Source organism: Trichomycterus rosablanca, chromosome 14 (assembly GCF_030014385.1).
Source record: "Trichomycterus rosablanca isolate fTriRos1 chromosome 14, fTriRos1.hap1, whole genome shotgun sequence".
NCBI lineage: Eukaryota > Metazoa > Chordata > Actinopteri > Siluriformes > Trichomycteridae > Trichomycterus > Trichomycterus rosablanca.
In genome coordinates this window covers 7302286-7446464 of record NC_086001.1, presented here as the reverse complement: position 1 = coordinate 7446464, position 144179 = coordinate 7302286, and the positions used below count along the sequence as shown (strand labels likewise).

The 144179-nt window shown below is 37.8% G+C and overlaps 3 protein-coding genes across 7 annotated transcripts; 1 reads left to right on the top strand and 2 right to left on the bottom strand.

Moving 5' to 3' along the window:
• Positions 1 to 37743: 37743 nt before the first annotated feature.
• On the bottom strand, positions 37744 to 39951 carry cxcl8a (chemokine (C-X-C motif) ligand 8a). Of its 2 annotated transcripts, none has more exons than XM_063008309.1 (4): positions 39771 to 39951; positions 39166 to 39283; positions 38550 to 38636; positions 37744 to 37928 (listed from the first exon to the last, which is right to left on the bottom strand). In XM_063008309.1, exons 1-4 carry the CDS (start codon positions 39826 to 39828, stop codon positions 37916 to 37918), a joined length of 276 nt encoding a protein of 91 aa, XP_062864379.1. In that variant the 5' UTR covers positions 39829 to 39951; the 3' UTR covers positions 37744 to 37915. The 2 variants fall into 2 exon arrangements, with proteins under 2 accessions (XP_062864379.1, XP_062864380.1); XM_063008310.1 differs by having other exon boundaries at positions 37744 to 37925.
• A 3530-nt stretch (positions 39952 to 43481) lies between these two features.
• On the bottom strand, positions 43482 to 85410 carry sclt1 (sodium channel and clathrin linker 1). 4 transcript variants are annotated; one of them, XM_063008596.1, is made up of 21 exons: positions 85380 to 85410; positions 84266 to 84321; positions 84016 to 84074; positions 83303 to 83352; positions 82822 to 82894; positions 82613 to 82668; positions 82239 to 82368; positions 78493 to 78615; positions 77253 to 77318; positions 76504 to 76574; positions 75660 to 75750; positions 72102 to 72193; positions 71355 to 71532; positions 70188 to 70286; positions 67025 to 67096; positions 66167 to 66241; positions 65363 to 65508; positions 64623 to 64815; positions 61973 to 62169; positions 60862 to 60940; positions 43482 to 43929 (listed from the first exon to the last, which is right to left on the bottom strand). In XM_063008596.1, exons 2-21 carry the CDS (start codon positions 84297 to 84299, stop codon positions 43918 to 43920), a joined length of 1896 nt encoding a protein of 631 aa, XP_062864666.1. In that variant the 5' UTR covers positions 84300 to 84321; positions 85380 to 85410; the 3' UTR covers positions 43482 to 43917. The 4 variants fall into 4 exon arrangements, with proteins under 4 accessions (XP_062864666.1, XP_062864669.1, XP_062864668.1 ...); XM_063008599.1 differs by having other exon boundaries at positions 78523 to 78615; XM_063008598.1 differs by having other exon boundaries at positions 78493 to 78609.
• A 270-nt stretch (positions 85411 to 85680) lies between these two features.
• Positions 85681 to 91518, top strand: c14h4orf33 (chromosome 14 C4orf33 homolog). The gene is made up of 6 exons (XM_063008737.1): positions 85681 to 85813; positions 87789 to 87969; positions 88478 to 88538; positions 88648 to 88699; positions 89913 to 90112; positions 90572 to 91518. The coding sequence occupies exons 2-6, from the start codon at positions 87789 to 87791 to the stop codon at positions 90669 to 90671; spliced, it is 594 nt and encodes a 197-aa protein (XP_062864807.1). The 5' UTR covers positions 85681 to 85813; the 3' UTR covers positions 90672 to 91518.
• The last annotated feature ends 52661 nt before the right edge of the window (positions 91519 to 144179 follow it).

The following is a 144179-nucleotide window of genomic DNA, read 5'->3' as shown; positions in this document are numbered from 1 at the left end:
GGTAAAAATCCTGACCTGCTCTGATCTTCTTCAAAGTTTCACCATGGTTTACTGACAAGATAATAAATCCAGTGCCAGAGTTTCATGATTCTGCCATGTTCCATCACTGAGATATGGCCTTTTTATTACATCCTATTAAATGACTGGACTTTGTTGAATTTGAAAGCATCAGATCTCAGCTTTGGAAAGTGCTAGAAACATAAAAAATGGCACCACTGTCTACAGTGTGATGCAAAAAAGACATGGTATGAATATCGAGGAGATCAGGAAACATCAAGAAAAATCACCCACAAAACACAAACACTTACTATTTTTTGTGGTAAAAATCCTGACCTGCTCTGAACTTCTTAAAAGTTTCACCATGGTTTACTGACACTATGATAAATCCAGGACCAGAGTTTGGTGTTTCTGTCATGTTTCATCACTGAGATATGGCCTTTTTATTACATCCAGTTTAATGGCTGGATTTTGTTGAATTTGAAAGCATCAGATCTCAGCTTTGGAAAGTGCTAGAAACATAAAAATGGCACCACTGTCTACAGTGTGAAGCAGGGATTACATGGTATGAGTATCAAGAAGATCAGGAAACGTCAAGAAAAATCACCCAAAAAACACAAGTAACACTTACTATTTTTTGTGGTAAAAATCCTGACCTGCTCTGATCTTCTTCAAAGTTTCACCATGGTTTACTGACAAGATAATAAATCCAGTGCCAGAGTTTCATGATTCTGCCATGTTCCATCACTGAGATATGGCCTTTTTATTACATCCTATTAAATGACTGGATTTTGTTGAATTTGAAAGCATCAGATCTCAGCTTTGGAAAAGGGTAGAAATATAGAAATGGCACCACTGTCTACAGTGTGATGCAAAAAAGACATGGTATGAATATCAAGGAGATCAGGAAACATCAAGAAAAATCACCCACAAAACACAAACACTTACTATTTTTTGTGGTAAAAATCCTGACCTGCTCTGAACTTCTTAAAAGTTTCACCATGGTTTACTGACACTGTGATAAATCCAGTGCCAGAGTTTCATGATTCTGCCATGTTCCATCACTGAGATATGGCCTTTTTATTACATCCTATTAAATGACTGGATTTTGTTGAATTTGAAAGCATCAGATCTCAGCTTTGGAAAGTGCTAGAAACATAAAAATGGCACCACTGTCTACAGTGTGATGCAAAAAAGACATGGTATGAATATCAAGGAGATCAGGAAACATCAAGAAAAATCACCCACAAAACACAAACACTTACTATTTTTTGTGGTAAAAATCCTGACCTGCTCTGAACTTCTTAAAAGTTTCACCATGGTTTACTGACACTATGATAAATCCAGGGCTAGAGTTTGGTGTTTCTGTCATGTTTCATCACTGAGATATGGTCTTTTTAGTTCATCCAGTTTAATGACTGGACTTTGTTGAATTTGAAAGCATCAGATCTCAGCTTTGGAAAGTGCTGGAAACATAAAAATGGCACCACTGTCTACAGTGTGATGCAAAAAAGACATGGTATGGAATATCAAGGAGCACTTACTATTTTTTGTGGTAAAAATGCTGACCTGCTCTGATCTTCTTAAAAGTTTCACCATGGTTTACTGACACTATGATAAATCCAGGGCCAGAGTTTCATGTTTCTGCTATGTTGCATCACTGAGATATGGCCTTTTAATTACATCCTATTAAATGACTGGATTTTTTTGAATTTGAAAACATCAGATCTCAGCTTTGGAAAGTGCTAGAAACATAAAAAATGGCACCACTGTCTACAGTGTGATGCAAAAAAGACATGGTATGAATATCAAGGAGATCAGGAAACATCAAGAAAAATCACCCACAAAACACAAGTAACACTTACTATTTTTTGTGGTAAAAATCCTGACCTGCTCTGATCTTCTTCAAAGTTTCACCATGGTTTACTGACAAGATAATAAATCCAGTGCCAGAGTTTCATGATTCTGCCATGTTCCATCACTGAGATATGGCCTTTTTATTACATCCTATTAAATGACTGGACTTTGCTGAATTTGAAAGCATCAGATCTCAGCTTTGGAAAGTGCTAGAAACATAAAAATGGCACCACTGTCTACAGTGTGATGCAAAAAAGACATGGTATGAATATCAAGGAGATCAGGAAACATCAAGAAAAATCACCCACAAAACACAAACACTTACTATTTTTTGTGGTAAAAATCCTGACCTGCTCTGAACTTCTTAAAAGTTTCACCATGGTTTACTGACACTATGATAAATCCAGGGCCAGAGTTTGGTGTTTCTGTCATGTTTCATCACTGAGATATGGCCTTTTTATTACATCCAGTTTAATGGCTGGATTTTGTTGAATTTGAAAGCATCAGATCTCAGCTTTGGAAAGTGCTAGAAACATAAAAATGGCACCACTGTCTACAGTGTGAAGCAGGGATTACATGGTATGAGTATCAAGAAGATCAGGAAACGTCAAGAAAAATCACCCAAAAAACACAAGTAACACTTACTATTTTTTGTGGTAAAAATCCTGACCTGCTCTGATCTTCTTAAAAGTTTCACCATGGTTTACTGACACTATGATAAATCCAGGGCCAGAGTTTGGTGTTTCTGTCATGTTTCATCACTGAGATATGGCCTTTTTATTACATCCAGTTTAATGGCTGGATTTTGTTGAATTTGAAAGCATCAGATCTCAGCTTTGGAAAGTGCTAGAAACATAAAAATGGCACCACTGTCTACAGTGTGAAGCAGGGATTACATGGTATGAGTATCAAGAAGATCAGGAAACATCAAGAAAAATCACCCACAAAACACAAATGGGTACCACTTACTATTTTTTGTGGTAAAAATCCTGACCTGCTCTGATCTTCTTCAAAGTTTCACCATGGTTTACTGACAAGATAATAAATCCAGTGCCAGAGTTTCATGATTCTGCCATGTTCCATCACTGAGATATGGCCTTTTTATTACATCCTATTAAATGACTGGATTTTGTTGAATTTGAAAGCATCAGATCTCAGCTTTGGAAAGTGCTAGAAACATAAAAAATGGCACCACTGTCTACAGTGTGATGCAAGGAACATGTGGTGTGAATACCAAAAAGATCAGGAAACATCAAGAAAAATCACCCACAAAACACAAATGGGTACCACTTACTATTTTTTGTGGTAAAAATCCTGACCTGCTCTGAACTTCTTAAAAGTTTCACCATGGTTTACTGACACTATGATAAATCCAGGGCCAGAGTTTGGTGTTTCTGTCATGTTTCATCACTGAGATATGGCCTTTTTATTACATCCAGTTTAATGGCTGGATTTTGTTGAATTTGAAAGCATCAGATCTCAGCTTTGGAAAGTGCTAGAAACATAAAAATGGCACCACTGTCTACAGTGTGATGCAAAAAAGACATGGTATGAATATCGAGGAGATCAGGAAACATCAAGAAAAATCACCCACAAAACACAAATGGGTACCACTTACTATTTTTTGTGGTAAAAATCCTGACCTGCTCTGATCTTCTTCAAAGTTTCACCATGGTTTACTGACAAGATAATAAATCCAGTGCCAGAGTTTCATGATTCTGCCATGTTCCATCACTGAGATATGGCCTTTTTATTACATCCTATTAAATGACTGGACTTTGTTGAATTTGAAAGCATCAGATCTCAGCTTTGGAAAGTGCTAGAAACATAAAAAATGGCACCACTGTCTACAGTGTGATGCAAAAAAGACATGGTATGAATATCGAGGAGATCAGGAAACATCAAGAAAAATCACCCACAAAACACAAACACTTACTATTTTTTGTGGTAAAAATCCTGACCTGCTCTGAACTTCTTAAAAGTTTCACCATGGTTTACTGACACTATGATAAATCCAGGACCAGAGTTTGGTGTTTCTGTCATGTTTCATCACTGAGATATGGCCTTTTTATTACATCCAGTTTAATGGCTGGATTTTGTTGAATTTGAAAGCATCAGATCTCAGCTTTGGAAAGTGCTAGAAACATAAAAATGGCACCACTGTCTACAGTGTGAAGCAGGGATTACATGGTATGAGTATCAAGAAGATCAGGAAACGTCAAGAAAAATCACCCAAAAAACACAAGTAACACTTACTATTTTTTGTGGTAAAAATCCTGACCTGCTCTGATCTTCTTCAAAGTTTCACCATGGTTTACTGACAAGATAATAAATCCAGTGCCAGAGTTTCATGATTCTGCCATGTTCCATCACTGAGATATGGCCTTTTTATTACATCCTATTAAATGACTGGATTTTGTTGAATTTGAAAGCATCAGATCTCAGCTTTGGAAAAGGGTAGAAATATAGAAATGGCACCACTGTCTACAGTGTGATGCAAAAAAGACATGGTATGAATATCAAGGAGATCAGGAAACATCAAGAAAAATCACCCACAAAACACAAACACTTACTATTTTTTGTGGTAAAAATCCTGACCTGCTCTGAACTTCTTAAAAGTTTCACCATGGTTTACTGACACTGTGATAAATCCAGTGCCAGAGTTTCATGATTCTGCCATGTTCCATCACTGAGATATGGCCTTTTTATTACATCCTATTAAATGACTGGATTTTGTTGAATTTGAAAGCATCAGATCTCAGCTTTGGAAAGTGCTAGAAACATAAAAATGGCACCACTGTCTACAGTGTGATGCAAAAAAGACATGGTATGAATATCAAGGAGATCAGGAAACATCAAGAAAAATCACCCACAAAACACAAACACTTACTATTTTTTGTGGTAAAAATCCTGACCTGCTCTGAACTTCTTAAAAGTTTCACCATGGTTTACTGACACTATGATAAATCCAGGGCTAGAGTTTGGTGTTTCTGTCATGTTTCATCACTGAGATATGGTCTTTTTAGTTCATCCAGTTTAATGACTGGACTTTGTTGAATTTGAAAGCATCAGATCTCAGCTTTGGAAAGTGCTGGAAACATAAAAATGGCACCACTGTCTACAGTGTGATGCAAAAAAGACATGGTATGGAATATCAAGGAGCACTTACTATTTTTTGTGGTAAAAATGCTGACCTGCTCTGATCTTCTTAAAAGTTTCACCATGGTTTACTGACACTATGATAAATCCAGGGCCAGAGTTTCATGTTTCTGCTATGTTGCATCACTGAGATATGGCCTTTTAATTACATCCTATTAAATGACTGGATTTTTTTGAATTTGAAAACATCAGATCTCAGCTTTGGAAAGTGCTAGAAACATAAAAAATGGCACCACTGTCTACAGTGTGATGCAAAAAAGACATGGTATGAATATCAAGGAGATCAGGAAACATCAAGAAAAATCACCCACAAAACACAAGTAACACTTACTATTTTTTGTGGTAAAAATCCTGACCTGCTCTGATCTTCTTCAAAGTTTCACCATGGTTTACTGACAAGATAATAAATCCAGTGCCAGAGTTTCATGATTCTGCCATGTTCCATCACTGAGATATGGCCTTTTTATTACATCCTATTAAATGACTGGATTTTGTTGAATTTGAAAGCATCAGATCTCAGCTTTGGAAAAGGGTAGAAATATAGAAATGGCACCACTGTCTACAGTGTGATGCAAAAAAGACATGGTATGAATATCAAGGAGATCAGGAAACATCAAGAAAAATCACCCACAAAACACAAACACTTACTATTTTTTGTGGTAAAAATCCTGACCTGCTCTGAACTTCTTAAAAGTTTCACCATGGTTTACTGACACTATGATAAATCCAGGGCCAGAGTTTGGTGTTTCTGTCATGTTTCATCACTGAGATATGGTCTTTTTAGTTCATCCAGTTTAATGACTGGACTTTGTTGAATTTGAAAGCATCAGATCTCAGCTTTGGAAAGTGCTGGAAACATAAAAATGGCACCACTGTCTACAGTGTGATGCAAAAAAGACATGGTATGGAATATCAAGGAGCACTTACTATTTTTTGTGGTAAAAATGCTGACCTGCTCTGATCTTCTTAAAAGTTTCACCATGGTTTACTGACACTATGATAAATCCAGGGCCAGAGTTTCATGTTTCTGCTATGTTGCATCACTGAGATATGGCCTTTTAATTACATCCTATTAAATGACTGGATTTTGTTGAATTTGAAAGCATCAGATCTCAGCTTTGGAAAAGGGTAGAAATATAGGAATGGCACCACTGTCTACAGTGTGAAGCAAGGAACATGTGGTGTGAATACCAAAAAGATCAGGAAACATCAAGAAAAATCACCCACAAAACACAAATGGGTACCACTTACTATTTTTTGTGGTAAAAATCCTGACCTGCTCTGATCTTCTTCAAAGTTTCACCATGGTTTACTGACACTATGATAAACCCAGTGCCAGAGTTTCATGATTCTGCCATGTTCCATCACTGAGATATGGCCTTTTTATTACATCCTATTAAATGACTGGATTTTGTTGAATTTGAAAGCATCAGATCTCAGCTTTGGAAAGTGCTAGAAACATAAAAATGGCACCACTGTCTACAGTGTGAAGCAGGGATTACATGGTATGAGTATCAAGAAGATCAGGAAACGTCAAGAAAAATCACCCAAAAAACACAAGTAACACTTACTATTTTTTGTGGTAAAAATCCTGACCTGCTCTGATCTTCTTCAAAGTTTCACCATGGTTTACTGACAAGATAATAAATCCAGTGCCAGAGTTTCATGATTCTGCCATGTTCCATCACTGAGATATGGCCTTTTTATTACATCCTATTAAATGACTGGATTTTGTTGAATTTGAAAGCATCAGATCTCAGCTTTGGAAAAGGGTAGAAATATAGAAATGGCACCACTGTCTACAGTGTGATGCAAAAAAGACATGGTATGAATATCAAGGAGATCAGGAAACATCAAGAAAAATCACCCACAAAACACAAACACTTACTATTTTTTGTGGTAAAAATCCTGACCTGCTCTGAACTTCTTAAAAGTTTCACCATGGTTTACTGACACTATGATAAATCCAGGGCCAGAGTTTGGTGTTTCTGTCATGTTTCATCACTGAGATATGGTCTTTTTAGTTCATCCAGTTTAATGACTGGACTTTGTTGAATTTGAAAGCATCAGATCTCAGCTTTGGAAAGTGCTGGAAACATAAAAATGGCACCACTGTCTACAGTGTGATGCAAAAAAGACATGGTATGGAATATCAAGGAGCACTTACTATTTTTTGTGGTAAAAATCCTGACCTGCTCTGATCTTCTTAAAAGTTTCACCATGGTTTACTGACACTATGATAAATCCAGGGCCAGAGTTTCATGTTTCTGCTATGTTGCATCACTGAGATATGGCCTTTTAATTACATCCTATTAAATGACTGGATTTTTTTGAATTTGAAAACATCAGATCTCAGCTTTGGAAAGTGCTAGAAACATAAAAAATGGCACCACTGTCTACAGTGTGATGCAAAAAAGACATGGTATGAATATCAAGGAGATCAGGAAACATCAAGAAAAATCACCCACAAAACACAAGTAACACTTACTATTTTTTGTGGTAAAAATCCTGACCTGCTCTGATCTTCTTCAAAGTTTCACCATGGTTTACTGACAAGATAATAAATCCAGTGCCAGAGTTTCATGATTCTGCCATGTTCCATCACTGAGATATGGCCTTTTTATTACATCCTATTAAATGACTGGACTTTGCTGAATTTGAAAGCATCAGATCTCAGCTTTGGAAAGTGCTAGAAACATAAAAATGGCACCACTGTCTACAGTGTGATGCAAAAAAGACATGGTATGAATATCAAGGAGATCAGGAAACATCAAGAAAAATCACCCACAAAACACAAACACTTACTATTTTTTGTGGTAAAAATCCTGACCTGCTCTGAACTTCTTAAAAGTTTCACCATGGTTTACTGACACTATGATAAATCCAGGGCCAGAGTTTGGTGTTTCTGTCATGTTTCATCACTGAGATATGGCCTTTTTATTACATCCAGTTTAATGGCTGGATTTTGTTGAATTTGAAAGCATCAGATCTCAGCTTTGGAAAGTGCTAGAAACATAAAAATGGCACCACTGTCTACAGTGTGAAGCAGGGATTACATGGTATGAGTATCAAGAAGATCAGGAAACGTCAAGAAAAATCACCCAAAAAACACAAGTAACACTTACTATTTTTTGTGGTAAAAATCCTGACCTGCTCTGATCTTCTTCAAAGTTTCACCATGGTTTACTGACAAGATAATAAATCCAGTGCCAGAGTTTCATGATTCTGCCATGTTCCATCACTGAGATATGGCCTTTTTATTACATCCTATTAAATGACTGGATTTTGTTGAATTTGAAAGCATCAGATCTCAGCTTTGGAAAAGGGTAGAAATATAGAAATGGCACCACTGTCTACAGTGTGATGCAAAAAAGACATGGTATGAATATCAAGGAGATCAGGAAACATCAAGAAAAATCACCCACAAAACACAAACACTTACTATTTTTTGTGGTAAAAATCCTGACCTGCTCTGATCTTCTTCAAAGTTTCACCATGGTTTACTTACAAGATAATAAATCCAGTGCCAGAGTTTCATGATTCTGCCATGTTCCATCACTGAGATATGGCCTTTTTATTACATCCTATTAAATGACTGGACTTTGCTGAATTTGAAAGCATCAGATCTCAGCTTTGGAAAGTGCTAGAAACATAAAAATGGCACCACTGTCTACAGTGTGATGCAAAAAAGACATGGTATGAATATCAAGGAGATCAGGAAACATCAAGAAAAATCACCCACAAAACACAAATGGGTACCACTTACTATTTTTTGTGGTAAAAATCCTGACCTGCTCTGAACTTCTTAAAAGTTTCACCATGGTTTACTGACACTGTGATAAATCCAGTGCCAGAGTTTCATGATTCTGCCATGTTCCATCACTGAGATATGGCCTTTTTATTACATCCTATTAAATGACTGGATTTTGTTGAATTTGAAAGCATCAGATCTCAGCTTTGGAAAGTGCTAGAAACATAAAAATGGCACCACTGTCTACAGTGTGATGCAAAAAAGACATGGTATGAATATCAAGGAGATCAGGAAACATCAAGAAAAATCACCCACAAAACACAAACACTTACTATTTTTTGTGGTAAAAATCCTGACCTGCTCTGAACTTCTTAAAAGTTTCACCATGGTTTACTGACACTATGATAAATCCAGGGCTAGAGTTTGGTGTTTCTGTCATGTTTCATCACTGAGATATGGTCTTTTTAGTTCATCCAGTTTAATGACTGGACTTTGTTGAATTTGAAAGCATCAGATCTCAGCTTTGGAAAGTGCTGGAAACATAAAAATGGCACCACTGTCTACAGTGTGATGCAAAAAAGACATGGTATGGAATATCAAGGAGCACTTACTATTTTTTGTGGTAAAAATCCTGACCTGCTCTGATCTTCTTAAAAGTTTCACCATGGTTTACTGACACTATGATAAATCCAGGGCCAGAGTTTCATGTTTCTGCTATGTTGCATCACTGAGATATGGCCTTTTAATTACATCCTATTAAATGACTGGATTTTTTTGAATTTGAAAACATCAGATCTCAGCTTTGGAAAGTGCTAGAAACATAAAAAATGGCACCACTGTCTACAGTGTGATGCAAAAAAGACATGGTATGAATATCAAGGAGATCAGGAAACATCAAGAAAAATCACCCACAAAACACAAGTAACACTTACTATTTTTTGTGGTAAAAATCCTGACCTGCTCTGATCTTCTTCAAAGTTTCACCATGGTTTACTGACGAGATAATAAATCCAGTGCCAGAGTTTCATGATTCTGCCATGTTCCAATCACTGAGATATGGCCTTTTTATTACATCCTATTAAATGACTGGATTTTGTTGAATTTGAAAGCATCAGATCTCAGCTTTGGAAAGTGCTAGAAACATAAAAAATGGCACCACTGTCTACAGTGTGATGCAAGGAACATGTGGTGTGAATACCAAAAAGATCAGGAAACATCAAGAAAAATCACCCACAAAACACAAATGGGTACCACTTACTATTTTTGTGGTAAAAATCCTGACCTGCTCTGAACTTCTTAAAAGTTTCACCATGGTTTACTGACACTATGATAAATCCAGGGCCAGAGTTTGGTGTCTCTGTCATGTTTCATCACTGAGATATGGCCTTTTTATTACATCCAGTTTAATGGCTGGATTTTGTTGAATTTGAAAGCATCAGATCTCAGCTTTGGAAAGTGCTAGAAACATAAAAATGGCACCACTGTCTACAGTGTGAAGCAGGGATTACATGGTATGAGTATCAAGAAGATCAGGAAACGTCAAGAAAAATCACCCAAAAAACACAAGTAACACTTACTATTTTTTGTGGTAAAAATCCTGACCTGCTCTGATCTTCTTCAAAGTTTCACCATGGTTTACTGACAAGATAATAAATCCAGTGCCAGAGTTTCATGATTCTGCCATGTTCCATCACTGAGATATGGCCTTTTTATTACATCCTATTAAATAACTGGACTTTGTTGAATTTGAAAGCATCAGATCTCAGCTTTGGAAAGTGCTAGAAACATAAAAAATGGCACCACTGTCTACAGTGTGATGCAAAAAAGACATGGTATGAATATCGAGGAGATCAGGAAACATCAAGAAAAATCACCCACAAAACACAAACACTTACTATTTTTTGTGGTAAAAATCCTGACCTGCTCTGAACTTCTTAAAAGTTTCACCATGGTTTACTGACACTATGATAAATCCAGGACCAGAGTTTGGTGTTTCTGTCATGTTTCATCACTGAGATATGGCCTTTTTATTACATCCAGTTTAATGGCTGGATTTTGTTGAATTTGAAAGCATCAGATCTCAGCTTTGGAAAGTGCTAGAAACATAAAAATGGCACCACTGTCTACAGTGTGATGCAGGGATTACATGGTATGAGTATCAAGAAGATCAGAAAACGTCAAGAAAAATCACCCAAAAAACACAAGTAACACTTACTATTTTTTGTGGTAAAAATCCTGACCTGCTCTGATCTTCTTCAAAGTTTCACCATGGTTTACTGACAAGATAATAAATCCAGTGCCAGAGTTTCATGATTCTGCCATGTTCCATCACTGAGATATGGCCTTTTTATTACATCCTATTAAATGACTGGATTTTGTTGAATTTGAAAGCATCAGATCTCAGCTTTGGAAAAGGGTAGAAATATAGGAATGGCACCACTGTCTACAGTGTGATGCAAGGAACATGTGGTGTGAATACCAAAAAGATCAGGAAACATCAAGAAAAACACCCACAAAACACAAATGGGTACCACTTACTATTTTTTGTGGTAAAAATCCTGACCTGCTCTGATCTTCTTCAAAGTTTCACCATGGTTTACTGACACTATGATAAATCCAGTGCCAGAGTTTCATGATTCTGCCATGTTCCATCACTGAGATATGGCCTTTTTATTACATCCTATTAAATGACTGAATTTTGTTGAATTTGAAAGCATCAGATCTCAGCTTTGGAAAGTGCTAGAAACATAAAAATGGCACCACTGTCTACAGTGTGAAGCAGGGATTACATGGTATGAGTATCAAGAAGATCAGGAAACGTCAAGAAAAATCACCCAAAAAACACAAGTAACACTTACTATTTTTTGTGGTAAAAATCCTGACCTGCTCTGATCTTCTTCAAAGTTTCACCATGGTTTACTGACAAGATAATAAATCCAGTGCCAGAGTTTCATGATTCTGCCATGTTCCATCACTGAGATATGGCCTTTGTATTACATCCTATTAAATGACTGGATTTTGTTGAATTTGAAAGCATCAGATCTCAGCTTTGGAAAGTGCTAGAAACATAAAAATGGCACCACTGTCTACAGTGTGAAGCAGGGATTACATGGTATGAGTATCAAGAAGATCAGGAAACGTCAAGAAAAATCACCCAAAAAACACAAGTAACACTTACTATTTTTTGTGGTAAAAATCCTGACCTGCTCTGATCTTCTTAAAAGTTTCACCATGGTTTACTGACACTATGATAAATCCAGGGCCAGAGTTTGGTGTTTCTGTCATGTTTCATCACTGAGATATGGTCTTTTTAGTTCATCCAGTTTAATGACTGGACTTTGTTGAATTTGAAAGCATCAGATCTCAGCTTTGGAAAGTGCTGGAAACATAAAAATGGCACCACTGTCTACAGTGTGATGCAAAAAAGACATGGTATGGAATATCAAGGAGCACTTACTATTTTTTGTGGTAAAAATCCTGACCTGCTCTGATCTTCTTAAAAGTTTCACCATGGTTTACTGACACTATGATAAATCCAGGGCCAGAGTTTCATGTTTCTGCTATGTTGCATCACTGAGATATGGCCTTTTAATTACATCCTATTAAATGACTGGATTTTTTTGAATTTGAAAACATCAGATCTCAGCTTTGGAAAAGGGTAGAAATATAGGAATGGCACCACTGTCTACAGTGTGATGCAAAAAAGACATGGTATGAATATCAAGGAGATCAGGAAACATCAAGAAAAATCACCCACAAAACACAAGTAACACTTACTATTTTTTGTGGTAAAAATCCTGACCTGCTCTGATCTTCTTCAAAGTTTCACCATGGTTTACTGACAAGATAATAAATCCAGTGCCAGAGTTTCATGATTCTGTCATGTTTCATCACTGAGATATGGCCTTTTTATTACATCCTATTAAATGACTGGACTTTGCTGAATTTGAAAGCATCAGATCTCAGCTTTGGAAAGTGCTAGAAACATAAAAATGGCACCACTGTCTACAGTGTGAAGCAGGGATTACATGGTATGAGTATCAAGAAGATCAGGAAACGTCAAGAAAAATCACCCAAAAAACACAAGTAACACTTACTATTTTTTGTGGTAAAAATCCTGACCTGCTCTGATCTTCTTCAAAGTTTCACCATGGTTTACTGACAAGATAATAAATCCAGTGCCAGAGTTTCATGATTCTGCCATGTTCCATCACTGAGATATGGCCTTTTTATTACATCCTATTAAATGACTGGATTTTGTTGAATTTGAAAGCATCAGATCTCAGCTTTGGAAAGTGCTAGAAACATAAAAATGGCACCACTGTCTACAGTGTGAAGCAGGGATTACATGGTATGAGTATCAAGAAGATCAGAAAACGTCAAGAAAAATCACCCAAAAAACACAAGTAACACTTACTATTTTTTGTGGTAAAAATCCTGACCTGCTCTGAACTTCTTAAAAGTTTCACCATGGTTTACTGACACTGTGATAAATCCAGGGCCAGAGTTTCATGATTCTGCCATGTTCCATCACTGAGATATGGCCTTTTTATTACATCCTATTAAATGACTGGACTTTGTTGAATTTGAAAGCATCAGATCTCAGCTTTGGAAAGTGCTAGAAACATAAAAAATGGCACCACTGTCTACAGTGTGATGCAAAAAAGACATGGTATGAATATCAAGGAGATCAGGAAACATCAAGAAAAATCACCCACAAAACACAAAGGGGTACCACTTACTATTTTTTGTGGTAAAAATCCTGACCTGCTCTGATCTTCTTAAAAGTTTCACCATGGTTTACTGACACTGTGATAAATCCAGTGCCAGAGTTTCATGATTCTGCCATGTTCCATCACTGAGATATGGCCTTTTTATTACATCCTATTAAATGACTGGATTTTGGTGAATTTGAAAGCATCAGATCTCAGCTTTGGAAAAGGGTAGAAATATAGGAATGGCACCACTGTCTACAGTGTGATGCAAGGAACATGTGGTGTGAATATCAAGGAGATCAGGAAACATCAAGAAAAATCACCCACAAAACACAAACACTTACTATTTTTTGTGGTAAAAATCCTGACCTGCTCTGAACTTCTTAAAAGTTTCACCATGGTTTACTGACACTGTGATAAATCCAGTGCCAGAGTTTCATGATTCTGCCATGTTCCATCACTGAGATATGGCCTTTTTATTTTATCCTATTAAATGACTGGATTTTGTTGAATTTGAAAGCATCAGATCACAGCTTTGGAAAAGGGTAGAAATATAGGAATGGCACCACTGTCTACAGTGTGATGCAAGGAACATGTGGTGTGAATACCAAAAAGATCAGGAAACATCAAGAAAAATCACCCACAAAACACAAATGGGTACCACTTACTATTTTTTGTGGTAAAAATCCTGACCTGCTCTGAACTTCTTAAAAGTTTTACCATGGGTTAGTGACACTATAATAAAGCCAGGGACAGAGTTTGGTGTTTCTGCTATGTTGCATCACTGAGATATGGCCTTTTTATTACATCCTATTAAATGACTGGACTTTGTTGAATTTGAAAGCATCAGATATCAGCTTTGGAAAGTGCTAGAAACATAAAAATGGCACCACTGTCTACAGTGTGATGCAAAAAAGACATGGTATGAATATCAAGGAGATCAGGAAACATCAAGAAAAATCACCCACAAAACACAAAGGGGTACCACTTACTATTTTTTGTGGTAAAAATCCTGACCTGCTCTGAACTTCTTAAAAGCTTCACCATGGTTTACTGACAAGATAATAAATCCAGTGCCAGAGTTTCATGATTCTGCCATGTTCCATCACTGAGATATGGCCTTTTTATTACATCCTATTAAATGACTGGATTTTGTTGAATTTGAAAGCATCAGATCTCAGCTTTGGAAAAGGGTAGAAATATAGGAATGGCACCACTGTCTACAGTGTGATGCAAGGAACATGTGGTGTGAATATCAAGGAGATCAGGAAACATCAAGAAAAATCACCCACAAAACACAAAGGGGTACCACTTACTATTTTTTGTGGTAAAAATCCTGACCTGCTCTGAACTTCTTAAAAGCTTCACCATGGTTTACTGACAAGATAATAAATCCAGTGCCAGATTTTCATGATTCTGCCATGTTCCATCACTGAGATATGGCCTTTTTATTACATCCTATTAAATGACTGGACTTTGTTGAATTTGAAAGCATCAGATCTCAGCTTTGGAAAGTGCTAGAAACATAAAAATGGCACCACTGTCTACAGTGTGATGCAAAAAAGACATGGTATGAATATCAAGGAGATCAGGAAACATCAAGAAAAATCACCCACAAAACACAAACACTTACTATTTTTTGTGGTAAAAATCCTGACCTGCTCTGAACTTCTTAAAAGTTTCACCATGGTTTACTGACACTATGATAAATCCAGGGCCAGAGTTTGGTGTTTCTGTCATGTTTCATCACTGAGATATGGTCTTTTTAGTTCATCCAGTTTAATGACTGGACTTTGTTGAATTTGAAAGCATCAGATCTCAGCTTTGGAAAGTGCTGGAAACATAAAAATGGCACCACTGTCTACAGTGTGATGCAAAAAAGACATGGTATGGAATATCAAGGAGCACTTACTATTTTTTGTGGTAAAAATCCTGACCTGCTCTGAACTTCTTAAAAGTTTCACCATGGTTTACTGACACTATGATAAATCCAGGGCCAGAGTTTCATGTTTCTGCTATGTTGCATCACTGAGATATGGCCTTTTAATTACATCCTATTAAATGACTGGATTTTTTTGAATTTGAAAACATCAGATCTCAGCTTTGGAAAGTGCTAGAAACATAAAAAATGGCACCACTGTCTACAGTGTGATGCAAAAAAGACATGGTATGAATATCAAGGAGATCAGGAAACATCAAGAAAAATCACCCACAAAACACAAGTAACACTTACTATTTTTTGTGGTAAAAATCCTGACCTGCTCTGATCTTTTTCAAAGTTTCACCATGGTTTACTGACAAGATAATAAATCCAGTGCCAGAGTTTCATGATTCTGCCATGTTCCATCACTGAGATATGGCCTTTTTATTACATCCTATTAAATGACTGGACTTTGTTGAATTTGAAAGCATCAGATCTCAGCTTTGGAAAAGGGTAGAAATATAGAAATGGCACCACTGTCTACAGTGTGATGCAAAAAAGACATGGTATGAATATCGAGGAGATCAGGAAACATCAAGAAAAATCACCCACAAAACACAAACACTTACTATTTTTTGTGGTAAAAATCCTGACCTGCTCTGAACTTCTTAAAAGTTTCACCATGGTTTACTGACACTATGATAAATCCAGGGCCAGAGTTTGGTGTTTCTGTCATGTTTCATCACTGAGATATGGCCTTTTTATTACATCCAGTTTAATGGCTGGATTTTGTTGAATTTGAAAGCATCAGATCTCAGCTTTGGAAAAGGGTAGAAATATAAAAATGGCACCACTGTCTACAGTGTGAAGCAGGGATTACATGGTATGAGTATCAAGAAGATCAGAAAACGTCAAGAAAAATCACCCAAAAAACACAAGTAACACTCACTATTTTTTGTGGTAAAAATCCTGACCTGCTCTGATCTTCTTCAAAGTTTCACCATGGTTTACTGACAAGATAATAAATCCAGTGCCAGAGTTTCATGATTCTGCCATGTTCCATCACTGAGATATGGCCTTTTTATTACATCCTATTAAATGACTGGATTTTGTTGAATTTGAAAGCATCAGATCTCAGCTTTGGAAAAGGGTAGAAATATAGGAATGGCACCACTGTCTACAGTGTGATGCAAGGAACATGTGGTGTGAATACCAAAAAGATCAGGAAACATCAAGAAAAATCACCCACAAAACACAAATGGGTACCACTTACTATTTTTTGTGGTAAAAATCCTGACCTGCTCTGATCTTCTTCAAAGTTTCACCATGGTTTACTGACAAGATAATAAATCCAGTGCCAGAGTTTCATGATTCTGTCATGTTTCATCACTGAGATATGGCCTTTTTATTACATCCTATTAAATGACTGGACTTTGCTGAATTTGAAAGCATCAGATCTCAGCTTTGGAAAGTGCTAGAAACATAAAAATGGCACCACTGTCTACAGTGTGATGCAAAAAAGACATGGTATGGAATATCAAGGAGCACTTACTATTTTTTGTGGTAAAAATCCTGACCTGCTCTGATCTTCTTAAAAGTTTCACCATGGTTTACTGACACTATGATAAATCCAGGGCCAGAGTTTCATGTTTCTGCTATGTTGCATCACTGAGATATGGCCTTTTAATTACATCCTATTAAATGACTGGACTTTGCTGAATTTGAAAGCATCAGATCTCAGCTTTGGAAAGTGCTAGAAACATAAAAATGGCACCACTGTCTACAGTGTGATGCAAAAAAGACATGGTATGGAATATCAAGGAGCACTTACTATTTTTTGTGGTAAAAATCCTGACCTGCTCTGATCTTCTTAAAAGTTTCACCATGGTTTACTGACACTATGATAAATCCAGGGCCAGAGTTTCATGTTTCTGCTATGTTGCATCACTGAGATATGGCCTTTTAATTACATCCTATTAAATGACTGGATTTTTTTGAATTTGAAAACATCAGATCTCAGCTTTGGAAAGTGCTAGAAACATAAAAAATGGCACCACTGTCTACAGTGTGATGCAAAAAAGACATGGTATGAATATCAAGGAGATCAGGAAACATCAAGAAAAATCACCCACAAAACACAAACACTTACTATTTTTTGTGGTAAAAATCCTGACCTGCTCTGAACTTCTTAAAAGTTTCACCATGGTTTACTGACACTATGATAAATCCAGGGCCAGAGTTTGGTGTTTCTGTCATGTTTCATCACTGAGATATGGCCTTTTTATTACATCCAGTTTAATGGCTGGATTTTGTTGAATTTGAAAGCATCAGATCTCAGCTTTGGAAAGTGCTAGAAACATAAAAATGGCACCACTGTCTACAGTGTGAAGCAGGGATTACATGGTATGAGTATCAAGAAGATCAGGAAACGTCAAGAAAAATCACCCAAAAAACACAAGTAACACTTACTATTTTTTGTGGTAAAAATCCTGACCTGCTCTGATCTTCTTCAAAGTTTCACCATGGTTTACTGACAAGATAATAAATCCAGTGCCAGAGTTTCATGATTCTGTCATGTTCCATCACTGAGATATGGCCTTTTTATTACATCCTATTAAATGACTGGACTTTGCTGAATTTGAAAGCATCAGATCTCAGCTTTGGAAAGTGCTAGAAACATAAAAATGGCACCACTGTCTACAGTGTGATGCAAAAAAGACATGGTATGAATATCAAGGAGATCAGGAAACATCAAGAAAAATCACCCACAAAACACAAACACTTACTATTTTTTGTGGTAAAAATCCTGACCTGCTCTGAACTTCTTAAAAGTTTCACCATGGTTTACTGACACTATGATAAATCCAGGGACAGAGTTTGGTGTTTCTGTCATGTTTCATCACTGAGATATGGCCTTTTTATTACATCCTATTAAATGACTGGATTTTGTTGAATTTGAAAGCATCAGATCTCAGCTTTGGAAAAGGGTAGAAATATAGAAATGGCACCACTGTCTACAGTGTGATGCAAAAAAGACATGGTATGAATATCAAGGAGATCAGGAAACATCAAGAAAAATCACCCACAAAACACAAATGGGTACCACTTACTATTTTTTGTGGTAAAAATCCTGACCTGCTCTGAACTTCTTAAAAGTTTCACCATGGTTTACTGACACTGTGATAAATCCAGTGCCGGAGTTTCATGATTCTGCCATGTTCCATCACTGAGATATGGCCTTTTTATTACATCCTATTAAATGACTGGATTTTGTTGAATTTGAAAGCATCAGATCTCAGCTTTGGAAAGTGCTAGAAACATAAAAATGGCACCACTGTCTACAGTGTGATGCAAAAAAGACATGGTATGAATATCAAGGAGATCAGGAAACATCAAGAAAAATCACCCACAAAACACAAACACTTACTATTTTTTGTGGTAAAAATCCTGACCTGCTCTGAACTTCTTAAAAGTTTCACCATGGTTTACTGACACTATGATAAATCCAGGGCCAGAGTTTCATGTTTCTGCTATGTTGCATCACTGAGATATGGCCTTTTAATTACATCCTATTAAATGACTGGATTTTTTTGAATTTGAAAACATCAGATCTCAGCTTTGGAAAGTGCTAGAAACATAAAAAATGGCACCACTGTCTACAGTGTGATGCAAAAAAGACATGGTATGAATATCAAGGAGATCAGGAAACATCAAGAAAAATCACCCACAAAACACAAGTAACACTTACTATTTTTTGTGGTAAAAATCCTGACCTGCTCTGATCTTTTTCAAAGTTTCACCATGGTTTACTGACAAGATAATAAATCCAGTGCCAGAGTTTCATGATTCTGCCATGTTCCATCACTGAGATATGGCCTTTTTATTACATCCTATTAAATGACTGGACTTTGTTGAATTTGAAAGCATCAGATCTCAGCTTTGGAAAGTGCTAGAAACATAAAAAATGGCACCACTGTCTACAGTGTGATGCAAGGAACATGTGGTGTGAATACCAAAAAGATCAGGAAACATCAAGAAAAATCACCCACAAAACACAAATGGGTACCACTTACTATTTTTTGTGGTAAAAATCCTGACCTGCTCTGAACTTCTTAAAAGTTTCACCATGGTTTACTGACAAGATAATAAATCCAGTGCCAGAGTTTCATGATTCTGCCATGTTCCATCACTGAGATATGGCCTTTTTATTACATCCTATTAAATGACTGGATTTTGTTGAATTTGAAAGCATCAGATCTCAGCTTTGGAAAAGGGTAGAAATATAGAAATGGCACCACTGTCTACAGTGTGATGCAAAAAAGACATGGTATGAATATCGAGGAGATCAGGAAACATCAAGAAAAATCACCCACAAAACACAAACACTTACTATTTTTTGTGGTAAAAATCCTGACCTGCTCTGAACTTCTTAAAAGTTTCACCATGGTTTACTGACACTATGATAAATCCAGGGCCAGAGTTTGGTGTTTCTGTCATGTTTCATCACTGAGATATGGCCTTTTTATTACATCCAGTTTAATGGCTGGATTTTGTTGAATTTGAAAGCATCAGATCTCAGCTTTGGAAAAGGGTAGAAATATAAAAATGGCACCACTGTCTACAGTGTGAAGCAGGGATTACATGGTATGAGTATCAAGAAGATCAGAAAACGTCAAGAAAAATCACCCAAAAAACACAAGTAACACTCACTATTTTTTGTGGTAAAAATCCTGACCTGCTCTGATCTTCTTCAAAGTTTCACCATGGTTTACTGACAAGATAATAAATCCAGTGCCAGAGTTTCATGATTCTGCCATGTTCCATCACTGAGATATGGCCTTTTTATTACATCCTATTAAATGACTGGATTTTGTTGAATTTGAAAGCATCAGATCTCAGCTTTGGAAAAGGGTAGAAATATAGGAATGGCACCACTGTCTACAGTGTGATGCAAGGAACATGTGGTGTGAATACCAAAAAGATCAGGAAACATCAAGAAAAATCACCCACAAAACACAAATGGGTACCACTTACTATTTTTTGTGGTAAAAATCCTGACCTGCTCTGATCTTCTTCAAAGTTTCACCATGGTTTACTGACAAGATAATAAATCCAGTGCCAGAGTTTCATGATTCTGTCATGTTTCATCACTGAGATATGGCCTTTTTATTACATCCTATTAAATGACTGGATTTTGTTGAATTTGAAAGCATCAGATCTCAGCTTTGGAAAGTGCTAGAAACATAAAAATGGCACCACTGTCTACAGTGTGATGCAAAAAAGACATGGTATGAATATCAAGGAGATCAGGAAACATCAAGAAAAATCACCCACAAAACACAAACACTTACTATTTTTTGTGGTAAAAATCCTGACCTGCTCTGAACTTCTTAAAAGTTTCACCATGGTTTACTGACACTATGATAAATCCAGGGCCAGAGTTTCATGTTTCTGCTATGTTGCATCACTGAGATATGGCCTTTTAATTACATCCTATTAAATGACTGGATTTTTTTGAATTTGAAAACATCAGATCTCAGCTTTGGAAAGTGCTAGAAACATAAAAAATGGCACCACTGTCTACAGTGTGATGCAAAAAAGACATGGTATGAATATCAAGGAGATCAGGAAACATCAAGAAAAATCACCCACAAAACACAAGTAACACTTACTATTTTTTGTGGTAAAAATCCTGACCTGCTCTGATCTTTTTCAAAGTTTCACCATGGTTTACTGACAAGATAATAAATCCAGTGCCAGAGTTTCATGATTCTGCCATGTTCCATCACTGAGATATGGCCTTTTTATTACACCCTATTAAATGACTGGACTTTGTTGAATTTGAAAGCATCAGATCTCAGCTTTGGAAAGTGCTAGAAACATAAAAAATGGCACCACTGTCTACAGTGTGATGCAAGGAACATGTGGTGTGAATACCAAAAAGATCAGGAAACATCAAGAAAAATCACCCACAAAACACAAATGGGTACCACTTACTATTTTTTGTGGTAAAAATCCTGACCTGCTCTGAACTTCTTAAAAGTTTCACCATGGTTTACTGACAAGATAATAAATCCAGTGCCAGAGTTTCATGATTCTGCCATGTTCCATCACTGAGATATGGCCTTTTTATTACATCCTATTAAATGACTGGATTTTGTTGAATTTGAAAGCATCAGATCTCAGCTTTGGAAAAGGGTAGAAATATAGAAATGGCACCACTGTCTACAGTGTGATGCAAAAAAGACATGGTATGAATATCGAGGAGATCAGGAAACATCAAGAAAAATCACCCACAAAACACAAACACTTACTATTTTTTGTGGTAAAAATCCTGACCTGCTCTGAACTTCTTAAAAGTTTCACCATGGTTTACTGACACTATGATAAATCCAGGGCCAGAGTTTGGTGTTTCTGTCATGTTTCATCACTGAGATATGGCCTTTTTATTACATCCAGTTTAATGGCTGGATTTTGTTGAATTTGAAAGCATCAGATCTCAGCTTTGGAAAAGGGTAGAAATATAAAAATGGCACCACTGTCTACAGTGTGAAGCAGGGATTACATGGTATGAGTATCAAGAAGATCAGAAAACGTCAAGAAAAATCACCCAAAAAACACAAGTAACACTCACTATTTTTTGTGGTAAAAATCCTGACCTGCTCTGATCTTCTTCAAAGTTTCACCATGGTTTACTGACAAGATAATAAATCCAGTGCCAGAGTTTCATGATTCTGCCATGTTCCATCACTGAGATATGGCCTTTTTATTACATCCTATTAAATGACTGGATTTTGTTGAATTTGAAAGCATCAGATCTCAGCTTTGGAAAAGGGTAGAAATATAGGAATGGCACCACTGTCTACAGTGTGATGCAAGGAACATGTGGTGTGAATACCAAAAAGATCAGGAAACATCAAGAAAAATCACCCACAAAACACAAATGGGTACCACTTACTATTTTTTGTGGTAAAAATCCTGACCTGCTCTGATCTTCTTCAAAGTTTCACCATGGTTTACTGACAAGATAATAAATCCAGTGCCAGAGTTTCATGATTCTGTCATGTTTCATCACTGAGATATGGCCTTTTTATTACATCCTATTAAATGACTGGACTTTGCTGAATTTGAAAGCATCAGATCTCAGCTTTGGAAAGTGCTAGAAACATAAAAATGGCACCACTGTCTACAGTGTGATGCAAAAAAGACATGGTATGGAATATCAAGGAGCACTTACTATTTTTTGTGGTAAAAATCCTGACCTGCTCTGATCTTCTTAAAAGTTTCACCATGGTTTACTGACACTATGATAAATCCAGGGCCAGAGTTTCATGTTTCTGCTATGTTGCATCACTGAGATATGGCCTTTTAATTACATCCTATTAAATGACTGGATTTTTTTGAATTTGAAAACATCAGATCTCAGCTTTGGAAAGTGCTAGAAACATAAAAAATGGCACCACTGTCTACAGTGTGATGCAAAAAAGACATGGTATGAATATCAAGGAGATCAGGAAACATCAAGAAAAATCACCCACAAAACACAAACACTTACTATTTTTTGTGGTAAAAATCCTGACCTGCTCTGAACTTCTTAAAAGTTTCACCATGGTTTACTGACACTATGATAAATCCAGGGCCAGAGTTTGGTGTTTCTGTCATGTTTCATCACTGAGATATGGCCTTTTTATTACATCCAGTTTAATGGCTGGATTTTGTTGAATTTGAAAGCATCAGATCTCAGCTTTGGAAAGTGCTAGAAACATAAAAATGGCACCACTGTCTACAGTGTGAAGCAGGGATTACATGGTATGAGTATCAAGAAGATCAGGAAACGTCAAGAAAAATCACCCAAAAAACACAAGTAACACTTACTATTTTTTGTGGTAAAAATCCTGACCTGCTCTGATCTTCTTCAAAGTTTCACCATGGTTTACTGACAAGATAATAAATCCAGTGCCAGAGTTTCATGATTCTGCCATGTTCCATCACTGAGATATGGCCTTTTTATTACATCCTATTAAATGACTGGATTTTGTTGAATTTGAAAGCATCAGATCTCAGCTTTGGAAAAGGGTAGAAATATAGGAATGGCACCACTGTCTACAGTGTGATGCAAGGAACATGTGGTGTGAATACCAAAAAGATCAGGAAACATCAAGAAAAATCACCCACAAAACACAAATGGGTACCACTTACTATTTTTTGTGGTAAAAATCCTGACCTGCTCTGATCTTCTTCAACGTTTCACCATGGTTTACTGACAAGATAATAAATCCAGTGCCAGAGTTTCATGATTCTGCCATGTTCCATCACTGAGATATGGCCTTTTTATTACATCCTATTAAATGACTGGACTTTGCTGAATTTGAAAGCATCAGATCTCAGCTTTGGAAAGTGCTAGAAACATAAAAATGGCACCACTGTCTACAGTGTGAAGCAGGGATTACATGGTATGAGTATCAAGAAGATCAGGAAACGTCAAGAAAAATCACCCAAAAAACACAAGTAACACTTACTATTTTTTGTGGTAAAAATCCTGACCTGCTCTGATCTTCTTCAAAGTTTCACCATGGTTTACTGACAAGATAATAAATCCAGTGCCAGAGTTTCATGATTCTGCCATGTTCCATCACTGAGATATGGCCTTTTTATTACATCCTATTAAATGACTGGATTTTGTTGAATTTGAAAGCATCAGATCTCAGCTTTGGAAAGTGCTAGAAACATAAAAATGGCACCACTGTCTACAGTGTGAAGCAGGGATTACATGGTATGAGTATCAAGAAGATCAGGAAACGTCAAGAAAAATCACCCAAAAAACACAAGTAACACTTACTATTTTTTGTGGTAAAAATCCTGACCTGCTCTGATCTTCTTCAAAGTTTCACCATGGGTTAGTGACACTATAATAAAGCCAGGGACAGAGTTTGGTGTTTCTGCTATGTTGCATCACTGAGATATGGCCTTTTTATTACATCCTATTAAATGACTGGATTTTGTTGAATTTGAAAGCATCAGATCTCAGCTTTGGAAAAGGGTAGAAATATAGGAATGGCACCACTGTCTACAGTGTGATGCAAGGAACATGTGGTGTGAATACCAAAAAGATCAGGAAACATCAAGAAAAATCACCCACAAAACACAAATGGGTACCACTTACTATTTTTTGTGGTAAAAATCCTGACCTGCTCTGAACTTCTTAAAAGTTTCACCATGGTTTACTGACACTGTGATAAATCCAGTGCCAGAGTTTCATGATTCTGCCATGTTCCATCACTGAGATATGGCCTTTTTATTACATCCTATTAAATGACTGGATTTTGTTGAATTTGAAAGCATCAGATCTCAGCTTTGGAAAAGGGTAGAAATATAGAAATGGCACCACTGTCTACAGTGTGATGCAAAAAAGACATGGTATGAATATCAAGGAGATCAGGAAACATCAAGAAAAATCACCCACAAAACACAAATGGGTACCACTTACTATTTTTTGTGGTAAAAATCCTGACCTGCTCTGAACTTCTTAAAAGTTTCACCATGGTTTACTGACACTGTGATAAATCCAGGGACAGAGTTTGGTGTTTCTGCCATGTTGCATCACTGAGATATGGCCTTTTTATTACATCCTATTAAATGACTGGATTTTGTTGAATTTGAAAGCATCAGATCTCAGCTTTGGAAAAGGGTAGAAATATAGAAATGGCACCACTGTCTACAGTGTGATGCAAAAAAGACATGGTATGAATATCAAGGAGATCAGGAAACATCAAGAAAAATCACCCACAAAACACAAACACTTACTATTTTTTGTGGTAAAAATCCTGACCTGCTCTGAACTTCTTAAAAGTTTCACCATGGTTTACTGACACTATGATAAATCCAGGGCCAGAGTTTGGTGTTTCTGTCATGTTTCATCACTGAGATATGGTCTTTTTAGTTCATCCAGTTTAATGACTGGACTTTGTTGAATTTGAAAGCATCAGATCTCAGCTTTGGAAAGTGCTGGAAACATAAAAATGGCACCACTGTCTACAGTGTGATGCAAAAAAGACATGGTATGGAATATCAAGGAGCACTTACTATTTTTTGTGGTAAAAATCCTGACCTGCTCTGATCTTCTTAAAAGTTTCACCATGGTTTACTGACACTATGATAAATCCAGGGCCAGAGTTTCATGTTTCTGCTATGTTGCATCACTGAGATATGGCCTTTTAATTACATCCTATTAAATGACTGGATTTTTTTGAATTTGAAAACATCAGATCTCAGCTTTGGAAAGTGCTAGAAACATAAAAAATGGCACCACTGTCTACAGTGTGATGCAAAAAAGACATGGTATGAATATCAAGGAGATCAGGAAACATCAAGAAAAATCACCCACAAAACACAAGTAACACTTACTATTTTTTGTGGTAAAAATCCTGACCTGCTCTGATCTTTTTCAAAGTTTCACCATGGTTTACTGACAAGATAATAAATCCAGTGCCAGAGTTTCATGATTCTGCCATGTTCCATCACTGAGATATGGCCTTTTTATTACATCCTATTAAATGACTGGATTTTGTTGAATTTGAAAGCATCAGATCTCAGCTTTGGAAAAGGGTAGAAATATAGGAATGGCACCACTGTCTACAGTGTGATGCAAGGAACATGTGGTGTGAATACCAAAAAGATCAGGTAACATCAAGAAAAATCACCCACAAAACACAAATGGGTACCACTTACTATTTTTTGTGGTAAAAATCTTGACCTGCTCTGATCTTCTTTAAAGTTTCACCATGGTTTACTGACAAGATAATAAATCCAGTGCCAGAGTTTCATGATTCTGCCATGTTCCATCACTGAGATATGGCCTTTTTATTACATCCTATTAAATGACTGGATTTTGTTGAATTTGAAAGCATCAGATCTCAGCTTTGGAAAGTGCTAGAAACATAAAAATGGCACCACTGTCTACAGTGTGATGCAAAAAAGACATGGTATGAATATCAAGGAGATCAGGAAACATCGAGAAAAATCACCCACAAAACACAAACACTTACTATTTTTTGTGGTAAAAATCCTGACCTGCTCTGAACTTCTTAAAAGTTTCACCATGGTTTACTGACAAGATAATAAATCCAGGGACAGAGTTTGGTGTTTCTGCCATGTTGCATCACTGAGATATGGCCTTTTTATTACATCCTATTAAATGACTGGATTTTGTTGAATTTGAAAGCATCAGATCTCAGCTTTGGAAAAGGGTAGAAATATAGGAATGGCACCACTGTCTACAGTGTGATGCAAGGAACATGTGGTGTGAATACCAAAAAGATCAGGAAACATCAAGAAAAATCACCCACAAAACACAAATGGGTACCACTTACTATTTTTTGTGGTAAAAATCCTGACCTGCTCTGATCTTCTTAAAAGCTTCACCATGGTTTACTGACAAGATAATAAATCCAGTGCCAGAGTTTCATGATTCTGCCATGTTCCATCACTGAGATATGGCCTTTTTATTACATCCTATTAAATGACTGGATTTGTTGAATTTGAAAGCATCAGATCTCAGCTTTGGAAAGTGCTAGAAACATAAAAAATGGCACCACTGTCTACAGTGTGATGCAAAAAAGACATGGTATGAATATCAAGGAGATCAGGAAACATCAAGAAAAATCACCCACAAAACACAAACACTTACTATTTTTTGTGGTAAAAATCCTGACCTGCTCTGAACTTCTTAAAAGTTTCACCATGGTTTACTGACACTGTGATAAATCCAGTGCCAGAGTTTCATGATTCTGCCATGTTCCATCACTGAGATATGGCCTTTTTATTACATCCTATTAAATGACTGGATTTTGTTGAATTTGAAAGCATCAGATCTCAGCTTTGGAAAGTGCTAGAAACATAAAAATGGCACCACTGTCTACAGTGTGATGCAAAAAAGACATGGTATGAATATCAAGGAGATCAGGAAACATCAAGAAAAATCACCCACAAAACACAAACACTTACTATTTTTTGTGGTAAAAATCCTGACCTGCTCTGATCTTCTTCAAAGTTTCACCATGGTTTACTGACAAGATAATAAATCCAGTGCCAGAGTTTCATGATTCTGCCATGTTCCATCACTGAGATATGGCCTTTTTATTACATCCTATTAAATGACTGGATTTTGTTGAATTTGAAAGCATCAGATCTCAGCTTTGGAAAAGGGTAGAAATATAGGAATGGCACCACTGTCTACAGTGTGATGCAAGGAACATGTGGTGTGAATACCAAAAAGATCAGGAAACATCAAGAAAAATCACCCACAAAACACAAATGGGTACCACTTACTATTTTTTGTGGTAAAAATCCTGACCTGCTCTGAACTTCTTAAAAGTTTCACCATGGTTTACTGACACTGTGATAAATCCAGTGCCAGAGTTTCATGATTCTGCCATGTTCCATCACTGAGATATGGCCTTTTTATTACATCCTATTAAATGACTGGATTTTGTTGAATTTGAAAGCATCAGATAACAGCTTTGGAAAAGGGTAGAAATATAGGAATGGCACCACTGTCTACAGTGTGATGCAAGGAACATGTGGTGTGAATACCAAAAAGATCAGGAAACATCAAGAAAAATCACCCACAAAACACAAATGGGTACCACTTACTATTTTTTGTGGTAAAAATCCTGACCTGCTCTGATCTTCTTCAAAGTTTTACCATGGTTTACTGACAAGATAATAAATCCAGTGCCAGAGTTTCATGATTCTGCCATGTTCCATCACTGAGATATGGCCTTTTTATTACATCCTATTAAATGACTGGACTTTGTTGAATTTGAAAGCATCAGATCTCAGCTTTGGAAAGTGCTAGAAACATAAAAATGGCACCACTGTCTACAGTGTGATGCAAAAAAGACATGGTATGAGTATCAAGAAGATCAGGAAACATCAAGAAAAATCACCCACAAAACACAAACACTTACTATTTTTTGTGGTAAAAATCCTGACCTGCTCTGAACTTCTTAAAAGCTTCACCATGGTTTACTGACAAGATAATAAATCCAGTGCCAGAGTTTCATGATTCTGCCATGTTCCATCACTGAGATATGGCCTTTTTATTACATCCTATTAAATGACTGGATTTTGTTGAATTTGAAAGCATCAGATCTCAGCTTTGGAAAAGGGTAGAAATATAGAAATGGCACCACTGTCTACAGTGTGATGCAAAAAAGACATGGTATGAGTATCAAGAAGATCAGGAAACATCAAGAAAAATCACCCACAAAACACAAACACTTACTATTTTTTGTGGTAAAAATCCTGACCTGCTCTGAACTTCTTAAAAGTTTCACCATGGGTTAGTGACACTATAATAAAGCCAGGGACAGAGTTTGGTGTTTCTGCTATGTTCCATCACTGAGATATGGCCTTTTTATTACATCCTATTAAATGACTGGACTTTGTTGAATTTGAAAGCATCAGATCTCAGCTTTGGAAAGTGCTAGAAACATAAAAAATGGCACCACTGTCTACAGTGTGATGCAAAAAAGACATGGTATGAATATCAAGGAGATCAGGAAACATCAAGAAAAATCACCCACAAAACACAAACACTTACTATTTTTTGTGGTAAAAATCCTGACCTGCTCTGAACTTCTTAAAAGTTTCACCATGGTTTACTGACACTGTGATAAATCCAGTGCCAGAGTTTCATGATTCTGCCATGTTCCATCACTGAGATATGGCCTTTTTATTTTATCCTATTAAATGACTGGATTTTGTTGAATTTGAAAGCATCAGATCACAGCTTTGGAAAAGGGTAGAAATATAGGAATGGCACCACTGTCTACAGTGTGATGCAAGGAACATGTGGTGTGAATACCAAAAAGATCAGGAAACATCAAGAAAAATCACCCACAAAACACAAATGGGTACCACTTACTATTTTTTGTGGTAAAAATCCTGACCTGCTCTGAACTTCTTAAAAGTTTTACCATGGGTTAGTGACACTATAATAAAGCCATGGACAGAGTTTGGTGTTTCTGCTATGTTGCATCACTGAGATATGGCCTTTTTATTACATCCTATTAAATGACTGGACTTTGTTGAATTTGAAAGCATCAGATCTCAGCTTTGGAAAGTGCTAGAAACATAAAAATGGCACCACTGTCTACAGTGTGATGCAAAAAAGACATGGTATGAATATCAAGGAGATCAGGAAACATCAAGAAAAATCACCCACAAAACACAAAGGGGTACCACTTACTATTTTTTGTGGTAAAAATCCTGACCTGCTCTGATCTTCTTAAAAGCTTCACCATGGTTTACTGACAAGATAATAAATCCAGGGCCAGAGTTTCATGATTCTGCCATGTTCCATCACTGAGATATGGCCTTTTTATTACATCCTATTAAATGACTGGACTTTGTTGAATTTGAAAGCATCAGATCTCAGCTTTGGAAAGTGCTAGAAACATAAAAAATGGCACCACTGTCTACAGTGTGATGCAAAAAAGACATGGTATGAATATCAAGGAGATCAGGAAACATCAAGAAAAATCACCCACAAAACACAAAGGGGTACCACTTACTATTTTTTGTGGTAAAAATCCTGACCTGCTCTGAACTTCTTAAAAGCTTCACCATGGTTTACTGACAAGATAATAAATCCAGTGCCAGAGTTTCATGATTCTGCCATGTTCCATCACTGAGATATGGCCTTTTTATTACATCCTATTTAATGACTGGACTTTGTTGAATTTGAAAGCATCAGATCTCAGCTTTGGAAAAAGCTAGAAACAAAAAAAATGGCACCACTACAGTGTGATGCAAGGATTACATGGTATGAATTTCAGGAAAATCAGGAAAGGTCAAGAAAAAAATCACCCAAAAAACACAAAGGGCCAGAGTTTGGTGTTCCCAAATTAGATTTTTTATTTCATCCCATTTAATGACTGGATTCTGATAATCATAGAAATAAAAAATGTTGTTTGTTAAATCCTATGTGTCCTATCCTATTGTTAAATCATGAGTTACTGGTAATAAATTGTAGTTTTTGTGTCTCAAAGCTTAAATTTGTATTGTACCTTTGTAAAATGTTCCATTTCCCAAGGTGTATTTTCTGCTCTGATTCTAGTTGTGACTAGATGTGAGTAGATGATTGAATGAGTGAGTGTGTGACACCTCCTAATGGACTGGTGCAGTGTATAGTGTCTTTCTGGTTTGTTTTCTCAGGATTACACACTAAAAAGCATCAAACACTGAAATATCAGTAAACACAAATAACATCAAACAATAAAAATAATCAAACATCATCAAATACTTAAACATCAAAAGCTAACGATTTATAAAACACATACTGTACTTCTTCACATAATAAAAGCATTAAACACTAAAACATCAAACACTCAAATGTCAATAAACACAATCGTCCATGGTTTACTGACAAGATAATAAATCCAGTGCCAGAGTTTCATGATTCTGCCATGTTCCATCACTGAGATATGGCCTTTTTATTACATCCTATTAAATGACTGGACTTTGTTGAATTTGAAAGCATCAGATCTCAGCTTTGGAAAAGGGTAGAAATATAAAAATGGCACCACTGTCTACAGTGTGATGCAAAAAAGACATGGTATGAGTATCAAGAAGATCAGGAAACATCAAGAAAAATCACCCACAAAACACAAAGGGGTACCACTTACTATTTTTTGTGGTAAAAATCCTGACCTGCTCTGAACTTCTTAAAAGTTTCACCATGGGTTAGTGACACTATAATAAAGCCAGGGACAGAGTTTGGTGTTTCTGCTATGTTGCATCACTGAGATATGGCCTTTTTATTACATCCTATTAAATGACTGGACTTTGTTGAATTTGAAAGCATCAGATCTCAGCTTTGGAAAGTGCTAGAAACATAAAAATGGCACCACTGTCTACAGTGTGATGCAAAAAAGACATGGTATGAGTATCAAGAAGATCAGGAAACATCAAGAAAAATCACCCACAAAACACAAACACTTACTATTTTTTGTGGTAAAAATCCTGACCTGCTCTGAACTTCTTAAAAGTTTCACCATGGTTTACTGACACTGTGATAAATCCAGTGCCAGAGTTTCATGATTCTGCCATGTTCCATCACTGAGATATGGCCTTTTTATTACATCCTATTAAATGACTGGATTTTGTTGAATTTGAAAGCATCAGATCACAGCTTTGGAAAAGGGTAGAAATATAGGAATGGCACCACTGTCTACAGTGTGATGCAAGGAACATGTGGTGTGAATACCAAAAAGATCAGGAAACATCAAGAAAAATCACCCACAAAACACAAATGGGTACCACTTACTATTTTTTGTGGTAAAAATCCTGACCTGCTCTGATCTTCTTAAAAGCTTCACCATGGTTTACTGACAAGATAATAAATCCAGTGCCAGAGTTTCATGATTCTGCCATGTTCCATCACTGAGATATGGCCTTTTTATTACATCCTATTTAATGACTGGACTTTGTTGAATTTGAAAGCATCAGATCTCAGCTTTGGAAAAAGCTAGAAACAAAAAAAATGGCACCACTACAGTGTGATGCAAGGATTACATGGTATGAATTTCAGGAAAATCAGGAAAGGTCAAGAAAAAAATCACCCAAAAAACACAAAGGGCCAGAGTTTGGTGTTCCCAAATTAGATTTTTTATTTCATCCCATTTAATGACTGGATTCTGATAATCATAGAAATAAAAAATGTTGTTTGTTAAATCCTATGTGTCCTATCCTATTGTTAAATCATGAGTTACTGGTAATAAATTGTAGTTTTTGTGTCTCAAAGCTTAAATTTGTATTGTACCTTTGTAAAATGTTCCATTTCCCAAGGTGTATTTTCTGCTCTGATTCTAGTTGTGACTAGATGTGAGTAGATGATTGAATGAGTGAGTGTGTGACACCTCCTAATGGACTGGTGCAGTGTATAGTGTCTTTCTGGTTTGTTTTCTCAGGATTACACACTAAAAAGCATCAAACACTGAAATATCAGTAAACACAAATAACATCAAACAATAAAAATAATCAAACATCATCAAATACTTAAACATCAAAAGCTAACGATTTATAAAACACATACTGTACTTCTTCACATAATAAAAGCATTAAACACTAAAACATCAAACACTCAAATGTCAATAAACACAATCGTCACATGCTAAAAATAATCAAACGCTATTAAATCATTAAACTCATACATTATCACTTACTAAAAAACATCAAACAATAAAAGATCAAACAAAAACATCACCACACAAAAAAACATCAAACACTAAAACATCATTAGACACAAATATTAATAAACACAATCACCACACACTAAACATCATCAAAAACTAAAAATAATCATCAAACACAAACATCATTAGGTAATAAAACATTACACAGTAAAAATAATCAAACACCAATACATCAATAAATACACGATACATACACAAATACACATGATAAATCCACATGATGAATCCACATGATGAATACACATGATAAATCCACATGATAAATCCACAAGATCAATCCACATGATGAATCCACATGATGAATACACATGATGAATCCACATGATGAATCCACATGATGAATACACATGATAAATCCACAAGATCAATCCACATGATGAATCCACATGATGAATCCACATGATGAATACACATGATGAATCCACATGATGAATCGACATGATGAATACACATGATGAATCCACATGATAAATCCACATGATAAATCCACAAGATCAATCCACATGATGAATCCACATGATGAATCCACATGATGAATACACATGATGAATCCACATGATGAATCCACATGATGAATACACATGATAAATCCACAAGATCAATCCACATGATGAATCCACATGATGAATCCACATGATGAATCGACATGATGAATACACATGATGAATCCACATGATGAATCGACGTGATGAATACACATGATGAATCCACATGATGAATCCACATGATGAATACACATGATGAATCCACATGATGAATACACATGATGAATCCACATGATGAATCGACATGATGAATACACATGATAAATCCACATGATAAATCCACATGATAAATCCACAAGATCAATCCACATGATGAATCCACATGATGAATCCACATGATGAATACACATGATGAATCCACATGATGAATCCACATGATGAATACACATGATAAATCCACAAGATCAATCCACATGATGAATCCACATGATGAATCCACATGATGAATACACATGATGAATCCACATGATGAATCGACATGATGAATACACATGATGAATCCACATGATGAATCGACATGATGAATACACATGATGAATCCACATGATGAATCCACATGATGAATACACATGATGAATCCACATGATGAATACACATGATGAATACAAGAGATAAAATACACATGAGATTAATAGACATACAACAGTCTTGGACAATTTTGTATCTCCAATTCACCTCACTTGCACGTCTTTGGACTGTGGGAGGAAACCGAAGCACCCGGAGTAAACCCACATGGACAATCCACACAAAAAAGCCCTGAACCGCCCCACTTGGGGATCAAACCCAGGACCTTTTTGCTGTGAGGCAACAGTGCTACCCACGTAGCCACGTAGAATATTAATGATCAATGATAGTAGAAGAATGGTAATGATCAATGATAGTAGTAGTATAGTAATGATCAATGATAGTAGAAGAATAGTAATGATCAATTATAGTAGAGAAATAGTAATGATCAATGATAGTAGAAGAATACTAATGATCATTGATAGTAGAAGTATAGTAATGATCAATGATAGTAGAAGTATAGTAATGATCAGTGATAGTAGAAGAATAGTAATGATCAGTGATAGTAGAAGTATAGTAATGATCAGTGATAGTAGAAGAATAGTAATGATCAGTGATAGTAGAAGTATAGTAATGATCAATGATAGTAGTAGTATCGTAATGATCAATGATAGTAGTAGTATAGTAATGATCAATGATAGTAGTAGTATAGTAATGATCAATGATAGTAGAAGTATAGTAATGATCAGTGATAGTAGTAGTATAGTAATGATCAATGATAGTAGAAGTATAGTAATGATCAGTGATAGTAGAAGAATAGTAATGATCAGTGATAGTAGAAGTATAGTAATGATCAATGACAGTAGAAGAATAGTAATGATCAGTGATAGTAGAAGTATAGTAATGATCAATGATAGTAGAAGAATAGTAATGATCAATGATAGTAGAAGTATAGTAATGATCAATGATAGAAGAAAATTAGTAATGATCAATGATAGTAGAAGAATAGTAATGATCAATGATAGTAGAAGTATAGTAATGATCAGTGATAGTAGAAGAATAGTAATGATCAGTGATAGTAGAAGTATAGTAATGATCAATGATAGTAGAAAATTAGTAATGATCAGTGATAGTAGAAGAATAGTAATGATCAATGACAGTAGAAGAATAGTAATGATCAGTGATAGTAAGTAGAAGTATAGTAATGATCTATGATAGTAGAAGAATAGTAATGATCAATGATAGTAGAAGAATAGTAATGATCAGTGATAGTAGAAGAATAGTAATGATCAGTGATAGTAGAAGTATAGTAATGATCAATGATAGTAGAAAATTAGTAATGATCAGTGATAGTAGAAGAATAGTAATGATCAATGACAGTAGAAGAATAGTAATGATCAGTGATAGTAAGTAGAAGTATAGTAATGATCTATGATAGTAGAAGAATAGTAATGATCAATGATAGTAGAAGAATAGTAATGATCAGTGATAGTAGAAGAATAGTAATGATCAGTGATAGTAGTAGTATAGTAATGATCAATGATAGTAGAAAATTAGTAATGATCAGTGATAGTAGAAGAATAGTAATGATCAGTGATAGTAGAAGTATAGTAATGTTCAGTGATAGTAGAAGAATAGTAATGATCAGTGATAGTAGAAGAATTGTAATGATCAGTGATAGTAGAAGTATAGTAATGATCAATGATAGTAGTAGTATAGTAATGATCAATGATAGTAGTAGTATAGTAATGATCAGTGATAGTAGTAGTATAGTAATGATCAATGATAGTAGTAGTATAGTAATGATCAATGATAGTAGTAGTATAGTAATGATCAATGATAGTAGTAGTATAGTAATGATCAATGATAGTAGTAGTATAGTAATGATCAATGATAGTAGAAGTATAGTAATGATCAATGATAGTAGTAGTATAGTAATGATCAATGATAGTAGTAGTATAGTAATGATCAATGATAGTAGAAGTATAGTAATGATCAATGATAGTAGTAGTATAGTAATGATCAATGATAGTAGTAGTATAGTAATGATCAGTGATAGTAGAAGTATAGTAATGATCAGTGATAGTAGAAGAATAGTAATGATCAATGACAGTAGAAGAATAGTAATGATCAATGATAGTAGAAGTATAGTAATGATCAATGATAGAAGAAAATTAGTAATGATCAATGATAGTAGAAGAATAGTAATGATCAATGATAGTAGTAGTATAGTAATGATCAGTGATAGTAGAAGTATAGTAATGATCAATGATAGTAGAAGTATAGTAATGATCAGTGATAGTAGAAGAATAGTAATGATCAGTGATAGTAGAAGTATAGTAATGATCAATGACAGTAGAAAATTAGTAATGATCAGTGATAGTAGAAGAATAGTAATGATCAATGACAGTAGAAGAATAGTAATGATCAGTGATAGTAAGTAGAAGTATAGTAATGATCAATGATAGTAGAAGAATAGTAATGATCAGTGATAGTAAGTAGAAGTATAGTAATGATCAGTGATAGTAGAAGTATAGTAATGATCAATGATAGTAGAAGAATAGTAATGATCAGTGATAGTAGAAGAATAGTAATGATCAGTGATAGTAGAAGTATAGTAATGATCAATGATAGTAGAAAATTAGTAATGATCAGTGATAGTAGAAGTATAGTAATGTTCAGTGATAGTAGAAGAATAGTAATGATCAGTGATAGTAGAAGTATAGTAATGATCAGTGATAGTAGTAGTATAGTAATGATCAATGATAGTAGAAGTATAGTAATGATCAGTGATAGTAGTAGTATAGTAATGATCAGTGATAGTAGAAGTATAGTAATGATCAATGATAGTAGAAGAATAGTAATGATCAGTGATAGTAGTAGTATAGTAATGATCAGTGATAGTAGTAGTATAGTAATGATCAGTGATAGTAGAAGTATAGTAATGATCAATGATAGTAGAAGTATAGTAATGATCAATGATAGTAGAAGTATAGTAATGATCAGTGATAGTAGTAGTATAGTAATGATCAGTGATAGTAGAAGTATAGTAATGATCAATGATAGTAGAAGTATAGTAATGATCAGTGATAGTAGTAGTATAGTAATGATCAGTGATAGTAGAAGAATAGTAATGATCAGTGATAGTAGTAGTATAGTAATGATCAATGATAGTAGTAGTATAGTAATGATCAATGATAGTAGAAGTATAGTAATGATCAGTGATAGTAGTAGTATAGTAATGATCAGTGATAGTAGAAGTATAGTAATGATCAATGATAGTAGAAGAATAGTAATGATCAGTGATAGTAGTAGTATAGTAATGATCAGTGATAGTAGTAGTATAGTAATGATCAGTGATAGTAGAAGTATAGTAATGATCAATGATAGTAGAAGTATAGTAATGATCAATGATAGTAGAAGTATAGTAATGATCAGTGATAGTAGAAGTATAGTAATGATCAATGATAGTAGAAGTATAGTAATGATCAGTGATAGTAGAAGTATAGTAATGATCAATGATAGTAGTAGTATAGTAATGATCAGTGATAGTAGAAGTATAGTAATGATCAATGATAGTAGAAGTATAGTAATGATCAGTGATAGTAGTAGTATAGTAATGATCAATGATAGTAGTAGTATAGTAATGATCAAAACAACCTGTACACCCATTCAAGTTTGCTTCTTAAAAATTCTGCTAGCATTACAGGTACACCAAAGTAATAAAATACTCTGTTTGTCAGATTATGTTTAACACCCAACTACTTGAAACATCCTGCTGAGTGTCTGCTCAGCAGTACATAACTAAAGGTGTAAAACAGGGTTTTTCAAACTATTTTTCAACGACCCACATTTTTCCATGATTTTTACGTGACCAGGCGACACACACACAAAAAAAAGCATCTTATTCCCACCACAAGGGGGCGTTCGCATCCAAGTTTCAGTTAATGTGCCTGTTAAAATCCGTTTGTTCAATTGTTTAATAATTATGTCGCGACCAATCATGATGTAGAAAAGGAATCACTAGACACAGAAATAAGAATAATTGATTTTATTTCCAAAATCACATAACAATAATAATATAAATATAAAAAGTACAAAATAAATATTGGTTCAGACGGTGCTTCACTTTCCACAATAAGAAAACTTAGGGATGCTTTATACACACAGTGTAAACACACAGACTCCACACACAGCAGGAGAAGCATTCAGGGTGACCTGCTGCAAAAGACAAATATACTCATTAATACATTAATATTGTACAAATAAACAATAATAAATAATAACAATGATAAAAGATACTGCAACCAACCTAACTTTACCCAGTGAACATACTAAAATACTGATTTTTATTTGAACTTAACCTAACATTCACTGAAATTTATGTGGAATTAGGAAGAAGAAGAATGCCTTTATTTGTCATACATACACATACACATGTACAGTACAAGGAAATTCTTTCTGCGCTTATCTCAGCTTGTGAGGAAGTTGGGGTCAGAGCACAGGGTACGGTGCCCTCTGGAGCAGGGCCTTGCTCAAGGGCCTTGCTCAAGGGCCCAACAGTGGCTGCAATGGTAGATCTGGGATTCAAACTCTCAACCTTTCAGTTGATAGCTCAAAGCCCTACCCACTAGGCTACCGCTGTCACTAGAACTAGGTACCACTACACTATCTGTATAAATATTAACTAAATCTACTTTGTGGTGAAGTAGATCCGTTACCTAGCTAATAAACTAAGAAAAACTTGTAAACAATAACTATTCACTACTACAACATAGAATTGATCAGAATTGTGTTACTTCTAGTACACAAGTGCCACAGTGATTCCTGCATTTTACTTACTTGGCCATGATTCTCTCGATGACCTTCATCACCCAGTGTGCTTTGGTGTCCAAACAGATCTGCTTACCGCTGTGCTTCAATGTAGCTCTAATGCACAAACATGACAGTTTTAGCAGTTGATACTAAGTGTAATTAGAGTAATTTTAATAGTTTAGACTATTTCATTCAAAAGCCCATTGAGGTAAGGGTTAAAATAAAAAATATGGCTACATCAACATAATTCTAGTTTGTGGAATTGTGTAATCTAAACTGTAGTTACTAATTACACAAGGTTTAACAGTTCACAAGGTTATACCGAACACACTCATGGACAATTTAGTTTCTCCAATTCACCTCACTTGCATTTCTTTGGACTGTGGGAGGAAACCGGGGCACCCAGAGGAAACCCACGCAGACACGGGGAGAACATGCAAACTCCACACAGAAAGGACCCGGACCGCCCCACCTGGGGATCGAACCCAGGACCTTCTTGCTGTGAGGCGACAGTGCTACAGTTCTACCCACATAGCCACCGTGCCGCCCATCCAGTAGTGTAATTGTAATTACTGATGAAAATACGGTTACTGTTACAAAGCTAGTATCCATAATTTACAGTATACACTGAATATATACTTACATGAGCTCTGTGTGGGCGCAGTGAGCGTTTGGGGGGAAAAGCTCGACACGTTCAATCAGCTTCCCGACACGACGACTCTCAACACCGCTACACCTACACCGAGGCTCTATGCTCACACCTGTAACACAATTAATACCATCATATTTAGGATTATTGCATGACAGATCAGACACAGATCATTTTTAATAATCTTTCACTGCTTTTGTCATCAATTATCAATCAATCAACCTTTATTTTGACTCGGAGATACATTGAGGGTGACCCTCATTTTCAATGCAGCTGAGGAAGATAAATTAAAAGACCAAAACAAAATGTAATAATCTTAAGTCAAACAGCAGAGGAAAATAAGCAGCTAATTAACATATAAAGAAAAAGAATTAAAACCAGACACTAAAAAGTTAAGTAATTAAGATTTAGTAAAACAGTTACAGGCTGTCTGAAGATGGTTAGAAATTAAAAGTTTAAAATGATTTAGTGACACCAGAATGGACTTTAACAGAACCAGTGCAATAAAAACTGAGCATATGGAACTAATGTGAATTAAAATAATGCATTAAAAAGTCATATGAATGTAGAATGCAGTAGTGTAGTGCAGTATGCATTACCTGCAGAGAGTGTGATGATCAGCAATAGAAGAAATACGGCGCTCGTCCTGTAGATCATTTCTCTAGTTGAAGATCTGAATGCTAGTTCTAATCTAATCTAATGTAGATCCTGGAGTGTGTAGAGCAGTATATGATAGCCCTCTTTGCTCTGTAGCAGGTATGTAAGGTAAGTCAGTGAGTAAAAGATTTGAGTGAATGAGTAAAGACGGCAGTGAAGCGCTGGTTTTATAAAGCCAGAGGTGGAAGTGACTCGTGCTGTATTTCACAATCCCAGACCAGGGAAAGTTTATGATGTCATAATGGCAACCAAACAAGCAAACCCACATGATCAGCTTATCGCCTCTTCACTGGAATCAGGTACATTCCTTATTTTGTGTGAGAGTAAGAACGAAGTAGTAAAAGTGCATAATAGTAACTGTTAACAGTTCATTTAAACAATACAGATAATCCAGGTCTAAACCTGTACCTGAGCAGCCAGAGACCACACTAGTAGCAAGGATCGGAGATGAATCAAAGGATTAAAGAGGAAACAATTCTCCTGATATTTATGACTCAGAATAGAAAAAACTGCACAGAATCAGAAATCTGTCTCATCTGCACTGTACAATTACAACATATTTACTACTCTCCCTCTTTTTAGATTTCTTTTTCAGTTTTTAAAAAGCCTTCCTGTCTGCCCACGTGAACACATCCCTACAACAAGTGCCTACAACTGCCGGAGCGCTCCATGCTCCAAATTAAACGTGGAATAGGATACTTTCTTTATTTGCATTATTCATTTATTTATATAATGTTGGATTTGTTTAAAATTTCAAAATTTTCACACAATAAGCATTATTTGGCATAGTTTGTACCTACCTCAGAAATAAAAGGGCATTCATTATTTAGATAAGCACAAATACAGTATTTTATTTTTTTAAAGAGAAATAATACAAAGAAACTTTTTCATCATTTGTCTTCAATTTCATTTTGCTTTAAAAAAAATCGCACCGTGAACCCAGTATCGTATCGTGGGTAGACTATATCATTACATCCCTAAAAATGAGACCATGTTTTTTCTTTCGGCTGCTTTAGTATCTGGTTATCCAATCGTGTCTAAGCAGAACCACAGATTCACAGATCCTAGCGGTAGTGAGCTAGTGCACTTTTGTTTTTACATTTTCCCCAATGTTCCTCCCAATCTAGTCATATCCAATTACACGATTGCATTACGCTTCCTCTGTACTGATGCTGATCTCCACTCCAGATTGAGGAGAGTGAGACTGACACACGCCCCCTCCGACACGTGTGCAGTAGCCAACTGCATTTTTTCACCTGCATAAGGCGAATTCATGTGCGGCTCAGCTTTGTGTACGGAGCGACACACCCTGATCCATGCATTATTCTTTGACCTTGTGCAGGCACCATCAACCAGCCAGCAGAGGTAATAACTGCATCAGTTATGAGGTCCCTATCCGGCTCCCCACCCTGTATGAACAGACAATGGTTTTTCATGTAGCCACCCAGCCCAGCCGGATGGCAGAGCTAAATCTCAAACCGATGAGTTTGAAATGTCAGCTCTGGTGTGCTAGTGTTTTACCAATAGATTATTTTATACAGCATTAAATATTTTTATAAAATATTTTATTGTAAAAAAGAAAAAAATTGGAGGATAAACTGTTAAATAAATGACAACTGTAGGTTATTAAGCATCAAAGCCAAAAGTTCTAAACACAGTTCAAACAAGTGTCTAAAAGGTCTAAAAAAAATGACCAACTCAAACAGCAGCAATAGATGAGCGACCATCTCTGACTTTACATCTACAAGGTGGATCAACTAGGTAGGAGTGTCTACTAGAGTGGACACGGTATTTTAAAACTCCAGCATCGCTGCTGTGTCTGATCCACTCATACCAGCACAACACACACTAACACACCACCACCATGTCAGTGTCAGTGCAGTGCTGAGAATGATCCACCACCCAAATAATACCTGCTCTGTAGTGGTCTTGTGAGTGTCCTGACCTTTGAGGAACAGGGTGAAAGCAGGCTAAAAAAGTATGTAGAGAAACAGATGGACTACAGTCAGTAATTGCAGAACTATAAAGTGCTTCTATATGGTAAGTGGAGCTGATAAAAAGGACAGCGAGTGTAGAAACAAGGAGGTGGTTCTAATGTTATGGCTGATCAGTGTATATACAATAGAAAATTTTTTAAGTGAAGATTATAAACATTAGGTCCAAATACTCTGGTCTGGTATAGATAATTATGCTTAATCATTTCATAGATTTTTGTTTTTTTAGGCAATGTACTTTCATATTATTGTATGTTTAGATAGTTTTATTGAACATATATGTGTTTCAATCCATCATTGTTCCATATGTATCAAAAGTCAATCTGTTTCATAAATTTCATTCTCTGTGATTTATCCACTGATTACATTGTCTTGTTCCTGCCAGTGTAAAACATGCAACATGTTCACATCTCCAGCCAATCACATTCACATCTTTCTTTGACCTGAAGCATATTTCACTTTCACACACAGTGCTTCACCTGAATCAATTACCTAAATAAATTTCTAGCAAACCAGACATCGGTACCCAGGAGCACACCAGAACATGAAGACACATGTCCAAAAGTGTAAAAACACCCGTAAACCCTTACATTCACGCAGCGGGTAAAATCGTGCTCTGCTGTTTATATGTAATATTTAAGAACTTATAAAAACCTGACTTATTTTTTTTACTAAAGGACATTTTTACTGTGGTCAGTGTTCCTTACAGATACTGGGGAACGATGTGGAAGTGGTCGGACGCTGATGTTGAAATAATAATACTGCTAAACAAGACCATATTTGGTAATACCCTGCAGCAATGTTTCCTTTTTCTAGTTAATACCACTTAATCATCCCCAATACTTGCTATAAATAACAAATGTAATGACACACAGTTTGTAAAAAAATTAATTACTACTCATACTTCATCAATAAGTCAATGCATATGTATATAAACTATTACTGTTTATAAGTGTATTTTAATATAAATCCTTTCAATCTGAAATCTTTCATATGATGACGCATGTTGTAAAAGCAATAAACCTATTCCAGTTAATTAAATTCACTATCAACAATAAAGCTCTATTGCAATATACATCATATAGAAGAACCCAAGTAGCAATTGTAATGCAGTGTCAAGGTTCTACAAACAGGTGGTTTGATTCCAAGATGTATAACTTCTCTAACATGGTAATAACATGGTATTGTGTGTTGTAGTGGTATAAGTACACCAGATTTTTTTACACACCTCAGTGACAATCATGGGAGAAGAAGAGCACACCATGACATCTAGTCCAGGGTTTTTTAAGCTTTTGCAAGCAACCCACATTATGTCCATGATTGTTTTACGTGGCCCAGGGGGCGGCACGGTGGCTTGGTGGGTAGCACTGTCACCTCACAGCAAAAAGGTCCTGAGTTCTATCCTCAGGTGGGGTGGGGCCATCCGGGTAACCAAAGTGTGTAAAACATGACGTTAAAATCCTAATAAACAAACAAACAAACAAACGTGATCCAGGCAACACAAACAATGCATCTTAGTCTCTCTGTTTTGCTCGCTACAATCTGGTCCCACTGTGGTTTTCAAGATGTAACATAAAGTCTTTACAAGGGGGCGTTGCCCTGATCTAATCTGGGGGTTCTATGGGGGTCCCTTTGACAAAAAGTACAGAGCATCAGTAATTGTATACCTGCAAGGTTTATTAGTATGAAAGGTGTAGTTTACAAAATAATCAATTAATGTACAAATCAGATGTGTATGTAATGAAGTGCTCTGTGAGTGTATGACTTTGAACATGATTATTTTTTATTGCTTTTGTTTTCACATTTTTAATAAGATCTTGCCACAATTTCAGCCAGTAGCAGAACAATAACAAAACCACATTGTTTTAATGCTTGGCCCTATTAAGAACAGTCCATCATGTACAGAATAGAGATACATCAAAAGCACCGTGAATCATCGCGCATAAGTAAAGCGTGACTCCCTAAATCATGATCACACTGAATCAGGAGGTACCTGAAGTTTCACATCAGTAGTCAGAAGGTTGTGAACTTAATGCCTTCAGGACTACAGAAAGCTGCTGTTGATCACGTGAGTAAAATCCTTGTTCCTCTGTGATTAGGAGACTCCCTAAAAGAAAACAAAAAAAGATACAAACCCAATTCAACAAATGAAAATTTATAAAAATGTATAAAAATATATTTAGACTGTATTTTATTTATTAATACTTTTCATACCATGAGTCACCAAACTTTAAACTGAAAAAAATGTTTAAGGTTTCACTTTACTTTAAATTACTGAACTAATATTTAGTGGCATTACAATTGTTTCTGAGATCTGTGTTGCATGGAGTCGACCAACTTCTGGCACCTCTGAACAGGTATTCCAGTCCAGGATGATTAGACCACATTCCACAGTTCTTCTGCAATTTTGGGTTTTGCTTCAAAAAAACACAATTCAGATGTCAGCCCACAAGTTCTCTCTGGGACTGAGGTCAGGGGATTGTGCTGGCCACTCTATTACCTCAATCTTGTTTGTCTGTGATAGCTCAGTGATAGCTGTGATAGCTCAGTGGTTAAGTTGCCACTGTTGGGTCCCTGAGCAAGGCCCTTAACCCTCAATTGCTCATCATGTTCCACTCATTGTGTGTAAGTCGCTTTGGATAAAAGCGTCTGCTAAATGCTGAAAATGTGTGTAAAAAAAAAAGTGTTGGGTCATTGTCTTGTTGAAACCCATTTTAAGGAAATTTCTTCTTCGACATAGGGCAACATGATCTCCTTAAGTATTCTGATATAATTAACCCTTTAAAGCCGGCCCATTCAAATTTCGAAACAAAAATTTCGATGGCTTAAAGCCTTGTATCTCCGCCGTCCAATCACTGATTGTAAATCTGAAAACTGCCCCAGGTAGCTGACAACCCAGGCTAAAAGGCAATATCATTGGTCAAGCGGTTTGTGTCGTGGCTGGTTTGCATATTTAATGAGAAGGCGAAGAATAAATTTTTTTCATTTGCCCCGCCCTCACACGGACGCGGCTGAGAGAGTGGACCACTATTACAACACAGAAAGAGAAATTCTGTCAGTGAAATAAGGTAAGATTTATTTTAAAACTGTTTATTAGTGTTATTACTTTTCATTTCTACTCAGAAAACTTAGCTTTAATGGTAAAATTTTAATATTATTAGTGTTTACGCTTTGTAAAAGCTGAGGTGAGTTTGAGAGTTGCGTTCTAAGTTTAGTCAGTCAGCTGCACAACTCTCCTTTCTGAATCGATTGTAATGTTTTTTATGTCCATCTAGATGGAAATAAATACGTGTGGAGAGTTTATCAGATACCTTTTTAGTCTCGTTTGTTTAGTAGTTTGTAAAGTATGCAGCAGTTTTACACAAATAAGTGATTAGTAGTGAACCTAAGCTAAGCTAAGCTACCGGAGCTGTTTGTTACATACTGCAGCCATGTGGTTTGAAAAGGCTGCTCTCAAACTCCAAAGTTAGATTTTATGCATGTAATCTTGAAATCAGTTATAGCTTACTTGTTTTACTTCAATACTGTCTAAAGTCTGCTTAGAAATCACCTTAGCTTTGCTCATAATAGCATTACATTTTGCATTGCATGCATTCAGCATGACTGGCTAAAGTAAGCTGAGGCAGAAAGCATAAAGGTGAAAGAGAAATATTATTTTATCTATAAAATATTTCTGTCAAATTTGCATCATTTTCTAAAAAATTGCTGCATTTATTTGAAAGAGACTAAAGTATGCTATGCTACCATATAGGTGCATATAAGTAGATAACATGTCAGTCTGGGCAATTTATAACTTCTTTTTTTACCATAATATATTTTTTTCTGTGGTAATTCTTACTTGTATCAGTGAAATATAGTTTTATCTATAAAATATTTCTGTCAGATTTGCATAATTTTCTAATGTATTGCAAGAGATATTTGAAAGGGACTAAAATATGGTATCAAACTTTTTTTGAAAGCTTTTTTTGAAAGCATACAGGTGCATAACATTTCAGTCTGTGACTATTTACAACATTTTAAATATAACCATAGAATCAAGTTTTGTCTTGTATTTATTGCTCCTCTTAGATAATTATTGTTTTATGTGTAAACCATGTGCCAGATTTGAGAAACTTTTGTCATATGTATTGGTTCAGTGTACTTGAGTTTACTTCTAAACATGAGCCTGTGGACATTAGCTTCTCTGGCAAAAACATATAGAGTATTTGTGATTGAATTCTACATATATGTAATTATTTTTAAAATAACATCACTGTCACCACCTTTATTCACTGTAATCTCTTTCTTTTATTATTCTGAGATGGATGGAGACAAGGCTCAATATTCATGCCTTATAGAGTCTCTGAAGAGGAGACGGCGGCTAGGCCCTGACGAGCTTAGACTTATTGCTGAACATGACAGCGATGAAGATCATGAAGGCATGACCATTGAAGAGGAGGACTTCATGGACGTGGAGCTCTTGGATGAAGGGGAAGAAGAGGATGAAGAGGAGCAAGATGAGCAGAGGGATCAACCAACAACCTCCTATCGGTAAATGCATGTATTCCAATAGTGTGTATTTGTAAATGTGTGTGTGTACATATATGCTGACAATAAATGTCAGCATTTGCACCCACACACACAATCAGGGCTGCCAACAAAAAGTTAAAATTAACAAAAAAGTACAAACTCAGATTATGATTTTTACTTATGTTTGTTTTCTTTTATGGGTTTGGTTAGTCTTTCTTGTCCCATGTCAGGTAGGAAGCAGAAACGCTTTCCTGACTCTGTATCCTTTCCTTCCTATGCTGATGTAGACACAGAAGCACCAAAGCCCATACCATTTAATCCCTCTCGTCCAGTAGGCATAGATCTGGGAAGTGTGCGTAGGGCTGTACGGTCAGCCACAAGTACCTTGCGTGAAATAGACTTCTTCAAGTTGTTTTTCACGTACACCATCGTTGCCGAGATTTGCCAGTTTACAAACTCTAAGGGGTGGGAGCTTGTACTGAATAGGCCGTCTTATGCGAACCATCATGGGGCATGGGAAGAAGTGACCCCGGATGAATTCTACCGCTTTCTTGGGCTCCTTATTTACATGGGTTTCACGTCCCTGCACAGCATTCACAGATATTGGGGAACCAAATCTCTTCAGGGTTCATGGGCCAAGTTATTCATGTCCCGTGACCGTTTCAAGGAATTGATGGCAGCCCTCCATGTTGTAGATCCTGCCACAGAAAATAATCTTGATCGTCTTAGGAAGTTGCGTTACCTGATGGACCACCTCAAAACCAAGTGTCAGCAGCTTTTCCAGGCTAATGAAAATCTGAGCATAGACGAGAGAATGGTCAAATCAAAAGGTCGATCAGGATTCAAGCAGTATATGAAGGGCAAACCTACTCGCTGGGGTTTCAAATTGTGGGTCATTGCAACTTCAAATTCGGGATATACCTTAGACTTTGATGTTTACACAGGCAGTCTTGATGGGCGCATAACTGATTTGGCTATAAAAGTGATCGAAGACCTTGTGCAGCCATTTAAAAATCAAGGTCACACAGTTTGGTTTGACAACTTCTATACATCACCAACTGTTATGGTCCGACTTAAGGAGTGGGGAATCAATGCTTGTGGGACATGTAGGATTAATCGTAAGAAATTCCCAGTGGATTTCAAAGATGTCAAGAAATGGGAGCGGCAAGCTAACCGTGGTGATATGAGGGGGTGTAGAATTGACGGAAATGTCTTAGTTGTTCAGTGGAAGGACACGCGAGCAGTTACATGCCTCTCTAATTTCCACAATGCTAATGATTCATCAGAGGTTTCTAGGATGGTAAAGAATGGTGCCACGTGGGACAGAAAAGTAGTCCGTCAACCAGCTGTAGTAAAGGACTACAATAAACACATGGGAGGTGTTGACAGATCTGATCAAATGTTAAACACATACAGTCTGCTTCAGAAAACTCAAAAGTGGTGGAAAACACTTTTCTTCCATTTTGTGGACATAGCCGTCGTTAATAGTTTCATTTTGTTTCAGGACTGGCATCATTCCAATCCAGCATCACGTTATGGGTTTAGTTCAGCAGGCTACAGACAACTTGCAGACATTTCCGTCGATTCAATTTTGCCATCTCAGCTTTCAGTAGCTCCAACCACTTCCTCATCGTTTTACATCACCCACATTCCTCAGATAGAGCAAGTATCAAGAAATTGCTGGCTTTGCTACAAAAAATTCAAAAAAGAAAATAAAACAAAGATTGCATGCATGGCTCCTGAGTGCCAAGGTAGAAGATTTTGTTTAGTTGGCAATCGAAACTGTTTTCAGCCTTGGCATTCTAGCGAAGGAGATGAGTTTCGCAGTTAGACCTACACAGGGCTTCTGTCTTCTACTGTCAGTCCTGCTCATCCTTCCTCAACCCCTGTGTTTGTGTATATGTTCTTTGTTTCTCTTTCTCTTCACAGGTCAAAATTCACTGTGCATTGTTCATTGGAAGGAGGTAATTTGAGGTAATTATCAATTGTGCATTGTCTGTTAAATATTTTGTAGTGAATTTTTGGCAAAATGGCGTAGATGAGATTTGATATCCTGTTGCCTCAAAACTGTTTACTGAATTGTTCAATGATTATCCTGAACAAATAATTGCTTTTTCTTGTATTGTTGAATTGGATTATTTGAAAGTTTGTTTTATGGAGTGATGTTCTTCAGTAGTGCTACTGTAGTAGTTATAGTTATATTGTATTGTTGTTTTGAAATTATTTATAGAATGAGAAGTGTATATAATTCTAATAAAAATCTTTAATGTTTTTGAACTATACACTGTTGTTAGTGCTTATTTTGTCAAATACATTTTATCTGCTGTCTTATTTCAAAAATATGAATGTTGACAATTTAGTAATAATTAAGAAAAAAGTACACTTTCATTGGTTTATAGTGTATGCTGACATTGGTAAAAAGTGAGGTGAAAAAGGAGCTACACGGACATTCTAAATTGCTAAATGACACCTTCTGCTAAATTGATCATAACTTTTCAATAGAAGATGATAGATTCAAAATTATTTTCTTGACAAATGGCTCACAAAATTGCAAACATTTCATCTGTTCTATATTGTTCTCTATATTGCACAGAAATGTGTTAAAAATGTAAGAATTTATGAATTAAATAAAAAACGAGAGATTTTTTTAGGTTGATTTTGAAGGTTTTTTGTAAACATTTATTATATTACACTTGAAAAACATTGTGTTTCATATAATTTTAAAGAACTGATTCTCCTGGTTATAATGGTGTGTGTGTATATGCAGGTTTTTTTTTCATAAAAGTACACTTTCATTGGTTTATAGTGTATGCTGACATTGGTAAAAAGTGAGGTAAAAAAAGGAGCTACACGGACATTCTAAATTGCTAAATGACACCTTCTGCTAAATTGATCATAACTTTTCAATAGAAGATGATAGATTCAAAATTATTATCTTGACAAATGGCTCACAAAATTGCAAACATTTCATATACTCTATATTTTTCTCTAAATTGCACAGAAATGTGTTAAAAATGTAAGTATTTATGTATGAAATAAAAATTGAGAGGTTTTTTAGGTTGATTTTGAAGGATTTTTGTATAGATTTGGTTATATTACACTTAAATAACCATACTGAGTTTTATATCATTTTAAAGAACTGATTCTTCTGGTTATAATGGTGTGTGTATATAGTCTATGCTATGTACGGTATTTACACAATAAGGTTTTTTCTATGACCATGTTACATAGTGTCCGAAAATGGAATGTTCCACTCAGGCATGAAAGGGTTAAACTGATCCATGATACCTTGTATGTGATACATAGGCGTAACACCATGGTATGAGAAACATCCCCATATCATCATTTTGTACCACCATGCTTTACTGTCTTCACAGTGAACTTTGGCTTGAATTCAGTGCTCGGGGGTCGTCTGACATAGTTTGCCAGAGAGCATATGGATGATCCAGAAGAGGATTGGGAGAATATCATGTGGTCAGATGAAACCAAAATGGAACTTTTTGGTAAAAACTCAACTCGTCGTGTTTGGAGGAAGAAGAATGCTGAGTTGCATCCCAAGAACACCATACCTACTGTGAAGCATGGGGGTGGAAACATCATGCTTTGGGGCTGTTTTTCTTCAAAGGTGACAGGACGACTGATCCGTGTTAAGGGAAGAATGAACGGGGCCATGTATCGTGAGATTTTAAGCCAAAATACCAGCTACAGTGTGTGCAAACCTGGTGAAGACTTACAGGAAACGTTTGACCTCTGTCATTGCCAACAAAGGTTATGTTACAAAGTATTGAGTTGAACTTTTGTTATTGACCAAATACTTATTTTCCACCATAATTTACAAATAAATTCTTTAAAAATCCTACAATGTGATTTCCTGGATTTATTTTTTTCATTTTGTCTCTCATTAGTTGAAGTGTACCTATGATGAAAATTACAGACCTCTCTCATCTTTCTAAGTAGGAGAACTTGCACAATCAGTGGCTGACTTAATACTTTTTGGCCTCACTGTACCTTAAATAAGGGCCAAAATTGACACCCGTTCTTCTGCAGAATGAATGACTTCACCAACTGAACTCCTCACTGCTATTATTTTGAACAACCCCCTTTCAATCAATGCTTTGATTACTCAGAATGAGCAGCATGCATGTCCTAATTGTTGGGTTTGTTTTGTTTTCAATACTCTACTACACTTTCAAGTAAATGTTTTGCTATGTAGAAATATCACTTCTACTAAAAACAGTGATTTATCAGGTTAATGGTGTTGGACTGCTATTTTTTTGAACACCACTACGTATATTATAACAATATACACTGATCAGCCATAACACTGATCAACCACCTCCTTGTTTCTACACTCACTGTCCATTTTATCTGCTTCACTTACCATATAGAAGCTCTTTGTAGTTCTACAATTACTGACTGTAGTCCATCTGTTTCTATACATACTTTTTTTCACCCTGCTTTCACCCTGTTCTTCAATGGTCAGGACCCCTACAGGACTACCACAGAGCAGGTATTATTTGGGTGGAGGCTCATTCTCAGCACTGCACTGACACTGACATGGTGGGGGTGTGTTAGTGTGTGTTGTGCTGGTATTAGTGGATCAGACACAGCAGCGCTGCTGGAGTTTTTAAATACCGTGTCCACTCTATTAGACACTCTTACCTAGGTCCTACCTGCCCACGGAGCACTGTTGGCTGGATATTTTTGGTTGGTGGACTATTCTCAGTCCAGCAGTGACAGTGAGGTGTTTAAAAACTCCATCAGTGCTGCTGTGTCTGATCCACTCATACCAGCACGACACACACTAACACACCACCACCATGTCAGTGTCAGTGCAGTGCTGAGAATGATTCACCACCCAAATAATACCTGCTCTGTAGTGGTCCTGTGAGAGTCCTGACCATTGAAGAACAGCATGAAAGGGGGCTAACAAAGCATGCAGAGAAACATGGACTACAGTCAGAAATTGTAGAAGTACAAAGTGCTCCTATATGGCAAGTGGAGCTGAAAAAAATGGAAAGTGAGTGTAGAAACAAAAAGGTGGTTTTAATGTTATGGCTGATTGGTGTATATGTTAAGGGAAGTGATTTTATACAGCATGTGTTGACATGTAATCTGAAAATAGCCAGATATTCTGCTACATAAAATGTAATTAACTGTGAAGCCATGGGAGAATGTGCATACTGAAAGAGTATTTAATTACTGAGAGATCTTTACTGTGATAAATCCTGACATACTGAACAATCATTGGAGTTTCCATTAGCATGTGCAACCACAAAATCCACACACACACACAATTGATCATATCCTTACATGAATACAACTGCTAGTTTGTAGAATCTAAAGTCACGTTACAACATGATTATACCATTGAAACTAAATAACAATGGCATGATTTAGCTGTAGTGACACCACTAGGAGATTCAAGTTTTGCAACCAGGGTGAAAACTAATAAGTTGTCACAAGCTGACAGAGAAGAGAATGTCACTGCACCAAATGGAAGATGGGTATAAAAAGATTTTCAAGATTTTATAAAGGATGATCTGATGAAGGCTGGGACAAATGTGTTAGCGGCAACCACAAGAAAATCACTTAACAACCAAGAAATTCATGGTCGGACTCCATGGTGCACACCACTCCTAACCAAGAAGGGTCAACTGGCATACGCCAGAAAGAATTTTAATAGGCCTGTAGAGTGCTGGGACAAAGTTCTATAAAGTGATTAATTAAAACTGGAACTGTTCGTTGTTAGGGAATAGTGGTTTGTCTAGCGCAAAAAAAGAACGGTCCAGAAAAATACCCCCAATATCCCCATTGTCAGGCATGGAGAAGGGTCATTCCTGCTAAAGGAACTGCCAATCATGATTATGTGACTGGCATCATGGATTCACAGAACCCCTTCTGGGGTAAATGGACTCCAGCCAGTGATCCTAATTAGACTTTCATCCAAAGTGTGGTTAAGGAATCAGTCCTGGAATGTTCTGGAGTGTCTTCTTAGCTTCTTAGTCTCCAGATTTAAATCCCATAAAAATTATTGGTGGAATTTAAAGAAAGCAGTTGCAGCACCATCACCACCAAAACCTCACTGAGCTTTTTTTATGCAGTCAAACTGATCTGACCTTTTGAGACTTAGACTCCACAAGACATCTGAAAAAAGTTTGTGGTAGCTGATACCAGGTTTTTACCTGCAAGTTCTCCAACAATTGCAACAGTAATTAAAACAGTGCATTAAAATGTGCTACAGTTTGTTATCTATAGAGGATATGGGTTCCTTAAAAAAAAAAAAAAAACACTGAACATGGAAATTTACCAGGGGTGTACAAACTATTGTATAAGACTGTGAATAGTTACTAAAGATTTTCTTACTTTGGCCAGACCACAAAAATGTTAGAAAGTCTGGTCTTGTGAAACCTTCATATTCAAATACAATAGAGAATAAACAAAGTATTCAATTTCACACTTTGTGCCAATACTCAGGGGAGGCGACACACACACTCACTCATCTCTACAAAGAGAGGCACGCACAGACACATATACAGTTGTGTTCAAAATAATAGCAGTGTGTTTAAAAAAGTGAATAAAGCTCAGAATTCTTATAATAGCTTTTATTTTAATACACACAAATGCATTGACAACACTGCACATTCTTTTCCAAATCAAAACATGAATTAAAATTGATCAAATGTGTTATTACTTTACAGAAAGTGAAGAAAAGGGAATATTAGGCTGTTCAAAAAAATAGCAGTGTCTGCATTTTTCTTTACAAACTCAAACCCATTTTATTGTCTTTTTTTTTTTGTACTGAGTGCTTTACTGTCCCTTCGCTGCTGCAACACTGTGAATTTCCCCACTGTGGGACTAATAAAGGACTATCTTATCTTATCTTAAACATTTACTGTTTAAACTGAAAAATGCTTCAATATTTAGCTTTCCTGTAAACCACTAAACTAATAATCTGTTGTATAACCACTGTTTCTGAGAATTGCTTCACATCTGTTTCATGGAGTCAACCAACTTCTGGCACCTGTGAACAGGTATTCCAGCCCAGGACGATTGGACCACATTCCACAATTCCTCTGCATTTCTTGGTTTTGCCTCAGAAACAGCATTTTTGATGTCACCCCACAAGTTTTCTATTGGTTTAAGGTCCGGAGATTGGGCTGGCCAGTCCATAACATTAATCTTGTTGGTCTGAAACCAAGATGTTGCACGCTTACTGGTGTGTTTGGGGTCATTGTCTTGTTGAAACATCCATTTCAAGGGCATTTCCTCTTTGGCATGAGGCAACATGACCTCTTCAAGTATTTGGATGTATTCAAACTGATCCATGATCCCTGGTATGCGATAAATAGGCCTGACACCATAGTATGAGAAACATCCCCATATCATGATGCTTGCGCCACCATGCTTCACTGTCTTCACAGTGTACTGTGGCTTGAATTCAGTGTTCGGGGGTCGTCTGACAAACTGTCTGCGGCCACTAGACCCAAAAAGAACGATCTTGCTTTCATCAGTCCACAAAATGTTGCGCCATTTCTCTTTAGGCCAGTGAATGTGTTCTTTGGCAAATTGTAACCTCTTCAGCACATGTCGTTTTTGCAACAATGGGACTTTGCGGGGGCTTCTTGCCGATAGCTTGGCTTCACATAGGCGTCTTCTAACTGTCACAGTACTCACAGGTAACTTTAGACCTTCTTTGATCTCCCTGGAGCTGATCATTGGCTGAGTCTTTGCCATTTTGGCTATTCTTCGATCCATTCCAATGGTAGTTTTCCATTTTCTTCCACGTCTTTCTGGTTTTGGTTGCCATTTTAAAGCATTTGAAATCATTTTAGCTGAGCAGCCTATAATTTTCTGCACTTCTTTATATGTTTTTCCCTCTCCAATCGACTTTTTAATCAAAGTACGCTGTTCTTCTGAACAATGTCTGGAACGACCCATTTCACTCTGTTTTTTAGAGAGAAATGCACCATAACCAGCATGTACAACATCTGCTGCTTTTATACTTTAATAAGGGCCACCTGTTTGACACCCATTTTTTCACAGAATGAATGACCTTACTAATTGAACTTTACACTGCTATTATTTTGAACACGCCCCTTTTAGTTACTTATTCAATTACACAGAATCAGCAGCATGCATGTCATGATGGTTGGGTCTGTTGGTTTTTTATTACTCTACTACACCTACTAGTAAGTTTTTTGCCATGTATAAATATAATTTCTACCAAAAACAGTGATTGATCTGGTTAGTGATGTTGGACTGCTATTATTTTGAACACAACTGTATACACACACAGACGCATACACAGACACGCACACTATATATCCAAAAGTACGAAGACAAAACCTACTAATTACTGAATTCTGGTGTTTTAGCTACACCAGTTCCAATCAGTTTGGGGTTAAAAAGTGTTACAAGTGTTTAACTGCTAGTCACACTTCTGAGGTATGCAGTTAAATTAATAAGTAACTACTTGTTGCATGCTACAGTGCTGTAAAAAACCCATCCCTCTCACCAGATTTCTTCTATCTTTGCTAATTTGTCACATTTAAATGGTTTAGATCAGGGGTCACCAACCTTTTCGAGCCCGAGAGCTACTTCAAGAGTACTGAGTAACATGAAGGGCAACTTGTTTGATACAAACTTTCTGAATAACAAAGCTGTACGGTTCACATTCAAATAATAATAATAATAAATATTCATAGATGTGAAGAGACTGTCTGATCATACGTTAATGTTAGGGATTCCTTGCAATAATTCTTAACAATGATTTACTATTGTAGGAAACACATATATTTAAATGTAACATTATTTATTTATATTAATTACAATATTTGAGAGTCAGAGTTGACCCAGAGTTGATCGCATCTCTGATATTTTTGTAAATATCTTTCTTGACAGTTTTGTATGAATGAGCACATTTTTAGCATTTTGATCAAAATCACATTTTTTTAAATTATTATTATTTTTATTTATTTATTTTATATATATATTTTTTTTTTACAAATTATCACTTCTGTAGCATTTTTAGGAAATCATTAACAGTCACATCTTCAAATCATGTCCTGTTTGTACTTATCACGACATTTGTAACACAGTTTTAGAACAAATTATGAACTCTGTCCCATGTTTGTTCAAATGATCAGTTATGTACGAATTTAAAAAAAGCTGCGATGGAAGTTGACACGTACTGAAGTGTCTCCTCCACACTGTGCCGCTCTGCTGTCGCCCCGCAAATGAGACATACACACTTTTCTTTCACTATCATAAAAAAAAGAATTCTTCAATCACTGTGTCTTTCGCTTTTTTGCCATGTTTTTATTATTATTATTGGGGTAAAAAGTGCATCTCGCTCCCCATCGTAGTTGCGCTCTCCTGCGTGTGAATTGCACAACAATATAGAGCTCTGCACCCAGACAAGATCAGAGCTCAAATATACATAAAGCATTTTAGTTATAAAAGTTTCATATTCAGTATTGTCATTTTCAAGTCTACATCCATGCAAGTGTTAATGATTAAAAAAAGATCAGCAACGCAAATATAATTTTAGACGGAGCTCTATGGTCACTAGCGCTATTTCTAGAACATTTCCTGCGGGCGACTCATGTGGTCGATGCGGGCGACCAGGTGCCCGCCGGGGGCAGGTGACCCCTGGTTTAGATCCTCAGATTAATTTTAATAAAGATAACAACAAGTAAACACAGAATGCAGCTTTTAAATGATCTTTCCATATTTAAAATAAATTTGTATTCAAAACTAATATTACCCATATGTGTGTGGGTGTGAACCAGTAAATTTCCCCTAAACTTAAAACAGGAACTGGTCCACTGGTCCTGACTGCCCCAGATAAGGTCAACGTACGCGATTTTACATTAACCTTAACTGAAGCAGTCAGGCCTGAAGTTTTTTAGATGGTCATTTGGTCTTTTGTCATTAATGCACTCTTGAAATTTTTGATAAACCTCGGATGATTCACTGCTGTTTAAAGTTTTTTTTGCAGTGGATTATGCCCCTGAGAGTCTGAGAGTAATAGCTTTGTAACCCTTTCTAGACTGGTACGGTTCACTGACATTGTTTCGCAACTGTATGTAAGTTTGTTTAGAATGTGGTTCTGCTGTTTGAGACCTTTTAGCCTGCTTTACATTGCCAGACAAATTCTATTGAAGTGATGTTTAGATTTAACAGTCCTAGCAGTAATCATGCCTGGGTGTTGCTATTGAAATTAAACTGAATTGACTTGATCAATTAAATTTGGTTAGCTGGTTGATTGAGTAGCAAGAGGGGCATTTGCACTTTTACATAGGGCCAGGTAGGACTGAACAGCATTTTACCCTCAATAACTAAAGGATGGTTTTAAATACAGCATTCTGATAACCTGGGTTATCTCTGTCTATTATTGAAAGTAGTCTGATAACCTGAAACTTACATAATATAAAATATGCAAAAATAGAGGAAATTTGAAAGGCAGCACTGGTCAAGTTCTAACAGGAAAGTTGGCAACTTCATTTCAGTTAGTATCAGATCCCAAACATCTGCCATACACTGAGAGTTATGATGTTAGAATGTTTTTTTTTTTTAAAGTTCTAGAATTTGTCCTCAAGCGCTGCTTTTTGAGACATTCTAGCCTGCTTCACACTTCCAGACAGGTTCTATTTAGTGATAATTTGATTCAACAGTGCTGGCAGTAATCATGCCTGGCTGAGGCGAGTAAAAATTAACTGAATTAGGGTAGCTGGTTGGGAGAGGGGCATTTGCCCTGACATTTTACCTCAATAAAAATTTATAAAAAATCATTTTAAATACAGCATTCTGTGCTTACTTGGTTTACTTATGATCTAAAACCTACAATTGTGAAATAACATAAAATATGCCAATACAGAGGAAATTTAAAAGGCAGCACTGGTCAAGTACTAACAGGAAGGTTGGCAACTTGGTTTCAGTTAGTATCAGATCCCAAACATCTGCCATACAGTGTTCTAAATGTTCTAATGTTCTAAAATATTAGATACCCGTTTTAGAGAAGTTCTATTCACATTCATCTATAAGAATGAAGTAACTCTGAGCTGTATCAGATTATCAGATGTACTCATGCTTTACCTTCTATAATGCACAGACTTCATAATCACATCTGGATTTTAAAATTAGCATTTCTCTACGTGAGGATTCCATTATAATGAGTTGCAGCTTGCTGACAACTCAGATGTTATATAATCCTCCTTCATATAAAGTATGTAAAGTATGTGCACATAATAGCTTTGAGCACTTGGGAAACGTGTATGTAGAAAAAATAGTTGCTGTCTAGGTTATTAAGTGATTTTTTATGTATAAACACTAATAGAAATGAATCCTTCAGATGCACTAAGGTACAAACACGAGCTCTTCATGCTGCAAGTGAATATATGAATACGAATACGAATCCTTTATTGTCATTGCACATTGTACTTGTACACAACAAAACTAGTACTAGTATATACAAATATAAATATAAAAAAAGCACTTTAACAAAACCTAGGCAGGAAAAGAAGCTATTGCACATGTCCAATAAATGTCCAATTAAATTTTAAATTATAAGTTGCACATGTCCCATTAAAGTGAATGAAATTGCAATTGCACAATACCCGTTGAATGACACATGTGTCACATGTTTGTGTTTAACAGAGCTATGGCCCTGTTGTAAAAACTGTCTCTCAGTCCATTAGTCCTTGTTTTTATTTGCCTGTACCGTCTACCCGAGGGCATCAGTTCAAACATTCGGTACCCTGGGTGTGTACTATCTTTTTTTAATCTTGTGTGCCCTCCTGAGACAGCGGGTGCTGTAGAGCTCCTTTAGTGATGGGAGAGGGTGCCCAATGATTTTTTGGGCAGTGTTGATGACCCTCTGTATGGCCTTCTTGTGTGCTGTGGTGCAGCTGGAGAACCACACAGAGATGCAATAGGTCAGCACACTCTCCACAGAGCAGCGGTAGAAAGCAGTCAGCAGATCTTTCCTCAGGTTCAGCCTCCTGAGGATCCTCAGAAAGTGGAGGCGCTGCTGGGCCCTCTTCACTACCGCCGAGGTGTTAGAGCTCCATTGGAGGTCTGCGTCCATATGCACCCCCAGAAACTTGAAGCTGGGTGCCCTCTCCACACACTCCCCGTTAATCCAAATTGGACGCAGTTCAGACTTTCTCCTCCTGAAGTCTACAATCAGTTCTTTGGTCTTGGAGGTGTTGATGACCAAGTTGTTGTCTGCACACCACCCCACTAGCCTTTGGACCTCCTCCTTATATTCTGTTTCATCGCCATTAGAGATAAGCCCAACCAGGGTGGAGTCATCTGCGAATTTAATTGTGACGTTGTCTGGATGGCTACTGACACAGTCATACGTGTACAGGGTATAGAGTAGTGGACTCAGCACACAGCCCTGTGGAGACCCAGTGTTGAGTCTGAGAGCTGTGGAGAGCTGTGAGCCAACTCTAACTCTCTGTACACGGTCTGAGAGGAAGTCTCTAATCCAGCAGCAGATGTTGGTTGAAAGTCCAACGTCCATTAACTTTACAGTTAGTTTTTCCGGGAGTATGGTATTGAAGGCCGAGCTAAAGTCTACGAAGAGCAGCCTGGCATAGCGTCCCTGCAGTTCCAGGTGAGAGATGGTGGTGTGGAGCGCTGTTACTATGGCATCCTCTGTAGATCTGTTAGCTCTGTATGCAAACTGAAGTGGGTCGAGGGTGGGTGGGAGGCAGGACATGATGTGACGTTTCACCAGTTTTTCGAAGCACTTCATGACCATCGGTGTCAGAGCGACTGGTCGGTAGTCATTGAGGCTGCTGATGCTGGTCTTTTTCGGCAGTGGTATGATTGTGGCCTCCTTCAGACATGGTGGGATGAAGGACTGGGACAGTGATGCATCGAAGATCTTGGTAAAAATCCCAGCTAACTGATCCGCACACTCTTTGAGGACCCTCCCGGTCCTCAGTGTGCACCTCACCTCGTGTTCCTGCACCACGAGGCTGTAGCTGCTGCAGTCGGATGGTGGCGCTGTTGCTGCTACTGCCTCTGAACTTTCCACCTCGAAGCGTGCGAAGAAGTGGTTCAGCTCCTCCGCAAGCGCCGGGTCGTCCTCAGCCATCGTGATGTTGCTGGACTTGTAGTTGGTAAGATGCTGGACTCCCTGCCACATTTGCCTAGTGTTGTTGGTCTCGAAATGGTTCTCGATCTCCCTTTTGTACTTCATCTTGGCTTTCCTGATGCCTCTCTTCAGGTCAGCTCTAGCGGCTCCGTACTGCACACCATCTCCAGACCTGAAAACGATGTCACGTTGTCTCAGCAGGACCTGTACTTCTTTGGTCATCCAGGGTTTTTGGTTGGAATATGCTTGAATACGTTTGTCCACAGTGACATTTTCAATGCAGAAGTTGATGTATGAGAGCACCTACGTGGTGTATACCTCCAGGTCCTGATGTTCAAAAACACTCCAATCTGTGCTCTCAAAACAGTCCTGCAGCTGATGTGATGCACCCTCTGGCCATGTTTTCACAGTCCTTGTGGCTGGTGGAATTCTCTTCCTGCAGGGTGTGTATGCAGGGATCAACAGCATTGAAATATGATCTGACAGACCCAGATGTGGTAAGGGGTTTGTCCTGCAGCCTTTCCTGATGTTGCTGTAAACTTTGTCCAGTGTGTTTGCACCCCTAGTTGCACACTTAATGTGCTGTTCGAATTTCGGGAGTACTGTTTTTAATTCGGCATGGTTGAAATCCCCCGCTACTATGTGCACTGCGTCGGGATATGAGTTCTGTTGATTACTTAAAGCGTTATGTAGCTCACCCAGAGCCCGGTTAGCATTAGCATCGGGTGGTATGTACAGTGGGATCAAAAAGTATTTAGTCAGCCACTGATTGTGCAAGTTCTCCTACTTAGAAAGATGAGAGAGGTCTGTAATTTTCATCATAGCTACACTTCAACTATGAGAGACAAAATGAGAAAAAAAATCCCGGTTGACCCAGGGACCATGTGAGTTGCCCGCAGAGCATGTTCTAAAAATAGCGCTAGTGACTATAGGGCTCCGTCTAAAAATGATGTGTGTTGCTGTTCTTTTTCAATCATGAATACTTGCATTGATGTAGATTTGAAAATGATAAAATTTTAAAAACAAAAATGTTTTATGTATATATGAACTCTGGATGTCATTTGGGGCGAAGTTCTATATCGTGCACAAGACCATCTCACTCTTTGCTGAGACAAACAAGCAAGCCTTTTTGGTTTGGAAGTTCCTGAAAGTGGCAGTGATGATAATAGCAAACACTGGTTTCATGAGAAGAATATAATAATATTAATACCATTAAAAGTGAACTGTTCAACTTTGTTATTCAGGAAGTTTGTATCAAACAAGTAGCCCTTCGTATTCTTCAGAAACCTTAAACCTTGAAGTAGCTCTCAGTACCCCTGGGTATAGATATTACAGTTTGCGTGTGTGTGTGTGTTTGTGTGTGTTTGTGTGTCTGTGTGTGGGTGGGTGTTGGGTGGGTGTTGAGTGGGTGTTGAGTACCTCCAGTAATTCAGTTTGTTTTAGTTTTAACTGGAACTCCAGTTCCTGAGAGCGCTGCTTCTGCTTGGTCAGTTCCTCCCTAAAAGACACATTTAACAAAAAACTCATTTAACAAAATGTCAGTTTTCCCAGGTCTTTTACGGTCACTTATTAATGCTTGACTATGTTGAACTAATAAATCACAGTTTTTTCTTCAAGCACATGATAATCATAACATATGAAATATAATTCTGATTTGAGCAACACTTTAGCCAGTAACTATCTCAGTCACCAGGACACTGATATTAAATTACTAATTCAAATCGCACGACGGACCGTGAAACAAGCCTTTTTTTTCATGTAACACACAACTTGATGTGAAATTTAAAGTTGAAGGTTCATGATTAGCAGTTCAACATTTTTCATTCATATAGCGTTGAAGTGCCTCATGTTTACTGGTTAATTTGCACTATGAGGCTGTCCTAGCAATCCTACAGCAATTCAGTTAGCAAGAAGTCGAAGTCTAAAGCAGCTAAAACACTACTCAGGCATTTGAGTTTCTGTGGTCCAATTCTGTGGTCGCAGAGAAGTAGGGTGTCAAAACACGGACGAGAACACGGAGAGCCTTGCACCGTCGCTGGATGTTCTAGGTTTAAATAACAACCTATTAAGGTAGGCTGTGCTGTGTATTGTAGTTTCCATTTATTCAGTCATTCGGTTTATGGGTGTAATTTAATGACTGCCATGAATTGTGGCACTTTTCCGTGAAATCTGTGATTTTTGAAGTAGGGCCCTATTGATAATAGAAGAATCCACACATTTCTGCATAAATCCATGATGTTTGTGCTTCAATATGTACTCAACAACTTTTAAATAATAATATAACGCAGTATATTAATTCTCCACACACTCACGTTGGCACCTTAACCAGACAGCAGAGGTCATATTTTTATATTGGCAAAGTGGAAAAACCTCATCTGACCTTCCCTTCTTGGGACATAGCCAACAGTGTCTGGCCAGGTTGGTAGCACTGCTAAGAGTTTTCACTGATAACTGAAACCATTCCTACATCAGTCACTCTTCCATTATTTCCCAGTCTTTTATGAAAGTGTGTTTAATGTGTGTGTGTTACCTGAGTGAGGACAGTTGGGTGTTGAAGGTGTCTAAAAGGTGTTTATTTCGCTCCCTGTAGCGATTGGTGGCATGTTGCTGAGCCAGTAGGCGGCGCTGTAGTTCAGCTGTGGAGAGTTTGTTTTTTTCTTCCATCTCTTGAATTCTAGACTCTACGGCCTGTTCCCTCGCTCTCACTTCCTGCTGCATCACTGATACCTAGAAACAGATCAGGAAAAAGGAGTTTAAACAAGTGCAGTTAAGCATGAACTGTCTGGATAAGGTTTTGTAAGAGCATCTGTAAGTCGGGACTTTGACTTCGCAACTTCTAAAGCACAAGAAGTAAATTAAACTTTTGATCAGTGGTCCCCAAACACCGGGCCGCGGACCGGTACCGGTCCATGGGTTGTTTATTACTGGGCCGCACAGAAAGAACAATTAATTAGAAAGTGTTATCTTATCTTATCTTATCACCACAAGAGCAATTAAATTGTCATTACTTTTGGGGTGTTAGTGTCTACTAGGTGTGAGCAGCGTCTCGTAGCAGCTAAAAAAGCTCAGGGTTCCCACCGAATTTCCATTCTATAGTTCTTCTATTTTAAATCATCCCACCCTCGTCGGTCCGTCAGATTGTATTTTATATGAAACCGGTCCGTGGTGCAAAAAAGGTTGGGAAGCGCTGCTTTAGATCAGGGGTATTCAACGTTTTAGGTCACGTGCCCTGTTCCGTGTGCTGATCTTGAAGTTGTGCCCAAAAACCAATGTGAAATACAATCATACCTTATTCAAGCCTGTTTCTGCGAGTGCTACATCGAAATTCGTGGTTCAAAATCAGTTGCAGCTAGTCGTAAATTATCCTCCAATGTCAATAAACATGAGCGGTACTTGCTTTTGATGTAGGTGACAGCAAAGTCAAGTAGAGTCTACATGTCTACATGTCTGACCAGCTGACATGGACCGTTAACACCTCAAACCGGATTAAGAAAGCTCAACAAAGACTCTTCTTTCTCAGAAAGCTGAAAAAGGCCAAGCTACCACAGAAACTACTAGTAAACTTCTATAAGAGCACAATAGAAAGTATTCTGACCAGCAATTTCACAGTGTGGTATTCAAGCTGCACTGCCGCCGAGCGTAAGGATCTGCATCGCATAGTGAAAACAGCTCAGTGGATTATTGGCACAGAGCTTTCACACCTGGACGTGTTGTATGCTGGCCGACTCAGGAAGAAGGCTAGCAGCATCATCAAAGACACCACACACCCCGGACACACACTGTTCCAGCTACTACCATCAGGCAAACGATTCAGGACAATAAAAGCACGCACAAATAGACTAAGGAACAGCTTTTTTCCTAGAGCTGTGGCCTCCATCACACACCACAGAACTGGAAAAGACTGAGCACACACAAACACAGGACTACGGGTCACACACGAACTATGCAGCATCTGCACACACACAGTTAATATTTAATATTTAAAGCAAAAATGTAAATTCACTTCACAAGAGAGCAAAGATTTTATTTTTTATCTTTTAGAGTGTAAATAATTTTTCTGTGTAAATAATTTTAATTACTTGTATTAATACTACTACTGTCTTTCTTTCTTCTACTGCTGCTACTCTATTGGAGAGATGCCACTCGAAATTTCATTGTACTTGTGTATAGTGACAATAAAGATTCTATTCTAATTCTATTCTATTCTAGAGGCAAAAGTCCAAAGTACATCAATAGCTTGGTTAGCCAGTTCAGAATACTTTGCTTTGACTGGCAGCCAAAACTTGATGTAGATGGCTCATCGGCATCTATGGTATTGAAATTGATGGCCTCGCTAGTGGAGTTCTAGGCTGAAACAACACAGCCATTGTTTTTGTCACTCCCTTCAACCAATTTATCTTCATTGTGACCCCTATTTTTACATTTTGCTAGCACCCGGTCCATTTTTTAGACTGAACTGGAAGGATAACATTGGACAAATAGTGTGTATGAGTCAGTGAGACTAAACATGCCTTATATGGGTAAAAAATTAATTGCTTTGGTGTTGGAAGTAAATAAATCTCAATGCCATGCCCTGCCCCCAGCAAGGTTGAAAACCCAAGCTTTAGATCATGGTCTTGTTGCATAGCCCAGTTAAACTGAAGCCTTTAGATCACAGACTGATGACCAGATTATCATCTTTTAGACTTTTTTTTTCCTTAGAAAGAAGAATTTATGGTTATATCAAGTCACCCAGTCTGTAAAGCAGCAAAGCAACCCCACTCCATCACACCACCTCTTTGTTTTAGGATGTTGGTATAAAGCCACCGTCATGTTGATATGCTTTGATATGATGTGAAACAGCGTGATAGCTTTATTCCAATAGATGTTAAATTTGTTCTGATTCCATCCAAAAAAAGAAGACATAAGCATTGACCTTATCTAAGATGAATGGGGCCTACAGTTCCTTAGAAGAATTAATAACATCTATAATTCACTCTAGATAAAAGTGTTTACTAGATGCTTTGGTGCTAATCAGTACAAATAAAAAATGAAGCATTTCCGTAAGACGCCTGGAAAGTCTGCTACATGCTATAAATATGAATGTTTAGCTTGTGTATGTGCTGATAAAGTGTGATTGGGTGGTGTTTAGTGTGTTTGTACTGATCAACTCTGTGGGCAGTGTGTTTGTGTGTGTGTACCTGGTGTTTAGCTAGTCTTTGTGCTGATAAACACTCTGTACGGAGAGTATTTGTCTCTTTCAGCAGTTTATGGTTCTCTTGCTGCAGACTAAGTCGCTCCTCGCTGATAGTGTTGCACTCAGCTCTCGCATTCGATAGCGCCACCTGCAGCCTGCGTACCTCCTCCTGACAACGGGACAGCTCCTCATTCAACCTATACACACACACACACACGAACACACATAAGGTACACCTGAGTTCTGTAGAATAACATGTCAGTGGTAAATCATGCTAACCCACTACCGCTGGGACCCAGGGCTCCCATCCCCAACAGTGCTATCGGCTGGTCAGGCGTCTACATACAGACGTCATTTGTTACAGGTTGGGTGGAATCTAGGGGCCGAGGACCTATGATAGATCGGCAATCTGTTCAGGTTGTGTTGCTGCATTTTGCCCAGTGATTCCGAGAGGACAGAGCCACTGCTACCCTGACCAGGATAAAGCAGTGGTAACACATGAAAATCTTAACATTTAAACATTGTCAACTTATGGTGGGATTAATGAGTAAGGTAAAACACAAACATGGTCAAAAAAAAAACAACAACTTTGTTTTAGTTTTAACTGGAACTCCAGTTCCTGAGAGCGCTGCTTCTGCTTGGTCAGTTCCTCTGACCTCAGGCTATTCAATAAAAAGCCTACAAAACCCCAACTTCAATCCAGTTCGGACTTTGAATTTGTCCACTATTTCTTTCTGTACTCACTCCAGCTTTATCCGCTTCATGGTGGAGTTTGTGGTGCTGAGTGTGAGCTCCAGTTCTTCTTTCATCCTCTCAGCATTTAAACATCTCTGATGTAGCGCCTCCATCTTTCTCACATCGGGGTCACCATAACTGCCCTGTCTGTACACCTACACACACACACACACACACACATAAGAACAAATATGTTTAAGATAGTCAGGGATCTTAGCTGCAAAAGAACCAATCAAAATCAAAGAAGGTAATTTCACACATGATGAAATTGAGTTTATTTATGCTGTGTGACTTTATGCTTAAATTAAGCAGCACTGGCTGAAATGATTGAGTGCCTGGAGGATTAAAAGCCTAATAAACAGCAGGGGATGTTCTGTTAATGCATTATTAATAGTGACATCTGTAGTGAACCTGTATAATATGTGGTTTAGGATACAGCACATTGTCTTTTATTCAAGGATGCAAATCTCTTAAAGATGTCATGAAATGTACACAAGATATATAACTACAGTCACGTTTATCTTCATGGCTATGGGCTTAGAGGATAAAGTGCAAGAAAGAAGTTTCTGTTCCTGCTGTTTTCTGTCTCAGTCAGGCCTTAAGGTGCCGAATATAGTGTGGGAGCATCCAAAAGGTTTGTTGGGATAACATGTGCTAGTATTTGTTTCCCCAAACACTGTTACATAACTGTTGTGAAACTAAATGTTTTGCTTAATGTATGGGTCATGATTACGAACCTTAATCTATTAAAATTGATGATTACAAACTATAAAGAATAAAAATATAATAACAACAAATGGGATGAGTGGTTACCTTTTCAAGTTCCTCCTCTACAGCTTTTCTTTCTCTGTGAGCTCTCTCCAACTGTAACTGTTTATCTGCACACTCCTGATTACACACAATACAGAAAAACAAGCCTAAGCTGAATACTCATGATCTCCGATCCCTCAGACAGTTCTACATTAAGAACCATCGTTAATCAATAGCTGATATAACCACATAGGCAATAGATAACTTTGACAAATCTTTTCCCAAGAACTACAATACAGACTTACATTCACAAATGCCACCTAAAAAAAGTTAACCATGTCCAGCTTTTCTCTGGGCTCTGAGGCATCAGGGATGGACCATGACACAGTGGAAATGTGTACTGTGGTCAGAAGAATCTTCATTTCAGATATTTTTTGAAAGAAACAATAGCAAAAAATCTAAAAGCTACAGTCTGTCATGGTATGGCATTGTGTCATGGTAATGTACAGTTCTGTGTTGGCAGCATTAAAGCAAAAAAGTACATCGATCCTTTAGCGCTAAATGTGATGCCTTCAAGACGACATCTTTTCCAGGAACGTCAATACAAAACTACATGCAGCACATATTAAAATAATTTTTTTTTATACTGTCCAACTTTTCTGATTTATAGTTCTAGTAAAGCAGCAGTATGAACATTTACTGGAAGAGTTGAGAGCTTTGGCCTTGTGCTGAACTGATTTGGCTCTGACAGACCAGAGATGAACAGACTCCCAAGTGCTCAGTGTTGCACTCTGTATCGTGTCAGATTCTGGAATCCAACAACGTGCAAAACTGATCCTGTGTAACTTGGATTATTTTGTGTTTACATACTTTGCAGAGGTTAAATGACCCATATATTTAAAATGTGAAGGAAAATCTCACCAGCTGTAGAGCAGACAGTTCCTCGGTAAGACGATGAATCTGAGAATTACACTGTTTACGCACCACCTCCACCTACAAAACACAGTTTATACACTGGCTATCATTATACACACAATACTCACACTATACTGTATTTATATATCCCGCCGACACACACACACCAGATGCCAAATTTAGTTAGAGGACCAACTCTTGGAGAGAAGTGCCAAGTATCTTCTATTTCAAAATCCATTTCAAAATTATGGTCTCTGTGGTTCTGGGAACACTTAGTTATAGTATTATATCATTGCCTGTATCTTTGCCTTAATACAACTTAATGATGGAGATCAACAGATGGTTTCTTGGACTTCATGGCAAGATTTTTTTTCTGACCATGCAGTGTAAATTATGACTCCAACTGAGTTCCAGACACCTCTTAAGAATAATTTAAGCAAACAGGATGCATCTGACCACATCTAAAGTGCTACTGCATAAGGTAGCTGATCCACATATGAATGCAGGTGCAGGTGTAATGCCTCATGCAGGTGAAAAGATGCAATCGGCTACTGCACATTGACTGGAGAGCTGTGACTAACACACCCATTCTCTGACATGAGTGGAGGTCAACATGAGTAGACTGGAAGCGTAATGCATTTGGGTAATTGGATATGACTAGATTGGGAGGTAGATTGGGGGGAAAAGAAGAAAAATTTATTATTGCAGACCTGATTTCCAAAAAAATGGTACAAATAGAAGATTACTCAATTTGCTAGTTCTCTGGAACCTTGATTACCTGACAAGTGTAGAAAGAAATGCAAGATATGCATGAGAGGGAAAATAAGCATTAAAAATGTATAGAATATTGAGCATGTCGAAACATGTTGAGTATGTCAAAACATAATAAGCAGGTGTTTTGTCTTCTCTGGAAATTTGGTTTGTATTTTAACAGGACAGTTTCGTGAACAAGAGTTCATTGGAGTTCATAAAGTCAAGAAGCTGGGAAGCCACGACTTTTTCAAGGACTTTGGAAATGAAGGGAAGGTTTGAAATAGGCCTAAAATTACTCAGAACTGACCTGTCCAGGTCAGGTTTCTTAATGATCGGAGTAACAGCAGCAGTTTTTAATGGAACAGGAACATAACCAGAGGAGAGTGAAAGATTCACTAGGTGACCGATAGGTTCTGATAGGACAGAGACACAGCATTAAAGAAGATGGGTGGGGACTGGGTCAAGTCGAGAGGATGAGGACTTCGAGCTTGTTATGATTTTGACAATATTGGCTGAATCAGTCAGAGAGAAGGTTGAGAGTGAAAATGATGGGGGAAAAAGAGGAAGAGAGGGACCAGTGGTGGTCAGCAGGAGAGTTTAGCAATTCCTGATAAATGGTTGACACCTTGTTATCGAAAAAGCTCAGGAAGGCATTACATAACTCAGTTGAGGCAGCCAGTAATCCAGACGGAGGGCGTAGGAGCCTGTTCACAGCTGAAAACAGAAGCTTATAATCCTGACCGGCTTTCCTAAGTACATCTGCATAAAATGATGAACGAGCATCATTCAATGCAGACTTGTATTTTGACAGATGATCAGTATATGCTAAAAAGTGAACCTGCAGCCCAGATTTCTTATAGAGACGTTCAAGACGTCTACCAACAGTTTTCATAATACGGAGCGCAGGCGTAAACCAGGGAGACCTATGGGTAGCGGGCACAGACATAGTTTTTACTGGTGCCAAGGAGTCAAGGCAAGCACAGAGAGTCTGGTTGTAAAATAAAACTGCATCATCAACAGATTCCATAGAGCTAATGCAAGCAAGGTTGAAAGCCTCCAGAGAAGCAGACAGAGAATGAGTGTCAACAGCTTTTACATTACGTTAAGAGACTACAGTTTTGAGCTGAGATTTGGGAGCAGGTAGAGAAAAAGAGGTGTTGATTAGTAAATGATCGGAAACACCTATGCAATGTCCAGTCAAATTATTGATAATCCCACATGTAGAACAAATTATGTCTAAAATATGTCCCTTCTTGTGAGTCGGGAAGTCAACGTGTTGTATTAGATCAAAACAGCTCAAAAGTGACAGAAATTCCGAGGCAGTAGAGGATATGAGCCTTTGACATTCTGACCTTTACTGGATTTGCCAAACAAATAAGTAATTTTAATTAATTAAGTCTGATCCACTCATTCCAGCACAACACACACTAACACACCACCACCATGTCAGTGTCACTGCAGTGCTGAGAATCATCCACCACCCAAATAATACCTACTCTGTGGGGGTACTGACCATTGAAGAACAGGGTGAAAGCAGGCTAAAAAAAGTATGTAGAGAAACAGATGGACTACAGTCAGTAATTGTAGAACTACAAAGTGCTTCTATATTTTAAGTGGAGCTGATAAAATGGACAGTCAGTGTAGAAACAAGGAGGTGATAATGTTATGCCTGATCGGTGTATAGTGTGTAAAGTATATAATGCGTGCGTGTGTATGCGTGCAAACAGGATGCATCTGACCACATCTAAAGTGCTACTGCATAAGGTAGCTGATCCACATATGAATGCAGGTGCAGGTGTAATGCCTCATGCAGGTGAAAAGTTGCAATCGGCTACTGCACATTGACTGGAGAGCTGTGACTAACACACCCATTCTCTGACATGAGTGGAGGTCAACATGAGTAGACTGGAAGCGTAATGCATTTGGGTAATTGGATATGACTAGATTGGGAGGTAGATTGGGGGGAAAAGAAGAAAAATTTATTATTGCAGACCTGATTTCCAAAAAAATGGTACAAATAGAAGATTACTCAATTTGCTAGTTCTCTGGAACCTTGATTACCTGACAAGTGTAGAAAGAAAAGCAAGATATGCATGAGAGGGAAAATAAGCATTAAAAATGTATAGAATATTGAGCATGTCGAAACATGTTGAGTATGTCAAAACATAATAAGCAGGTGTTTTGTCTTCTCTGGAAATGTGGTTTGTATTTTAACAGGACAGTTTCGTGAACAAGCTGCTTGCAATTACAAAATCCTGCCAGAGAGATCTCTAAATACTCAGGTCCTAACAAAATGACACACTACAGCTCCATTATGAGCCTTTGACATTCTGACCTTTACCGGATTTGCCAAACAAATAAGTAATTTTAATGCACAGATTTCTTGTAGATCTGAAGCACATTTTAAGACCTGTACCTCTCTCCTGGTACGGGCAGGAGCTTCATCCACCCACTGCTTCATCACCTCCTTCATCCTCTCCAGCTCCTCTATCTTTTGCTTCTCCCTCAGCTGAGCCTGATTAAGAATAAAACAATTACTACTAGGGAGCTAAAGCTCTTATTAAGATGATCGTCAGATCAGTCATACAGCTATTTAACCACCATGTACCACTTAATTTAATGCAGCATTATTATTATTATTATTATTATTATTATTATTATTATTATTATTATCATTATTATCATTATTATTATTAAAGTCACTCTTACAGGATTTAGTTCTACATGTGCTGGCCATCAACTTTTGACCAGGTGCTGATTTATGGTATTTTAATGTATTTTTGTGGATATTAAAAGTATTTTATTAGTTGCATCATTAATAAGTTTACAACAATTATGCAGATTGGACTTTCAAACTTACAAATAAAAACAAAGTGCTAAAAAAAAAATAAGGAAAGCAATTATTTATAACTGATGTTTTTCACTAATTTTATTCCCATCAACTAATTCATTTTCGGCAGGGTTGTAGTGGATCCGGGTTAACCAGTAAACAGGTCAGAAATACAGTGGTTCAACACAGGACTTCACTCATTCCATAGATATAGCCAATAATGTGTGGATGTAAAACATTTCAGCACCTCTGTTTTAAATGACGTGCATATTTATATTTATAGGCACTTTATTTATTGCTCATCTATTGCTGCTTCATCAGTGGTCACAGGACGCTGCCCACTGGGTGCTGTGGGCTGGATGGATGAGTCCAGTAGTGACAGTGAGGTGTTTAAAAACTCCAGCAGCGTTGCTGTGTCTGATCCACTCATACCAGCACAACACACACTAACACACCACCACCATGTCAGTGTCACTGCAGTGCTGAGAATGATCCACCACCCAAATAATACCTACTCTGTGGGGGTACTGACCATTGAAGAACAGGGTGAAAGCAGGCTAAAAAAGTATGTAGAGAAACAGATGGACTATAGTCAGTAATTGTAGAACTACAAAGTGCTTCTATATTTTAAGTGGAGCTGATAAAATGGACAGTCAGTGTAGAAACAAGGAGGTGATAATGTTATGCCTGATCGGTGTATAGTGTGTAAAGTATATAATGCGTGCGTGTGTGTGAATGCGTGTGTGTGTGTACCTGGTCTCGGTGCAGTGTTGCTTCCTCAGCCAATTGTAGTGAGTCTCTGAGTTTCTGAAAGGCTTCGTATTTTTCCTCCTCCAGTGAAGCACAGCGATTCTGTAACTCTCCAACCTGCTTCTCCCATAATGCCTCTTTCCTTCTTACTGATTCTGCCTCCTGAGTCGCTGCCTTTAACCTAAAATCCAATACTATACATTTTAATTTGCTCATACTTTTAGCCATTCAAAAACACTTTATTTAAAGTAGTAAATACAGCGTCTGTTTTGCAGAATCACATTTCTTTAATGAAAATGTATACATTTATTAGCTTCATTTAACTTTCTTTTGTCAAAGTGCACTTTGCTGGCATACCCGGGGTTCAAATCTGCCAGTCGGACACCTATACAGATGATCGGCTAAGCCTAAGGGGGAAATGGCCAGACAGCATTAGGAGCATTAGGAGTGCTCGAAGTGCCGGTTCCAAGGTAAGGTTGGGGTAGCCGTTAGACCTGAATCCAGTCGAGCAGATTTGGGATGTGGTAGAACTGGATTATGACCGACAGGATGAAAATGCAGCTGACAAATCTGAAGCAATTATGTGATGCAATCATGCCAATGTAGATCAGAATTTTAATACTGTATTTCTTACTTAGTGTAATCCATGCTACAAAGAACTGATGCTGTTCTGACAGTGAAGGGTGTTTTCCCCAGTGTTACTACACTGTTCCTAATAGATGGCAGATTGATGTGTAATGATGTGTGTACCTGCTTTCTAGTTGGTTCAGTACTGCCTGCATGTGTTGCAGTCTGTGATCAGATGCTTCCTCTCTCCCATACGCCTTTGCTGCATCCTCCTCCTACACACAAATGCACACGCACAGTTAAGACAATCAAAAATGTAATGGTCTTACAACAAGCATCCTAGCACTGTCTCCTCACAACAAGAAGGTTCCGGGTTCGATCCCCAGGTGGGGCGGTCCGGGTCCTATCTGTGTGGAGTTTGCATGTTCTCCCCGTGTCCGCATGGGTTTTCTCCGGGTGCTTCGGTTTCCTCCCACAATCCAAAGACGTGCAAGTGAGGTGAACTGGAGATAGAAAAAATGTCCAGGACTGAGTTTGATATGACCTTGTGAACTGATGAATCTTGTGTAATGAGTAACTACCGTTCCTGTCATGAATGTAACCAAAGTGTAAAACATGACGTTAAAATCCTAATAAACAAACAACAAGCATCCTGTCATTGCTACATATTAACCCCTTGCTGTACTGTACCTAGTGGTAAATGCACCCCAAGCCAGGTAATTTACAGTGGGGAAAATAAGTATTGAACGCATCAACATTTTTCTTAGTAAATGTATTTCTAATGGGACTATTGACATGAAATTTTCACCAGATGTTGGTAACAACTAGAGATGTACCGATCGGGGTTTTTGGCACCGATTCCGATCTCCTTTCAGGGACATCGGCCGATAGCCGATTCCGATCGGGGTGGGGGGTGGGGGTTTAGCAGTAAATAAAATAAATAAACTTAAAAAGAGCCTCACAGTGAAGATAAACCGGAGCAGCGTGCGCGCGTGCGTGTGTGTGCCTTTAGAAGAGACGCTTTGTTCACAGTATCGCTATAAGTGATTCATTGATTCATGAGTTGATTCGTTTTATGTGAAGCGTAAGTTTCTCTTCTCAGTCATCTCTCCGTGTTTACTGTTATTAATTAAATGTCGTGGTTTTAAATAAACACCAGCTACTACAGAACATTTTGTGTGACTCTCTTACATTAAAAAGCTTAATTAAAAAGCTTCATTAAACTGCTATTACCACAGATCTGTAACTGAGTCAGACTCGTTCCGTCTAAGGAGCTAAAAGTTTTCTTATCCTAAAAGTTCAGCAGATGATCCTGAACTAACGAATTTGCTAATGAATAAACTTTTGCCTCTGATTGGCTCTGTAACGTTTTCTGTTCTCATCTACATCACAAGTAAGAACCGCTTACGATTTACCAAAGTGAACCAGGAGTTTATATAACGTGCTGATAGAATCGACTCAGATGTGACCGGGTTGAATCATCTTTTTAAAGTAAATATTACAATCAGCAAAATTACATCGTATGTATGATGTACAACGTTAATGATGTTATTTTAGGTCATGAAGAGCTTTCACTGTGGTTTCTGTACGATTGTTGATGAATGGTGATGTGATGGTTGGCGCTTCGTAGCTCAAAGTCTGGATCAATCCACTGAGCTGTTAACTTAACATGGTCTTTATATATCACACGATCGGATCGGCTACATTTAGGAAATATCGGCCGATCGCCGATAGCATATTTTGATTAAAAATCGTCCGATACCGATTTGTAGCCGATCGATCGTCCCATCTCTAGTAACAACCCAAGTAATCCACACATATAAAGCAGTCAAAACAAATAAGTCCAAAAATTTAGTTATGTGTAATAAAGTGAAATGACACAGGGAAAAAGTATTGAACACATGAAGAAAAGGAGGTGCAAAAAGGCATGGAAAGCCAAAACACCAGCTGAAATCTGTCAGTATTTAGAAAGCAATCCTGCCTCTATCAGTGCAAATTAATATCAGCTGGTTTAGTCCTAATTGATGGAAACAAAAAGGTTTCTTATTACCAAGGTGTCACACAAGAAGCATCTCGTGATGGGTAAAAGCAAAGAGCTCTCTCAAGACCTTCACAACCTTATTGTTGCAAAACATACTGATGGTATTGGTTACAGACGTATTTCTAAACTTCTGAATGTTCCAGTGAGCACCGTTGGGGCCATTATCCGGAAGTAAAAAGAACATCATTTCACGATAAACCGGCCACGACCAGGTGCTCATCGCAAGATTTCTGACAGAGGAGTCAAAAGAATAATCAGAAGAGTTGTCCAAGAGCCAAGGACCACTCGCGGAGAGCTTCAGAAAGACCTGGAATTAGCAGGTACAGTTGTTTCAAAGAAAAGTATAAGTAATGCACTCAACCGCCATGGCCTTTATGCACGCTCACCGCACAAGACTCCATTTCTGAAGAAAAAGCATGTTAAAGCTCATTTAAAGTTTGCTACACAGCATTTGGACAAGCCTATAAAATACTGGGAGAATATAGTCTGGTCAGATGAGACCAAAATGGAACTCTTTGGATGTCATAGCACACACCATGTTTGGAGGAGAAAGGGCACTGCACATCACCCCAAAAACACCATACCAACAGTGAAGTTTGGAGGTGGGAACATCATGGTGTGGGGCTGTTTCTCAGCATATGGTACTGGCAGACTTCATATAATTAAAGAAAGGATGAATGGAGAAATGTACCGAGACATTCTTGATAAGAATCTGCTGCCAGCTACCAGGATGCTGAAGATGAAACGAGGGTGGACATTTCAGCAAGACAATGATCCCAAACACACAGCCAGGAAACTCTCAAGTGGTTTCAGAGAAAGAAAATAAAGCTGCTAGAATGGCCCAGTCCATCACCTGACTTAAATCCAATTGAAAATCTATGGAAAGAACTGAAAATCAGAGTTCATAGAAGAGGCCTTTTCTTCAGAAAAGGCTTTGTTGGTAATGACAGCTTCAATACGCCTTCTGTATGGAGAAACTATGTTCACCTGAACAATGCATGCGACTAGTTTCTCCATACAGAAGGCGTATTGAAGCTGTCATTACCAACAAAGCCTTTTCTTCTAAATATTAAATACATTTCAGTAAGCGTGTTCAATACTTTTTCCCTGTGTCATTTCACTTTATTACACATAATTTAATTTTTGGACTTATTTGTTTTGACTGATTTATATGTGTGAATTACTTGGGTTGTTACCAACATCTGGTGAAAATTTCATGTCAATAGTCCCATCAGAAATATATTTACTGAGAAAAATGTTGATGCGTTCAATACTTATTTTCCCAGCTGTATGTGATGAACATTTCTTGCTTTTATTAGATTTATATTAGAATTAAAATATCCATCACAGTATTCCTAACCCTGAGTTGCGACACTTGGGTGGGTCGTGAGTCAAAAAAATGGGTTGCACTTGTACAAACTTTTATTTGTATTTGCAAATTATATGTGATGATAAGATTTATGTTTAAATAAAATTTTGGTTCACTTAGATAGATGCACCTGAACATTATTAAATTTTGCTTGCTACAGTGATATAAATAAAATTGTAAACAACTGTTCTCCTAATTCTTTTATTTTGTTTAAGGTTGTCAGAAATAGCTGCATCAAAAATAAATACTGCTGATAAAAATAAAACATATCCAGCTTTGTATCTGATATTACAGAACTAAATGTGTTCAGATCATCAGAAATAAAAGAAACCTTGCGCTGCATCTGATCTTCAACGTTCTGCATGAGTCTGTTCATCTCTTCTGCTTTAGCTGTAGCCGTCCTCACATCCTGCTTCGCTTTTCTAACACACACACACACACACACACACACACACACACACACACACACGTTATGGTGAAGAAAGTGCAAATTCAAAAACAGTTTAACTAAACAGTAGCATTACAATGAAATAATTACATTCACATTCACATTCACAGCTGTACAGATGTGTACAGGCTACATTCACACAATTCGCTTATCAAATCAGATTTTTTACTGTTTATAAATTTACAGTACATTTTCTGTACAAACTCTGTGAGATGTTCTGTAACTATTGCTTTTCAGTAAAAAAAAGTGTAATCACTTATTGTAATAATTAATGATTCAATCAACTTTAAAAGGAAAGCAGTAAGAACAACAATTGAACTGAAAAAAAAAATCTCATTGCGAAGTTTAAAAAAACTTGTGTCATATGGGAAATTGATCATATTGAAAATATAGAGGCAATAAAATGGACTAATGTGGTGCAGGAAGTGACTGTTCTTGGTGTGTACAAGTCACTTATAATAAAAAAAAAAAGAAAAAGTTTTGTTAGTCAGGATTAACAAAAACAGTTGGCTGGTGAAAGTGCTTCCAAGGTCGTGACATCGTTCTCCACCTTCCACTTAATGCCATTAGCTCTGCTCAGAACAGGGAATGTGCAGTTCAATTCAACATACATGATTTTAGAGGTTTGTGTATGATTTGTATGCATTAAGCACTGTGGGGGTCAGGAACGGACTAATTCAGTGTTTCCAATTTACGACTGAATAAAATGCAAGCAGTTCACTCATACCTGAGATGATTACGAAGTTCCTCCAGTTCAGAGTTCTGTTCTGCTACTGTCTTCACCAGCTGCTCATTCATCTGTAGATCATGAATCAGAGTCTAATAAACATTAGCCTCACACACCGTCATCAATTCAACGTTGTGAAAAGGTAAATGCTTCCTTCCAGACTGCCTTGATTATTTATTTTGCAACAATAAGTGAATTTACAGTAAGACAAGATTTCATAATAGTTAAATATTACATAATATTACACAAAAAGAACTAGAGAAAAACTGAGGATTTTTTTTGTAAATATATTGTATATTATATATTTTTTTAAATGTAAAAAAAAAAAGGGATGAAGAACTTAAAAAGGGTTCATAAAGGGACAGTGGTAGCCTAGTGGGTAGAGCTTTGGGCTATCAACCGAAAGACTGGCGGTTCAAATCCAGGCTCTGCTATGCAGCCAATGTTGTTCAAGGGCAAACAAGCTGGGATATGCGAAGAAAGAATTTCATTGTACTGTACAACTGTATATGTATATATGACAAATAAAGTATATGTTCTTCTATACAGTATGATCACCATACAGCCTGTATATCAAAACTTTTCACATTTGTGAGCATGTAGTCCTAGATACTTAAACATATCTTTTATTTCAGGTAGCCATAACACATTTATGCTAATAAACCACAATGAACCAAAAGTAAAAATGAAACAAACAAAAAAAAAATGACAAAAATTGGAACAATAAAAAATAAGAAGTGAGTTCTTACTGATTCCAGATTCTGATTGGCTGCCTGAAGTTTCTGGGCTAGTTGTTGCAGCTCTGCCATTTGATTCTAGTACAAACAATGATAAAGCTAAAATTAAAAACAGTTACTAATATCGTTAGAGTAAAATTACTAAAAATAAGATCTGTACATCTTATTAGGAAGGATATTTAAATATGTATTAACATTCTATCGATTTTGCTGTTATTTAAAGCAGATTTTGCTATTATTCAATATGAAGATTTTATTCAAAGCAGATTCAGCTAACTGAGGGTTCATGCTAAGTTTAAACTGGAGAACAAACAGTGACTGATGATATTTGTGGTTTGGTCTCTTATGGAAGTATAAGTTGCTGCTGTGGTGGTGTGTGTGTGGGCTGATCAAAAAATGCTGATGGTTAAAATGTGTAGAATTTTTTGGCTAAACAACTTTAAAATTCTATTTTAATGCTTTAACTAAACCAGAAACACAATCTAGACTTTATACGTTCCCGTTTCTTCAGAACACAGCTGAACAGAAGCTAAATCTAGAAAGACACTGACAAGTTCCAAGTTAACGTATTAATCCCCAGATTCAATGTACTGCATCATAGCTCATTTGCAAAAAAATCAAAACTGAAATGTTGTGTGTAGCTGTCTCTGTGTTGTTGAAATAGTAACCCTGTTGGTTTGACTAGTAATGGAGCTTAAAAAGTCAACCTTCTGTCTAACAGTCCAGTACCTTGACCGCTGAGTCACCACTGCCCCTATAAATAATATTATAGTGCATGTGTTTATGCTGCATAATTAATTTGGTGTGTTAATGATTTCCTAAAAAATGCTACAGAAGTGATATGTAAAAAAAAAAATTTGGTGTGATTTTGATCAAAATGCTACAAATGTGCTCATTCATACAAAACTGTCAGGAACAACATTTACAAAAATATCAGAGTATCATGTAATGACTCTGACAAGGTAACCATGCAACTTCATGGTATTTAGGAAGTTTGTATCCTACAAGTAGCCCTTCTGCTTACTCAGTACCCTTAAAGTACTGTAGCTCTCTGTTTTGAAAAGGTTGGTGACCCCCGAATGCTGTGGCGCCCTCTAGTGTTCTACTGCTGTGTGTACACATTTGTCCCGCCATCTAGTGGTAAAAACATGTAACTGCAGCCAATGTTACTGTATAAATCATGAATTTACTGTGCATACTGAGACTGTGCGTGTGTAGTTGTGAATATGGATGTGTTTTGTACAACGTGTACCTGTATGTGTGTGTGCTGTACAGTGTGTACTTGGGAGTCTCTCATGTTGTTCTGGTAACTCTTCTGTAGATGATCCATCTCCTGAGCTGCAGCCTCCCACATCTGTGCCAGCCTCTCCTTCTCCTACAGAAGACTCCTTTATTATATTAGGATTTTATTTATTTATTAGCAATTTACGTCATGTTTTACACACTTTAGTTACAATCATGACAGAAACGGTAGTTACTCAGTACACAAGGTTCGTCAGTTTACAAGTCATGGACAATTTTGTATCTCCAATTCACCTCACTTGTACGTCTTTGGACTGCGGGAGGAAACCGGAGCTCCCGGAGGAAACCCACACAGAAAAGAACCCAGACCGTTCCACCTGGGAATCAAACCCAGGGCCTTCTTGCTGTGAGGAGACAGTGCTACCCACCATGGTTGTCATTACCAAATTGCAAATGTGCTGTTTCATTAATGGCAAACATTTCCGAACTGTAATCCTTATAATTTGATGATATCGGCTGGTACACACACCAACATGCCGGAACCTTTTCCTTGGCACCTTTCCCTCCACTTCAAGCACTGCTTGCTTAGGGAAATAAAATTCATTACATGCTTGGGATTTTAGGATTCTTTCTATGACTGAATATTAGGAACGCATACTTGTTTGTACCAAAAAATGATTAACAAAAAAAAACACATACAGCACCTGAGATAATAAAATTATCATGAAAATAAAAATGAGCAGTGAATTCTAGAGTAACCAAAGTTACACATGGTAAAATTATTTAAAAGTTCAGCTGAACTTTAATGAACATTTAAACAAAATCAGATAATAAACTACGGTTTAGAATAGTTTGCCTATAAAGAGTGATATTTCGAATGTTGTGGCGCCCTCTAGTGTTCTACTGATGTATGTACATTACCGTCCAGCCATCTAGTGGTAAAAACATGTAACTGCATCTAATTGCTAGTTGCTTTTTAAAACGAACTTACTGTGCATACTGAGACTGCGTGTGTACTTGTGAATATGGCTGTGTGCTGTACACAGGGACGGATTAAGGATAGTCTGGGCCCCTGGGCAAAGAGTTGCCAGAATAATAGCCAGAAGTCGAAGTCAGAGCAGTGCCACAACGCCTCATCCATTTTCATAAGGGGCCCAAAAGCATGGCTAGGGCCCCCAAGAGGCCCTGGGGTCAAAGTCCCTAATAGTCAGAGGATCCTTAAAATGGAGGGCCCTCGGAAATAAAAATATATTGTATCATAAATGTTGATAGGCATCGCAAAATGTTTTGGGCCAGGGCCCCCTGACCTCAAGGGCCCCTGGGCGCTGGCCCCACTGGCCCGGTCAGTAATCCAGCCATGGCTGTACAGTGTGTAGTTGTGAATATGGTTGTGTGCTGTACAGTGTGTAGTTGTGAATATGGCTGTGTGCTGTACAGTGTGTAGTTGTGAATATGGCTGTGTGCTGTACAGTATGTAGTTGTGAATATGGCTGTGTGCTGTACAGTGTGTAGTTGTGAATATGACTGTGTGCTGTACAGTGTGTAGTTGTGAATATGACTGTGTGCTGTACAGTGTGTAGTTGTGAATATGACTGTGTGCTGTACAGTGTGTAGTTGTGAATATGGCTGTGTGCTGTACAGCGTGTACTTGTGAATATGGCTGTGTGCTGTACAGTGTGTAGTTGTGAATATGACTGTGTGCTGTACAGTGTGTAGTTGTGAATATGGCTGTGTGCTGTACAGCGTGTACTTGTGAATATGGCTGTGTGCTGTACAGTATGTAGTTGTGAATATGGTTGTGTGCTGTACAGTGTGTAGTTGTGAATATGGCTGTGTGCTGTACAGTGTGTAGTTGTGAATATGACAGTGCGGTACAGTGTGTAGTTGTGAATATGGCTGTGTGCTGTACAGTGTGTAGTTGTGAATATGGCTGTGTGCTGTACAGTGTGTAGTTGTGAATATGACTGTGCTGTACAGCGTGTAGTTGTGAATATGGCTGTGTGCTGTACAATGTGTAGTTGTGAATATGGCTGTGTGCTGTACAGTGTGTAGTTGTGAATATGGCTGTGTGCTGTACAGTGTGTAGTTGTGAATATGACAGTGCGGTACAGTGTGTAGTTGTGAATATGGCTGTGTGCTGTACAGTGTGTAGTTGTGAATATGGCTGTGTGCTGTACAGTGTGTAGTTGTGAATATGGCTGTGTGCTGTACAGTGTGTAGTTGTGAATATGGCTGTGTGCTGTACAGTGTGTAGTTGTGAATATGACAGTGCGGTACAGTGTGTAGTTGTGAATATGGCTGTGTGCTGTACAGTGTGTAGTTGTGAATATGGCTGTGTGCTGTACAGTGTGTAGTTGTGAATATGGCTGTGTGCTGTACAGTGTGTAGTTGTGAATATGGCTGTGTGCTGTACAATGTGTAGTTGTGAATATGGCTGTGTGCTGTACAGCGTGTAGTTGTGAATATGGCTGTGCTGTACAGTGTGTAGTTGTGAATATGGCTGTGTGCTGTACAGTGTGTACTTGTGAATATGGCTGTGTGCTGTACAATGTGTAGTTGTGAATATGGCTGTGTGCTGTACAGTGTGTAGTTGTGAATATGACAGTGCGGTACAGTGTGTAGTTGTGAATATGGCTGTGTGCTGTACAGTGTGTAGTTGTGAATATGGCTGTGTGCTGTACAGTGTGTAGTTGTGAATATGACTGTGCTGTACAGCGTGTAGTTGTGAATATGGCTGTGTGCTGTACAATGTGTAGTTGTGAATATGGCTGTGTGCTGTACAGTGTGTAGTTGTGAATATGGCTGTGTGCTGTACAGTGTGTAGTTGTGAATATGACAGTGCGGTACAGTGTGTAGTTGTGAATATGGCTGTGTGCTGTACAGTGTGTAGTTGTGAATATGGCTGTGTGCTGTACAGTGTGTAGTTGTGAATATGGCTGTGTGCTGTACAGTGTGTAGTTGTGAATATGGCTGTGTGCTGTACAGTGTGTAGTTGTGAATATGGCTGTGTGCTGTACAGTGTGTAGTTGTGAATATGGCTGTGTGCTGTACAGTGTGTAGTTGTGAATATGACTGCTGTACAGCGTGTAGTTGTGAATATGACTGTGCTGTACAGCGTGTAGTTGTGAATATGGCTGTGTGCTGTACAATGTGTAGTTGTGAATATGACTGTGTGCTGTACAGTGTGTAGTTGTGAATATGGCTGTGTGCTGTACAGTGTGTAGTTGTGAATATGACTGTGCTGTACAGCGTGTAGTTGTGAATATGACTGTGCTGTACAGCGTGTAGTTGTGAATATGGCTGTGTGCTGTACAATGTGTAGTTGTGAATATGACTGTGTGCTGTACAGTGTGTAGTTGTGAATATGGCTGTGTGCTGTACAGTGTGTAGTTGTGAATATGGCTGTGTGCTGTACAGTGTGTAGTTGTGAATATGGTTGTGTGCTGTACAGTGTGTAGTTGTGAATATGGCTGTGTGCTGTACAGTGTGTAGTTGTGAATATGACTGTGTGCTGTACAGTGTGTAGTTGTGAATATGGCTGTGTGTTGTACAGTGTGTAGTTGTGAATATGGCTGTGTGCTGTACAGTGTGTAGTTGTGAATATGACTGTGTGCTGTACAGTGTGTAGTTGTGAATATGGCTGTGTGCTGTACAGTGTGTAGTTGTGAATATGGCTGTGTGAAAAATGATTTAAAAAACATACTTACAGCACCTGAGATGATTTCTTTGGTAGTGGACAGTATTGTGTGTATTTACCTCCACTGCACATTTCAGTTGATCCTCCAAATTGCTAATGGCAACTGTATCCGCTACAGCACCAGCATCCGCATCCACAGAGAGCGATTCTAACTGTTTCTCTATAGAGATTCTCTGTTCTGCATACAACCTGCACACATGCACACATACAGGGAATCCGGTCTTTGTGTGGCCACACACTTTTATATCAGTAAAAAGTCATGGATGAACACTTAAGAGTTTCTAAACACATAGTTCAAAGTTATAGTTTATACCCTAACTTCATATACAACTTATAACAACACTTCTTTTTTTCTTCTTCTACTACTACTAATATTAATAACAACAATAATAATAATAATTTGAGACATTGGGACAAAAGTGTTGATTGTTACCGTTCATTTTCCTGAACCACCTGCTCCAGACTTGCCTTCAAGTCCACCATCTGCATCTGATTCACAGCAAAGAAACAAAGCATGGATTAAAATAAATTCTATACTTGAAAAACAATGTAGACCACCTCAAAAAAGTCTTTTAGAGTTCAAACATTAAAATAAAGAGAATGAAAGAGGAAAGTTGATGTGCTGCAGTAATGTCTGTTTACCTGGTAGCGCTTCAGCTGAGACTCCATCTGCTGTAAGTGTCTGTCGTACTCTAATATCAGAGGAGCCATTATACTGTAACACAAATAAAATAAAATTAATACATTTAAATAAATGTTCAAAGTACTCACCGCCGTTGGTTTAAACTGCAGTTACTCACATCACTGTCCCCCTATCAACATTAACCCACTGTTTATAGTTCCGTCCACATTTAAGTTTATTCTATTCATATTACAGATTGTTTCTTTTTTTAACAAATAACTTTGTTGCATTAAACATTTATTACACACACACAAACACACACCTTCACCATCAGAGGAATGACCATACTGTAACACACAGACCCTACACATAAACACTATACACACAGTCTCTAACTGCAAATGAACAATATTATAAATAACGAATAGATTTCTTATTATTACTAAAGATTTAACTAAGGATTTTCTCTGATTTGTGAAATAATGCATGTGTGTGACATACTTTTTGTTGTTGATCCAGGGTGCTGCTGAATCCCCTTCCAAATCTTCAACCTAATCACAACACACACAACACAGCACCGCACTGTTATCCCACATATATAATCTTCAGTATCAGAAATGTTAGGACAGGGTGAGAATGTTGGTAACAACAGAAAGCAATAAAATGAATTAAATCCACTTTTATCTCTATTTAAACAATGTGTTTATGTGCTGCTTACATGTATTGTTTTATCTTTTTTACTTTTTTGCATTTATTAGGATTTTCCATTCAGGACAGGTAAGTTACAGCTTACACAGTATTCATCAATTTAAGTTCAATGTTAAACAGAGTCACAGAGCAATTAAGTATCTCCAATTAACCTGACTGCACGTCTTTGGACTGTGGGTGGAAACCGGATCTCCCAGAGAAAACCCACACAGACACAGGGAGAACATGCAAACTCCACACAGAAAAGACCTGGACAGCTCCACCTAGGAATCAAATCCAGGACCTTCTCGCTGTGAGGCAACAGTGCTACCCACTGAGCCACCGTGGTTTCTCTTTATTATTGTAAATTAAACTCTGTGTTAAGAACAAGGCTAAAAACTCCACCGATAACATCACATTCAACATCAGCATGTGCTGGACCTGTGCTGGATATCTTTACTGGAATACTCTCCCAAAAATTCACCCTTACACAACTTTACTTTTTATATATGTATAGACTGCTGTACCTGTGCGGATGTAGGTGACGCCTCCTGGTATCGAGCCAGAGCTAAATTTAATCTGTTCACTAATAAACACACACACACACACACACACACACACACACACACACACACACACACACACACACACACACACACACAGTAATAAACAATACAGGTTTTAATATTGAATCTGCTTATAACGGTATAGTATTACATAAAATACTAGAACTATACAAACTGTATTACTTAATTACACACATATGTTTATTCTTACCCTGATCCCTGAGGTACTCAACTTCTGAATCCATACCTTAATTTAGTACCTGAATCCTACACACACACACACACACACACACACACACACACACACACACACACACACAATGGAGTTCATTAGATTTGTAGAACACACATTTAGTTACATCATTATATAGAAGCAGTCATAGCTCAGGTACTAGTTCAGGTACTAGTAGAAAGGTCCCTGATTTAAGCCCCAGGTTCCCCTTTTTATTTTAAGTTAAGTGTAAGTTTTACACTTTGGTTACATTCATGACAGGAACGGTAGTTACTCTTTACACAAGATTCATCAGTACACAAGGTTATATCAAACACATTTTGTCTTGGACAATTTAGTGTCTCCAATTCACCTCACTTGCATGTCTTTGGACTGTGGGAGGAAACCGGAGCTCCCGGAGGAAACCCACACAGACACGGGGAGAACATGCAAACTCCACACAGAAAGGACCCGGACCACCCTACCTGGGGATCGAACCCAGGACCTTCTTGCTGTGAGGCGACAGTGCTACCCACCTTGCCACGGTGCCTCATGTAAATGCATAAAACAGCAGCATTTATCAATAGACAGTAATATTTAAGAAATAGTTTGTTAATGTAAACAACACGTGCAAAACTGCAACACATTAGAATCCTCAATTCAAAAACGATTAATAAGTGTAATTAATAGTTGCAATTAATCAATAAGTTGATGTAACACAGTGGTAAACAAGCCTCACTCCCAACTGGGAACTGGAAATTATGGTTGTGCTTTTTTGTAGTTAAATAAAAGTTCAAGAGAATTATAAAAAAAAAAAAAAAAATCACATATTCGTAGTTTTATTACCTTTAAAAAATATCCCAACTTTCCCGGAATTGGAGTTTGTATAAATAAAGAATTTAACTCCTATTAAATCACGGTGTTGTTTACATGGTTGCTAGGTGCGATTAGCATCATGCTAACAAACCGTAGCACAGATTTTTATTTATTTATATTAAACACGGTCTAATGTACACCTATGTTTTATTTATTAATACAGAAGTGCGTATAGTGCACTGAATATTGTGCTGTAAAGGTGCATTAATGCATTTAAATAAATATTTACATTACTCACCGCCGTCAGTTTAAACTGCAGTTACTCACATCACTGTCCCCCTAAAAACAATAACCCACTGTTTGCAGTTCCGTTCACATTTAAGTTTATTCTATTCATATTACAGATTGTTTCTTTTTTTAATAAATAACTTTGTTGCATTAAACATTTATTACAAAAATTATTTATTTTAAAAGTGTGTTTTATAACATATGATGTTAGATCTTGTCTTTCTTTTCACACTTTCAGTTTGTACAATGCAGGAAGTGAGAGAGAATGTGAGTGTGTGTGTGTGTGTGTGTGTGTGTGTGTGTATGAATGAATAGATGATGTGTTATGATCTAACTGCACTTTTTTTTTATTACTGATGACCTTTATTAGCTAATAAAACTTATATAAGTGCAGGATTCAGTCAGCTGAAGCTCAGGAGATCAGACAGATCAGATCTGCTGAAGGTAATCAGATCCACTACACACTTGTGTAAATAAAGAACTTATTGTTTTGTTTATTCTTTAAATCGCTTTTACTTTTTTATTAAACGAACCAGTTTTGTTATAGTTTACTTTGTTAATAAACAGTTTCTAAGCATAATGATACATATACAGTATATTAAAATAACCCTGGTGGTACGGTGATTAATTACGTTGACTTATCTCCTTCGAGATGCGTGTTCGAATCTCAGTGGTGCTATTTGGTTTTTAATATTATTATTTATTAGGATTTTAACGTCATGTTTTACACACTTTGGTTACATTCATGACAGGACAGGTAGTTACTCGTTACACAAGATTCATCAGTTCACAAGTTTAATGTCATGGACAATTTAGTATCTCCAATTCACCTCACTTGCATGTCTTTGGACTGTGGTAGGAAACCCACGCGGACACGGGGAGAACATGCAAACTCCACACAGAAAGGACCCGGACCGCCCCACCTGGGGATCGAACCCAGGACCTTCTTGGTGTGAGGCGACAGTGCTACCCACCATGCTGCCCACTATTGGCTTGTAACTTTCAATCCAGTAAACAGCACTGCATTGAAAACCGAAATGATTCTGTAATGGGTATAAAAAACAGGGCTGAGGAACACTTTACAAAAATCTTGTCAGTAAACAGTGTAATGTGTGGTGCATTTTTGAAAGTAGGCTACTCAACTTTGATTTAGAATTTTGGTTGTACCATTTTAAATCTAGATGTTTTTATATTTCGATTTAACTGTAATACGTACAACTAGTCACCAAAAAAAAAAAAACTTTTTCTACTTGTGCATATATTTTTCTTTCACTGTGAATAAAACTCACTTGTTGTGACGGAGCCAGTATTAAGAAAATAAATCAAACCTTGTAACACCTTATAACAGAAGGTTCTTACTGGTAATTCACAATTTTAAATGTTGTACTAATTAATCTTTTAAAAAGTTATTCAAAGAGTAAACACTAATGTCATTACACTAAAAAGATCAGGAAGGGCAGTTGTAGATCAGTGGTTATGGTACTGGACTAGTACTCAAAAGGTTGCTGGTGTAAGCCACATCACCACCACGTTGCCACTCTTGGGCACCTGAGCAAGGTGCTTTATTCTCAATTGCTTGAATTAGTCACAATGTGTTGCTTTGGATGAAAGTGTCTGCTAAATGCCATGACTGTAAATGTATTTTTTCTTAAGAACCTACAGTAAAGGTACTTTACTATAATAATACTTGTGGTGGCACAGTGGTTTGGTGGGTAGCACTAGGTGAAGCGGTCTAGGTCCTTTCTGCATGGAGTTTGCATGTTCTCCCCGTGTCTGCATGGGTTTCCTCCGGCTTCCCCCCACAGTCAGTGACTGTGTTTGATATTAAGACTTTACATCTTGTAAGAATCCCATGGAACAGGTAACTACCTGTTTTGTCATAAATGTAACCAGTGTGTAAATCATGACATTAAAATCCTATTAAATAAATAATAAAGTAATAATAAGTTTTAGTTTTTAGAAAGTTTGCTACTTGTTATACAATTCCTTGAGAAAACATTGGCTGTGGGTGAAGTGCTTAATATGCTTAATAAATTAAACTAAATTTAATTTAAATGGAATTAGTCCAAAACTAGTTTATTATCCTGATATGAGACCATTAGCGCCATAGAATCTGGTCATGAAAAGCTGCCTTAAATTTATTAGCAAAGCAATTAATAGAACAAATAATTTTCACACGATTTTCATAATGCTCCTTTCAACATTATAGATTCATACTGTACAGTAGAACATGTTAAGTTTGGTGTTTTCTGAACATAAATCCATTCAGATGTAGAAAAACTAATTGATAAGCCAATATTACTACTGTTAATACTTAGGGGTCCAGATTTGTATCAGGTTTTTAATATAAAACAGTTTGTGAATGTGATGGTGCTGCAATGAAATCCATCTTAGTAAACTGTTTATCTCTGTGTTTTAGATGGAGTTCAGTATAGATCTGACGTGGGACAGCAAACCGGTAGATCATGATCCAGTAAAGATTAGGTTCTCTCCCGGAGATGGAGGACTGAAAATGGAAGTGTGTGCTCCATTTTTTAATGATCCACCAGCTCCACTTGGTCCTCCGGGTCAGCCCTTCCCTGGACTCTGGGACTATGAAGGTACAAGATACCGTCCACTTACTTCTCACTTACCTTCTGATGAACACTTCCTCTACAGGACACAATTTATGTTTATTTACTGAATTTAACGAAGTGTAAATACAGAACACACAATATGTTCTACAACATTTACATACGCCACTTGTGAAAAATGATAGACATTAATTATATGCCTTACATTGAAATGTGGAGAAGTTTGTTCCCTGTGGAAAATCAACTTAACATTTAAACAGGGGTGTACAAACTTTTACATTAAGACTATAGGTATACATTGTGTGCTTCTTATAAATGTAACCGTACACTGATCAACCATAACAATAAAACCACCTCCTTGTTTCTACACTCACTGTCCATTTTATCAGCTCCACTTACCATATAGAAGCACTTTGTTTATTTATACAAAGCCATATTCCACCATAAAACCCCCATAAATGGTAAAAACACTAAGCAGAACTTCATTGGCAACTGAAACCATGTTTTATTTTGTTGTTTTATTTTTTTATTTCAGTGGTTGAGTCGTTCTTTTTGAACAGTAGCAGTGAGCAATATCTTGAGGTCGAAGTATGTCCGTAAGTATCAGTGTATTGCTGCATGATGTATAAGCAACATTATTGCTAAATCATGTTTTATGATAGATAATTGCTGCTATAAATAAATACAACAATAATTATTTTGCAGACATGGACAGCACCTGATTTTACTACTCAACGGTAAACACAACGCTTTTATGGTAAGAGAAGACACTCGGACTTTATATATTAAAATATAATAAATCAAGCAACCATTTAACAACAAAGTATAATACACCAATGAAGCATAACATTATGACCACTGAGAGATGAAGTGAATAACACTGATTATTTCTTCATCACGGCACCTGTTAGTGGGTGGGATATATTAGGCAGCAAGTGAACATTTTATCCTCAAAGTTGATGTTAGCAGCAGGAAAAATGGGCGAGTGTAAGGATTTAAGCAAGTTTGACAAGGGCCAAATTGTGATGGCTACACGACTGGGTCAGAGCATCTTCAAAACTGCAGCGCTGCAGTGGTCAGTATCTATCAAAAGTGGTCCAAAGAAAGAACAGTGGTAAACCGGCGACAGGGTCATTGGCGGCCAAGGCTCATTGATGCACATGGGGAGAAGTGTGGTCCGATCCAACAGACGAGCTACTGTAGCTCAAATTGCTGAAGAAGTTAATGCTGGTTCTGATAGAAAGGTGTCAGAATACACAGTGCATCACAGTTTGTTGTGTATGGGGCAGCAAAAGAGGGAAACAACACAATATTAGGAAGGTGGTCATAATGTTATGCCTGATTCGTGTATAATTATGTCTCACTGCATGGCCCATTCTAACAATCGGATTAAACTCTTTTAGCCTTTGCGAACAGGTGCGTGACATTGTAGAGTTATGATATTTGCAATAAAATGTGTCATACTTGGTCACTATCTGTATCCCACTGTGATATGATGGCACCTTAACACAAACACACACTCTTTGGACCATGAGCAGTTAAAACATATTATCTGAAGTTATAAATCAGACTTCAGGGATTCATCTGGGTTTGTTTCTTAGTGATAAATGTTAATTATGAGGATATGAAAATTATGATGTGGACGTTTTTAATGGTTTAGGCTCTTTACTTTCAGTTGTGGAAAATCTAATGGCTTCACCATACTGCAGCATTGTAGGACCAACTTTTCTATCAAGAACTCTTATATTTAGTTGACTGTGCTGCACACAGAGCCATGACCGCAACTCGATTTAAACACAATTGTGATTAAATGGAATACCTAGCGATCTCATTACTCATGTGTCCCAAAACTACTAAATTTACTGTGTGATAAGACAGATTCTGAACCCGAACTGACAGAACCCAGATTTAAAATATGAGCAGAATTTTTCACTTCTTTATTTTATTTATTTATTTGCTTTGTTTTTTAGCAACAGCTTCCCCTATTGTTCAGCGCTCAGATAGACAAAGGTAGGTGGAAGGGGGAGGCACTACTGCCCTGGAGATACTTTCCTCCGGGGGTGGATAAGATGAACTCGTATGCTATTCATGGATCAGGAGCTCAGCGGAGTTACGAGTCCCTCTACGCCGTACCGGCCACTGATATACAGCCCGGCCAGGGACCAGACTTGTGAGTCTGATTATAATCACCTGTCTAACTGTGTCTGTGTGTGATGAGTTACCAAAAGTTCTCCTAAAAGTTGTGAGACAAAGAAGTAGACACACCAGGTATGGAGTGAAAGACAGACATATGACATTTCTATATTTAATTGAATCAGTAACTGATAATAAACATTGTTTATATGTTTGATTTTAACATTACAATTATTATTGTTGTTATTTTAATGATCACAACTCTGGTGCATTTAAAGCAGTGGGCATTTGGTAGCCAACAACCATTACAACCCATAATCCGTAAATGATAAGATAAATTAATATATAATAAATGAATGCAGGTGGTTAGTGTGACAGAGAAGAATGTTCATTACAGAGCGAGCTGGGACGCATGATCCGCTGTGGCGACCCCCAACAGGAGCATCCATAAGAAGAAGAAGAGATGATTAATGATTCCTGTCTTTGTGTGTTTCAGTCACCGGTTGGAATATTTCCAGCCGTTCAGCCTGCAGAGCATCATGGGAGCAGAGTGGGTCCAACCCGAATCTGATCTGTGGAAGGATGTAAAAAAGTGATAAGAGTCCACTAAAAGCTGATTACTTCTGTTTACGCTCCTGTTGGACTTTATGGAGGGGTTTTATTACACACAGTATATCATTAATATGATCAGAATCTAATCTCATTCAGGGGTAATCAGTAAGTTCAGTCTGATATAAAATCTTCTGATACTAATAATCATCATGGAGCAGATAGTAATTGTGTTTTAGGATTAATAAATATATAAACTAATAAAATGATCAGTGAAATCAGTCATGTGTTGTCTTGGTTTGGCAACAGTAGCTTAGAAACAACAAGATGATTACAGTTGGGTTTCAATTGCAGAACTTCCTGTTCTTTCTAGATAATCCCCATAGCCTGGTCTGAATATTAAAACACGTCTGCAGAGCATCAGTATAATCCAGCAAAGCTGAGGAGCAATAAGAAAATCATTCTTTCATGCTTTGCGGTAGAAGAATGTCGATGGTGAAGCATTCTGATGTGTTTTATTTGAAATATTAGTTGATAAATGTAATCTCTGTGCTTTCTACTTTCAGACTTGTATGTAAGTATGAGAGCATTTTAACCAGACATGTTTAGTGCAGAAATGGTGCCATGATTGGAAATTGAGAAACTGCAAGACCTGCAAATATTGTGAAGACTGATTGAATTTGTATGAGTATGCAAAATCGACTTTCTGAAGGAACCTAATCAGCAAATTGTTAAACACCCAGAACCGGACAAGCTTTTGACAGGAACATCATGTTTTACAAAACAAAGCATTTTAAAAATGACAAATCAGGACTTGGTGCAAACAAAATGATGTCTGATTATGTCGGATTAATAAACATTTAAATAATAAAATTTTTTGCTGTCACATTTCAACATGACTCACTGATTTGTTTTTCTACTGCATGATGGCATGTTGGGAAGTGTTATAAATGGGATATTAAGGAAAATAAAAAAAAACCTCCTCCTTAATGGGGTGTAGACAGTTTTGTTAAACATGGGGTAAACAAGCAGCCAAAATAACAAAAAACACCAAGTATCCACATTTACATTTGCAGCATTTGTCAGAAGCTTTTATCCAAAGCAACTTACAATTATGACTGACTACAATTTGAGCAATAGAGGACTAAGGACCTTGCTCAGGGGCCTAACAATGGCAGCATTGTGGCTTGAACCAGCAACTAGTCCAGGACCTTAACCACTAAGCTACCTTACACATTTTATCACAAGATTCTTTACATCAAAGGTCACAATTAGCACTTGCAAATAAAGCAATAAGGGCTATGGGCAAATTCTCATAGGTATAACCGTATTTTATTCTTCAACAAGTTGAATTTAGCATTCATAGTTACAGAGCTAATAATAATTAAAAAAGTACATCATTTAGGTAAAAAAAACTCATCTATTGCTGCTGTTTGAGTTGGTCATCTTCTAGACCTTCATCAGTGGTCACAGGACGCTGCCCACGGGGCACTGTTGGCTGGATGTTTTTGGTTGGTGGACTATTCTTAGTCTAGCAGTGACAGTGAGGTGTTTAAAAACTCCATCAACATTACTGTCTTATTCACTCATACCAGCACAACACACACCAACACACCACCACCATGTCAGTGTCACTGCAGTGCTGAGAATGATCCACCACCTAAATAATACCTGCTCTGTAGTGGACCTGGGAGAGTCCTGACCACTGAAGAACAGGGTGAACAGGCTAAAAAATATGTAGAGAAACAGATGGACTTCAGTCAGTAGTTGTAGAACTTTAAAAGTGCTTCTATATGGTCAGTGGAGCTGATAAAATGGACAGTGAGTGTAGAAACAAAGAGGTGGTTTTAATTTATGCCTGATGATATGACAAATAAAGGCATTCTATTCTATTATTCTTTTATAATATTAGCTAATGGGTGCAAAAAAAAAACCTCAGCATGTTTAGCATTGGATCCTATACGTCCAAACAGTTAACACAACACCAGGGCCAGTGTTTAAGAACCTATATGGAAATCTACAGCAGGTTCACTCAGCAGTGCTAATCTAAATTGAAAGGTGTGCGCATCTACAGAATCTAAACGAACTGATGGTTACCGATGCTGAGTGCACGCTTTGTTAAACGAATATTAACTATGCAGTAATTAGCGTGCTGTGCATCTCTGGCCATGGCCTTTGTCCAGCCTCTCGACTTTGACGTTGAGTGACGTGACGGTGCTCCCGCATGAGAACCCTGCCGCCCTCTTAATGACACGACCGGTAATTGAGCAGGAAAGTGAGCGTGTTCAGAGTGCACTGCTCAATCCTGACGACGCCAGACTCGGATAATAATGTAGCACTTTGCCTTTACTGGTTTATTCAGAGCGGCTCTGTAATTACAAATAAAGGCTAGAATTAAAAACAAAGAACATTTCGTACCAACCAGTGACAGGTATACACTACCTCCAGCTAGACCCGATCCTAAAGTCCTCCTGAACACAACATAGACAAGAATTAAAGAATCAATCACTCAGAAGTTTTGTGGTAGCTGATTACATTTCTTATGCAAAAAAATAAAACACAAACTCCAATTTCCAAAACACATGATATTAAAACAGACTGACCTCTATGTGATCTTTATTTTAGCTGTAACAATAGCCACTTTTCTGAGAAGGTTTCTCACAAGACTGAAGTACTGTATGTCTGTGTTCAGTCAAAACAGCATTCTTATGTCTGGACACTGATGTTGGTCAAGAAAGCCTTAATTAAAGTTCCAGTTCATCCCAAAGTTGTTCAGTGGGGTTGAGGTCAGGGCTCTGTGCAGGACACTGGAAACAAAGGTTTTGTTCATGTCTAAATAGACTTAATTTGTGATCAGGGGCACAGTCATAATGGAACAGGAAAGAAAAGAGCCTTCCCTAAACTCACTCACTCACTTTCTTAACCGCTTATCCAATCAGGGGCGTGGGGGGTTGCTGGAGCCTATCCCAGCTTTTCAATGGGCGCAAGGCACACAGTAACACCCTGGACGGGGCGCCAGTCCATCACAGGGCAGACTCACATACAGTGTATCACAAAAGTGAGTACACCCCTCACATTTCTGCAGATATTTAAGTATATCTTTTCATGGGACAACACTGACAAAACGACACTTTGACACAATGAAAAGTAGTCTGTGTGCAGCTTATATAACAGTGTAAATTTATTCTTCCCTCAAAATAACTCAATATACAGCCATTAATGTCTAAACCACCGGCAACAAAAGTGAGTACACCCCTAAGAGACTACACCCCTAAATGTCCAAATTGAGCACTGCTTGTCATTTTTCCTCCAAAATGTCATGTGACTCGTTAGTGTTACTAGGTCTCAGGTGTGCATAGGGAGCAGGTGTGTTCAATTTAGTAGTACAGCTCTCACACTCTCTCATACTGGTCACTGAAAGTTCCAACATGGCACCTCAGGGCAAAGAACTCTCTGAGGATCTTAAAAGACGAATTGTTGCGCTACATGAAGATGGCCAAGGCTACAAGAAGATTGCCAACACCCTGAAACTGAGCTGCAGCACAGTGGCCAAGATCATCCAGCGTTTTAAAAGAGCAGGGTCCACTCAGAACAGACCTCGCGTTGGTCGTCCAAAGAAGCTGAGTGCACGTGCTCAGCGTCACATCCAACTGCTGTCTTTGAAAGATAGGCACAGGAGTGCTGTCAGCATTGCTGCAGAGATTGAAAAGGTGGGGGGTCAGCCTGTCAGTGCTCAGACCATACGCCGCACACTACATCAAATTGGTCTGCATGGCTGTCACCCCAGAAGGAAGCCTCTTCTGAAGTCTCTACACAAGAAAGCCCGCAAACAGTTTGCTGAAGACATGTCAACAAAGGACATGGATTACTGGAACCATGTCCTATGGTCTGATGAGACCAAGATTAATTTGTTTGGTTCAGATGGTCTCAAGCATGTGTGGCGGCAATCAGGTGAGGAGTACAAAGATAAGTGTGTCATGCCTACAGTCAAGCATGGTGGTGGGAATGCCATGGTCTGGGGCTGCATGAGTGCAGCAGGTGTTGGGGAGTTACATTTCATTGAGGGACACATGAACTCCAATATGTACTGTGAAATACTGAAGCAGAGCATGATCCCCTCCCTCCGGAAACTGGGTCGCAGGGCAGTGTTCCAGCATGATAATGACCCCAAACACACCTCTAAGACGACCACTGCTTTATTGAAGAGGCTGAGGGTAAAGGTGATGGACTGGCCAAGCATGTCTCCAGACCTAAACCCAATAGAACATCTTTGGGGCATCCTCAAGCGGAAGGTGGAGGAGCGCAAAGTCTCGAATATCCGCCAGCTCCGTGATGTCGTCATAGAGGAGTGGAAAAGCATTCCAGTGGCAACCTGTGAAGCTCTGGTAAACTCCATGCCCAGGAGAGTTAAGGCAGTTCTGGGAAATAATGGTGGCCACACAAAATATTGACACTTCAGGAACTTTCACTAAGGGGTGTACTCACTTTTGTTGCCGGTGGTTTAGACATTAATGGCTGTATATTGAGTTATTTTGAGGGAAGAATAAATTTACACTGTTATATAAGCTGCACACAGACTACTTTTCGTTGTGTCAAAGTGTCATTTTGTCAGTGTTGTCCCATGAAAAGATATACTTAAATATCTGCAGAAATGTAAGGGGTGTACTCACTTTTGTGATACACTGTACACACACACACACTCATACACACACCCATTCACCTATAGGGCAATTCAGTGTCTCCAATTAACCTGGCTGCATGTTTTTGGACTGTTTTCGGAAACCGGAGCTCCCGAAGGAAACAGACATGGAGAGAACATGCAAACTTTGCACGGAAAGGTCGCTTTGGATAAAAGTTTCTCCCAAATGCTGTAAATGTAAATTTGTGATATTTTATCATATTGTGAGTTCATGATTTGTAATATTGTACCATTATACTTTTTCCACATTGTGATTATTCATCGTATCATGATATTTAACTGTATTGTAATATTTTATTGTATTGTGAACTTTTATCATATTGTGATCTTTAGTATCATATGAACTTGTATATAATTTTATACTATTTATTTAGATTATCTGTATATTTATGGGCATGTTTGAACCGTCATGTTAGTGTGTGAACGGGATCTGGTGCAACTGTGTTATTGCTGGATCAGAAAAGGGCCTTCCCTAAACTGTTGCTGCAAAGTTGGAAGCCTATAATTTTCTTTATGTAAATGATTTATTATAACTGTTAGTAACGGTTGTGGCTGAAAAAAAGTTAAATAAGAGTTAAATAAGAAGGGGGTGTTCCAATACTTGTCTATATAGTGTATTTTATTGTGTTGCACAATTTGATCATATTGTGATTTTTAGTACCATATCAAATTTGACATTATTTTATACTATTATTTTATAGTATTTTTATTTTGATATTTTCTGTATATTTGTGGGCATATTTGTGCTGTCATGTTAGTGTGTGAACAGAATCTGGTGCAACTGTGTTATTTAAAGGAATGCTAATCAGTCCTCATTAGCAGGCGACCTTGTCTTTCTGTGAATTCAGGATTAATTTATGCTCTGATATTTTATAATTGGGACGAGGCCAGTCGAGAAGAAATCGGTGTTCTTTCACAATGGCCTTGATTCGACTCAGAGGAACTGACTGGGTCTCGCTGAATATAAATGAAGCAGTATGGTGGGAGGAATGTAGGAGGTTAGCTGGTAAAAGAAAACTGTGCGTTCTGTTCTTTGTTTTAAATGCTAATAAATTATGCATGTTGGGCTAATTGATTTCATTACGTGCTTTAACATGCGCCTCTGCACTCGTTTATCTCCATTTCTTCTTGCCTGTCCGACAGCCACGTCAGACATCGGCGCTAACACATTGATTTCCATCTATTAAAAACATTATCATTCTTGATCATGCTTGATCTTCGTGCTTTGATTGTTTGGAGCTTTGATTTCTACTTTTAAACTAAAAATATTTATAAAAATACTATATACTAGCGGTCTTGCGTTTTCTTGGGAATCATTTGATAAGCGATATTTAATATCACTTGTAACAAAAAGCTAATTAGCCTAACATAAATCTGTAGGTTAATATCCTAACACTTGGGTTAAACAGTTGTTTAATATAAATTAAGATAAATTATTACACAATCAATACTTATTAGTGTAACTGTATTATTACTACAGTAGTTAGTACTAGTCAGTGAAATAAGACAGAGCGCCATGTTTGAGGAGACACACCTTATCATAACTACTGTTTACAATCAAAATAAACTAAATATAGACACCCAGGTGGTGCAGCGGGATATTCCGCTAGCACACCAGCGCAGAGATTCTGAACTCCTCGATTTGCCACCCATCGGCTGGGCGCCATCTAGCGGGCATAATTGACAGTGCCTGCAGGGAGGGATGACTGGAATATGTGGGTGGTTTCTTCAAACACTGTGTAAGGACCCTGATTGGTGGATAGAGGCACCTGTGCAGAGGGCATGGGTGGAAAAGGGTTACATTTAGGGCTGCACGCGGGTTGGAGGAGGCGTGAGCAGCAATATACCCACCTCGACTACAAAAAATCGGGGATCCCCCCACAAGGGAAGATAAATTGACTACACGAAATTGGAAGAAAATGCATTTTATATATATATATATACAGTGTATCACAAAAGTGAGTACACCCCTCACATTTCTGCAAATATTTTATTATATCTTTTCATGGGACAACACTATAGAAATAAAACTTAGATATAACTTAGAGTAGTCAGTGTACAACTTGTATAGCAGTGTAGATTTACTGTCTTCTGAAAATAACTCAACACACAGCCATTAATGTCTAAATGGCTGGCAACATAAGTGAGTACACCCCACAGTGAACATGTCCAAATTGTGCCCAAAGTGTCAATATTTTGTGTGACCACCATTATTATCCAGCACTGCCTTAACCCTCCTGGGCATGGAATTCACCAGAGCTGCACAGGTTGCTACTGGAATCCTCTTCCACTCCTCCATGATGACATCACGGAGCTGGTGGATGTTAGACACCTTGAACTCCTCCACCTTCCACTTGAGGATGCGCCACAGGTGCTCAATTGGGTTTAGTCCATCACCTTTACCTTCAGCTTCCTCAGCAAGGCAGTTGTCATCTTGGAGGTTGTGTTTGGGGTCGTTATCATGTTGGAAAACTGCCATGAGGCCCAGTTTTCGAAGGGAGGGGATCATGCTCTGTTTCAGAATGTCACAGTACATGTTGGAATTCATGTTTCCCTCAATGAACTGCAGCTCCCCAGTGCCAGCAACACTCATGCAGCCCAAGACCATGGTGCTTCCACCACCATGCTTGACTGTAGGCAAGATACAGTTGTCTTGGTACTTCTCACCAGGGCGCCGCCACACATGCTGGACACCATCTGAGCCAAACAAGTTTATCTTGGTCTCGTCAGACCACAGAGCATTCCAGTAATACATGTTCTTGGACTGCTTATCTTCAGCAAACTGTTTGCGGGCTTTCTTGTGCGTCAGCTTCCTTCTGGGATGACGACCATGCAGACCGAGTTGATGCAGTGTGCGGCATATGGTCTGAGCACTGACAGGCTGACCTCCCACGTCTTCAACTTCTGCAGCAATGCTGGCAGCATTCATGTGTCTATTTTTTAAAGCCAACCTCTGGATATGACGCCGAACACGTGGACTCAACTTCTTTGGTCGACCCTGGCGAAGCCTGTTCCGAGTGGAACCTGTCCTGGAAAACCGCTGTATGACCTTGGCCACCATGCTGTAGCTCAGTTTCAGGGTGTTAGCAATCTTCTTATAGCCCAGGCCATCTTTGTGGAGAGCAACAATTCTATTTCTCACATCCTCAGAGAGTTCTTTGCCATGAGGTGCCATGTTGAATATCCAGTGGCCAGTATGACAGAATTGTACCCAAAACACCAAATTTAACAGCCCTGCTCCCCATTTACACCTGGGACCTTGACACATGACACCAGGGAGGGACAACGACACATTTGGGCACAATTTGGACATGTTCACTGTGGGGTGTACTCACTTATGTTGCCAGCTATTTAGACATTAATGGCTGTGTGTTGAGTTATTTTCAGAAGACAGTAAATCTACACTGCTATACAAGCTGTTCACTGACTACTCTAAGTTATATCCAAGTTTCATGTCTATAGTGTTGTCCCATGAAAAGATATAATGAAATATTTGCAGAAATGTGAGGGATGTACTCACTTTTGTGATACACTGTATATATATATATATATATATATATATATATATATATATATATATATATATATAATAAGCTAAATCTTAGATCTATCTATCTATCTATCTATCTATCTATCTATCTATCTATCTATCTATCTATCTATCTATCTATCTATCTATCTATCTATCTATCTATCTATCTGTCTATCTGTTTATCTGTCTGTATATTTTTGTTTAGGATAAATTAGGATAATTTATAACACAATCAATACAATAAATACTAAGTGTAACTGTATTATTACTAGTTAGTACTGGTCAGTAATTAGATCTGAGACAGAGCCGCTTTTTTTGAGGTAACACATTTCATTAAAACTACTGTTTACGATCAAAATTACCTAAATATAAATTACATTATTCTATTTTCTATTATCTTCTCCCAGTATAAACCAGTATTAAGAACCCAGTTGAATGCAGCTTTGTGCATCAGATCAGTTAGACAGCAGTTGTGAATTATTATAATGAGAGAAATTCAGTAGATCATTTATTAGTTGTGGTTTTAGTTCATTAAGCCTTTTTAGTTTGTTAGGTCTTACTGAGGATGTTCACGTAATCACTACTGTGTGTTTATTACCAACCATCTTGGATGATAGACATTAAAATGTCATACTCTTCTCATGAACAAAAGAAACTGGGATGAGATTCGTAATGTTTATTTTGGGGTGCTCTCAGAAGCATTTCTGATTATTTAGGAAATAGAAATACTAGAGTCAATACTCCTCCATGCTGAGAGGAGGTGATAGTTGGTTCAGGCCTCGTAGACGAATCCCTCTGGATGTCTGTAAGTGAAGGTTTACCAAGCATGACAAACCGGGGTCAGCTCAGGATATGTTGGAGGGATTAAATCTCCCAGATGGCTGAGAGTTGCTGGACCAAAGCAGAAAAGAGTTTTAAAAGGTTTTAAATTTCAGAAGTGCAGATTTAGTGCTAACACCGTGCATTTGCAATGTTTGAAAGGGTAAAAAGTCAATTTCACAGGCCACAGATGAGTAGAACAAATAAAAGAGGCAATAGTTAAAGTCCAGGGTGAAAAAAGAGCAAGTGGAGAGAGTGAATTTAAAAAAAGACAACAACATTGCTTCAAGCTATGTCTAAATCTGCCTGATCTTTGCCCATTTTTCTGTTTAGGGACATCAGCATCTACAACTTCAGACAGGAAGTGATGTGGCTTGGCCTTTCATATTGATCTGATGGCAGGTTTTAGCAGGATTAAACCACAAACCCTCCAGGAGTTATAGTGCTCCACACTCACCATCATACAGCACATATTTATTTTTGGGTAACTTTTTTTTCACCTCTCGGCCTTGGTGGACCTGTGAGATGAACACAGTTCCCTTCTGCTCACCAGGAGCTACCATTATATCAGTGCTTCTCCTGCTAGCGCTTTTATACTCCTGCTGATAGCACATCCTGGCTGAAAAATTTTGACTTAGAAGTTCAATTTTGACTTAGAAGTCCCCCCCCCCCCCCCCACACTTGTTAATGTCTGGTTGAGTGCACATCAGCAGCTTTTGCACCCCATTTCATTTTTCAGAATTCACCAGGTTCAGCGGGGTAGTTGAGAAGCAGTAGGTGGTGCACATCAATTTTGAGGTCTCACCACTGCTGTTGTACGAAATTCAGATCAAGACTCTGAGTCTGTCCAGTATTTCTTTACAACAGGGTTACGTTTACGGCATTTAGCAGACGCTTTTATTTAAAGCGACTTACAGTACTGTGACAGTATATTGTCTAAGCAATTGAAGATTAAGGGCCTTGCTCAAGGGCACAACAGTGGCAACCTGGCAGTGGTGGGGCTTGAACCAGCAACCTTTCGATTACTATTCCAGTACCTTAACCACAAGGCTACAACTGCCCTAAACATTCTTCACAGTTTTACTACAGTTAATTAAGATCTTACTGCACTTTAAGCCATTTATTTTCCAATTAGTCCTGACCAGACTCGCAGTCCATGTTACTGAAAATCATTTCCATGACATGCTAACATGTACTGCTTGAAATTCAACCTGCAACTTTTTACCGCAAGACTGCAGGGCAATCCTCCAAATTCTCTATGAGCTAGAACCCTCATTACTTCAGCCCATTCATGGTTCAACACCCTAAATTTAGTTTAACCCATTAACATCACCTTCAATCACAGCCACGGACATCTGCAACTCAGTGATGAATGAGTAATTCATCACAATAAACTGAGACCAGAGCAAGACTACCCATACGCAAATGTAATACATGGACATATTTACAATTTTCATATATAACATATATGCCCATATTTGTGCAAACTATATATGAACTCTATTAGAAATGGAAACAATTTCATATATTGACATATGTGTAATATATGTGTAATAATGTTTTTGACATACATGTAACATATACGTATGTCAAAAATGCTTATTTATATATCTTTGCTTAAATTTGAACTGAACTCATCTCAATCAGTATTGCTCTGAAGTCTAGAAATCGAGCAGATTTTGAAGAACTTGTTGAGTTTAGTTTACAAGACAAATTAAACATTAAATAAAATTAATACATCTAGAAGCATTGAATGTGTTTTATTGGGTGCATTTTTTAAATACAATTTTAAGTATATATTGCTTTGAGACAGAATCGGTTTTAACCAACAGTGTTGTTGCAAGGTCTGGGGGTTTACACTGGAATAGGCTGTTTTCATATAAATATATCCTCAATAAATATGGATATTACTCAACATTTACATATAAAACAAACATGAATGCCCGAAAACAAGTAAAATCATATTTTGCCATACAGCCTTATTTACATATGTTACTTTATATATGTTATAAACCTATATCTACATATATCCAAAGAATACATGTATGTATTAATAATATATCACCTTACACTTAACACTCACTCACTCACTTTCTTAACCGCTTATCCAATTAGTGTCACGGGAGGTTGGGGGTGGTGCTGGAGCCTATCCCAGCTTTTCAATGGGCGCAAGGCACACAGTAACAACCACTGGGGCGCCAGTCAATCACAGGGCAGACACACATACACACACACACACACACACACACACTCATTTACCTATAGAGTAATTCAGTGTCTCCAATTAACCTGACTGCATGTTTTTGGACTGTGGGAGGAAACCAGAGCTCCCAGAGGAAACCCACGCAGACACGGGGAAAACATGCAAACTTGGCACAGAAAGGACCCGGACCGCCCCGCCTGGGGATCAAACCCAGGACCTTCTTACTGTGAGGCGACAGTGCTCTTTCAGGTAATATATGTTGAAAAAACTGATAAAAATTGAAATAGGGGCATATATGTCATATATTACATTTCCATGTGGCTAAAAAGTACAAAACCAAGAGGAAAAGACTAAATAGTATAAGACCAAGACAAGAAAACAGGGTTTTATTGGACTTGGTAATGTTAGTTTCTCCTGTGGTCAGTTTTTAGCATACTACTAGACCTTGAAGGGGTGGGGGCATATATTCTAAACAGGTAAATAGATTTATATTTAAAGTTAAGTAAACTGTGCTGCATAAGTTTAAAGCTAGTCTTAAGTGGGTGTAAATACTTTTTATATGTTGCTATTTTCTCTTTTTTAAATGGCACTAAAATTTTTAAAGGCTTTGATCTTTTTTATAGCCCCTTTTTATAGATCAACTAAAACAAATGCATCAGGTTACTGGATGCTAAACAGTAATGTAAAAGGTACAGGCTAAAAATGCAGAAGAATTGTAATTCATTTTTCTTTTTCTTTTAAATAAAATGTTTCTTGTTCTTTAGAAATCAGAGAGAAATATACAAAGCAAGTATGATAGAGAGAGAAAATGTATAGATCATATTTTCTGTCGCCTCTCCAGAGCAAATCTTTTCATCCACCAGGATGATGCTGTCTGATCAGGAGCACCAGGGCCTCTCTGTGCTAGTATTTTCTCCCCTTTTTCTTTTCGGTTTTTAATAAATGGTTTATATCAGCATGGCATCTCAGATCAGCATGGCACTAAGAGCCCGTCCCACTCGCACCTCCAGCGAGCACTACAGAATCAAAATGTAATACGTTCAACATGCCTCCCGTGAGCCTGCGTTATTCTCCTCGTTCTGTTTCATTATTTAGAGATCACAACTTGATTCTTCTCATTTTAAAGAGATAACATGTTATTTGCTTCAAATCCTTAGAAGCAAGCGTGTGGCAGCAAAATAGGATAAAGGAGTGAGAAGTGCAGTGTCTTAAATAAAGCACTGTGCTAGACAAAGCTTCAAACTGAAAAAATAAGTTTCAGGTTGGGTAAAAGACAAGAGATCAGGACACTTACCAACCAGGATACCTCAAGAGCTGCAACAGTAGTGGTAGCACCAACCAGACAAATTTGGGTTTGAATGATTCCAGTGGACTAGTGTAAACTGTAAAGTGTGGTGAAGGGTGAAGAATAATACAGGTGCTCATGGCTGGACTCCTTAGTCCCTGTGATTTCAATCCTATAGCATACAATCACAGCTTTACAACAAGACTGAGACTGAAGGGTACAAGATCAACCAAGACCAAAATCAGACCACCGACTATGTGACAAAGACTTGACTCTGTCTAAAGTGTACAAGATCAACCAAGACCAAATTCAGATCACAGACTATGTGACAAAGATAAGTCTAAGACTAAAGGGTACAAGATCAACCAAGACCCCACCAGACCACAGACTATGTGACAAAGACAAGACTAAGACTAAATGGTACAAGATCAAGAAAAAACTAAATCTTACACCAACCAAGAGCAAAATTAGACCCCAGACTATGTGACAAAGACAAGACTAAGACTAAAGGGTACAAAATCAAGAAAAGACTATGGATCACACCAAAAAGACCACAATCAGACCACAGACTATGTGACAAAGACAAGACTAAGACTAAAGGGTACAAGATCAAGAAAAGACTATAGCTCATACGTAGCAAGACCAAAATTAGACCCCAGACTATGTGACAAAGACAGACTAAGACTAAAGGGTACAAGATCAAGAAAAGACTAAAGCTCACACCAACCAAGACCAAATCAAACCACAGATTATGTGACAATGACAAGACTAAGACTAAGGGGTACAAGATCAGCCAAGACCAAAAATAAATCACAGACTATGTGACAAAGAAAAGACTAAGACTAAAGAGTACAAGATCAAGAAAAGACACACACCAACCAAGACCAAATTCAGACCACAGACTATGTGACAAAGACAAGACTAAGACTAAAGGGTACAAGATCAAGAAAAGACTAAGTCACACACCAGCCAAGACCAAAATTGGATTAAATTGTAAAAACAATCATTAATTCATTGTCTGTTTTACCATTGCTTTTTTTGGTTATGGTCACGGTGGGTATAATTCACTGGGTATTGACCTTATTGTGGGAGGAAACCCACTCAGACACAGGAGGAACATGCGAACTCCACACAGAAAGGACCCAAATCGCTCCACCTGGGAATCAAACCCAACTGACAGTGCTAACTACATACAGTACCTATCTAGAGAGCCGGCATTTGTGCCAGTGGGAAATCGGACTGGACCAGACACAGCCCGGCATCACGGTTTCGAGGAGAAAATCAGGTTGCCGACAAAGAAGCCAACAACTCTGTGTGGGGGAGACACCTTCAGCTGGAGTGAATGAGGCTTAATTAGTCATAAAGTCAGTCGTTTAAAGGAACCAAAACTGCACCTCCATGCCTCCTGCCGGCCATAAATGGCATGGCAGGTGGGCGTGATACTGTAATCTGCACCCTCCCGCCAAGCAATACAGAAAGCAGCGCCGTTATCAGACTGCCAAAAGAAGCTAGTGGAAATCCAAAACACTTCTTATCTCACTGTTTCTGATAATCTGCCAATTATTTTCCAACTGTCAGGTTTTAACATCCTCTTTGTGAATCTTCGGAATGCTGCACAATAAGCCAATTACATCCATTCAGAGTGCTTCTTTATGTCATTTTCTTTCCCTTGTCGTACAAAACACTCAGTTGTTTCATTATTAATCTGGTTTTATTATTAACAGCCGCACAAGTAGCCTTGTCAAGTCACCAAATTACAATTCATCGCCTCGTCAACACATTTACATTTTGGGAAAAAAAGCGAGCGCCAACAAGTCCTCTGATGATTCCTCTCTAATCATATCTGCTGAAGAATCTCATTTCATTTCCATTTTATCTCACATTCACATTCATTTATTTATTTATCTCTCTTTGTTGAAGGACAGAATTCACTGACGTTATGTTGTTCTGTTTATCGTAATGTAGAATTTTAACTTAACAATTTTACATAATTTAAAACTGAGCTGGATGTTTGGATGCTTGTAGGGGACATGTGATTCATCTGCACCTGTTTTTTTTTTGTGTGTGTGTGTGTGGTACTTGATGACTGGGGCAGATGCAGCCTAGCGGTTATGGTACTGGACTAGTAAGCAGAGAGTCACTGGTTCAAACCCCAACACTGCCAGGTTGCCACTGTTGGGCCCTTGAGCAATTGCTTAGACTGTAAGTCGCTTTGGATAAAAGCATCTGCTAAATGCCAAAAGATGTGGAACACATTTGTCTAAAAATGATCAAAAGCCGCTCAGCTGGCGCAGCGGTAAAATACGCTAGCACACTAGGGCTGGGATTTCGAATACATCGTATCTAATCTCGGCTCTGCCATCAGGCTGGGCTGGGCGGCTACATGAACAACGATTGGCTGGGATGAACCAGACCAGGGTTCCTCATAACTGGTGCACTTGCAACCTCTGCTGGCTGATTGTTGGGGAATAATGCTGATCAGGGTGTGGCTCTCCGTGCACAAGGTTGATCCACATATGAACTCACCTCGTGCAGGTGAAAAGATGCAGTTGGTACTGCACACGAGTCGGAGGGGGCGTGTGTCATTTGCGAAGCTCCTCAGTCAGCAGTGGAGGGTTGTATTGGTAGAGGTGAAGCGTAACGCAATCAGGGTGATTGGACACGACTAGATTAGGAAAGAAAATGGGCAGCTATATGAACAACAATTGGCTGTTGTTCAGGATTCCTTACAACTGGTGCAATTGCGACCTCTGCTGGCTGACTGTTGGGGAATAATGCCAATCAGGGTGTGGCTTTCCATGCACAAGGCTGATCCGCATATGAACTCGCCTCGTGCAGGTGAAAAAATGCAGTAGGTACAGTCGGAGGGGGCGTGTGTCAGTTGCAAAGCTCCTCAGTCAGCAGTGCAGGGTTATATCGGTAGCGGTAAAGCATAACACAACCAGGGTAAATAGATACGAATAGATTAGGAAAGAAAATGGGCAGCTATATGAACGATTGGCTGTTCCATAAAATTAAAACCAAGTCAGTAGGTGTGCACATATTTATAACATATAGCATATATTGTCACTCTGTCAGAAGTAAAATTTTCACCAGTCACACCTGAGAATTAAAGTGCGACTTTAACCTGGAAATGAGGCTAAATCAAGCCTGTGTCCAATCACGCGCACACACTTCAAAGTCTCAGTTTCAGACTGTTTGGGTGAGATAGGTGGTGTGAAGTACAGTGTGAAATTACACTATGAATTTGGAGCTGTTTCTAAACCAGCATAGCGAAATGGCTAAAGGAAGGACACGGCAGATTTGAAGATGAAAGGAGAGAAAAAAAGAGGGTAGGAATGTCATTTTTACTTCCTTTCATTCTGTTTCAGTCCTTTTGCTATGAAAGACGCTGTCGGAAACGCAGACGCTCGCTCATCACACACACTTACACGAAACGTTAGCCTGCTGACAGAGACATTAGCGCTAATAAACACCACCTGTATGAGCGTGATGAGCTAGCAGCAGCCTGTTTGACAGCAATAAACAGATGATTAGTGAAGAATTTATCATCAGCGTCAAATATGTTAACACTGGCTTAGCACACAGACAAACGTGCTCAAAGTGAGGTCAATAAAGAAACGGTGGTGTGGAGGAACTCCTGTGGCCTTCAAAGAGTGCTGACCTTAACTAAAGGAAAGTTATCTGCAAGCGAGTGATTCCCAAGGACACACTCCAAAATCTTGTAAAAAGTCTTCCCAGAAGAGTGGACACTGTTATAGCTGCAAAGGACAGGAAAACTTCATATTAATGCACACAGATTTAGTACTGGATGTTCAACAAGCATATGGTCAGGTGTCAAAATTCTTCAGGCCATAGTGTACGAACATGTGAGATACTAATCATATTTAACACTCACCTACTAATACATCTACATTAAATTATTTGAAATTCAGAAAGGTTATTTCTTAATACAACCCCAAATCAGGAAAAGTTGGGACAGTATGAAAAATGCAAATAAAATAAAAATTTAAGACTAGTAATGAGGTGAAAAAACTAAATAATGATGTGATTCCAAACAGGTGATGTCAACAGGTGATTGTAATCACGGTTTGGTACAAAAGCAGCATCCAGGAAAGGCTGAGTCTTTGATTAGCAAATTGCGTGATAACATGATTGAAATGTTTAAAAACAATGAACCTCGAAGAATGATTGGAAGGGATTTGCATATTTCTCTCTCTACAGTGCATAATATCATTAAACCATTCAAGGAATCGGAGGAATTTCAGTGCGTAAAGGCCAAGGGCGCAAGCTTAAACTGAACGCCCGTGATCTTCGATCCCTCAGACGGCACTGCATCAAGAACTGCCACTCAACAATAGCTGATATAACCACATGGGTGAGGGATTACTTTGGCAAACCTTCGTCAAGCTCTACAATACAGAGTTACATGCACAAATACCACTTAAAACTTTACTGTGCAAAAATGTCCAGAAGCGGTGTCGACTTCTCTGGGCTCGGAGGCATCTAGGATGGACCATCACACAGTGGAAACGTGTATTGTGGTCAGATGAATAAGCATTCCAGGTCTTTTTAGGAAAAAATGGACACCGTGTGCTCCAGACCAAAGACGAAAAGGACCATCCAGACTGTTATCAGCAACAAGTTCAAAAGCCAGAGTCTGTCATGGCATGGGGCTGTGTCAGTGCCCTTGGCAAAGGTCATTTACACTTCTGTAATGGCAGCATTAATGCAGAAAAGTACATTGAGATCTTTGAGCAACATGTGCTGCCTTCAAGACGTCGTCTTTTCCAGGGACGTCCAGCATTTTTCAACAAGACAATGCAAAACCACATGCTGCACACATTACAAAGGCATGGCTGTGAAAGAAGAGGGTACGGGTACTGGACTGGCCTGCCTGCAGTCTTGATCTGTCCCCAGTAGAGAATGTGTGGAGAATTTTAAAACGGAAAATGCAACAACGGCGACCCCGTACTGTTGCACATCTTAAGACGTGGGACAAAATAAAAGCTGAAACACTAAATCACTTGGTCTCCTCGGTGCCAAAACGTCTTTTAAGTGTGGTGAAAAGGAGTGACAACATTACAAAGTGGTAAATGCTTTACTGTCCCAACTTTTTTTGTAATGTGTTGCAGGCCTGAAATGCAGGAATGGATGTTTATTAATAAATTAAATTAAGTTAACCAGACAAAACATGAAATATCTCAGGTTCATCTTGTCTGCAATCAAATAAAAGTCAAAGTAAATGTAAGAAACTCTTTTTTATTATTTGCATTTTTCATGCTGTCCCAACTTTTTCTGATTTGGGTTCGTACATTTACTAATCACATTCAATTACTAAAATTCTGGAAGATAATTTTGTAATATTTATTAATAATATTAATTGTGAATTCAGGTTGAAACTGGTACAATTCAGTAGAACTTCTGAAGAAACCCAGACAGAAAAAAACTCAACACGGGAAACTTTTATCTGGAGTTTAAAAATAAAATAAATGATGTTTATTCATGAATGACTAATGTAATTAAAATAGAGAAACACTTCAAATCCAGACGGCACGTTGGAATGATGGCAGCTAATCACACTTGAAGACGAGAAACGAGCCTCATCTCAAAGGCGCCCTCCCGACGAGTCTCCTCTTGCAAGTCACTCAAAATCAAGAGCCCTTCATCTGGGATCCAGAGCTCCATCAGAGCAGAACGAAGAAAACAGACATTTAAAGACGTTTTAAAATCTATTCCTGGAGGATGGAATAAAATTAAACACCTGCACTGATTCCTAGTAAACAGCTCGGTGCTTTTCAGTGTCAGACTGAACATCCATCAGAACAAAGGTGTCTGCTGTGTATTGTATAAAGCTGTGGTCACCCGGGAAATGCACTGTCTGTTTTACTTTGTATGGTCAGCAAAGTTGCTAAGCTGAGTCTTAGCATAACAATAAACATGCTAACACATTACCTTACATCTGGAGTGTCCAAACTTTTTTTGGGGGCCAGATGAAGTAAAAATTTGCAAACACAGGCAACAGATTTTATGTGGAATAGAATAATGATCTATCTTTCACAATGTTGTGTAAACTTCGATTTTGCCAATTTTACTCACCAGTTTATAATCCTAATGAGAAGATTATTATACTTCTTTAAATTAAACATACCCACTTCCCTCTGAACTCAGTAAAAATGCTCCTAGTGTGCCTATAGTCTTCTGCATTCATTGTTTTGTTTTCATTTCTTTGGAGTCAACTTGTTTATCCAATAATTCAGGATAATTAACGTAGGTGTAACATTAATGTTTTAAGGTCAGGGGGAAGGAAGATGGGGAGCCTTTTTTAAAATGTGTTTTATGAGATAGACACCCAGATTTCAAACAGTTCTAGCTTTTTTTTTTTTAAATAGCAGGCCAACATTAAATTCTGGGTGTTAATTTTAAAAATAAAATTAAGGTTGGCCCGCTATTAAAATTAACTGTTTAAAAAAAAACTGCTAGAACTGTTTGAATTCTTAGTGTCGTTTTTAAACATAAATTGAAACAGTTTTAGCAGTTTTTTTTAATAGCAGACCAACTTTGAATTCTGGGTCTCAATTTAAAAATAAAATTAAACAGTTTTAGCAGTTCTTTTTAAAACATTTTAACAGCCGGCCAACTTTGAATATTAATAATATTTATTAATATTTTTAGTATTTTTTTATGTATCTGCAATTTCCTTCGGGATCAATAAAGTGTTATCTTATCTTATTATGGGTGTCGATTTTAGAAATAAAATTAAAGTTGGCCTGCTATAAAAAAAAAACTGCTAAAACTGAATTCTGGGTATTGATTTTAGAAATAAAATTAAAGTTGGCCTGCTATAAAAAACTGCTACAACTGCCTGAATTCTGGGTATTGATTTTAAAAATAAAATTAAAATTGGCCTGCTATAAAAAACTGCTAGAACTGTTGATTTTAAAAATAAAATTAAACAGTTCAACAGCAGGCCAACTTTGAATTCTGAATGTCGATATTTTAGAAATAATATTAAAGTTCAACTGCTATTAAAATAAAAAAAAAACTACTATTGTGTGGGTGTCGATTTTAGAAATAAAATTAAACAGTTCTAGCAGTTTTTTATTTTTAATAATGGCGTCAACTTTGAAATCTGGATGTTGATTTTAGAAATACAATTAAACAGTTTTAGCAGGTAAAAAAAAAAAAAAAATTTAACAGCAGGCCAACTTTAATTTGACTAAATTCTGGGTGTTGATTTCTAAAATACCTTGCAAGCTGTTTCAAAATTAGTGGGCCTGTAGGCCATACTTTGGACATCCCTGCCTTACATTGTAGTAAATGTAAAACATGCTAACAAGTCTGCATAAGTGACTGTTCAGACAGTGTGTTGCTTCTACCACCGTCAAATAATAATGGTAGTGAGTGTCTGAGGAGCTACGGAAGTAGTAGAAGATGGGAGAAACTGCAACAAAAAGCAGCGGTGGAGCGCCCATGTCACTGTTAACCACTTACACAAGCCTCCAGAGGCCACTTCATCTCCACAGCGACAGCAGTATCGCCATGGTGATGGCCCAGTACCTTCGTGCCAGGGCGACCTTCTCTCTCTCTCACACACACACACACACACAATATTTATTCATTTTCACTAACCACTTTATGGTCAGAGTTGCGGTGGGTCCGGGACCACTTAGAAACGTTAGGATAGGACAGACCGGGTATCTCAGGGTGACAAATCCTTTTCCATTCACTGAATCACTAACATACAGATTTAACGTCATGTTTTACACACTTTGGTTACATTCATGACAGAGCAGGTAGTTACTGGTTACACAAGATTCACACAGTCATGGACAATTTTGTATCTCTAATTCACCTCACTTGCACGTCTTTGGACTGTGGGACGAAACTGGAGCCCCTGGAGAACATGCAAACCGCTTTACCTGGGAATCGAACTCAGGACCGCTTTGCTGTGAGGCGACAGTGCTACCAACTGAGCCACCGTACCACCTATGAAAGTCAGGGCTAAAAGTCTGAGACGACTAATGAAGATACTAATGAAAATATGAAGGTCTGAATTACATTCATTTACATTAATAGTTTGAAGTACGTGAATAGATCAAAACATCTCATTCCTACGCCAAGGACATTAATGTAAAGCTCAATAATATTCACTTTTATTTTTAAGTTCTTTTTACATTCTGAAAGCTGATATTGTGCCAGAATGTAAAATAAAATTTCAAATATTTATCTAAAGGGAAAAAGTATTTGTGCTGCTTCAGGCTCTATAGTCATGTGCTACATTATGTGTTAGGATACACTGGTGGTTTATTATTAAGATACACTATTCAGCATGGTAGCAGAGATGTTCACAAGTCACAATATATGAGTCAGAGTCAAGTCACGAGTCAATATAATATACACAAAACATATTTTGGAAATGTAGCGTAGAAATAAACAAATAATCTGTAAGTTCAGATAAAAAACAACAACAGATTAGCAACTGCATTTTGCCGATATACTTAGTAGTGCTTTTACTTTTACTAGTCATTGTGCAAATGAATGTAATTTCTGCAACAAGAAGGTACCAGTTGAAAGCTTAAACTGATACGTTTTGTTTTAATTGCAAAACAAAAGCGCGCAAAAAAATCACAGCACAGCGGCCAAAATCCAAAACACAGCAAAAAAAATTATAACCACTGCTTACCTTAGCTTATGTTCTTCCAGATGCTATTAAATTTACAACCGTGTGTTGTCCCATTAGGAATATAATCCGTTATTTTGTAAATGTACTTAACCTCCAAACTTTCCCTGGTTGTGAAGTAAAACACGAACTCCTTAGAAAGCCAATCAAGCGTTTCATTGACAATCATCTGTGTGATGCAAACTGAATAAATGCAAATAACAGCATTTCTTACAAAAAATTAAAATCAGAAGGTCTGATTGGTTCAGAAAGCGGTCCTTTCAACCATTAGCGCCAATTCTGTAGGAGCGTTCTATTCACCTCAGTTGTTCCTGTGAAGTGCACTATTGTCATATATAACTAATGTTAAACACACGCTGACTCTTGTGTACGAGTCATTTTTTTGCGAGTCATGTATCGAGTCAGAGTCATTTAAAACGAGTCCAAGTTGAGTCTGAAGTCGCTGTGTGTGCGACTTACATGCGACTCAGTGTACGGTTTGGAATGCATCCCATTGTTATCACTACAGTTCGATTGAGCTCTGCCTTCAGAAAGTCCAATAAAAATTTGCTTCCATCTACCTTTCAGCCAAAATCGCAAAAGTTTCTTTAGAAATAATGGTTGGCCTTGCAAGACTAGCATGTATAAGTCTCATATTCCAATTAGCATCGGCATATTTTTGCTCGTCATGCAGTGACCGCTGTTTTTTTGTTGTGATCAGAATCACAATAGCCGAGTTTGGCTGTAATGCAGCTTGTCGATTAAAGCGGCACTGAAGGTCAATGCTTCTTCCATTTTATTCTACAGAGATGGAGGGTGCCGAAGCAGGACTGAAGGAACTCCTGGCTCGGTAACAACGGTGTGTGTGAGTGTGTGTGTGTGTGTGTGTGTTGGATGGTGAATGATATGGATCAATACTGTCAGGAGGAAGAACCTCACCTGTAACCTCCGCACAGGACAGAGCGTCTGAGATAAAAGAAATGAGATTAAGGAAGAAGGGGTTGGAATGAGGTGAGGAGGGATGAGAGGAAATAAATGTAAAAAATGAGAATGAATGAAAGATGAGGTAGAGAATAATAGTGAGGAACGGTGAGGCATGACTTTGGGGGATGTAGAATCTAACAGGGACAGATAGCCGTCAAAATAAAAAAGGGAAAATAACATGTAGGGTAAAATGAATGACTTATTGACACCTCACTTGCGTGTTTTTGGACAGTGGGAGAAAACCAGAGCTCCCAGAGGAAACTCACGGGAAGAACATGCACCATGCCGCCCAGCTACCCATATGAAAGATTTAGCATAGCAGCACTTAAACACCCTTGAGAGAACTGAATCAAACAGTAAGCCTATTTCTAAAACTTTCATTATGAAGTTTTCTTGTGTGATGAACTTCTTAGGTTTTAAACAGGCATGTTTCTAGACAAAATGTAAGATGTGCCACTCTTGGTTTAAGTGCTGATCATAGATAACTTTTATAACGATTTTCCTCAGATGTCTAAGCTTGTTAGAGATCACGGCTGACCCGACAGCTGACCCGACAAGATTATATACAAAAGCTAAAAAATATGGAGATAAATATAATTAATGCAGATGTTTTCAGACAGGCAGTACTACAGGATTAAGGTTTTAAGGTGAAGGTTTAAAAATAATAAACTGAACCACTTCCATTTGGATTAAAGGTAACGGAAGAAAAAGTCACTTATATGTCTTTAATTAGCGGGCAGATAGGACCTTTAGTCGCAAGGAGAGTAAGTGTGGTGTATAAGTGTGGTGCGTACAGGACAGCAAAAGAACTGACTGCAGCCTTTTAGAAGACCAAAAAACTGACTACGAGCTTAAAGGAGAGCAAAAGACTGACTACAGACTTATAAGCAAGCAAAGAACTGACTGTAGCTCTAAAGGAGACCAAAAGAACTGACTACAGCCTTAAAGGAGAGCAAAAAAACTGACTACAGTGACAATGACATGGTGCTGGTATGAGTGGATCAGACACAGGGCTCCAGCGCTGCTGGAGTTTTTAATTACCGTGTCCACTCACTGTCCACTCTATTAGACACTCCAACATAGTTGGTCCACCTTGTAGATGTAAAGTCAGAGACGATCGCTCATCTATTGCTGCTGTTTGAGACCTTCATCAGTGGTCACAGGACGCTGGTCACAGGGTGCTGTTGGCTGGATGTTTTTGGTTGGTGGGCTATTCTCAGTCCAGCAGCGCTGCTGTGTCTGATCCACTCATACCAGCACACACACACTAACACACCACCACCATGTCAGTGTCACTGCAGTGCTGAGAATGATCCACCACCTAAATAATTCCTATTCTGTAGTGATCCTGTGGGGGTCCTGACTATTGAAGAACAGCATGAAAGGGGGCTAACAAAGCATGCAGAGAAACAAATGAACTACAGTCAGTAATTGTAGAACTACAAAGTGCTTCTATATGGTAAGTGGAGCTGATAAAATGGACAGTGAGTGTAGAAACGAGGAGGTGGTTTTAATGTTATGGCTGATCGGTGTATATAAGAGCAAAAGACTGACTACAGACTTAAAGGAAAGCAAAGAACTTACTACAGTTTTAAAAGAGAGCAAAAAAACAAAAAAAACAAAACTGACTACAGCCCTGTAGGTGAGCAAAAGAAAAGAACTGGCAGCCCTGTGGGAAAGCAAAATAAGTGAGTACAGCCTAATAGTTTGGCAAAATGATTGACCATAATAAGGAACTGACCAAAGCTCTATTTGTGCGTCAGACAGCATGTCGACCACCACCACAACATCAGTTATAAAATATATTTTAAACAAATGTTGAAACTGATTTCAAAGTGAGCTGGAAATGTGTTGTAGGCCGAGCTGGAACCTCAACCCATGATGTGACAAAAACAAATCAGTTGATTATACAATTAAAGAAATTCAGTGTAATACAGTATTTAATATAAGGAGCAGGTTATTTCCTATGTGTATATGTGAATCTGTATTTTCATACTAATGGTATAACCTGTGCGTTTACGACGCCACTTTCAGTATTTAACTCTGCTGTGTGTAAAAGAACACGAGCACTCACGCTGACGTGGTAATCGCTGTGATTAAAAACGCTGAGAACAGAACGTGTGATGCAAATGTGACCTGCATCAAAAAAAACTCACACTGACACCAAAAATTACATATACAAAAAAGAAGGGGAGAAAGATGAATAATGTAACCAAATCTCAGAAAAAGTGATTTTCAAATCTCAGAAAGAGGAAGCAGTAGGGGGCACTGTGGTTCTTTGAGAGCAATAGAACTGCGTGGGTATGAGTGTGTGTAAGAATGTGTATGTGAGTATGGATTTGTGAATGTATATGATAATAATGTATATGTATTTAAGTTAGTGAGTGTACTTGTGAGAGAGTGTATGCGTATGTGTGGGTGTGTGTATGAAAATGTGTGTATGTGTGAGTGTGTGAAGGTCTGAGCTCTTTAATTACAGTGAAGCAATCACATCAGGATATAATGAGGCAGCAGGATTTAAACCTGGGCATGTCTCTCACACACACACACACACACACACACACACACACACACAGAGCTGTACAAAGTCCTTGAGCTACCAGTCCTCGTTATGGTCCTCTGTTATCATTCTTTTACTTCTTGGCTTACACATGAGGAGGACGACCTAATTACTTGGACAGAGTCCACCAGCAAACACTGACAGCACTAGAAGGCAAATAACTGACCATAACATCTTAATAGAAGAGGAACTAAATACTATCTTACAGGGGAGCAAAGGTACTTACTGCAGCCCTAAAGGAGAGCAAAATAACCAATGACAGCCCTAGAAAGAGCTGGATAATCAACTACAGAGCTATAGGCAAGCAAACACTCCCAAAACAGACCACAAATCAGAGAGTAAAGTAACTGAATATAGCCCTGTAAGAGATAATAACTGACTTTAGCCTTATATAAAGAAAGGCAAAACTGATTACAGACCTATAGAGGAGCAAAACAACCCAAAAACAGATAACAGGATATATATCGCCATATCAGAAAAAAAATGAATACATAAAAACTAACTACAGCACTATAAGGTAGTAATATTAAATACTACAGACATAAAGAAGAGCAAATAACTGATTTCTATCCTGTAGGAGAGCAACAGTACTCACTACAGCCCTAAAGGAGAGCAAAATAACCAATGACAGCCCTAAGAAGAGCTAAATAATTGACTGCAGACCTATAGGCGAACAAACAATCCCAAAACAGACCACAAATCAGAGAGTAAAGTAACTGAATATAGCCCTGTAGAAGATAATAACTGACTATAACCTTATCAAGGGAAAGCAGAATTAATTACAGACAAATAGGAGAGCAAAACAACCCAAAAACCTATCAGCCCTATTAGAAAACAAAATAATGAAATAAAAACTAACTACAGCACCAAAAGATAGTAATATTAAAGACTACAGACATATAGGAGAGCAAATAACTGACTTCTACCCTGTAGGAGAGCAACAGTACTGACTACAGCTAAATAATCAACTGCAGACCTATAGGCGAGCAAACACCCCCAAAACAGACCACAAATCAGAGAGTAAAGTAACTGAATATAGGCCTGTAAGAGATAATAACTGACTATAGCCTTATATAAAGAAAGACAAAACTGATTACAGACCTATAGAGGAGCAAAACAACCCAAAAACAGGACATATATCACCATATCAGAAAAAAATGAATACATAAAAACTAACGACAGCACTATAAGGTAGTAATATTAAAGACTACAGACATAAAGAAGAGCACATAACTGACTTCTATCCTGTAGGAGAGCAACAGTACTCACTACAGACCTAAAGGAGAGCAAAATAACCAAAATAGGCGAGCAAAAACTTCCAAAACAGACTACAAATCAGAGAGTAAAGTAACTGAATATAGCCCTGTAGGAGATAATAACTGACTATAACCTTATAGAAAGGAAAGCAGAATTTATTAGACATATAGAAGAGCAAAACAACCCAAAAACCTATCAGCCCTTCTAGAAAACAAAATAATAATAATTAAAAACTAACAACAGCACCATACAAGAGTAATATTAAAGACTCAATTCTACCCTGTAGGAGAGCGAAGGTACTGACTACAGCCAAACAGGAAAGCAAAAGAACTGACAACAGCCCTAAAGGAGAGCTAAATAACCAATGACAGTCCTAAGAAGAGCTAAATAATCGACTGCAGACCCATAAGCGAGCAAAAACTTCCAAAACAGACCACAAATCAGAGAGTAAAGTTACTGAATATAGCCCTGTAGAAGATATTACTGAGTATAGTCTTATATAAAGGAAAGCAAAACTGATTACAGACATAGAGGAGCAAAACTACCCAAAAACAGATAACAGGACAGCAAAAATAACATACTGCACTATCAGAAAATAATACATTAAAAACTAAATACAGCACCATAAGAGAGTAATATTAAAGACTACAGCCTTCTAGAGGAGTAAAGGAACTAACTTCTATCCTGCAGGAGAGCGACGGTACTGACTGCAGCCCTAAAGGAGAGCAAAATAACCAATGACAGCCCTAAGAAGAGCTAAATAATCAACTACAGAGCTATAGGCGAGCAAACACCCCCAAAACAGACCACAAATCAGAGAGTAAAGTAACTGAATATAGCCCTGTAGAAGATATTACTGAGTATAGCCTTATTTAAAGAAGGGCAAAATTGATTACAGACGTATAGAGGGCAAAACAACCCAAACCACCCTAGCAGAAAATAATACATTAAAAACTAACAACAGTAAGAGTAATATTAAAGACTACAGACATGTAGGAGAGCAAATAACTGACAACAGCCTTATAGAAGAGTAAAGGAGCTCACTTCTACCCTGTATGAGAGCAAAATAACCAATGACAGCCTGAAGAGAGCTAAATAATTGACTGCAGACCTATAGGCGAGCAAACACCCCCAAAACAGACCACAAATCAGAGAGTAAAATAACTGAATATAGCCCTGTAGAAGATAATAACTGACTGTAGCCTTATTGAAAGGAGAGCAGAATTGATTACAGACATATAGAGGGTAAAACAACCCAAAAAACAGATAATAAGGGTAAAGGAACTAATTTCTATCCTACGGGAGTGCAAAAGAACTGACTACAGCCCAAAATGAGGGCAAAATAACCAATGACAGGCCTATAAAAAAGCTCACTCACTTACTTTCTTAACCGCTTATCCAGTTAGGTAGCCCTGTGCTGGAGTGTGCTGGAGCCTATCCCAGCTTTTCAATAGGCGCAAGGCAGACATTAACACCCTTCACGGGGCACCAGTCCATCACAGGGCAAACACACACACATGCACACCCATTCACCTATAGGGCAATTCAGTGTCTCCATTTAACCTGACTGCACGTCTTTGGACTGTGGGAGGAAACCGGGGCTCCCGGAGGAAACCCACACACACACGGGGAGAACATGCAAACTCTGCACAGAAAGGACCCGGACCGTCCCACCTGGGGATCGAACCCAGGACCTTCTTGCTGCTTTATATACAGCAAAGCAGAATTGATAACAGATTTATAGAAGACAAAACACCCCAAAAACAGATAATAAGACAGCAAATTTATTGTAAAATTATTTACAAATAAAAAAAACTAACTACAGCACCATAAGAGTGTAATATTAAATACTACAGACATGTATAAAAAAGTAAAAGGAACTAACTTCTGTCTTACAGGAGTGCAAAACAACTGACTACAGCCCTAAATGAGGGCAAAATAATCAGAGACAGTCCTATAGACGAGTTAAATAACTGACTGTGCACTATAGATGAACCAACCCCCCAAAAAAAAGACTATAAAAAAATTTATCATATAAAAAAAAAAAAACTACAGCACCATATGAGCGTAATATTAAAGACTACAGACAGGTAGGTGAGCAAAAAACTCACTACAGCCTTATAAAAAAATGCTTAATGTTAAAGCAGAAGAGCTGACTACCTATCACACACACACACACACACACACACACACACACACACAAATCACTATAACATGATAGAAGAGCAAAATATCAAACAGAAGTCCCAGAGGAGACCAAAAGGGACTAAAGCCATATAGCACTGCAAAATCATCAATGGCTGCCCTATATGAGAGTAAAAGAACTGACTACAGATCAATAGTAGGGCAGAAAACATGACTACAGCCCTATAGAAGCACAAATAAATCCCAAACAATATGAGTACCGGACGTCAGACCTATAAGAAACGCAAAATTTGAATAAAAAAAATAAGACACCTAGTGCCCTAAAGCAGAATAGAAATGAAATACAGCCCAATGGAAGAAGAAGGAATTAAAGAACCTCCTAAATGTAAAGAAAATGATCAGTAGCTATATTGTTAATCTAATAATCCTCAACAAGAGAGGCTTTTAAATTTCTACTGGAATGAATGAAGAGTTAAAGGTGGATGGTACTGTGTGTGTGTGTTTGTGTGTGTGCAGGCCAGCATGAGGCCGTGTTCACAGTCCATTCTGTCGCCACAGGAGACAAGAATAAATAATAAACAAATCCAGCCAATAGGAGGTCATAGTGGGTGGGCAGGGAGATACCAACCACACTAATCAAACGAATGAGACGGGTGTGTGAACCTCTTCATGACATATTAGCTTAATGGTCATGAGTGTGTGTGTGTGTGTGTGTATGATTGACAGTGGGTGGAATTAAATTTTGGGCTGCATGGGCCTGGGGGGGGCGCAATTAAGATTCACACTCAGGCAAGGACCAGGGAAATGACTAATTATAAAGAAGTGCACGCGCACGCACACGCACACAAAATGTGTGTATTCATTGAAATTCATTAAATGTCACACTGTTACACGTTACAACTACACAACAAATCATTTTACTGTTACACAAGATTAGAACTGCTGTCACACTTAGGCTGAGTCTTTGATGAGCAAAGATGATCAGAGAATCTCAAGTTTGTCAACAAATGCATGAGAAAATTATTGAAATTTTAAAAAACAATGAACCTCAATGAAAGGTTGGAAGGGATTTGCATATTTCTTCCTCTACAGTGCATAATAACATTAAACGATTCAAGGAATCGGGAGGAATTTTAGTGCGTAAAGGCCAAGGGCGCAAGCTTAAACTGAACGGCCGTGATCTTTGATCCCTCAGACTGAACTGCATCAAGAACCGCCACTCAACAATAGCTGATATAACCACATGGGTGAGGGATTACTTTGGCAAACCTTCGTCAAGCACTACAATACAGAGTTACATGCACAAATGCCACTTAATACTTTACTGTGCTGAAAAGAAGCCTTATTTTAACCATGTCCAGAAGCGACGTCGACTTCTCTGGGCTTGGAGGCATCTAGGATGGACCATCACACAGTGGAAACGAGTGTTGTGGGCAGATGAATCAGCATTCCAGGACTTTTTTGGAAAAAAAAGGACGCTGTGTGCTCCGGACCAAAGACGAAAAGGACCATCCAGACTGTTATCAGCAACAAGTCCAAAAACCAGGGTCTGTCATGGCATGGGGCTGTGTCAGTGCCCTTGGCAAAGGTCATTTACACTTCTGTGATGGCAACATTAATGCAGAAAAGTACATTGAGATCTTAGAGCAACATATGCTGCCTTCAAGACGTCATCTTTTCCAGGGACGTCCAGCATTTTTCAACAAGACAATGCAAAACCACATGCTGCACACATTACAAAGGCATGGCTGTGAGAGAAGAGGGTACGGGTACTGGACTGGCCTGCCTGCAGTCCTGATCTGTCCCCGATACAGAATGTGTGGAGAATTTGGAAAGGAAAAAATGCGACAACGACGACCCCGTACTGATATGGTCCTAAGACGTGGGACAAAATAAAAGCAGAAACACTAAATCACTTGGTCTCCTCGGTGCCAAAACGTCTTTTAAGTGTGGTGAAAAGGAGTGGCAACATTACAAAGTGGTAAATGCTTTACTGTCCCAACTTTATTTGGAATGTGTTGCAGGCCTGAAATGCAGGAATGGATGTCCAGAAATGCAGTGAAATAAAAGTCAAAGTTAATGTAAGAAATGTGTTTTTAATGTGTTTTTATTATTTGCATTTTCCATGCTGTGTCAACTTTGGGGTTGTACTATGAATGATACTTTTCTTGCTGTTTTAATATTTATATTTGTAATAAAAAGAATTTTATCCCAGGATGTTTTTTCATGTCCTAGCCTTTCAATTTTTTAGGTCCAAATATGTACCTTACATTTATTGTAGGTCTTTGTTTTTTATTACACTCTTTGCTTTTATGTGCACTGTGTGTATTGTGCCGTTTGCACTTGTGTTCTGTGTTGCACCCTGGTCCTGGAGGAACGTTGTTTCATTTTAATTTGTATTTGTGTATAGCTTAAATGACAATAAAGCCACGTGAAAATAAATCTGAACTTAAATGTATAAACTAACAGGGTTTATATGGTTAGAGATTCTGACATTTAGAAGTTTGTATTCATTGTAGACCTGTCTGCAGCTCTGTGGAGTTTAAGAGCTTCTCAGGAAGAAAGAATTATTTAGATAGAATTGAGGAAAAAATTATCCGAATGTCCCAAGAGGATTATGGACACATCGAGTGTACCAGCCACAGACGAATCTCTGGGGTTCTGTGAGGTGGAACTGACAGTGTGTTCCGGCTGTGAACTCGACACTCCTTGTCTATTCAGCCATGGACATCTTCCTATGTTAGCTAAGAAGTGTGACAGCCTATCCAAATAATACAGATCTGGCTCAGTCTCAGTCTGTGTGTGCTACTAGACAGAGGTATGAAGAAGTAATTGCTCCTTTGGTTAGTCAAAGAATTTACCAAAATAAATTATGCCAGTTAATTAACTGAAAAAAAACCCAGGTTGATTTCAGTCGCACTGTACAATAAAATCCTACTTATCTTCTTAACATCTGAGTCAAACAGCTCCTTAAATCATACCAACATGTAAATAAGTTCAATAGGAGCTAAAAACATTGTAAAAAAAATAAAAAAAATAATTGTTTTTATGAGGCTCTAGGACTCCATGAAACCACAGCGAGAGCCATTACACTATACAGTTTTGAATGCTTAACCTCATACATTCTCGCTAATAGAAATATACACTGATCAGCACTGACATTAAAACCACCTCCTTGTTTCTACACTCACTGTCCATCTTATCAGCTCCACTTACCATATAGGAGCACTTTGAAGTTCTACAATTACTGACTGTTGTCCATCTGTTTCTCTGCATGCTATGTTGGCCCCTTTCATGCTGTTCTTCAGTGGTCAGAACTCTCCCAGGACCACCACAGAGCAGGTATTATTTAGGTGGTGGATCATTCTCAGCACTGCAGTGACACTGACATGGTGGTGGTGTGTTAGTGTGTGTTGTGCTGGTATGAGTGGATAAGACACAGCAGCGCTGCTGGAGTTTTTAAATACCGAGTCCACTCACTGTCCACTTTATTAGACACTCCTACTTAGTTGGTCCACCTTGTAGATGTAAAGTCAGAGACGATCGCTCATCTATTGCTGCTGTTTGAGTTGGTCATCTTCTAGACCTTCATCAGTGGTCACAGGACGCTGCCCACGGGGCGCTGTTGGCTGGATATATTTGGTTGGTGCACTATTCTCAGTCCAGCAGTGACAGTGAGGTGTTTAAAAACTTTTATCCATTCATATCAGCACAACACACACTAACACACTACCACCATGTCAGTGTCACTGCAGTGCTGAGAATGACCCACCGCCCAAATAATACCCTACTCTGTTGTGGGGGTCTTGACCACTGAAGAACAAAATGAAAGGGGGCTAACAAAGCATGCAGAGAAACAGATGGACTACAGTCAGTAATTGTAGAACTACAAAGTGCTTCTATATGGTAAGTGGAGCTGATAAAATGGACAATGTGTGTAGAAACAATGAGGTGGTTTTAATGTTATGGCTGATCAGTGTATGTTTGCTATACAGAACAGAATGCTATAATTTTTTGGTTGTAGAGTATGTTTACGCTGTGATGCTAGGCCAGGCTAACAGCTTGGTATTTTTTTTCTCCCAGTCCAATTTCACATGGAGAGATTTGTGGAGATTGTAAAGGTATTCACCGCCCCCCTGTCCTATCATTCCATCCTCGTTCCTCCCTCCATCTTTTACTGAACCTGTCAGGCTGCAGCTAAATCTAACTTCCTCTCATTTACTAAACTCCAACCAGCCAAGGTCACAGCAGAGCGCCAGCCAAGTGTGAGCCAGCTTTTTTCTGCCAAGGTGCCGTTTGTCAAAACTCCCTATAAATACTCTGTCTGCAGTGGAAGACCCACTGGGACTAAGTGTTTTTCCTTGGCAAACCCAGATGAAGAAAACCTCCAGGCTTTGTTGGTGGGTGTATTTATATAGAAAGTGTTTTGAAAAAAATATTCACCCGTCCCAACCCTCCGAATAAAAAACTGTAGAAACCTCAGATTTGTATTAATCTGTTAGGAAGTTTTTATTTAAAATCAGAACATTTGGTGCAAATTTGATTTTAAAAGAAACCTGGTAAATCTTTGCATAAATTCCAAATTTGTTGAATCTTCACTGTTTCTGAAGTCAATACAGAAGTATTTTCTAAATAACAAGTTAGCTAAAATGCTAAATTATAGCTAAACTGTCAACTAAACCACAATAGTGGACTGTTTCCATTATGAAAATTTTCAGCCTGACCACACCCATCTCACACAAGTAAATGAAAACCTTTCAGTTTAACTGCAGCTTTTTAATAGATGTCTAAGTTCAAAGACTAGACAACTTTTGTTAACTATTTTTAACAAAAGAGGCCAAACAGTCAGTCTTAAGCCAGCCCCAGATCTTCTGGGTACATCCATGATTGGCAAAAGGCAGGACTGCTGGCAGGTATTGCCCTCTAATATAGTGTATGTAAGGTAGAGTGTGTTTCGGCGAGCATAAAAGCAGCATTTACGGGTTTTATTCTCTGGACCACTAAACCATTGAAAATCTATAACAATTGTTAGGTAATTAGCAGGTGAACATCTAGTATCTAAAAAATTGATAGGTAATTAGCGTGTAGAGATCTAATATATTTGGTAAGTAATGACCTTGCACCAATGGTAGGCAATTGCAAGGTAATTAGCAGGTGAAGACATAGAGCAGTTGATAGGTAGTATGAAGACATAGTGCAATAGTTAGGGAACTAATAAGTAGAGACCAAGAACAACTGGGAGGTAATAACAAGTGGTAGAGAACCAGAACAATCGGTGGTAATTTACAAGTAAAAACCTTGATAAGTAGATAAAGACAAAGGCAATTAATAGATAATAACAGGTGGAGACCTGGTACACTTGGTAGGTTATTAGCAAGTGGAAACTCAGCACAATTGGAATGTTATTAGCAGGTGGAGACATGGTACAATGGGTATGTTATTAGTATGTGAAGACCCAGTACAATTGGTTGGAGACCTAGTTCAATATATGATGTTAAGCAGGCAGTACAAACCTGGTGCAATTGGTTATTAGTAGGGCTGTCGAAGTTAACGCGATAATAACGCATTAACGCAATCTCAATTTAACGCGATTAAGATAAATAGTGCCATTAACGCAAATTCTAGTTCATGTTGAGACTTGACTGGTAGAACAAACGTTTTAATGTCGGACATGTCACCGTTTTTCATTTGCGGTTTGTTAACAAAATGTAAAAGAGCGTCGTAGCATCTGCACTTGCATAATAAAGAAATAAATACACGCTATATTCACAAGTTGTCGGGAGCAGAACACTTTATTAACTTATTCTGTTACGGTAAAGAATACCGGACAGCTGAGTCAAGCACGTTAGTCCATGCACTATGGAAGCCCCAAAGGGTCAAAACACACTCACTTCGTGTAGAAACGTCCATCAAACCATTGGATAGTATTACTACCTAGTATGTGAGTGAATAAAACTCCCTTACAGTTTTCTCTTGTCCCAGCAGTTTTTAACATCAGTACATTTAGCATAAAATGTGTTCACCATTTTAATTGTAACATTTCACTTAAAAATCCTTGTTTTCTATAACATTTACACAGATTTTTTTTTATGCGATTAATCGCGATTAACTATATAAAATTCTGAGATTAATCGCGATTAAAAATTTTAATTGTTTGACAGCCATAGTTATTAGTAGTTGGAGACCTGGTACAATTGGAGACCTGGTGCAATTAGTTATTAGTAGTTGGAGACCAGGTACAATTGGCTATTAGTAATTGGAGACCTGGTACAATTGGAGACCTGGTGCAATTAGTTATTAGTAGTTGGAGACCAAGTACAATTGGCTATTAGTAATTGGAGACCTGGTACAATTGGTTATTAAGAATTGGAGACCTGGTACAATTGGTTATTAGTAGTTGGAGACCATGAACAATTGGTTATTAGTTATTGGAGACCTGGTACAATTGGAGACCTGGTACAATTGGTTATTAGTAGTTGGAGACCTAATACAATTGGCTATTAAGAATTGGAGACCTGGTACAATTGGTTATTAGTAGTTGGAGACCTGGTACAATTGGTTATTAAGAACTGGAGACCTGGTACAATTGGTTATTAGTAGTTGGAGACCTAATACAATTGGCTATTAAGAATTGGAGACCTGGTACAATTGGTTATTAGTAGTTGGAGACCTGGTACAATTGGTTATTAAGAATTGGAGACCTGGTACAATTGGTTATTAGTAGTTGGAGACCTGGTACAATTGGTTATTAAGAACTGGAGACCTGGTACAATTGGAGACCTGGTACAATTGGTTATTAGTAATTGGAGACCAGGTACAACTGGTTATTAGTAATTGGAGACCTGGTACAATTGGTTATTAGTAGTTGGAGAACTGGTACAATTGGAGACCAGGTACAATTGGCTATTAGTAGTTGGAGACCTGGTACAATTGGTTATTAGTAGTTGGAGACCTGGTACAATTGGAGACCTGGTACAATTGGCTATTAGTAGTTGGAGACCTGGTACAATTGGAGACCAGGTACAAGTGGCTATTAGTAATTGGAGACCAGGTACAAGTGGCTATTAGTAATTGGAGACCTGGTACAAGTGGTTATTAGTAGTTGGAGACCTGATACAACTGGTTATTAGTAGTTGGAGACCTGGTACAATTGGAGACCAAGTACAAGTGGCTGTTAGTAGTTGGAGACCTGGTACAAGACCTATACTAGGTTTGTACCACCTGCCTAATATTATAGAAACAATATGGGAAATACTGAATACAGTTCTTGTGTATGGCAGCCTGTAGGCCACTTATAGAGTCAGGTGGCAAAAGGCCAAAATTTCCAGCTTTTGCTGGTGGTCTAACCACACCCAACACCCCCCCCCCACACACACACACACACACACGCACACAGGGGGGAAGAAATATTGACATAAGTATTTGCCCACTCTCTCTCTCTGTATTAGCATTTAAATGATGTGAGTGGAGAGTGTGTCCACCTCTCTGATGTGAATCTGAATGAACTCACACTGTGTGTGTTTGTTCAGCCAACAGCTACAGAGATTACAGCCAACATCCCATAATTACAGCCAACATCACAAAGTACTGCCCTCCACAACCTTGGCAACTATCACAAGAAATAACAGAAGGTATGCCGCCTTTCTTTTTTTCAACTTTTAAATGTGTGGGATTTTTTTTCCTGCCGAACGCCTGTGAAGTTGGCAGCGGCAAAGGGGTTTGTGTGAGTTTGTTATTTACTTATTTCTTTAGTCTTGACCATGAACCCTGGATGCCCCGTGTGAGATGGGTACGGAGCTTTTCATACCAGATAAATAACCACTGTGAATCGTCACAGCAACAAAAACAGCCTTGGCATTTAAAACTCTAGAGAAATGTAAGTGCGCACACACACACTGTTACACACACGCACTTGCGTACACAGAGTATTTTCAGGCTGTGTTAGCGCTGGTTGTTAGCCGTGGTTGAATAGTTCACATAATTCTGGGGTTTTAAGATTACTCACAGCTAATATTTACACAAAGCTTTTCAGAGCATCTTTTAGAGGCAAACCTTTTAACTTCTGAAGTGCGGAACGCACAAATCAGCTATAGAAACAACCGGCGCTCACAATTATCTCTGCTGCAGATCTCACTGGGATTTACCTGATCCTACATATGTTTAGGTATCAGCAGGAGTATACCAGGTCAGTCAGATCTCAGATATATAGAAGGATAAACAAGAACTGAGAAAGCTAAACATCCAGCAAAAATACCATAGTCGTTTGACCTTAAGGTATCAGAAATTGTACCAGATCCATCAGAACATCATTCTTTAATATTTGGACTATACAGTAGGTATGAGAGGGATTTACCAGATACAACAGGAATGCCAGGAAAATAATGATCTAAGACCACCAAAGGGATCAACCAGATTGAACAGATCTAAAGGTACCACCGTAATAAACCAGAGATAAAAGAATACAGCAGATCTTAAGGTATCACAGTGATGAACCAAATCTGGAATAAGAAACAAGAGACCTGGATGGATGGATGGATGGATGGAGGAATGCATGGATGGATTGATGGATGGATAGAGGAATGGATGGAGGGAAGGAGGGATGAATGGAGTTAGGGATGGAGGAATGGATGGAGGGATGGATGGAGGAACGGATGGAGGAATGGAGTTAGGGATGGAAGAATGGAGGGATGGATGGAGGAATGGAGGGATGGATGGAGGAAGTGATGGAGGAATGGAGGGATGGATGGAGTTAGGGATGGAGGAATGGATGGAGGAACGGATGAAGGAATGGAGGGATGGATGGAGTTAGGGATGGAGGGATGGATGGAGGAAGTGATGGAGGAATGGAGGGATGGATGGAGTTAGGGATGGAGGAATGGATGGAGGGATGGATGGAGGAACGGATGGAGGAATGGAGGAATGGATGGAGTTAGGGATGGAGGAATGGAGGGATGGATGGAGGAAGGGATGGAGGGAAGGAGGGATGGATGGAGTTAGGGATGAAGGAATGGAGGGATGGATGGAGGGATGAATGGAGGAAGTGATGGAGGAATGGAGGGATGGATGGAGGAAGGGATGGAGGAAGGGATGGGTGGATACTTATCCCAAGGAAAATGATAGGCCTCCAGTAGTTGAACAAGCAAAACAAGAAGAACTAATACAAATGGAAATAAAGTAAGTAGGGTTTAGCAAATGTATGAGGGATTAACCAAATACAACAGATCTTAAGGTGTTCTCAGGTATCAACAGATTCTACAGACTTCGTGGATAATACAGATACAGAACAGATCCAACTGAACTTAATGTATTAAAGGAATAAACCAGATCAGACTGACGACAGGAAAAGAATGATCTAAGACTACCAAAAGGAGGAACCAGATTAAACAGTTATAAAGGTACCACAGTAATAAACTAGAGATGAAAGAATACAGCGGATCTTAAGGTATCACAGTGATGAACCAAATTCAACAGACTATAAGGTAACACAGTGATAACCCATTTAAGAAACAACAGTAATAAACCTGATCAGATATACCTTAATGTACCAAAGGGATAAACCAGATCCAACCAAACTTAAAGATTACATCAATCGTAAATGATCATAGCACTAAACCAGATCCACAGACCTTAAGGTACCACAGTGTTAAACCAGATCAGACTGATCTAAATGTACGACAGAAAAACAATGATCTAAGACTATCAAAGAGATGAACCAGATTGGATGGATGGATGGAGAGAGGGAGGGAAGGATAGATGGATGGATGGAGAGAGGGAGGGAAGGAGGGAGGGAGGAATGGATGGAGGAATGGATAGATGGAAGGAAGGATGAATGAATGGATGGATAGATGGATGGATGGATGGATGGATGTATATAACTTACAGTACTGTGACAGTACACAATCTAAGCATTTGAGGGTTAAAAGCCTTGCTCAAGGGCCCAACAGTGGCAACCTGGCAGTGGTGGGGCTTGAACCAGCAACCTTTCAATTACCAGTCCAGTACCTTAACTGCTAGGCTACAACTGCCCACAATGATAACCCACGTAAGATACCAGTGATAAACCTATTTACACATACCTGTACCTTCATGTACCAAAGGGATAAATCAGATCCAAACGACCTTAAAGATTAGATCAATCGTAAATGATCATAGCGTTAAACCAGATCCACAGACCTTAAAGTACCACAGTGAAAAACCAAACCAGACAGACTTTAAGTTACTACAGTGACAAACCAGATCAGTCTGGTTTATCAGCAGCTCAAAGTCTGACGGATCAGTCAGACGTTAAGATACCAAAGGGAAAATCAGATCTAAAAGATTGTCCCACTTTTGACAGATCTTAATGTATACAGTGAGAAACTTGACCAGTCAGATCTTTAGGTAATGGAGTAGTGAACCAGATATGACAGATCGCGAGGCACCAAGGGATAAACCATATCTAAAAGATTTTAAGGTAGCACACCAATATAGCAGTTTTGACAGATCTACAGTAACCACGGTAATAAACTAAATCAGACAGACTTTAAGGTATTGTCGGGGTTATACTACATTTCACTGGCCTCAGAGAGAGTGAGCTGGGATATATGACATCCAACAGAACCTAGTGAGCCTAGGCTTGGGGTATATATCAGATCTAACAGATCTTAAGAGTATGACCATTCATAAACCAGATCTGGCCAGAAGTTACAATCTAAATTATTAAATTAATTACAATTACAGTTTACAAGAGACCTGAAATGAACCTGGTGAGGGTGAAACTATAAAGTTTTATAAATATAGTTTTATAGTTTTACATATTCATTAATTATGAGGGAGCAAAATCTTAAGAACTTCATCTTTTAAACATTTGTAGGTTGTATAATTAAAAAAACCTTGGAGTTTTACTATAGAAAGAAAATTCCAGACTTGGAGGATGAAACAGGATCTGGATCACGATGTGTTCTTCAATCAGTAACGACCAATTAAAATCATCAGCACTAGATAGTCCTTAGTTAACCCCATAATGCCAAGCATATCATATTTGATACATGCGTTTTAGAGACCTCTACATCATCAGTATGTATATTTTTTTCCTGAAACACATTACAATTACATACACATCTTCTGCCTCCTGAGCATCCAAAATGGGCATCGGCAATTAGTGACCCACCTGTGGTTTAGCATGGATGTTGCATTCAATAAGCATATTTAGTGGGTTCATGTAACTTATAAGTACTCTATATTTTGTAATTTATTTTGATGTAAAATCGTGTATATTCTATAGAATATGTGTGTATCAAATTATATACAACAGGTTTGTAAGGTTAAAAATTGTCAGTAAATTGTCATTTTATCCATTTAATGCATTATAAAATCCATTAAGTAGCACACAATATTCAATTATTTATGTAAACTAAACTAACATATTTATAGCCTATATTATATTTTTAATATATGCAACCAGCTTTTTTACTTTATCAATCCCACTGGCGGGTTGGTCATTGCTGCACAGTTGAACTTTGCTCAAACCCACACTTTCTTTTTTAATTTCAGTTAAGATCCAAAAGTTTTGGAGATTTTTTTGAGACCCTGTGTCCAAAATCTAACAAAAATTCAGTTTGAGGGGTTAAAAATTATGTTCTGAACATTTTTGTATGTTCTAAAACATGCTGCAAACAATAAATAAAAAAGCCTGATGTATCAAATACGCTACAAAACAAAACAATAAATTAAAAAAGCCTGATGTATCAAATATGCTACATAACAAAACAATAAATTAAAAATCCTGATGTATCAAATATGCTACAAACAAAACAATAAATTAAAAAAGCCTGATGTATCAAATATGATACAAAACAAAACAATAAATTAAAAAAGCCTGATGTATCAAATATGCTACATAACAAAACAATAAATTAAAAAAGCCTGATGTATCAAATATGATACAAAACAAAACAATAAATTAAAAAAGCCTGATGTATCAAATATGCTACAAAACAAAACAATAAATTAAAAAAGCCTGATGTATCAAATATGATACAAAACAAAACAATAAATTAAAAAAGCCTGATGTATCAAATATGCTACAAACAAAACAATAAATTAAAAAAGCCTGATGTATCAAATATGATACAAAACAAAACAATAAATTAAAAAAGCCTGATGTATCAAATATGATACAAAACAAAACAATAAATTAAAAAAGCCTGATGTATCAAATATGCTACAAAACAAAACAATAAATTAAAAAAGCCTGATGTATCAAATATGATACAAAACAAAACAATAAATTAAAAAAGCCTGATGTATCAAATATGATACAAAACAAAACAATAAATTAAAAAAGCCTGATGTATCAAATATGCTACAAAACAAAACAATAAATTAAAAAAGCCTGATGTATCAAATATGATACAAAACAAAACAATAAATTAAAAAAGCCTGATGTATCAAATATGATACAAAACAAAACAATAAATTAAAAAAGCCTGATGTATCAAATATGCTACAAAACAAAACAATAAATTAAAAAAGCCTGATGTATCAAATATGATACAAAACAAAACAATAAATTAAAAAAGCCTGATGTATCAAATATGCTACAAAACAAAACAATAAATTAAAAAAGCCTGATGTATCAAATATGATACAAAACAAAACAATAAATTAAAAAAGCCTGATGTATCAAATATGCTACAAACAAAACAATAAATTAAAAAAGCCTGATGTATCAAATATGATACAAAACAAAACAATAAATTAAAAAAGCCTGATGTATCAAATATGCTACAAAACAAAACAATAAATTAAAAAAGCCTGATGTATCAAATATGCTACATAACAAAACAATAAATTAAAAATCCTGATGTATCAAATATGCTACAAACAAAACAATAAATTAAAAAAGCCTGATGTATCAAATATGCTACATAACAAAACAATAAATTAAAAAAGCCTGATGTATCAAATATGATACAAAACAAAACAATAAATTAAAAAAGCCTGATGTATCAAATATGCTACATAACAAAACAATAAATTAAAAATCCTGATGTATCAAATATGCTACAAACAAAACAATAAATTAAAAAAGCCTGATGTATCAAATATGCTACATAACAAAACAATAAATTAAAAAAGCCTGATGTATCAAATATGATACAAAACAAAACAATAAATTAAAAAAGCCTGATGTATCAAATATGATACAAAACAAAACAATAAATTAAAAAAGCCTAATGTATCAAATATGCTACATAACAAAACAATAAATTAAAAAAGCCTGATGTATCAAATATGCTACAAAACAAAACAATCAATTAAAAAAGGCTGATGTATCAAATATGATACAAAACAAAACAATAAATTAAAAAAGCCTGATGTATCAAATATGATACAAAACAAAACAATAAATTAAAAAAGCCTGATGTATCAAATATGCTACATAACAAAACAATAAATTAAAAAAGCCTGATGTATCAAATATGCTACAAAACAAAACAATCAATTAAAAAAGCCTGATGTATCAAATATGCTACAAAAAACAAATAATTAAAAAAACCTGATGTATCAAATATGCTACAAAACAAAACAATTAAATCAAAAAAGCCTGATGTATCAAATATGCTACATAACAAAACAATAAATTAAAAAAGCCTGATGTATCAAATATGCTACAAAACAAAACAATCAATTAAAAAAGCCTGATGTATCAAATATGCTACAAAAAACAAATAATTAAAAAAACCTGATGTATCAAATATGCTACAAAACAAAACAATTAAATCAAAAAAGCCTGATGTATCAAATATGCTACAAAACAAAACAATTAAATCAAAAAAGCCTGATGTATCAAATATGCTACATAACAAAACAATAAATTAAAAAAGCCTGATGTATCAAATATGCTACAAAACAAAACAATCAATTAAAAAAGCCTGATGTATCAAATATGCTACAAAACAAAACAATCAATTAAAAAAGGCTGATGTATCAAATATGCTACAAAAAACAAATAATTAAAAAAGCCTGATGTATCAAATATGCTACAAAACAAAACAATAAATTAAAAAAGCCTGATGTATCAAATATGCTACAAAACAAAACAATTAAATAAAAAAAGCCTGATGTATCAAATATGCTACAAAACAAAACAATTAAATAAAAAAAGCCTGATGTATCAAATATGCTACAAAACAAAACAATAAATTAATAAAAAAGCCTGATGTATCAAATATGCTACATGACAAAACAATAAATTAATAAAAAAGCCTGATGTATCAAATATGCTACAAAACTCATATATGCAAACTTATTTAATTTCTTGTATTTGTAACACACTAGTTTTTTTTTTTTAATATAATTTTCTGGCAATTATTTGGTGGTTTGGGCTTTACAGGGTTAATAAAGCCTGGGGCAGTCACACCCCTCATACCCCCCTCACTGTGCTGGTCCTACAGACGTCCCAACAGCCGCCAAAGCTCCAGTCCCATATTGAGACAGAGACTAAAATGGGTCAGTGTTTTTAAATCACTTTAACGTTAAACCTGCGGTAAATACGGCGTGTATTAACGTTAATGAAAGTGTGCCGCGGCTAATCTGACGAATTCACTGTGCTGATAAACGTGGTGTGTTTCCGAGGTTTAACTTTGATGGCGGAATATTTAACTTAGAAAATTAAACATGGAGAAAATGAAAGACTAAGAGAGCGCCGGGCGGAGGGAGGGGAGAAGACTTAAAGGCTTTGAAATATTTGATGACTGAGAGGTTTCAGAAGATACTGCCTGGATAATGAAGTTCTAGCAGTAACGATGGATGGTAATGAAGTAGATATCTTCACCTGATAGCAGGGTCCTGACAGCCCTCCGCTACGCCGTCGCTTAACCGTCAAGCCGCCTTGTAATAGTACATCCAAAAGTAAATACGCTTTCCAGACTCCCACATCATGCCACGGTTTATTCAGTCTCCTTTAGATGTTCTCCGAGCACAAAGTCATGGTTCCTCCAGGGCATACACTGTTAATTAAAAAAAGGCTGCTTAAATACATCTTTTAATTAAATGCAAATGAAATTAAATGCTGCCCTCTAATTAAATTAGGATGTGGGGTGCATCTATATGAGGTTGGAATTTAAACAAAATGCAGCTCTGCTCTGAGTGAGTCGATGTCCAGTGATATTTCTGCACTTTGGGGACGCTAAGAAAAAAAAACACGCTCCGTTTCGACTTTAGTCCAGTGATCCACATCACCGGCCTCCACTGTGTGATGTTTCCTAAGAGCACATCATTGATTCTTCATGATTCTCAATAAAGCAGAAGTATTTTTTCTTGCTGGCTAAATGACAAAATGCCACAGCAGATGAGATTCTTTCTAATCTAACTCTCCAGTATTCAGTATTCAGTACTCACCCTGAACAAGACCACTCCTATTATGATAAAAATTATATTGATATTACTTGTATTAATGTAACTGCTTATTGTAGGGTCAGTGGCGTAAATTTTGGGCCCCCTTAACAAATTTCATATATACACCGATCAGCTATAACATTAAAACCACCTCCTTGTTTCTACACTCACTGTCCATTTTATCAGCTCCACTTACCATATAGAAGCACACAATTACTGACTGTAGTCCATCTGTTTCTCTGCATGCTTTGTTAGCCCCCTTTCATGCTGTTCTTCAATGGTCAGGACCCCCACAGGACACCACAGATCAGGTATTATTTGGGTGATGGATCATTCTCAGCACTGCAGTGACACTGACATGGTGGTGGTGAGTTAGTGTGTGTTGTGCTGGTATGAGTGGATCAGACACAGCAGTGCTGCTGGAGTTTTTAAATACTGTGGCCACTCACTGTCCACTCTATTAGACACTCCTACCTAGTTGGTCCTCCTTGTAGATGTAAAGTCAGAGACGATCGCTCATCTATTGCTGCTGTTTGAGTTGGTCATCTTCAAGACCTTCATCAGTGGTCACAGGACGCTGCCCATGGGGCGCTGTTGGCTGGATGTTTTTGGTTGGTGGACTATTCTCAGTCGAGCAGTGACAGTGAGGTGTTTAAAAACTCCAGCAGCACTGCTGTGTCTGATCTACTCATACCAGCACCACACACACTAACACACCACCACCATGTCAGTGTCACTGCAGTCCTGAGAATGATCCACCACCTAAATAATACCTGCTCTGTAGTGGTCCTGTGGGGGTCCTGACCATTGAAGAACAGCATGAAATGGGGGCTAACAAAGCATGCAGAGAAACAGATGGACTACAGTCAGTAATTGTTCTTCAATGGTCAGGACTCTCCCAGGACCACTACAGAGCAGGTATTATTTAGGTGGTGAATCATTCTCAGCACTGCAGTGACACTGACATGGTGGTGGTGTGTTAGTGTGTGTTGTGCTGGTATGATAAGATACAGCAGCGCTGATGGAGTTTTTAAACACCTCACTGTCACTGTTGGACTGAGAATAGTCCACCAACCAAAAATTTCCAGTAGGCAGCGTCCTGTGACCACTGATAAAGGTCTAGAAGATGACAAATTCAAACAGCAGCAATAGATGAGCGATCGTCTCTGACTTTACATCTACAAGGTGGACCAACTAGGTAGGAGTGTCTAATAGAGTGGACAGTGAGTGGACACGGTATTTAAAAACTCCAGCAGCGCTGCTGTGTCTGATCCACTCATACCAGCACAACACACACTAACACACCACCACCATGTCAGCGTCAGTGCAGTGCTGAGAATTATCCACCACCCAAATAATACCTATTGTGGTGGTCCTGTGGGGATAATAGTAGAACTACAAAGTGCTCCTACATGGTGAGTGTACAAACAAGGAGGTGGTTTTAATGTTATGGCTGATCAGTGTAAATCATCACTATGATTTTCCTGTAGAACATTTATTTCATTACTGGTGTCTTAATGTCTTTGTTGTTTGTTAGTGGTGTAACCATAAATTTATGTCCCCAGTAAAAAAAAAAAAAAAAAAAAAAAAACATTCCCCCAAACAAATATTACATTCAGTGTACAGATGTTAAATTACAGATGTTTACAATTTAACATTCATGACAGAAGACCGAGGACCGAGGAGTGTTTTATATATTAAACATCACTTTATATTTAAATTGTTTTATGTTAAAGTAAAAGTGCTTCCTAGCAGGAGGAAAACAAAAAGCATCTCCTGTAATGCGAGTGTGTGCAGAGCCGGAGGAGAAGATCCCCACAGCGCTTGTCCCTCACATTATTCTAAAAAAGAAATAAAAGTTGACAGTATTTTATATTCCAATAAATGTGTTTGTTCTCTCGCTGCAGGTCTTCCTGTTTGATTTTCCAGCACTTTGTTCTGCGGGGTTGCACTTTCACTCACATTCTCCTCTCTCGCTTTTCATTCGTTTACATTAAAGACTCTTTTAGAGGAGAGTTTTTTTTATAAACTACAAGGTCATAAATGTTGTGGTTGCTACAGGCTTTTTTTTCTGATTCACAGTCTGAATACCAGATCAGATCCATCTGTATTTACACACTCCAACATCACCAAAACCACAAACAGCCTTCCATCTTCTTTCTACAAGAATTCAGATCATGACTGCTGAAATTCTCTTCCATTGAACCACAAGAGCTTTACATAATGATATACATAGCTGAGTATAGTTATAGCTGAATGTAATTAAAACAGACTGACCCCTGTGTGATCTCTTCAGCTGTAACAACAGCCACTTCTCTGAAAAGGCTTCTCACAAGAAGTAGAAGAGCATTAGTATGACTGGGCACTGATAGGCCTGAATTGAAGTTCCAGTTCATTCCAAAGCTGTTCAGTGGGGCTGAGGTCAGGGGCTCTGTGCAGGCCACTGGAGTTTCTTTAAACCTGGCTTTCTTCATGTCTTTATAGACGTTGATTTGTGCACAGGGGCAGAGTCATGCTGGAACAGGAAATTATGCCAAACAGCTCTGTGTAGAAACCCAACACTGACAGGTGATAAAAAGCGGTGCAGATTGGACACGTGTCGGAGGGGGCGTGAGGTGATCCGACTCTCCTTGATCAGGTCAGGGGTTGTGCATGCGACAGCAAATTCTGAATCAGGAATTGGATATGACTAAATTTGACTTTAGATCTGCTTCATGCAGTGAAAGAATGAGTCATGAATCTATGAATCTTCAATGACTCCTGAATGAACATAAATGAGTCATGATTTCTGAATGAATCATGAATAACTCCTGAATGATTCATGAATCTTAAGTGAATCCTGGATGAGTCATGAATCCTCAGTGACTCCTAAATGACTTCGGAAACAAAATCCTGAATGAGTCATGAATCTTAAATGAATTGTGAATGAGTTTTGACTTCCAAATAACTTCTAAATGATTCCTGAATAACTTTCAAGGATGACTGAATGACTCCTGAATGACTGCTAAATGACTCCTGAATGACTGCTAAATGACTCCTGAATGGCTGCTAAATGACTCCTGAATAACTTTTAAATGACTCTTGAATAACATTTTTTAAATGACTCCTGAATAACTTTTAAATGACTCCCGAATAACTTCGAAATGACTCCTAAATAATTTTGAAATGACTCCTGAATAACTTTTAAATGACTCCTCTTGAATCTATGAATCTTTAGTCACTCCTCCTGAATGCATATAAATGAGTCATGATTTCCGAGTGAATGAATGAATACTGAATAACTCCTAAATGATTCATGAGTCTTAAGTGAATCCTAGATGAGTCATGAATCCTCAGTGATTCCTAAATGACTCCTGAAAAAACTCCTAAATGAAGCATGAATCTTAAATGAATTCTGAATGAGTTTAGATTCCCGAATAACTTCTAAATGATTCTTGAATAACTTTCGAATGACTCCTGAATGCCTGCTAAATGACTCCTGAATGACTGCTAATTGACTTCTGCAATGACTCCTATATAAACTGCTAATTAACAGCTAAATGACTCCTATATAAACTTCTAAATGACTACTGAATGACTCCTAAATGACTCATGAATTACTTTCTAAATGACTCCTGAATAACTTTTAAATGATTCCTGAATAACTTCTAAATGACTCCTGAATGACTCCTGCAGTGTGAATGATGCTGTGGATTATTTTTCAGTCGGTTGTGTGCTAGTGTTTGGCCCGAAGTGATCAAACTTCCCTACTTCAACACAGTGAAGCCTAAAAAGCAGTACAGACGCCACCTAAGTCAGGAGTTCAGCATATCATTTCCTTTATACAATTGATTTATTTCAGCTGTTAGTAATTGTTGTGGCTGAAACACATGAATTCAATAATTAAAAGTGGTGTCCGAATATTTTGGCCATATACTGTATATCACAGGGATAAAAAATGATAAAAAAAACAGGAATAAATAATAAATAACAAACAAACTTTAAATGCATAACTGCTACTTTGTAGTATAAAATTTTCTTTTCAATGTTCTTCTGGGACGCTACCTTGCTGTGGTGGACGAGCTCGAGTGCACCTATGAATCCGAAAGCGATAGCGCCTGGAGCAGCGCTTCCGGTAGGGTCACCCTTGATGCTAGGGTCAAAGAAATGGTTCCAGACAAAAAGCGATCACAACCCCACCCATGGTGAGCTAGAACTGTGTGTTGCAGTGCAGTTCTTAAAAACTTCTGGTGTGACTTTTTCACAACAAGCTGCGTGCTGGGTCAGTGTGGCACACCGGCCAGTTTGTTGCAGGGCTGACGAGAGATCTGGATGCTCAGTCAGTCCGTTTGATCCCACAGAGCACGGACGTGTAGTCTGAGAAACAAAGCCACACTGGGTAGGATGTCGCGCAGGATGAAAAGGTCCGCGGGGCTCGCTGTGAGGGGCAGGGTGGGCATCGAGGAGGGGACTAGTGGCTTAAATGGATTGTCAACATTGCGACGTGGATTGTATTATCAAGGGCTAGTCTGCTACCGGTGTCATAAGACAAAGCAATGAAGGCGTAGTGACATTTTTTATATATTTAAATATTTATATAAGACCTGAAAAGCAAAAAATCATTTAACCTGTAATAACCATGTACAGTGGTACCTTAAAACTCAACGTCAATTGGTTCTGGGAGTGGCGTTGAGTTTAAAAGACGTTAAGTTTTAAGGTATTTTTTTCCATAAGGATGTATAGGAAATGTGTTCCATGGTCCCGTGCATATATTTTAAGCTAATGTAAAATAATGGGGTCGTTTTTGACACTTATACACCAAAAATAACACAAATATAATATAAGAAACAGTTAGATACAGTAAAACCTGGATTTTATCTTTACTTCTTTATTGTTTCCTTATGCTTCTTAATTGTGGAGATGCTTGATATTGGAATACCGTATTCTGTTCAGTAAAGGTGCATTCACATTTACCGGTGCACAAAACTTAATGTGACTTATTGTACTAAAACATGAAGAGAGGAATTTCCTTAGCAAAGAGAACTTATGAGCAGTAATAATTAAAAGAGGTTTAGTGTTTCTACACCAATGAGGCATAACATTATGACCACCTTCCTAATATTGTGTTGGTCCCCCTTTTGCTGCCAAAACAGCCCTACGACTGCGATGCACTGTGTATTCTGACACCTTTCTATCAGAACCAGCATTAACTTTTTCAGCAGTTTGAGCTACAGTAGCTCGTATGTTGGATCGGACACACGGGCCAGCCTTCCCTACGTGCATCAATGAGCCTTGGCTGCCCATGACCCTGTCGCCGGTTTACCACGGTTTCTTTTTTGGACCACTTTTGATAGATACTGACCACTGCAGACCGGGAACACCCCACAAGAGCTGCAGTTTTGGAGATGCTCTGACCCAGTCATCTAGCCATCACAATTTGGCCCTTGTCGAACTGGCTCAAATCCTTAAGCTTGCCCACATCAACTTTGAGAATAAAATGTTCACTTGCTGCCTAATATATCCCACCCACTAACAGGTGCCATGATGAAGAGAAAATCAGTGTTATTCACTTCACCTGTCAGTGCTCGTAATGTTACAGATTCATCTCATATTCACACTTTGATGACGTTTTACCCCACCGCTCAAGCTGAGCACTGAACAAAGCGGCTTTTCATTGTTAATTTGAAATTAATTAAATAACTAAAAAAACCAAACAAACTAAACACGTTGAGTTTAAGGTAAATGTCGAGTTTAGGGGTACAAATTTCTCCACGAAGGGTGTCGAGTTTCAAAGATTTTGAGTTTAGGGGACGCCGACTTACCAGGTACCGCTGTAATAACCTCTGATTATTAACTTTTACTTTGTTTTTCCTTCATAGTTTCTGTCTGCATTTTGAAATGCCACCAATTTGATTCAGTCTGGTTTGTTTGTCACTGTGATGGTACACAAAGCAGATGGGGTCTCGCAAAGGTCACAGACAAAAAAATAAGAGATGAATAAGTAAACACCCCCACATAGCTACATGAGTTACATATAGACGGCAAGTGAGAGAAAGTTACAATAAGCTTTATTTTTTCTTTCAAATAAATGATCATTAAAAAATATAAAGCAGACAAACAAGCTGATGGCGGCATATTTGTACCCTTTTATATGTTTTGCCAGTTTGTTATATTCTTCACAGATATAACACAGAAAAAGAAGGACTTTTAATTAGCTCTAGTGTAGCTGAAGAACCACAATGTCCAGCTCTGTTTATATCCCACTGATAGCACAATCATTTTCTAATTACCAAATGCATTTCCCCTCAATTATCCTCTCAATCGAGTCGCATCCAATTACCCGATCACATTCCGCTTCCTCTACCGCTGCAGACCTTCACTCCTGACCGAGGAGGGACATGACTAACACACGCCCCCTCTGAAACGTGTGCAGAAGCCGATCGCTTCTTTTTACTTGCATGAGATGGGTTCATTAGGAGATATGTGTCGTGCACGGAGAGTCACGCAGAGGTCATAATCGGAGCAGTTAGGAATCCAGTCCGGCATTCCCACCCTCATAGAGATGCTCGCTTGTTTGAGATGCAAGGGTGTTTTACAGCATGGCTGTTACATGGTTACACATGAGCAGCTTTACTCTACTTCTGTAATTGTACACACCATCACCTAGCTGTTCTTGCTTTATATAAAGACAAAGAAACAGCCTTTTTTAAAGATTGTTTAACAAGTCAGTCTTTGCACTAATTAAAATACATTTTATTAAAGCACCAATTAAATGTACTCACGAAATAGTTCTCACAATGCAAAACAGTGTGTTTACATATTTACTTAATGTTTAATATATTTGAATGTACAATACCTTGTAACTAAATGTCATCAAAGTGTGAATATGAGACGAATCTGCATTTGTGTGGAATAATTGTCAAATCCGCTCTAAATGCTCCACATGTATGTGTGTTTGTCTGGATTTTCCTCACTGTTTCACTTTTTAAACTTGTGTTATAGCTCGGGGTTCTGAGAAATTGCGGCTGTGGAAACTTGTTTTAGTACAATAAGTCACATTAAGCTTTGTGCACCGCCACACTCCATAGGACAGGCATGCCCAAAGTCCAGATTGGCCCGCGATCACATTGATATGATGATTGATATGATGTGATAAAAGCGACACAGGCTGTACGAACAACGATTAACATTGACAAAATTTATCGTGACGTATTGTACTAAAACAACGACTTAAGAATTTGAGTGGTAGAGAGAACTTATGCTCAGTAATAATTTAGAGAAACTCAGAAACTCTGAGTTCCTGTGTCCTTCTTTTAATACATAAAGCCACATTAAGCTTTATTTTTGTAAATGTACCCCGTCTTTTCTGAAAGTTTTAGTTAGAAATTCAGATAGCTTGTTCTGTATGTTCTGATTTGTTCATCTGAATGCTTACATTTAATAATAAATAATAATACATTTAATTTGTAACATTTGGTTGTTGTTTGCTATAAAATAAAATGATTAAATAACAGCATATTTATTGTTTAAAATAATGTCATCAGGGACTGTTGGCCCTCGGGCACTTTCTCATTATCAAATCTGGCCCTCCTAGAAAAAAGTTTGGACATCACTGCCATAGGAAATAACGGCACAACCAGCACAAAATCTATTGTGTCGCTTCTCATGTGAATGCACCTTTACTGAACAGAATACGGTATTCCAAGATCAAGCATCTCCACGATTAAGAAGCATAAGAAAACAATAAAGAATTAAAGGTAAAGAGCAGATTTGATTGTATTTATTGTATTTCAGTGTTTCTTATATTATATCTGTGTTATTTCCAGTGTATAGGTGTCAAAAACAACCCCATTATTTTACATGAGCCTAAAATATACAGTATGCACGGGATCATGGAACGCAATAACAGGTTTCCCAAACATCCATATGGGAAAAAATATACCTTGAAACTCAACGCCACTCCCAGAACCAATTGACGTAGAGTTTCAAGGTACCAGTGTATTGTTAAAATATTTATGGTGCATATAAAAAAATAAATAAAAATCAGTGTTTAAATGTGTTATTTTTTCACAGAAATGTTATTTTTTTTACTCTGTCATCTGTACCGACTTCTGCCTCACTGTCGTGCAGACAGTCAAATTAACACCCATCAAACCAAACCTGATGGCATAAAACATCTGTAAAACCACCTGATCGAATCAGACAGACACACATCTCATCCAGTTCTGCTCTATCTGTGTTTACGAATGAAAAAAAATGATAAATGAGTCTCAATTATTGAACTCATTGAATTTCTGACTGGCTGCTGCATATGGAATGATTATTAATAGCTGTATTATATGTATGGAATTGTAGTTTATACTTGTAAGATTATGCAGTTCAGTAAAAAGTATTTGCCCCCCCTCTTTTAATTATGCAGTTTTAAATTTGCACGTTGTATATTTACCACAACTAATTTGATCATTTAACCCAACATTATTTTACTTATCACCTACCTTCTTAACTGATTAACTAATCAAAGCATCATTATAATGCCTAGTTCACACTACACGATTTTTGCCCTGATTTTCGCTCGCCAAGTGGTCGGCACTAGATTTGCCGGCTCGGGAGCAACTCTGCGTTCGCTCTGCGATCGAAACTCGGCTCTCGGTCGCTATGTGTGAACTACTCAACAACTCGACTCCGACCGAAGTGAGATATCTAGCTTGTCAAATATCTGGATCTGAGTCGCACAACTGGCAATGAGTGCTATGTCGATCAGCCAATGAGAACGCAAGATACAGTGTGAGGGGAAACGCAGGGGAGCAGTTGTGAAAAGGTGGGACAGGGGCATAATATAGTTTATATCAGAATACATCGGTACACACACATGTTTTATACAGTATTTCTGACCTTATCGTTCTCTACAAAACATAACACCAACGTTGCATTGCAAAAATATTTATTAACCTCCAACTCACTGTAGAACTGTTCGTGTTGCCAAATCCACTTAAATTCATTTTTTTCTTCCTGATTTTACGCTGCACATCAGCGCGCAAACTTCGCTCGCTTATTGTTGACGTGCATTTTTGGACGTGGTATCATTAAACTTTAAATCGGCACTTCTCGCATTTGTTTTCGTGACAAAACATAGTTTGAGAGACCAGAGAAGCTCACCTGCGATTCCAGTTGGTGATAGATGGTGTAGTGTGAAACCCCCTATCGCCGATCAGTCATGTAGTGTGAAAGCCACACCAACTTAAAAGACTCCCAATTACAAGAGATCCAGTCGTGTAGTGTGAACTGTACAGCGACGTGACGACTTGGAAAATCGTGTAGTGTGAACTTGGCATAAGCTACATCTGCAGATGAAACACTCCCTATGATTTGACATTATTCGTTTACATCACTGTGGAGGAATGTAAGTTTCATTCTTCTTTACAGGCTTCTGTTCAATTAGCTAAATTGGCTCGCCAATTAAATTTGGTGAAATGTCAGTCAGTGCCACGTCTAAACGAACTGCTAATGAGTGTTAAGTCCAGACTATAAGTAATTAACATAATTACCTGATCCCAGCACTGAAAAGAGGACGATGTGCTCATGGAAGCAGCCCTCTGTTCTCAGTGTCGGTTAAAAATCAATTATTTTTAATTTTTACAGAAAAGTTATATCAGTGTATTTTGTGCTAAGTTAATAAATGAGTATACAGTATGTAGGATATACTTGTGTCAACCACAGTTCATAACTGTAGTTAAAGTAGGTTTAAAACCACACAGAAACAGGATTAGAAATACTGCAGTGAGAAAGAGAAGACACATTCATGGCAGGACAGGAACGGTAGTTACACTCATTAAACAAGATTCATCAGTTTAAGTTTGTCAAACACAGTCATGGACAATTTTGTATCTCCAATTCATCTCACTTGCACGTCTTTGGACTGTGGGATGAAACTGGAGAAAACTCCAGAAAGGACCCGGACCACCTGGGACCACAAGGGTCCACCTGGGAATCAAACCCAGGACCTACTTGCGACACTGTGAGGCGACAGTGCTACCCATATACACTGATCA

Bases quoted from the DNA above. Each gene is read 5' to 3' on its own strand.
- cxcl8a (XM_063008309.1), bottom strand. From the start codon at position 39,828: ATGATCTACAGGACGAGCGCCGTATTTCTTCTATTGCTGATCATCACA. The intron at 39,284-39,770 runs GTAATGCATACT...ATTGTGTTACAG, and splicing joins GATCATCACACTCTCTGCAG to GTGTGAGCATAGAGCCTCGG. The intron at 38,637-39,165 runs GTAAGTATATAT...TTTGTGCATTAG, and splicing joins TGCGCCCACACAGAGCTCAT to AGCTACATTGAAGCACAGCG.
- sclt1 (XM_063008596.1), bottom strand. From the start codon at position 84,299: ATGGATTCAGAAGTTGAGTACCTCAGGGATCAGG. The intron at 72,194-75,659 runs GTTTCTTTTATT...ATTTGTGTGTAG, and splicing joins AAGATCAGATGCAGCGCAAG to GAGGAGGATGCAGCAAAGGC. The intron at 62,170-64,622 runs GTACACACACAC...ATCTGTTTCTAG, and splicing joins AAAGACTAGCTAAACACCAG to GTATCAGTGATGCAGCAGGA.
- c14h4orf33 (XM_063008737.1), top strand. From the start codon at position 87,789: ATGGAGTTCAGTATAGATCTGACGTGGGACAGCAAACCGGTAGATCAT. The intron at 87,970-88,477 runs GTACAAGATACC...TTTTTATTTCAG, and splicing joins TGGACTCTGGGACTATGAAG to TGGTTGAGTCGTTCTTTTTG. The intron at 88,539-88,647 runs GTAAGTATCAGT...ATTATTTTGCAG, and splicing joins CTTGAGGTCGAAGTATGTCC to ACATGGACAGCACCTGATTT.